The 121,896-nt window shown below is 48.5% G+C and overlaps 1 protein-coding gene across 2 annotated transcripts; it reads left to right on the top strand.

Annotated features, from left to right (window-relative positions):
- The first annotated feature begins 6,308 nt into the window (after positions 1-6,308).
- Positions 6,309-109,761, top strand: angpt1 (angiopoietin 1). Of its 2 annotated transcripts, none has more exons than XM_028790924.2 (9): positions 6,309-6,828; positions 68,663-68,818; positions 69,783-69,904; positions 70,897-71,129; positions 83,407-83,537; positions 87,807-87,908; positions 97,896-98,062; positions 108,245-108,375; positions 109,507-109,761. In XM_028790924.2, the coding sequence occupies exons 1-9, from the start codon at positions 6,526-6,528 to the stop codon at positions 109,665-109,667; spliced, it is 1,506 nt and encodes a 501-aa protein (XP_028646757.2). In that variant the 5' UTR covers positions 6,309-6,525; the 3' UTR covers positions 109,668-109,761. The 2 variants fall into 2 exon arrangements, with proteins under 2 accessions (XP_028646757.2, XP_028646758.2); XM_028790925.2 differs by having other exon boundaries at positions 83,410-83,537.
- The last annotated feature ends 12,135 nt before the right edge of the window (positions 109,762-121,896 follow it).

Here is a 121,896-nt window from a genome sequence, read left to right on the forward strand (position 1 = left end):
TTAATTTCGATCTTGTTCTCTTACAGCGTCCATGAAAGTAAATGACGTAATCCACGTGTCACGTCATCCCATCGTGTGCTGAGAACGTGCGAAACTCCAGCGGTTTTAATAAAATATCTTTAAAGAAATAAGTCCAGGAACTGAAGGAGGTCCACATACCTGAAAGCCTCGTCAAGCGGTTTTGGCAGATTTGAAATGGGGGTCAGGACTTCACTTCAGCCGCACAAACACGCGGGAGGGGGCTTCCCATCTGAGGACGACTGTCGTTTTCTGGAGTTCTCGGCACACGACTTTGGCGTCACACACCACTTGGGCACAAACTGGGCCTGAAGCTGCTGGGTGATGGGGCCTGATGGTCAAAGACCCCAAACACCCTGAGACCCCGATGTGTGCACGCTGCATGGTCACAAAACGCGACTCTGGCTTTGTTTCCTAATAAATTAAATTAAATTAAGAAAAAGTCCAACAAAAGAAAACAAAAAAAACAAACACAAGACTTTCAAAATCCAAATTAAAACAAAACACCCAACTAAACTAACTTTTATAACAACCAAACTTAATGAATGAATTAACTAATTAATCCTAAATTACCAAACCAGTCTGCTAAACCAAGAGGATAATCCAAGAAGAAAAACCCAAAAGGCCAAACCAAAGCAACAATCAAAAAATGGACAAAAGACCAAGAGACGTCACAGGCATTGGAGGGACACATGAGACAAGGGGACAGGCCAGCTACGGCCGTCCGCGTCCACATATAGCGCCCCTCAGGTTACACACCCTGGTGAGGAAAGGGCTTGGAACAAAACTGCAAATGACGTAAGTAGGGGACACGTGAGGGAGCAGCAGGACAAACTAGAAAATGGCCCAAAAGAAAGGCCAGCAGATGGCATGGGGCAAACAGTGCGCTTGGCATCCTAATTAGGGGAACCAACATCACAATCTAGGAGAGCCCAAGTCTAAACTAGAGTTCACCAGCAATGAGGCAGATGTGCGGACCCTCGGCTGTCACCTGTAGAGAGCAGACAGCAGAAACCCCCCATGCTGCTGACATCTGCCAGCTGTGCACAAAGACTCGCCTATGGGCAGTGGGCCAGGCGAAAACGGGCACTGCAGTAGCTTAAGGTGGGTTTGGCTGAATGCTTGTAAAAGCGGGATGATGTGGCTGTTGGTCTCCTGTATTTTAAATCTGTGCACAGACAGGAGAGCACAAAACACAAAACTCAAGAAACTGGACAACTGGCACTCCAAAATTAACTCAATGGGCGCTGCCAACGCTTTACACGCATTGTCACCAGAAACTCCAGCTATGGAAAGAGCTGCCTGAACACGGGTGACATGGCTGCCACTGAGGTAAAGCAAACCAACGAGAAGCCCAAGACGGTGCATTTCCTGCAGCTCCTGCTCATCCCAGGGACGCAGGTCCCTAACCCCCGGGCATCGGGACACACCATACTGCCACAGCAGGTCTGCTAATCATGAGCGCACCATTTCTCCAAAACAGAACTGAGTCGAGTTTCGAAGATCCCTAAAGCTCCATCTCTACTGTGACGAGGCAAACTCTCTGCGGCTCTGGGCATCCAGCATGCAAGTTCAGCTCACAACTCTAAAGTTCACTTCAGTCGCGTCCCTTTTAGGTCTCGGATGGTTTAAAATTAGAAAGCGTTCCTCTCCTTCAGTCTGGCCTCACACCTTCCAAGACCGTCCTGGAGACCCCCAGCAGATGCAGTTTCCCGATCAGACCTCATTGTCTTTGTATTTGATCGGACCGCCGGAGGAGCCGCTCTTGTTTTCTTCTCTCACTCTGCATTTTCAGCAGTGATTTACATGTGCAAGAAATTCAGAAATGCGACCTCTTCTGCCGTAGCTTAACTCCCTTTTCTTATTTTCCTGTGAATTATCTGTGGCGGTTTCTTCCTGAATCGTGACCTAATGTGACAACTGGCAACGGGGGCAGGCAGATGCAGAATGGCAAAGGGCTCGACCCCTCAGATTGCAACACTGCCTTTGCTAAATTGTGTGGAGACGTCAGAGTCATCGGTGGGCCTTACAGGGGGGTGTTTTAGGGCTGCTTCATAGCTCAGCTTTAAACACATTCATCATCTTCATCATCATCATCGTCGTCGTCATTTCTATTCTGCCCTTGCGTTGTTTTTCTGGTGACCCCCTCTGACCCTTATTATCAGGTCATCAGCATCTCATTGAAGTAAGTTTGGTTTCATGGAGTTGTTCCCGCTGCTCTTTGTTGCTCTTCTTCTTATGCTGTCATCAGAGCACATGCTCGGTCATTTCATGTCACTTTCAGAATTATTACGTTCAACATTTCATAGGCATTGCCACGTGGGTCTTTAGGAGATGATGTTGATGTGAGATGTCATGTCAGCGCACTGTCACTGTCCCGGGGGTGGCCCTCGTGAACAGCTGTCTGAACTTGGAAACTTAGCACTACAACAAGAAGAAAGAAAAGTGTGGCAAAGACATTGCAGAAGGGCACGCTGGCTTTGGCTCACTCAGTGAACACCTACCTGACCTTGGCCCCTGCAGGACAATGCCCCCAACAAAAAAGAAACACCCGACTTCTGTGCCGCTCGGACCACCGCAAAGGCCGGTGTCTCATCATGTGTCCTCAGTACAACGTAACCCTTACGGGCGAGGCCCCTCAGTCAGTCATCTTCTAGCCTCCTTTGTCGGGGGTCTACTGGAGCCTCTGCCAGCTAGTAGAGGGCACAAGGCAGCAAAAAGACCCTGGACTGAGTGCCAGTCCATCACAGGGCACACACTTTTAGAATTGCCAATTCACCTCAGCTGACACACATTTAAAACCAGCAAATGACTCTGAAGAGCACCCCGCTAACATGTCTACAGTTTACAAAACACGTACAAGCAGAGGGCCACCTTCACCCCGGGGCTTCTCTTTATTGTACCTTTTACTTGTGTGTTAATATCTCTCTGTCGCCATGCAGTGGGCTGGCGCCCTGCTCAGGGTTTGAATCCTGCCTTGCGCCCTGTGTTGGCTGGAATTGGCTCCAGCAGACCTCCGTGACCCTGTGGTTAGGATATAGTGGGTTGGATGATGGATGGATATCTCTCTGTTTATTTAATGTGAATTATTAATGTAACATATCTTTAAATGTGCCCGTTTGTCTCATCAAACCAGAGGTTACATGGTTCTTCTCCCTAGAGGGACATTTTGGTACATGTTGGAACATTTGTAACTTTATTTTTGGGTTTTAGACCTTGGCCCCTTTTTAAGGCCTGTGCAGGCTGGAGCCTGCTGGAAGTAGTTGAGGGCTGCCAATCTGGGATAAGGCGACATGTTTGTGGAATTTAGAGCAGGCCTCACAGGCTTTTGTCATGTTTGTGTTTGTGGTCCACTCCATGAAGAGTCCACTTTATAGAAATAATCCATTAAATCTTTTTCATCCTTGGACTAAAATATCACTGGTGACACCTCCCATGGGCAGGAGTGATGCAGCACTGGCACCACAAGTGACACAGAGAAGTGACTGGCACACTGGGTGGCCTCATTCATCTCCTGTAAATACAACTCTCTGACTGCTCCTCAAATTCAAATTCAAGACTTTTACAGTGTAGGCTGTTCCTCAAAATCCACAGACTCACATCTCCAAAAGACCAGCAACAAAATCAAAGTTCAAGCCGTAGATGTCCACTCACGATTGTCCTGGTGCCTCACCATGTTCTCACAGCACCAGTGGTGCTAATCTGAGATCTGCAGGGCTGCCATTCCTCCACTAGGTGGGGTGAGCTTCTCTCTACCCACCCGTCATTCGTAGGCTCATCTCGTGGTGAAGCTGCGCGGCGCTGGGAAAGTCGCCAGGATCGACGTCACTGAGTCACTTGGGATGGGAGACTTTGCTGAGCTTTTTTATTTTTGATGTTTTAGGAAATTAAAGGGAGTTCTTAGAATCTATCTATCTATCTATCTATCTATCTATCTATCTATCTATCTATCTATCTATCTATCTATCTATCTATCTATCTATCTATCTATCTATCTATCTATCTATCTATCTATCTATCTATCTATCTATCTATCTATCTATCTATCTATCCTGCCAACTACGCTATCTATCTATCTATCTATCTATCTATCTATCTATCTATCTATCTATCTATCTATCTATCTATCTATCTATCTATCTATCTATCTATCTATCTATCCTGCCAACTACGCTATCTATCTATCTATCTATCTATCTATCTATCTATCTATCTATCTATCTATCTATCTATCTATCTATCTATCTATCTATCTATCTATCTATCTATCTATCTATCTATCTGGTGTAAAGTTCCTTGTCTGTCTACCTACCTGTCAATTCATAGGTACCTATTATATAGCACCTTACCTACAGTGTCTATCAATGTCCTATGGAGCCTTTCCCATCTCCATTTTCTAAACGCACAGCAGGGTCGCGCTGAAGCTGAAGCCCATCCCAGATCGCATAGGTCTCAGGGCAGGAACAATCCCTGGACGGGGCGCCAGTTCCAGACTTTCTTTCTGCTCCTTATTTGCGTTCTTCGGCAGTTCCTCACTTTCTGGTGCCTCTAAAGGCCAGCTGGTGGCGCTCAACGGTTGTCTAAAAGTCCAAACAGCCCGGAAAGGCAAAGTGGCGCAGCGCCAGTCTGTGTCGGTGACGCTCGTCCGTTGCACGAGTGTCAGGGGGGCGTCCAGGTGCCGCTTTTTCGATTTCTTTACAGCCAGTCTGCTGGTGTTTTGTCTTCTGCTCATTTGCTTTCATTCGGTTTCTCAGTTCGCGACTCGTCCCCGTCATTCGTTGCTACCTCGCGCTCGTTTCCAGACCAGTCCAATTAAATGGGGTGTAACGGCGGCTGGTGGTCGCTAAAGAGGTTTTATTTGTTTACCTCACACTGTCCCCAATTTAACTTTGTTTATTTCTCGAAGTTGTAAGATGGGTGACGCAGTGGCAGCACGGCTGCCTCCCCTGAATGAGACCAGGGCTGGCATCCCGTGTCCTCGCTGCTTGAGAGTCTGCTTGTTCTCTCTGTGTCTGCGTAGGTCTCCCACCAGTAGTCGTGCAAGTCAAGTGAACTGGTGATGCTAATTTGAGCCATGTGTGTGTGTGTGTGTTTCATGCCGTGTGTGTTCGTCATGTGAAACCCTGGCACCTTGTTCCTGCCTTGTGCCCAACGCTTCCTGAAATAAACTCCAAAGCATCTCCGCGACCCTGTTCAGGACTAGGTGGGTTAAAAGATGAACTGACGTTTTACAAGCTGACCCCCCCCCCACCACCACCAACCCCAATAACCCCGAATACCAGTCAGCTGATTTGAAGGGCATGTCGATCTGCTGCTTTCTTTTCCTTTCTTGATGTGAACCCATGGATATCCTTAGAATCCTTTTGTTCCCACTTTAGTGATTTTTCCGAACGCTGCTGTCACCCTTAGGCTACTTTGCTAACCCAATGCCCCCCAGAGTGCCCTTTGCTATCGGCCGCCCATGCCGTATGGATCCTGGACAGTAAAGTAAGCAACCGACCAGCTTCTCACGGGCCTTTAGTGCCCACTTTCTGTGGTGATGTCCATGGACCAAAAAGGGTGGGGTGGGCCATGAGATAATAATTGCTCGTGGCCCACTTGGGGGGTCAGTGTGTAGCTCGAAGCCCACAGAGCCTGCTTACAGTATGTATGGGGCCCCTGGGTGGGTTGTAGTTGCCCCTCGGGTTGTTAAAGTGAATGGATGGGCCGACGGTTAGAGAGGTTTTCTTGATGGTTTGTCATTAAAGTAGGCAGGCAGTGTGGCGCAGTGGTTAAGCTGCGGGTTCAAATCCTAATGCTGACCCGGCGTGTCACTTCACCTGCCTGGGCTCCAACTGAAAGAAAGCAAGTGAAATGTAATCAGTTGTATCTGCCATGTCGCCATTGATGAATAATGAAACTCTGAATAGATCACAACGGAGTGAGGCGTGCGCTGAGCTCCAAACACCAAACGGAGGGTCTCGTCAGCCCCTCTGCGCAACTGCCACTCGTCACCGCCGTCCCCAATCGCCGCCTTATCTCCAAGCCGCGAGGCGATGGCTCCTCGCTCACTTCCATGGCACAGGGGCCGGACTCCCGTACTTGCCTGAGGTCATGCAGCCTCTGTGCGTGTAAGACGATCCCCCCTATCCGACACCCCCCCTCCAGCCCCCTTCGCGCAGGGGCGCACTCGTCCGCGCATTCCACTCAAGTCTTCGTGCGTCCAGCAGCGGGTCTCGAGCAACACGCAGGTCCGCACAGAGAGCGCGGCGATCGCGGCGCTGCTGGGGAGAAGAGACGGACGGACGGACGGACAGACAGACAGACAGAGAACAAAGTGCCCGACTGGGCTGCGCCGGCGACTCCTCCTGCCATTTAAACTGCCGAAAGGGCTGCCAAGCCGTCAGCCGCGACCAGGAGGACTCCGAACGAGCAGCAGGATGAGAAGAAGCCTTTGAAGCGGCGAGCAGGTCCGCTCAGGTCCTCCACAGTCACGTCACGTCCGAAGCCGTCCTTGTCAGAAGGAATATGCGCGGAGATCACGTGCTCTTCCTCGTCCTCCTGCCCGTCATGATGCCCGAGACAGGTGTCGGTGCCCAGCGGCGAGGAACGGACAGCAGCGGCAGGAGGTACAACCGCATCCAGCACGGCCAGTGCTCCTACACCTTCCTGCTTCCCGAGAACGACGGCAACTGCCGAGAAGGCGCCGCCGAGCCGCACAGCACGAACGCCCTGCAGAGGGACGCGCCACAGGTGGAGCAGGAGTTCTCCACGCAGAAGATCCAGCGCCTGGAGCATGTCATGGAGAACTACACTCAGTGGCTGCAGAAGGTAAGGCGGCTGGGCGGTGTGTGTGTGTGTGTGTGACCGGGGGCGTCTTAACGGGTGGCATTAGCTTACCTGGCGAATGCACCAGCGAGCCCGATCGGAAATGGCCGCCATTGCAAAAGGTGATCGTCTTTGACTTGTGGACTTGCGCAGGTGGAGGTCATCCCTAAAACCGGAGTCTCCATCTGTGCACATTTGGGCTCGGCCACTTGGTCTTATTGTCATGTAGCACGTTGGTCTGCTAGGTGGCACTTCAGATGGACTTGCTGCTCCAGGCTAATGTTGGTGTGGAGTCTGCATGTTCTCCCAGTGTCCCAGCGGCGTTTTCCATGACTTCTACAGTTTTTCCTCTCTGACAGTTTTCATAGATAGATTTTGACTCTAAACCTGCTTTGTATGTGAATGCCGTGTGTTTCCCCGTCTCCATATGGGATTTTCCTCTGGTTTTCTCTGCCCAAAGATGACCCCTTCCCATTAGGTTCTCCGCCAAACGTCCTAAAGATGTTTGCATTTCGTTAAATGACCCTGTGGAGGTGCCGGAACGGGCAATGGACCGGATCTCCACCACCCGAGCTTCATTCCTACCTTTTGTTTGATATCGGCAGCTTCGAGTCACCTGGAACAGGATTCAACTCCTGGGATAATGGATGGAAGGATGGGTGGGTTGAAGTTAAGAGTTACATGAAGGGGGCAGACATTTAATGGACCAATGGAAGCAGCGCTTAAAGTTGTGTGAGAAACCTGCAGCCCTGCTGGGCTCAGACTGTTCATAGAGCAGGCAGAGTGGGCATCATGTGCCCAAATTCTACCTGGCAGGCCGAGTCCTTGAAAGGGACCAACCTTCAAAAATCTCATTGCCTTCTTGAACTTTGTTGACATCTCAGCTTGGTAGGAATGGTCAGAGTTTAACATTCCTTTTGTGAAATGTGTGTGTGTGTGTGTTTGTGTGTGTACGGTGTATATACTGTACTTACTGTACGTGTAGAAATACAGAGAACATGCTGGGCATTCACACCTATCCGTGTCCCGTACGTGTCCTCAATGTTCACACACGAAAGTCCACAGATGAATCTGCGCCAATGCGCCTCCCTAAAGGCTCGACTTGAGTCATGAAGGTCATTTACAAAATATGAGTGCAGGGAGGAAGAAAGTAAAGGACCTTCCTTTTGTTACGAGTGGCGGAGTGGTGAAGACTTTGGGCCTCAAACCCCTGAGGCTGTGGGTTCAAATCTCATTACTAACAGTGGGCGACAACCGAGCGTGCAGGCAGGTCACTCCAGCTGCATGTGCTTCTCTTTGGATTTCTGATGCTGTAAAGCAGATGATGAGATATTTATGTGTACACAACACACACACAACACACACACCTCAGTCCTCTTCCGATTCGCTGTCGCTGGTCGCTTTCTGTCCCCATGTAGACGGCGACGAGCTGCCATTGTCAAGTTCATGTGCCCGACTGAAGCCTACGAAGACTAATTGCGCTCTCTTTAGATTTGCCTTCACGGACCTTCTCTTTCTTTTTTTCCCATATGGTTTAAATAATCTTATGTCATGGATTTATAAATCGCCCTCTTCGCTTTTCCTTTCGCCTCGTGCTTTTCCGAATTTGAAAATGACATTAGTCTCTTACAGAAAAGTATTTTCACAACACTCCAGTCTCGACAGTTAAGCCGGCCATATGTTCCCGCTGCTTACACTAATGGACCTTTTTTCAGAAGTTATTGTCTCGTTCAGACGCAGAAAGGACTCGGAGACATTCACATTAATAACGCGCAGCGCAACTCATTCGTCACCTCCGAGAACCGCGCTCGGCACATAACAGCCAAGAAATCTCCGACGTCATATAGCGCCTTTCACAATGAAATCACCGCATGTGGACGCGCCGGCCGCCTCCTGCACCGATCGCCCTGGGATGGCGTGACACGGTGTGAAGGCGCTATGAAATGTCGAGCTGTCCTTTAGCAGTCTCGGGGTCAGTGGATGACGACTGAGGGGCTGCAGACTCGGTAGAAAATAATAAGAGAAGTACGACTGTCATGTGCACGGTGACATTTATTATTATTATTATTATTATTATTATTATTATTATTATTATCAAGACCCACGGTGTTATTAATCATTCATTTGCCCCCCAGGTCCTCGGTCTGCACTTTCCGCCGCCATTTCTTTCAGCTGCCGTTTCTTTTTCATTTCTAATTCCGACCCGCAGATCTCTCAGCGGTCAGCCGGTGGTCAGTCAGCTCGAATCCTGAACTTCTGACGTTACGTGGATGTCTGAGGTCGTCGGTGATGTCAAGCAGCTCACGTTTCCACTCTCCAGTCGGTTGATCCGAGTGGTCCTGTCAGACAGAAGCCCGAAGTTTTAGCGCTCACTGCAAAAATAACAAACTGTCAACGTGCGTCGGTCAGGGGTGTCTGGTAAAAGTCGGAGGGTCCCTTCGTTCTACCAACCAGAAAACAGCAGCCTGGACAATCGGACATGGTGCCTCCTCACAGCCGGGGTCCACGGTTCAAACATTGTATGTTCTTCTCCCTTCTCGTCCTGTCCGCAGGTCTTCTTGTCACATTCCTAAATATACAGAAGGCCGCTGGCTCTGTGTGAGTCTGAGTGGACGGGCTCCTCTGATATAGCGCCTCTCACATCTGGCTCTGTTAGTATCCACGTATGCACACGCTTTCTTACATACAGCTCCTTCACAATTGTCTGTGTTGTACGACTTTCTTTCTTTCTTTCTTTCTTTCTTTCTTTCTTTCTTTCTTTCTTTCTTTCTTTCTTTCTTTCTTTCTTTGACACTCTGTGTGTCCCCTCTTGAATTTGAAACACGGCCATCTTTGCCTTTTCTTTGCACGTTTATGAAACCCAAGACGGCGCATCTTCTCTCCGTGACCCGCGATGTCTTCGTGAGCGACACCTCCGAATTCCAGCAGCTTCCCTGCCTTTGTCCTCCGAGCCCCCCATGGCCGTCACCTTCCTCTGCGCTCCAATGCCGCCAGTGAACGAGCAGCTGCTGCTTTTTACTTTCATTGGAATGGTCCAAATATTCGATTTTGAGTTTTTCTTTACTTTTATAATAATTGTTCAATATATTATTAGTTTGGTTTCATTTGTTGTTGATGATACTTTAATGTACTTAATATAAAAATACCATCCTTGTCTTGCGGCTTACTCCTCAAATATCCATCTTCATATCTGAGTATACGAGAAAGTCGAGGGGAGAGCACTGCCGATTTGTCTTGTTTTCTTCTCACCTGCACGTATTCCCCTCATACAGGAGACGTCCAGCCCCCCGCACGACTCGCACCGACGGCCTGCTTAACTTCGTGAAGTTTTTGAAGTGAACACGAAGAGCGACAGTCCGACTCTCGGTGACCCCCACCTGCATTATCGTTAACTGAGAAAACCTTCACTTTCAACTAAACAAGTCAATGAAGATGCGCCCCCTCATCAGCCACCACACACTTCGGAGTGGCCGGAAACCCTTCAGCTCATTATTTGGTGTGTTGGCACGTACAGTTTACCCCCTAAACCAAAAATGTGCCAGGTCGTTTGTCACCCTGACCCACCGGGTGATTCGAAAAGCGCCATGTGACCTGCAAGGACTCCCATTGTGGAAGTAATACAAGAAAATAACTGCTTGTAAAAAGATGAACATATCAATCTGGGCAAGTTGGAGCCCATTTATCTCATTAGCTGATACCCCCCGAGAACAGGCCTGGCACTGGGACAACAATCCCACACACACTGGTGGCACAACACTGGGCTGTGCAGTTCTTTGTAGCTCCACCACCTCACAAGGAACCGTTTCATTTTGGGTCTGCTTCTTGGACATAAAGTTAGTTCTTAGAGATATGAATACAGTATACCGCTAATACGTGGACAAAACTGAAGCTGACCAAGGGGGACACTGAGAGACCACCGGTGCTTCACAAGACTGCGATCATCTGCTCATAGCTGACTGGGCTACCTGGTGCTGGTCTGAAGAAGTCGAGGCTCAGTCTGAAACCTTCATGTAGCTGGGTCTGCAGGGGCACCAAGATGGACCTCCAAATAGCATCGCCATCAAGAGTGGAGCCTGCACATCTGTGGAGTATTGAGAGAAAAGACACTTGGGCATGGCATGGCATTGTGGGCTGTATACAGGGGCGTGAAAGGCACTATATACAAGATAAGATGGGTGTCAAAGGCACCATATTTTATTATACATATATATATATATATATATATATATGTCCTGCGGTGGGTTGGCACCCTGCCCGGGATTGGTTCCCTGCCTTGTGCCCTGTGTTGGCTGGGATTGGCTCCAGCAGACCCCTGTGACCCTGTGTTCAGATTCAGCGGGTTGGAAAATGGATGGATGGATGGATAATATATATATATATCCTCTTTAATAAAATCCCTGTGTGCGTCCAGGTGTCCGTGTGTGTGTCTCTTCTGGTGAAGTGCGCATGTGCGGGGGACGGTGCGATACGCGATATTACTGTCAGAGAAAATTAGAGGCGTTTTACGGAAATACAAACCAGTATTAATGTCAGAGGAGATTAAAGGTATATTATGGACGTACGAGCCAGCGGACATACAAGACAGTATTACTGTCACAGAAAATTAAAGACACACAATACACGGCGGCAGCCCACGAAGAACGGTCAGCTCAGCAAGTAAACATTAACAAAAGAAAGGCTGAAAGAAAGAAAAATACGACCAACAAAAAGAATGAGGTCAAAGTCCCTTGCCATTTAATATAGACTGAATTTATATATAGAATTTCCCCTTGGGATAAATAAAGCATCTATCTATCTATCTATCTATCTATCTATCTATCTATCTATCTATCTATCTATCTATCTATCTATCTATCTATCTATCTATCTATCTATCTATCTATCTATTATATAGTGCCTTCTATCTATCTATCTATCTATCTATCTATCTATCTATCTATCTATCTATCTATCTATCTATCTATCTATCTATCTATCTATCTATCTATCTATCTATTATATAGTGCCTTCTATCTATCTATCTATCTATCTATCTATCTATCTATCTATCTATCTATCTATCTATCTATCTATCTATCTATCTATCTATCTATCTATCTATCCTACTAATGTTTATGCACTACTGTTCTAGTGCCCGTTATTGTAACGGGCTTAATGATTAGTATATATATAAATAGGGAATATTAGGGTATATATATATATATATATGTACAGTATATATATATATATATATATATATATATATATATATATATATATATACATATATATATATATATGGGCGGCATGGTGGCACAGTGGGTAGCGCTGCTGCCTCGCACTTGGCAGACCTGGGGTCCTGGGTTCACTTCTCAGGTCCTCCCTGCGTGGAGTTTGCATGTTCTCCCCATGTCTGTGTGGGTTTCCTCCCACAGTCCAAAGACATGCAGGTTAGGTGACTTGGCGATTCTAAATTGGCCCTGGTGTGTGCTTGGTGTGTTTGTGTGTGTCCTGCGGTGGGTTGGCACCCTGCCCAGGATTGTTTCCTGCATTGTGCCCTGTGTTGGCTGGGATTGGCTCCAGCAGACCCCCATGGCCCTGTGTTTGGATTCAGCGGGTTGGAAAATGGATGGATAGATAGATAGATAGATAGATAGATAGATAGATAGATAGATAGATAGATAGATAGATAGATAGATAGATGAACAAAGAATGATGTGCTCCATGCAGTAGAAGCGGTGAAAGGCACTATACAGTATATACAGATGGATGTGAAAGTCACTGTTTCATAGATACAAAGACAGACACATACTGTAGATGAATATGAAATGGCTGTGAGAGGCAGTATACAGTAGAAGGCATTTCACACACACACACATACTGTACATTTATTAAAAGAACGTAATACTCCGCCGATCTGCCGAGGCCCAGCGCTAGTTGGACTCGTCGCCTTGAGCGCTGACTTCTAAGGTTGGACCCCCTCACACCTGACGAGCCCCCCGTGTGGTGTACTCTTGGTATTGTTTGGCGGAGACTCTATCAGATACGGTACTGTATATGTAATGCCTTTGACATTTGACTACCTTGTAGATGGGTGTGAAAGGCGCTATAATTATAGATACATGAACAGACAGACGGCTGTGAAGTTAAATACATACCAAACACATTATTTCATAGATACAAAGATAAACACACAGATAGCTATGTACGGCATTATATAATGGATGGATATGAGAGGCACCAGATGCATAGGTGTGAAATGTATTCTATATCTTTTGATAGATGAGAAGGACATACAATTATAGATCGATACGAAGGCATTACATAATAGCTAAATATATCCGAAAGACACAATATAATATACAAATAAGTGAAAGGCGCTATATGCTCTACAGAGATATAGAGGTGAAACAACAACAACATTTATTTCTGTCGCACATTTTCATACAGATGATGGAGCTCAAAGTGCTTTACAGGATGAAGAAAGATTAAAAAGATACAATTAGGCAATATTAATTAACACAGAATAAAAGTGAGTCCGATGGGCAGGGAGGACAGGAAAAAAAAAACTGCAGACGGCTGGAATTGAAAGGCGCCATAAACAGTACAAGTGGATGTTTAAAGATACGCAGAGCGACAGTTGGCTCGGTGGTAGAACTGAAGGACCCTGCGAGTCTGAGACTATGAGGACGCGAGCCGCCGTTTCAGCTCCAGATGTCTCCAGCGGCTCGTCCTGCTCTTCAGCTTGAACGTCATCTTGCATGAATGTGTCTGAAGATTTCGAGCCGATGGAGGAGTCCGGCCAAAGGGGGTATAAAGAAAGCAGAAGGCCGTTTTCCCCCTAAAGAAGATCTACGAGTGCGCCGCCCGCCCGTTAATGCGTTGCCCAGATGCGCTCCGCGGCCTCGCAGGTTCTTCTCGCAGGTCGGCTGCACTTTGACGGCTTGTCGTCATTTTTCTTTTTTTCGTCTGCTTTTCTCTCTTTTTCTTTTTCATTTTTTTCTGCCCACCGACGCTGCCCGCCTGTTTTCCTGCTCGTTAGCCAAGGAGGCAGCGCCCCGCCGCCATGAGCTTCACCTCGACCCCTTTTCCAAGCCGACCGGGCCCTTGAGCGTTGCCGTTCGGGACTCAGATGGTTTTAACAGAAGCTTCACGCCGACCCGACGACCCCGACTCAGGAGCGGTGGGCTCAGAAGATGAGGGGATGAATGGTTGTTGGTGTCGAGCAGAATTTCCTAAATTCCACTGCTACTGGCACGTAACGTCTCACAAAGTCCCGTAAAGAGGGGATAAAAGAAGATATGAAGTTTTAACAGAAAAGAGGAGAAACTCAATAAAAGAGGAATGCGACCTGGCCCTCTAAATATTTGTTCTGCGCTTTTGCTCTCATGCAATAAAAAGTCCAGTAGTCTCCTGGCGCTCAGCGGCACTTTTAGAGCATTTTGATCAGAGTGTCTGTCAGGGAGTCCAGTCCAGAGGTGGGTCCTGCCTTGTGATCAATGCTGCCGGGGCCGGCTGTGGCCCCCTGTGTCCCTGAATTAGGCTTAGAGGGTGGCATGCCGTGTGATGTTAGGTGACGGGGACTTGGATTTCTGTGCAGTCTGAGGACGCTCTGATTGCTGTTTGAGGTTTTCAGTTTGATTTTGAGTTTGTGGCACATTTCTAGGTGGCACAGCTGTTAGCAGGGATGTCTCTCCAATGCCAGGAACCGCGTTCAGTCCTCTGTCTTCTCTGTTGGGCTGAATGTGATGGCCCAGTGACGGCCCCACAGCGTCACCATTACTGCAGCTCACCATCCCGCAGAGGAGTAAAGCAAATGGATGGCATGGACATATCGGCTCCTGAGCCATCAACCTGCATGGTCTGAAGTGCTCACTTTGCTCTTAGCTCTCCCAGCACAGGGGGCATCACCAGCCTGTGAAGAGGAGGAGGAAGGCCCTTTTAGAGACAGGCGTCAGGTTCAGAACAGCTGGAACGTCCCATTAATGACTGTGCTTTCTGAGCCTTTGCAGTATACACTCCATCCAGTGATGGAGCACACTTGGGGTCTTGGGCCCCCCAGAACACCCAGTGCAAAACACACATGCTATTCTAAGTGCTAGGGCCAGTTCTGCAATCTGGGGGTAAAGGGTGAAGTGCTGAACTGAGGAGCACAACTGTCCCGGTGGGCTTCTCTGAAGTTCTGCCTGTGCCACACGCCAGTCCAGGTTAAGACTGAGGAGATCAGAAGGGTTAATGCGTGGCTCAGGCCCTGGTGTAGGATACAAGGGTATAGGATTAAGGGGCTCTGGGACTTCTTCTGGAACTGGTCGGACCTGCCCCACCATGATGGGTTATATTTGAACAGAAGGGGTTGTCATGTGTTGGGGAGATCAATGATTACAACTTCCATCCATCCATCCATCCATCCATCCATTATCCAACCCACTATAGCCTAACTACAGGGTCACGGGGGTCTGCTGGAGCCAATCCCAGCCAACACAGGGCACAAGGCAGGAACCAATCTCGGGCAGGGCACCAGCCCACCGCAGTAATATAATATAATATAATATAATATAATATAATATAATATAATATAATATAATATAATATAATATAATATAATATAATATAATGTGGGCAGCACGGTGGCGCAGTGGGTAGCACTGCTGCCTCACAGTTAGGAGACCCGGGTTCGGTTCCCGGGTCCTCCCTGCGTGGAGTTTGCATGTTCTCCCCGTGTCTGTCTGGGTTTCCTCCCACAGTCCAAAGACATGCAGGTTAGGTGGACTGGCAATTCTACATTGGCCCTAGTGTGTGCTTGGTGTGTGTGTGTGTGTCCTGCGGTGGGTTGGCACCCTGCCCGGGATTGGTTCCTGCCTTGTGCCCTGTGTTGGCTGGGATTGGCTCCAGTAGACCCCCGTGACCCTGTGTTCGGATTTAGCAGGTTAGAAAATGGATGGATGGATGGATGGTAATATAATATAATATAATATAATATAATATAATATAATATAATATAATATAATATAATATAATAATTCTCCTCCACACCTCCCAGCATGCTTTGTCCATCTCCACCCGACTCCGGCTCACTTGCTGGGTCTCCAGCAGTCTCTCAAATAGTTCTTGACCCAGAAGTGCTTCTGTCCTTGTGACCTGGCAGTACCATAAATAAGGCACACATCCTCCTGTCCCTTGACAGCTTCCCCTCGTGGCACCACGGCACCCCACAGGGCTGAGCAACTGAAGTCCAAGTCCCAGGATGCCCTGCCACCACTACATTCCAGGGAAGCTGCCGTCTAGAGTTTTGGGGGAGGCAGTGTCCATAAGTATCTGCCTGCCCCCATCCTTCCACCCTTTGGGCGTCCCGGCCGGGCTGAGCTGGTCACACTGGTCATGTAAACAGACGTAGTCTGGCAACAAGATCAGCAAATCTGAGATACCCTGCAAGCAGAACTCACGTCACGTGACCTCGACCTTAGTGAGGATATCTTAGGGGTTGAGACCTTATTTTAGGAGTTTGTCATAGACCCCCTCATGTAGACAGTACTTTGAATTGATGATAATATTAAAAAGGGTGTTCATGGGGGACTTTAATTACCCGAACGGTGACTGGGCTAACCTTGCAAAGAGCGGAGCGCCAGTGCAGGAGCTTTTAGACGTCATGAGGGGCTGCGTTTTAACTCACCAATGAGGGAGGAGGCCATGGTGTAATAACCAGGATGTAGAGGTGATAGGACCACTAGGGTCAAGTGACCAGGTTTGGCAGAAAAACATTTACAGTTACTGCGGTGGGTTGGCACCCTGCCCAGGATTGGTTCCTGCCTTGTGCCCTGTGTTGGCTGGGATTGGCTCCAGCAGACCCCCGTGACCCTGTGTTCGGATTCAGCGGGTTGGAAAATGGATGGATGGATGGACATTTACAGTTAATGTGAAATTCTTAAAAAAGGAGTCTTGTGTCACTTTGCTTCTCCCGAGTTTCGTTTGGTTTGAACTCTTGGTCTGTTTTATCGACTTTGCTTCTTGTCTCTCGTGAGGAGTTGCTGCAGTAGCTCGGTGTATTTTTATTTGTTCTCCTTTCACTTTTCACACACTTCTCCCAGTTTAGCTCAGTAACTAAATCACCTGTTGGGTTCTCAGCAGGACAGGAGGAGGTGAAGATTATCAGGAACGGTAAAGGAGAGGAGAGGAGAATACGCAGTCAGTGAAGTTTATACGTTTAGACCTCCAGCAGTAACAGGGACTACTAAGGAGGTGCTGAGTGAGTTGGAGATTCTCAAGGGAGAAGAGCTGCTTGGATTAAATAGGCTAACAAATCACATTCATCACAGAGAGCTTAAGGAAGTTAGCGAGAGCCGTTCTTGGCACACGTTAGTCGGAAATCTCGGCACAGCGAGTAGATTCATGAAGACTGGAGGCCAGTCAATGCTAACCTGCCATATTTAAAGGGCAATCGGACAGATCCAAGTGACTCCATGCCAGTAGGCTCAACGTACAATGCAGTGACATCAATGGAGGAACTTATTAAGAAATAGATGGAGCGGCATGTGGCACCAACAGGACTGGTAACAAATACTCAGCATGCGTTCAAACGAGGGACGTCAACTTTAACTAAGAGGCTAGAATTCTGTGACAAAGCAACAAGAGGGTCCGCTCAGAGTGACTCATCTGACATCATTTATCTGCATATTCAGAAGACTTTTGGCAAGATACCACGTGAGGGGTTAGTGGCAGTTCAGGGTGCGGTGGGCACAAACCCAGAAAGCAGAGGGTTAGCCTCAGAATTAGGTGTCCAGCAGGGGTCAATAATAATAAATTGATGATTGCAGACCACCAGCTCTGAATGTTGGACTGGCGCCTCATCCGGGGTCGGCCTCGCTCTGCGCTCATGGCTGCCAGGGGCTGCACCTCCCAGTGCCCCTGAAATGGAATGAGCGGGGTCTGGGTATTGGATGGCACTCTGAGGGTGCTTCAGAGTTATCAGTCAAGTGGTCTCTCGTCCACATAAGGACGCGTCGTAGGAATCATTTGGTTGGATTTTTTCTTGGCTGGTGGGAGGGAATGTTAAATGTGGGAAGTCACAGCTGACAGAAGTGTCTGGAATGTGGGATTCTGTGCCACTGCTTTGTCTCTCCGAAAGAGAAAACATGTGTTTTAGATGGGCTTCGGATTACTGGGGTCCTGATGGCCGAGCTCCCCCACAACCTGGCAGGTAGGGGGCTCACACAAGTTGTAGTTGTAAAAGTAAGAGGGTTCAAAGGGGTCCATGAAAGATGAGCCTTCAGGCTCTTTCTCCATCCATCACAGGGTCACAGGAGTCCACGATGGCCATGTGATGACCAAGGCAGGGGTGAAGGAACCTTTACTGGGTCATCTGCAGGACAAACATGCAGACATCCCTCCAAAAAACAGATCAGAATACGAAAAATAAGAAATCAGAAAAATGATGTCCTGCTACTTTTAAGGAGAAAATGATCAACGCCTCTTTAGCCAAGTAGAAAACCCCAAGCAGTGTCCCCAAATCTCCATGGAACACTTGAGGGGCCCTACAGGCGTCAACCGCTGACTTCTCCTTGATGACGATGGAGTGACGAGTGACACCGTCCAGGCTCACTTTGGATGATGATGCGTGCAGTGAAGACCCGCCCCTTCTCCTCACTCATTGGTCACGAGTCCTGCCTTTAACTCGAAGCTCACTTAGACATTTCCTCAACGTGCATTGCTCTGATTTTACTGGAGTTTTTATTTAATGATATTTTAGCTAGAAATGCGGGTGTTTTGCCCGTTGTGAGCGTACGACTTGACAAGTTGATTATGAGACACGAGTGACATGAGGTTTGTTTGTGGATGTTTTCATATCGTTTGCTGTTGTGCAGCACTGGTCACCACTGGCTCGCATTCTATCATACATTTTTGCATGAAAACATGAGATTTAAAATTTCCTCATCCATCCCGACGAGCAACTTGTACCATACTTAAAAATGTCATTATTAGGTTGTCACACACGTGAGATTGGGAGGCAGCTAAAGGGCCTGAATAATAAAAGCGGTGCCACGTCAGACCGGGGATGGCGAGCTGCACTGACTTTCTCTCTCAATCCTCTGCAGACCATCCATGGGAAATCCCGCACCACTAATGACATCACTTCCGCTTCCAGGCCCATTGATGACGTCACTTCCGGTCCTGACGACGTCACTCCCGGTTCCACAACCAGGGCACAATATACGGGTGGCTCTCCCAAACCTTTCTTGGTACCCTGGCTGCTAAATGGGATTGGTTGATGAGTTGTGTTCGGGTTCAAGTCCAAAACAGAACTGAGTTTAAGGCTGTAATTAAAGATGGCGGCTTTAAAGACCGAGACAAGAAGTGATGTCATCGGGATTGGAAGTGACGTCATCGATGGCACTAGAACCGGACGTGATGTCGTCAATGGGAACTGCACAGGATTTCCTCTGCAGAGGACTGATAGACAGTCAGTGCAGCTCGCCACCCCCTGGTCTGGCGGTGAACTGCTATTATTATTCAGGCCCTTTAGTTCCCCCCCAATCCGCAGCACACACCTGCTCACGTCATCATGGAGGAGCGCAGTGCGTGTTTCAGGACGTTTTCTACTTTGGCTGACTCCTTTATTCAAAGCACCATACAACATTTACGATACAGTTGGTTACGTTTCTTTCTGGTGTGCCAGTTTTAGCCCAGGCAGGTGAAGTGACATGTCGGCAGTGGCATTTGGACCCAAAGCCTTAACCACTGCCCCACACTACCGGTCTAAAATGTGACAGGATGGACTCTCCATCGTGAAGTTCACGGGAATGCGCCATTACCTTGGCATTGCCCAGCAATTCCCCTTTCCTCTGTCTTGGTGAGGCCAAGGCTGACTGCACTCCAGGTGCCATCGAGGAAGTGACCAGGGTTTGTTTCCACCTCTGCCTTTTCAGGACACGCCTGTCTTCTGCACTCAGGCATAATAAAACTAACATTAACAAAAGTGAAAATCAAAACCCAAAACTTCAAACTGAAACACGATGTTTACAAACGGGCAGCCGGCTGTTGGTGTTCTGAAACTGCGTCACTCAAGAGATGGCAGAGAAGGGATCGGGTAAGCGGCAGGCACCGGCCTCTGATGGTACCCGCTGTCTGATGCAGAACCCATGTGAGAATGAAGGAGCCCTCCAGGCCCCCCAGGATGCCAGGCAGCAGCGCGTGTCCAAATAAGGCTGCAGGGACACTGCTGGGTCTTAATATCTCCGAAAGGGAGGGAGGTTTGTTATTTCAAATATGCAACCCTATCTGCCAAACCCTAATGTACAGAATCAGTCAAGAGAGCAAAAATAATAATAATAATAATAAATATAATAATACTAATAATAAGCCTGTGTAGCTATAAATATACACAGCGGCAGCCCCCACGGGGTGGCAGCCCCCACAGGACGACTTGTCTCTCTGCTCTTATAATTCCCAGTCTGCACAGAGCTGCTCGAGAACTGAAAACGAGACCTTGAATCGTCCAGCAGTGCCAGTCATTTGGTCTGTGGGCAGTATGGCTGGCAAACGCGTGCATACTGGGCATGCAGGGGGATTCAGTAGCCCACCGAATCACAACAACAGGCAGCCATCACTGATTACACCAAGAACACATGCGGGTACAATAAGTATATTAGATATGCTCCAGCCTGGCAGAATGGTTGGCACTGCTGCTTTGAGGAGCCCGAGTTCAAAGCCTTCGTCACTCACACAAATCCCCATGAAACTGGGCAAAGTGGGGATACTGGGAGAAAAAAAGAAAAGAGCTAGGACATGATCAGAGCATCCTGATGGCACAGCGCCTTTCAGGTTTGGTGACATTGCTTCACCACTACAGACCAGTGACACGTCAGGCTTTACTGCAACCAGCTAAACTAAACACATTGACGTTTTGTCCTGGGTGCTTGCTTCATGGCACCGTGGACACTTTGAGATGTTTTTACACAAAGTCCCGTGGGCCATGTGATGACCGCGTTTCGGCCGCCATGTTGTTGTGATGGCAGTGGTGCTCCATTGTCACCATATGACACCTGCTAGTTATGGCGTGTGACATCATCGTCTTAGATGGCAGTGCACTGCTCTGAGTGTCAATAGCCAGACTTGGCCCGTCTCCTTCTTATTTTGGCTTGTCGTTCATCTTTTTGTATAAATATTCCATTTTTATTTTTAATTTTCAGTATTCTAAATAGTTTGTTTGTATTTCCTTATTTGTATTCATACCTGTGGCTGTGAGCTGTGGGTGACGAGATTGCGAGGACAAGTGGCAGGAATGAGGCGTCTTTGCAGGGCCCCTGGACTGGCACACCGTGATGAGGTGGGAGGCAAAGAGGAGAGTCGAGGGGTGCCAGCTGAGGCAGTTTGGGCGCTACGACTCTTCTCATGAGTTTCTGACCTTCCATTGTGACTTCAGATCTTCCTTCCTTCGTGTCGTTCTTCACATTAAATGGCAGCCCAAGCCCATATGCTGTCACGGTCCCTCAGCAGACACTTCCTATGACTTGCCCCCCAGATTAAGACTCAGATGACCCATTTTGTGATCGCCTGCTCTTCTCAGCTCCTCACAGAATTCCTGCGTCTTCGTGAAGCCCAAGCCAACTGGTCCCTAGAGGTCCTCTTCTCACCGCTTGATCTTTTGCTTCCATGAGTTCAGTTGTGAAGCCCATCATTAGGCCCTCCAGCCCCTGTGGATCTCTCCAGGGTGCAGAGATTCTTTAAGAAATCCCCATCCAGGTTTGTGTCTGCACTTGGTCAGCGCCATAGGCACGCTGTGACTAGAGTGTCACGTACACCCACTGGTGGGCAATGAATTGACGGTCACTCGAGCCAAACCAGTGGAGCAGCAGGTCCAGTCTCCACCACAGTCAACCTTAAGAGGTGCCAATAGGAAGTCAGACCCTCTCACTTTGATTCACGTGTGGGCCCGCCATCCTGCCACACTTCACCCTCTGAGCTGCCCATTCACCTCCCGCCCGTCATCATCATCATCATCATCATCATCATCATCATTATATTTTGAAGTGTTTCCAGTGCAACAACAGGTCATTTGAATTTAATTTTTAAAATGAGAAACAATCAAAAGTCAGAAGCTTCCCTTTCTCCTGCACTGTCCTCACGTTACGGCGCACAGAACTTGAAAGTTGGAGCGGAGCCTTTGCCTCGCCAGCCGAGCGAACGATGCGAGCCAAAAGTGCAACAAATGGACTATGCAGCGCAGCGCGGGCCGACGCTCAATAGACTAGAAAGCTTTTCCTTCCTGACTTCCTTTTCACGAAGAATGCGTGGCACAGATCCGGAGATATTTGAACAAAGGACTCATTTAAGATGTTCAGATCATTTAGGAGCTCCGCTCCTCATCGTTTTAAAGTGAAAGTGCCGGGCAATGATGACAGCAGCCAGCTTGTGAGTCCACTGCATGCTCCGATGAGCTCGCCCTGCTAATGGCAGACAATGGAGACACCCGGGAGAAAGCAGCCTTAAAAAAGTGTCATTGTCCTTGAATGTGTCGCCATGACAGCACTCAGGTAGCCGTGTCCACGTGACGCCTCCATCCTGCTGCAGGTCCTGTGTCCACTACGGTCAGCCTGCTTCCTTGAGAGCTGCCAGTGGGGCACTCAGGCACACCCCCATTCAGCTAGGAACCACCCGTGGGTATGCCGGGAGGACAATGAGACCCCTGAAGAAAACCCACATGAACACAATGGAAATGGGTAAATGGCCCACCACATCGGTACAATGGAATTTGAAGATGGTCTCTATGATCAGGCACTGGGCGGCCGTGCCCACGGAGCATTGACCAGGGCCGGTAGCTGGTGCTCTGAGTGTGCCCCTGAGTGTATTCTGTTGGGCTCGCACTGAGCATCCAGCAGCAATCTGACCGATGTGCTCCTCCAGCTGCTGGCATATCCTGCACGAGTAGCCCAGTGTGAGAATATTCGTCTGTCGAGAGTGTGTGCTATGAGCCTGACCTTGAGGGGACCCTCTGTCTGGCCCTTCAGCCCAGAGCCATCCACAGGTAGGGTCTTGTTGACACCGACGTGTGACGTCGATTTCAATGAGAAGTCGTGAGAAGTTTCCAACATTCAGCACAACGTTCATCCTGCACTCGATGACCTCAGGACTAGAAGTTACTGTCTGGGGACAAATTTCAGGTCTGAAGTATCAGCGCTTGGCCCTTTGACAAGAGGGCTCTTCCTCTTCTGTTTTCTGTGTCTCGTTACGAGTCTGGTACATTTGAAGTGTTCACTAAGGCTCAAGGAGTCCACGGCCACCACTTCTTCTCGAGCTGGACACTCCGTGTATGAGACCAAACTTAGTCAGTGGGTTGGTGGTTTTCCCATCCATCTGCTGGATTCCCTGCTCTCTCCAGTCGATGGTCCCGAAGTCGTAGTGTGGCACTGGCACAGCCAAGCTGCCGATAGCCTGCATGTCGTTCTTTGAGCTGAGCTCCACGTCATGAGAATTTTGGACTTTCTCCAGCTGGATGCCATTGTTCCGATGATGATGATGATGATGATGATTATTATTAATGGTTGCTTGCTAACTGATTTCCCCCTGACATGCTTTGACTCTCTGAGATGCTCTTTTGGAATAAATGAGTTCAGCATCGGCCCTGTCCAGGACCAGATGCTGGATGAGATCAGCTAAAGCCTCCCCGTGACCCTTCCAATGACAAGTGGGTGGTCAGTTTCGGGCTATGGATGGGTGGATTATCCATGCAGGGAGGTCCCAGGAAGTGAACCCGGGTCTCCTAACTGCGAGGCAGCAGCACTACCACTGCACCACTGCACCACCGCGGCACCCTGGATGGATTATAATTACCCTAAATGTACCCTCACCCTAACCTGACCATTTGCTAAAGTCCCACGCTCCATGGCCATTGTTCCGGCCCCTTTGCCAAGTAAGAGGGCGAGGGCCGCGGCCTACGGCAGGTCACTGGAATCCGGAGAGCCCGGCTGAGCACTTGGCCGTTTTTTCTTTGTTTTCATAATCGGCGAGTCAGCCGCACAGGGGGAGCAGCAAATGATGTTCAGAAAACAAAATCTGTTTTCAGTCGTGAAGAGCATAATAGTTAGTTGGCACCGAGCAGAAACTCTTGGCCATATTTGATCCACTTGAGGGATCTTAAACTGTGCCCTTGAATATAAAAAGAGCTTGGAACAATTTGGAGGCATCGTTAAAATAGTTTTCTTTTCTCCTGGTGGTGGTCTCTTCTGCCGACAGCAAAAACCCTGCAAGCCTCCAATGTTCTTAATGGAGCTGCCATGCGTCGCACGGCAAATCATCAGAATTGCTCTAAATTGCTTTGTCAAGTCCACAAATGTAAGGAGAAGCGGCCGTGTGTTGTGCTAAACCTGGCCAAGCTAAACGTCCATCACATTTCAACTCGCCGGACCCCTGAGGGGCCGTGTGGTGCAGTGCAGTGGGTAAGGCTTTGGCCTTCAGACCCTCAGCTTGTGGGTTCAGATCTCACTACTGACACCACTCTGTGACCCTCAGCAAGTCACCTGACCTCCAACTGGAACACCAAAAGAAATGGAACTGATCGTGTGATAAACGTCGCCCAGGATGAGGGCATCAGCCATTGGAGCAAATGGTGCCCCCGACACACAGCATGCTGGGCTGCGCACCTTTGGATTTCGCTTTGCTTTCTTGGATCGCCTACAGTTCCAGTTTTAGTTCTTCTCCCGCTCGGCTTTGTCATCGTGTGCGATCGTTCTGCTCCTTACCCTCCGGGGCTCTTTTGGTCGATACTGGAGTGTTGAGCTCTGCAGGTGCCCACCTCTCGGGGCACGAGAACCTAATCATTTAAACCTAAGCAGCCCTGAAACTCGCATCCCTTGAACAGTCCCGCTGTCAGCACTTACCCTTCACCCTGATTGTGACGCTCGCTTGCTCTCCAGAGGCTCAGCTGCTCCTAATGGCCCCCTTTTCTGACTGCCATCTCGATGTGCCGTATTACCTGCCCTGCCCTGCCGATGTCCAGCCTGCTCTCACGACTGCCTCTGTGTTTTCATTGCTCCTTTGTGCCACGACCTTCCCAAACGTTTCTCTACTTTGTGGTGATTCATCACATATTTCAGCTGTCCTGTAATCGGCTCCGTTATCTCGTAGCTTATTTTCCCAAATGCTTCGTCATGCGCCTGGTGACAGTGCGTACAGAGAAAGGCACTTGGTTTTTTTTTTTTTTTTTTAATAGTTTCCAAAAATCAGAAACAAAAATCACGTTGCTGAATTTCACTCAGCTTCGGTTATGCATTGCCAGGCTGGCTCACTGAGGCTTTACTTCCTACAACTAGGCCTCAAAGCCCCCCCAGAGGCCTAAAAACCCCAAATTAGCTTCACCCCCAAACTCAAGAGGCAGGCATGAGGCCTGCACAGACCTGGGTGGACAAACGTCTTCAAAAGAACGTCACCATGATTTCAAGGGGGAGAGAGGAATTGTGAAAAGCCCCTGAAACAAAGGGGTTAATTAATGAAGAATTTGGGCACACAATGGGGCCAGAAAGGTTTGCCTAAGAAAGGTAAGCTGAAGATTAACAAAGCAGCAGTCCATAAATCCTTAAACAGACCCATAAGCCAAAACTACAACAGAAGAAGCACATTAGGGAGCACAGGGGGTCCCCCAGAAACTGAATAGGGGGCCCCACCCCTTTAGGTACAACACATAAGAAGCAGGGTGCAAATATGGTAGAACTGAAAGAATGCAGGCTTGGGGAGGAGGGCAGCAGTGCCACCCCGAGACAAGAGGGGGGTGCCAACTCTAACGCTACCTGAAGCATCAACCAGTCATACCCACAAAGCCCTGAGAAGGCTCTGCCCCTTTTCAGTGCCAGTGGGGGGGGGGGGGTCACATTCTGGCCTGATGAGTGAGAAGGACAGAGCTCCGAGACCCTCACGCGGTGGTCCGTTTGGTACTCCGACCATTTCCCAGCATGTTTGTGTCCAATGGGAAGGTGCCAGCGTCTGACGTGGTGAGGTTGGCTGTCCAGAATGGCAGGGTGTTTGCAATGGAACAGTAGATTATGGAGACTGTCCCCATCTGGCTGTCAGGTGACAATCACTGAGCGCCTATGCATGTGTCACCCCTCGGTCATCGGGCCACCGTCCTCATTTGTTGAGTTACATGGCGTCCCACCTGAGCTGTGAAATGCGTCCCTGAGTTTTCTGTGAGGGTGCTAGAATGTCTTATGATCTGAAGGTGTTTCTGCTTGGAGTTTTATTTCTTTTTATACAAATTTCTCGTTACTTACTTTTGGGAAGTAAGCTGTTTCTGTTTTTCTGGTGCATTATGTGATTAATCAATGAAACTCACATTTCGTAATTCTCCCTCGAGTTCTGGATTTTTAGACGGGACTGAGGCGCCTGAGTTTGGTGAGCTGACCCCTTTCAGGGCCCAGGATGAACCCGGGGGGCTATGAACTTCCACCAAAAGTCCGAGCAGTTGAAGCAACTGGAGATTAAGAGACGACATGATGGGAGGGAATGAGGGGGTCAGCTGGGGCTGCTTCAGCACGACTTGGGGCCACACGCGGACATTTCAGACCAACATTAGAAAGAGGCTTGAAACGAGGGAGCGAGCAGCGGAGTTCAAGGGAAACTCACGGCACCCTGACACACGAGTGCGAGACAAATCTCCACAAACTCTCCGGCCTCATCTCTAAACGGGACACTGCAGGGCCAATGGGAAGCAGGCTGGCAGAACACGAGGAGTCAGATTTATTAACTAAGAGGCGACGCGGAGCTTACAGCAGAAAAGGAGGAAATGGGTGAGCTGAAGAAGACAAAGCTGAGGGGTGTTGTGAACGCTGGGACGTTTGTGGTTTCCTGGTGTTCTTATGGCATAATTAACATTAGGGACGCCGAGGTGGCACAGTGGCAGGGCTGCAGCCTCACAGAGAGGGCACTGGGGTTCACATCACAGGTCCTCCAGGCATGGAGCTTGCATGTTCTCCCCGTGTTCTTGTGGGTTTCCTCCCAAAGGTTCAGTGTGTGTGTCTGCGTGTTTGCCCTGTGATGGGTTGGCGTCCTTGTGCCCAGTGCTTGCTGGGTAAACTACAGATTCCTGTGACACTCCTCAGGGTGAAGAGGCTTTGGAAGTTGGATAGATGGACAGATAATTAACATAACGATAAGTCCAATGACGGGCCTCTGCTGAACTCTAAAGTCTGTCACATGTGTCACCGTGAGGTCAACTGCGCAGGCTGAGAGGACATTGGACGGACGGCCTGCTTGGTGCATTTTGAATTTTTGCTTGAGGACACTCCGACACCAGGGAGTGCCTCCCACCTGGGTAAGCGGGCTAGACGAGGGCTGGCGGCGGCTCTTCTGTGTTTCTTGTTTTTATTCCAAATGTTAAATCGAAAAGAAAGATGAAAGGCGGCCCCGGGACGGCAGCTTCACAGATTTCACTTCTGCTCTTCCCTTCCGTTGCCCTTTCTCTCGATGAGAGAGCCTGAGACGGGAATAAAGCGAAAGTGCAGCAGGGCTCCGTCTGCCATTCCCGGGCCCCCCGCCAGCATTCTCGCACCGTACGGAATGCTGACCACAGGACTGAGTGGCCTGACGACTGACGAGGCCATAAAACAGCTGAGCGGCCCGTTGCAAGCGGACGAGAGAGTGGCGCTTGAATGGAGGGGCGACTGGAAGGCGCGTCTAGTGGCACACGGCCTGAAGCAGGGGGCAGCGGCATCACTAAGTAGTCCTGCTGAGGCCACCGTGTGTGACCTCGAGAGGGCTACTGTGCGCTCTGCTAAGTCATTTTACACCAAATTAATACAAGGAGTCCGAAGATGATAAGGCTCCTTCGATAAGCGCCATTTGCTGTGAACGTGGATTCGCTCTCATTAGTCGCAGTTCTCACACTGAAATCCTTGGCAGATATTTATAGCAACACGGCCGCCCCTTTGCGCTGGCCAGGAACTGGAACAACTTAGTGTCTGACCACAGCGAGCAAACTCACCAGGCTTTATTGAAAACACACCGAGAGGGAGAACACACAGGCGCCTACCTCTGGGGGGCTTCCCTCACCTTCCGTACTTCTGCCTGCTTCTTCTGGGCCCCTTGAGGAGTGTGGGCTCAAAGGGGACATTTAAAGGACAAGACGCTCAGACCAAGCCGTGGCACTCAGCAGGGTTTGTATCTCTTATCGTGTCTTACTGCCCACCCAGAGAAGGTGTGGGACTCCCCCGTTCACCCATCTCTCTCATAGATGACCCCCAGAGCCCAAATCAGCATCTCCCTGCTCTTCATTAACACCTATGACCCTCATTGTAGAGCCCATGGTCAGGCGCTGGTGACCACAAACCAGGGGAGACAAAGCAAAAAGTGGCACTGAGTGCCAAAGGTGACTTGTGGAGGCCTTGGTGGGCTTCCTCTTTATGGTCTGCTTCGATGGATGAGATGCTGAATTGCTTGTTACGTTTGCTTATCAGGGCCAGCAGTAATGCAGACTGAGTGGGCTGGGAGGGGGATGTTTGAGTGACAGCCCACTGGGCGGGGCAATGTTTGAGTGACAGCCCACTGGGTGGGGGCAATGTTTGAGTGACAGCCCACCGGGCGGGGCAATGTTTGAGTGACAGCCCACTGGGCGGTGTGATGTTTGAGTGACAGCCCACTGGGCGGGGCGATGTTTAGGTGAACGGCCCACAGGGTGGGGTAATGTTTAAGTGACAGCCCACTGGGCGGAGTCATCATGCCCGTGTCATGAACCAGAAGACCCAAAACACTAAAGAGGCCCAACTGTACCAAAGACACGTCCAGTGACGCCCATCAAATCCCTAGCTACTGTCGATAAAAGGGCAAATGCAGCATCTCTTTAAATTAAACGCTTTGTTCTGACAAGATGCTCTGTTCCATTGTGATGCCACCAAAGAACACAAAAGGCACAAAGGAGCTTCAGGCGCCGAGGCAAGTTAAGGTGACAAAGTCCCAGTACAAGAATCCAAAGAGGGGTCAAAGGGCAGAGCAATCCAATCGGTCACAATAAGCAACTGAAGAACTCACCAAACAGTCCAAATTAGCAGTTAAGGGAGACCCTCTGGATTTATGAGGCGGTGGTCCACAAACAAAAGAGCAAAAACAAGGAACAATGCGAGTTGATTGTATGGAAGGTTACCTGCTTGTAATTAAAATCAATAAAAATGAAAAAAGAAAACAAGAAACAATGGCAATAATAAGCAGGAATAGAAGCGAAGGCCAAGGACTCGAGACAGAGGACGCGCACTCCAGCCAGTGGAGGGTCCTGAGTGGCACATCACAGTCAGAGCCCTCACACTCGTTTTGGGGACTTTCTGTAATGTATTTTGTGAATCTTCAATTCCTTTGCAAGTCATTTTTACTTATTTTTCCGTACCATTTTGGCCGCCATTTTCTGAGCTGCCGTTTGGACAGCACCGAGCACGCTCAGAGGACGAAGGGTATGGCTGGCAGCTTGAGGCCGTTGTGGGCCGGCCCCGTCTCGGATATTGGCACCAAAATATGCTGGTCATCAGGTTAAGGTGAGGGTCCCGTGTCCTAAAGTTTCACTTCAAGTGTCATCTCACTTTCCACGTGTCCCAGTTGTGACCACATCACCGCTGTCCTTATTGTGTCCCAGTAACAGCAAGACGGTGGGTCAAGCGAGGGTCTTCTGTGGTGTTCATCTCATTTTTCAATGCATGACATCCCAATAACTGACATTCAAATAAAAGAACGAGGAGAAATTATTGAAGTTTACGTAAAATAAAGGAGCCGCTAACACTTGGGTGGAAGACAGCGGGTGCTGCTTAGCGTAACCCAAGTGAGGAGCAGGAGGCGAGAGGTGAGGTCATCATCTTGAAGTCGAAAACCGAATACCAAAATGATAAAAACACCAAACCCCAAACTCGATGAAAGCAAAAAGCAAATCGAGGAAACACAGAAAGGTCCAAAGTTGGTGATCTGAGTGGACATCAAAGCTTTTAAGAGTGGACATCAAAGTTTGGCCGGAGTTCCCACCCTGGCTTTTTGCCATTTTCCGTCATTTACTTTGGGATCTTCAGTGATGTGGATGTTTAGGTTAACTTCCTCCTTTGATATTTCATTCTCTCTCTTTTCTGTTTTTCGATCGTTTTGCACTTTCCTTTCTTCTGTTCTTCTTAGTTCTGTTCCTTGTCCTTTGTGTGCTAAGCCTAGGGGGGGTCACCCACCGCTCCACAACAGCTAGCTGGTAGACGTCTCCGTGTTGCTGCTGAGGCGTCGACTTTCACTCATCGTGGTTCGCTTCCTCCGTCTTTGGATTGCCTCTCTGATTTTTGTGGGTTTTCTCGTTTTTTTGACCTCTCTGTTTTTATTTGGTTTTTGCTTTCGTTTCTGGGTTTTGATTTTTCAGTTGTGGACTTGCTTTTGTTAGCCTTTCGCTTTGCGTTCTTTTCTTCTGATGTTGTTGTTGTATTCTTTTTATTCAGACTTTTGAATCTTGGAGATGCCTTCCTTTGATTGTGGTGGGCCAGAGGTTTCCTGGTTCCTCTCCTCTCTTCCTTTCTGGGTTGTTGAATTTCAAAGCTCTCCTTGAAGCGTTTGAGGTCCACGGTGAGTGATTTAGAGCGGTGCTGTTCAGACCAGGATGGAGAGCTGATCTGAGCTTTTTAATGAATCCAGACGCACCACCATTAATCTTGTTGACATGCATGGTGACGTCTCTGTCAGCCACGTGACAAGCAACAAAACAGTCACATCCAAGAAGAACACCAAACGGTGCTGTGAAACAATAAAAAATAACACAGAAGACGCCTTTGTAACAAACGCTAATGAGCACAAATGGCTGCGATACACGAGACCCCCACAGACCTGCAGACCTCAGGAGCGACCCGATGGCCACAAGTCAAAGAGTGAGAAGCCTCCAATTAAACAGGCCACTGGCTGCCACCATCCCTCACGATTCTCGTCCCCATGGATCTGGGGTGCAAAGCCAGTGGCGGCTCCTGTGCTGTAGGTGTGCCCTGGTGCCACCGCTGCCATGTGTTACAGCCTCATCACGGGCACTTTGGGTCGGACTCTGTGGCGGCTCTCGCAGTTCAGGTGGGCTGAGCAGACGTCTGTCCGGGCCGACCGCAGGCTGCGTGATCCCTCAAACCAGACAAAGGATTTTCAGATCCAAGTCGGAATTCTGCAGAAGCAATAAACCCCGCGGGGCGCGAGCCAACAATAATACGTCCAGTTTTGTAATCCATGTCACCAGTTGTGGTAGGCAATCTCCAAAACTATCTGCCTGCAAAAAGATCAAATGTAATTAAAGTTTTCTCGATTTAGAGGGAAATAACAGAGTGTGCAGCTCCAAATATGTAAACAGGGGCAGCCAGCGGCCCAGGAGCCATTGTTCCACAAGTACCACTTTCGGCCCCCTAGGAGTGCGCGCCCAGCATTTAAGTGCCATTCCAGTCCCATTCTCTTACGTGCGTGTCACTGAGGGACGCGAAGGCTCCTGCGGTCGAGGCTCATTCGGCTAAGTACGCAGTGAGATGGCATTTTTTGAAATTTTATCCATAATCATAATCTGGTCTCCTATGGACAGTTAGGGGGGGCAGAGTGCGACCCGCTGATCTCGTTAGAGTGCACAGCAAAGAGATTTGTCACTAAATGATTACAACTGCTGCAGAACACCAACGTGAAAGGCGCTATACAGTAGCATGCCAAGGCCACGAGAAAGCGTCAAGTGTCACTTTCATCTGTGACTACACGGGGGAGCCCAGTGGTGCAGTGGTTAGGGGCATTCCGGGTGGCATCTGTGACAGCCTTGCAGCAGCTTTCCTCCAACTGACCTGCAGTGAACGCCAAGCTGTCCCAGTGTCATTATGTCTGTGTGTCCTGTGCCAGGTGCTGCTGGGATGGGCACACTGCCCCTCTAACCCTAGCAGGTGACAGCACAGACGGATGGATGGGCTGCACATAAAACTCACACACAGGTGACAACCCATTGAGAACTCTCAGTGTCTCTCAGGGTCTCCACTTGAGCTCTTCAGGCAGAGGTGGGCCGGTTGAGCCGCCCATCTGTCTGTCCCCGTCCCTGTGACCAGAACTGCTCTACGAGGCTTTGATAACTGCGACACTTCTGTCCCGTTCTGTCGTTCGTCTTCTTAGCTCAGTTCAGGGTAACACGCGTCTATTGTAGCAGCTTGAAGCAGAAGGTAGAAACCCACCCTGGGTGGGATAGTAAAGCAGGACTGCAGTTCTCTGCCCGTTTTATTGCCCTTCTTTTCTAGTTTAGGTTTGAGTGCAAGACTGGCAATAACTCCAGGTGGGGTACCACATAACATCTGACCCTCCAGGGGTCTGTGAGCTCATCAGATCATCCATTTTCTAACCACCTTATCCAAACTGGGACCAGAGGGGAGAGAGCCTGGAGTAGGAGGCCAGACAGAGTCTGGTCAGTATTAAAATCCCTCCTTCACTAACCCGCCTGCTTTTCCCAGTGGGATTACACCAGGGGTGACTCGCAGGAGTTCCGGGACGTTCTCTCCCTCAGTGCCCCCTGCCATGTAGCGTAGCCACCCTGAGCCGTGAGAAAGTGTATTTGTTGTCAGACCCCCAGAGGTGGCGGTGTCACTGTCTGCATGGCGCTCACATGACTCGGTATCTTTGACGACACTTTGTCACTTGACTGGGACGTGTTGACGGCAGTGAGGTGTCCGCTAACGCGTCCCACGTCTGTTGCTCCTAACTGAGGGGGTCTGGCAGTCATGAGAGCGGCCCGATGGCTTCTCCCAAGTCCTGCAGGTCTTGGAGTTCCTCTCCGTCTCGTCAGTTTTCTGCTTCTCGTTAAACGCTCCTACGGCCCGCATCTCCACAATCAGATGCTCACTCACGGCTGGAGAGAAAGCAGACCCCCTCTGAAGTCCCGTGGAGATAGCGGGGCGAAACATCGACGTCTGAAATGTCAGCACCCTCGGTGTTCTGTGCTGCACAACCTGATTAGAAGAGAGAAGGGCGGGCGATGGCCTCCATAATCACGTGACAATGCCAGGTGTGCCCTACACAGGGGGCAGGGCCTCTACAGGACCACCACCTTCCACCCTAATCTTCTGACTGGGTTTCCATTTCATTTTCTGTGAGCCCCTCTGCTCCTGAACAGAAGTACCTGACGTGATCGCCGCTGTGGTTCAGGACTGGACAGGCCCAGCATGGCACCCTAGGAGAGTGGGCACCTGCTGGCCTGGTGGTCTTGGCTCTGTTCTTCTCAGGTCCAGTCCTGGTGGCCACAGCTTAATTAAGATGCTATCTGTGGCTTCATTTAGGCCTTTATTTTGTTTCGCTTTGACCGAGTTTTTAGTTTTGGCGTTTTGTTTTTTTTGTGATCAGCCTTTTTATTAAATAAAGACAAACTGACGGGACCTTAAGAAAAGCAAGCATGCAGTGCCATACGTGAGGGCATTTTACTTAACTTTGAGGATTGCTATGACGTGACAACCCATCGCAATGTAGTGGGCTAATGGGACTCACGTGTGGCAATGGCAGCAATCAGCTGGCACCATGGGCAGCACCCTGACCAGAACTGTGGAGTCTCACCGGCGTCTCCGTGTGATCTTGTGCTTCATTCTCGTGTCTGGGGTTACAAATGTCTGGCAACGAATTAAGACCCTTCAGGTTGAGGTTAGCATTTTATAACTTTGAGGTAAGATCTGTGCCCACCGAAGCTCCTTGCAGCTCTGGGACCCATAAAGGGAGGGACGAATGTGGCTGTGGCGCAGCTGAGTGGAGTGTGGGCAGCAGCAGCCGCTGAAACTGAAGAAAGAACAGAGGGGAGCTCTTCTTGGGCGTCACAAGTGCTTTCTTATTTTAGTGCCATGCCACACTGTACGCCCTTCACGCTGCTATTTCTGCACCTTCTTGGCACGTTTGTGTGCCCACGCCGGGTTTATTTATAGAAGTGTTGTGACATTTCTGCAGTTCAGATACGTACCTCCTTAAGCTCCCGGTGCCATTTGAATCATTGAAATAATGAATGCTTGGCCCACTGCTAATGGCCTGACCTGGTGGGATTTTCTGTGCCCTCTAAATGGCGATGCGTGCTGAGGGTCTGTGTCTTTAAATTGCAGGAGGCTGTCAGATCTCCCCTCATAGATCACTCGGCTGTCACCCCGTCCACATACGGGACCCATTGAAAAGCCCACAGTTTGGTTATTAAAGTGCTGAAATCTTCACAAGTCCATTACAAGCTGTAGGGCAGTGACATGGCCAGAGGGGGGCACTCATACCCGGAGATTCTCACTTTGTAAGGTGGGACGCTTTTATTAAAAAAGCCAAAAAGAGAGCGAAGGGCCGAAGTTCATGGAGATGCTGATGGCTTGAAAGGCTCCAGGGTGACCCCACCAGCTCTGCTCGCCGCTTCACACTAAAGAGCGAAGGACTGGCCTTGTGAAAAAGTAAGTACCCCCCATGGAGGCTGTTGACTTATTCAACATATTTGAGCAGGAAAACATCAGCTCTTCATGCAAACAGAACCCTCCAGATAAAGATGGCAGACCGACATGGTGCATTCATTCCTGTAATCTAAATGAACAAAAATAGAGATTTAGTACCAGGAAAAAGAGAGAAGTCCGGACCACCATTCATCACCACTTGAGATCTATCAAAGTAGAATCAGGGGCCTCCTTTGGGAGCCTGCCGTCTTATCTAAAGCACAGATATCGAGGGTCTTGGGTTCTCTTTGCTATTGACTTGTGTGCGGTGTCATCATGCCAGGGTCAAAAGAGCTCTCTGAGGACTTCAGAAAGAAGGTGGTGGAGCCTGGCAATGGACTTCAGGAGAACGCTAAATGAATTCATCCTCAAGTGGCATAGACCTCAAACTTACTGGCCAGCCCAAGAGCCAAATCTCCAAGACCCCCAAAATGTCATCACAGGATCTGCAGGTAACTGTTGGAATAGCTGGTGTCAAGGTGCACACATCTACCACCAGAAGGAGAGCCCACAGATATGACCTGCACGTGCAGTGGGCTGTCAAAGCAGAGCAAGAACATCCAGGCCCAGAGCAGACCTTCGGGAGCAATGTGCTCTGGACACACCAACAGTAGACAGGCCTGGTGCCCACCAACGACAGCATCTCAAGAGGACCACCTCATAGCAGCTGTGACGTCTGGTGGTGGTGGAGACGCTCAGCCCCCTGGCATCAAATCAACTAGGAATTCTTCTCAAAGTGTGCTTGAGGAGAAGGGGAGACCACCCGTCTGGAAGGTGGACCTTCCAACACAAAGCACACTAACAAACCCACCAAGGAATGGCTCTGAAAGAACACATGGGGGCCTATGGACTGGTCTGGTCGAAGCCCAGGCCTGAATCCCAGTGAAATGTCAAAAGGGCAGGACGTGCAGGAAAACGTGAAGGAATGTTACCTGAGACTGGGGGGCAGTCTGTCAGTGGGTGGGCTTGTTTTCTTGTATTAAGGATCGAGGGGGCACATTGCCTGTGGGGTTTTGCTGAAGTGGCTCACCTCTATCTGCGAGGCTCCATTTGCTTGAAGGTCTGCTGCTGGTCAGCACTCAGCATGGGGTGCACTTACTTTTTCACGGGATGGTAGCGTGCCCCCTCCCTGACTCTTTTCTGTTTATTTGGATTTCTGCTTTCAGCCCATCATTTCTGTGGCCTTGTGAGCGATGTGGTTGTTACGACAGTGACTTCGATGGCTTCTCCTGGTGAGGTTTGTCACGTGACCACCGCCAACATGCGAGGACGTCGCTGTGACATTTGACGTCATCTCGTGTCCCTAACTTAACATTTGTTGGGCCTTTAGACAGAGCTACATCAAGAGCAGTGGCAGGGTGGCCAGCGTCCCCACCTTCCTGTCCCCGCCGGGTCTTCTCCACAGCAACTCCTTCGTTTCTTTCCATGCCGTCTCAATCAGCCTCTTCAGTTTGGCTCGTGTTCTGCTGCCCTCAAGCCACCTCTAATCTTGATTGTGTATCTAAAAGAAGAAGAAGAAGAAGAAGAAAAGAAAAGAAAAGGCCCACCTAATAAAAGCGCAGTGTTTTCTCTCCGCTAACCGCGAGTCCAATCGCCGCCCATTCGCTTCGCTTTCTCCAGTTTGGCTTCCAGGTTTGCTGCACCCCCACAATGGCTCCCCTTCACATCGCCAACGCCGTCTGGGCTTCTTCTCCGTCTTTCTCCCTTCCGCTTTTCCCCTAACAACAAATCCAAGACGGAGTTAAAAAAAATGTACGAGAGTGACGAAGAAACTCAAACTCCACACACGAACGACGAGAAGCCCCCCGATGGCTCCCTGTCCCCACTTCCCCGGCCGTCCGGACCGCCATTGGTCGACGTTCACCTTTGAGTCCCTTCGCCTTCTGCCATCTTTCCCGCTTTCAAGTCGGACCACCACACTCGATGCCGTCCTCGTCTCGCCACGCGGCCCAGCAGGCACATCTCGGGTACCTCAGGACTCTGCTCCGGGAGTCTGGACTGTCTCAGGGGTTTTCAGAAATGTTTTAGTTTTAATCTTTTATGGAATCTTTGAGTAACGGCGTTGATGATTTTACTTTTGTTTGGCTGAATTTTGATTTAATGATATTTGGCTGTTTACAGTTTCAGGTGCGTGCCGCCATTTTTAGTTGCCGTCTCCATGATGTTGGTGTGTCGTCCCCGAGAGTGACAGTCTTGAAAGTGGCGCAGTTGAGCTGTCACGTGTTTGAGTCTCGGTGACGGAGTTCAGCGAGTGCCACTGCATTTACGACAAAGACGTTTGTGTCACACACACACACGTCTCTCTGCAGTCGGTGCCAGGCGCTCAGCCACCGTGCCACCTCCATGACTACAAGCTGAATTCCTCTTCATAAGTAGGTACATCAGGCCCTTTCTGCTCCTTGATCATGGGAAACCCGGCCTGAATTCCCAGGAGGCCCAAAGTATTTTTCTGAGAGGCCGTCATTTTGCAGATTTCGTGTCCTTTGGTCCTCTCGTCAATTTAGCATGAATTTCCAGTTTGGCTCGGACTCTCACAACCCATCAGCGCTGCTGGCTCCTTGGCTTTCTATTTTCTGTTTTCCATCAGTTTTCAAAATGAGGGGAGCAGCGGAGTGTCTGAGGCACATTAGCAGTTGCTGATCAGTGGGGTCTTCCTGTGCCCCTCAGGGTGGCCGGTCCTCCACCTGTAAGAGACGTTTAACGAATGCTGATGAAAGACACAGACGATATGAGGATTGTCCTCTCCTGTCCTTGGTTTGTCACTTTTGGGACTTATTGATTTGCGCGTCTTTAGGACTCTCACTTTCTTGGCATGTCTTTTCACGCCATGTTTGCTACCCTGCACTGTCTAGGCCTCTTGCCTTGGTTGGCGATTTGAAGAGCTGACTTGACAACAGACTGGGAGCTTTAAGATTTAAAATCTCTGGCAGGGGCTCCGTGTGAGCAGTAAAGGGTAGCATCACAGTGAGGGGGCGCAGTGGGCCAGATGAAGTACATGCCCTCTGTATTTGGGCATCAACTGCCACCTTTGCTTTGCTTTGATTTGTTGAGTGAAAGCCCCTCACTGCCTTGATAGAACAGACAGATGCCCTGTAGATGTGACACAGGTTTGACACAGTGGGCCCCCCGGGTCACCCTGGACTTGACTGAAGGTGACAAACATGTGTGGCATGACGAGAACGACCACTGAGGGTAAAGGGATACTCCACTCCCCCAGTTTACAGAGCCACACATGTTCTCTGGCAGCCTTATCTGCTCGGTGTGAGGTGGAATTCAATCAGCGGCTTGGCAGCCGCGGACCACCGCTGTGCGCCTTAAGACGGTCCAAAGCCAAACCACTTGAGACGGCAGTTTATTTAGGCTACTGAAGCACCGGAGTGGAAGGAAGACAGAGCGAGGTCGTCATATAGCGCCTTTCATGGGCAGCCTCACCTTTTACCTTTGATTAACTGCTCTCTGACCCATTGTGTGCCCCAATGATGCCACTCACGTGACGGCTGGCCCCCTGAATCAGTTGAGGGGGCACATCAGTTTGCTCCTTTTAGTCAGTAATTGGCTGATTTGCTTTCTCTAACCACACCTGGTGGCACCCTACTCCTGCGGCACATGCCAAGTTGTTGGGCCCCCTGGCATATGCAGTGTATGCATATTAATAAATGAAGGTCTATTTGCAAAGTTAGGATGGAACTCAAGTTGGGCCTCTTGACACACAAATGCAGGATGAGAGAGGAGAGGAAACTCGGACTGATGACATCAAAGAATGGCTGGCATTTGAAGAACGGATGGCAACAAAGATGGAGAAGGAAGGAGAAGGCCACCACAACAAGCATCTCTGGATCAGGATGGAGACGATTAAAAACTCGCTCAGCGTAATCTCAAGTCACTGCAGTGTGCTCCGCAGTTCAAAGGCCATCTAGAGGGCGATGTCAGAGCACTTGCCGACAATGCAGACCATAATAATCAGCGCTTAAATTATGAATAAAAGTCGGGCCAAAGGATAAACAAAAGCTCCATTGAGTCAGCATATCTGCAAAAACACGCGGGCCCCCTTAAGTGGTCTGATAGATCTGAAAGAATCATTAGGGCCTGAAATACGTGCTGTCATTACTGCGAGACGTCACCGTGGACCCATCCTCAGGTCAACTCGGCAGAAAAACAATATGTGAGCAGGCTGTCCGCTCTTTATACAACAACTCGCGTTACAGCTCATCTCAAGGTGCTCCTCCCCGATTACACAGCCACCCCACTGGGCACGGGGACAAGTGGCACTTTAAAGTCCAACGAGGAGGCCTGCTGGGCGTCCCCACCGGGATAAGAAGATCAGAACCACGCGAGCGCAACCAGGCGAGGAGTTAAGTGCCACAAACGTGCAGCTTTGAAAAAGATGGTGGGCGACATGGTGGGAGACTGGGGTTCTCATCCTGGGACCTCCCTGTGTGTGGTTGGCACGTCCTCCTCATGTCTGCGTGGGTCTTCTTAGGCAGATTAGGCAGATGTGTGGTTGGGGTGAGTGAGAATGTGTGTGTGTTCACCCTGCAATGGACTGGCACCCTCTACAAGGGCTTATTCTTACCTCATGCCCAGTGCCAGCCGGGATTGGCTCCGGCGCCCTCTGTGACACCCTTCAGGACTGAGTGGGTAGAAAATGACTGACTGAAAATGTGTTGGAAACAAATAAATAAGCCAACATATCGGGGTTGGGGTCCTGGACGACTGATCTCTTTCATTGTCCTAGGAAGTCGGGCCATGAATGGACGTCGACTTCTAGTGATCTGATGATTGAGATATCGGTGAGAGGAGAAGGGGCCGAATCTGACATGAAGTGCACGGGACCTCAGCAGTCATTTACTGCTTTGTCATTCGTCCAAGGAAACAAAGAGTGGTGGCAGTGTCACACTTAAGTCCGACACAAACCTGTACAACACGTAGTTGGCAGGATTGGATAGATAGATAGATAGATAGATAGATAGATGGATAGATAGATAGATAGATAGATAGATAGATAGATAGATAGATAGATAGATAGATAGATAGATAGATAGATAGATAGATAGATAGATAGATAGATAGATAGATAGATAGATAGATAGATAGATAGATAGATAGATAGAGAGAGTGAAAGGCACTATATAACAGATCGACAGATGGCCGCACTTGACCTCCCACGTTGTCGTTGTAAACCCCGAGTTTGTCTCGACCTTCCCTGCCAGACTTATTCAGCTCATGCCACTCTCTGTGCTGTGCCGACTCTGACTGCCCAACAGTGCCAAGTGCCCGCTTATCGTTCGCAGCTCCGGCCTTTTGACTCTGAGGCCTTTTTTAAGCGACTGGTGGTCTGTAAGCAATTACAATCTGTGCTTGGAACGCTTCCATCGGTTTACAGACATTTCTACGTTTCTCCCCGCTGATTCCAGATTACTTTCGTGTACATCACATTTTTAACTCCATTCAAAGCGCGCTTTGTGCCTCTAATTGTGCTCCTTTAATGGAGTAAAAAATAATTAACGAGAGGTTTGGATGCGCGACAAGGCCGCCGTTAATGATCATAAAAATCAAATGTGATTTCACCCCAAGGCTACCGTGAAGTGAAGATCCTGTCAGTTTGAAAGTCCATAACTATGACTATGGAGTGATCTCGTCCTTGTTTGTGTTCCTGGTGCTTTGATTTCCTTACAGATAAGCCGAGCTGAATGAACTTTCCTGAAAATCGTCCCTCTTTGCTCCGAGTTGCCTTGCTGCGTTTCGCCTTCAGCCCGCCAATCATCGGCTCTAATTGGCCTCAAGCAGCCCATTTCCGCTGCACTCACTTTTGTTCCCGTTGGCCATTGTGCTTTGTAAAGAACTACAAAGGGAGACAGAAGGCAGGTTGGGGCTCCAGAGGACACCTCATTTCATGTCCAGGTTTTTGATGGAGAAATGAATCCGATTTTCAAAGAACTGCCCCACATGTGACGTTTTGTTGGCTCTTCCACTCCTCCAAACAGAGCAGTCCTGTGCTGGCGAGAAGGCGGGTCCACGGTGGGCGTTGTGTGGAGGGCGTAGAAGGGGCGGAGCTGGCACAGTCCAGACAGGAAGTGACATCAGTAGTCGTCCAGCGAGTTGTCCTCCACTTGAGGTAGTGCCGGGCAGCGTCACACCAAACACTGTTACTTCTGATGATGGGGTGTAACTTGATGGCCTTTGCTGGCCTCTGATGGCCTGTTTTGTGCTTCCCTTGGAGAGGACTCTTCAAATTCCCTGCACTGGTGAGAGTCACCCACCATGTCTTCATGTCCCCCTGCTAGTCCTGGTCACATTTATGATTTCTTTTTTCAGTGCTATACATACCTCAACTGGAAAATGGAGGTCTTTATAATGACAATGGGAGCATCAGGAGCCAAGGGAGAAGCCCACCCGTCACGCAGACCCTTCACGCGGCCAATTTAGAGTCACCAAGTAACCAGAAATGCTCATCTCATCTGGAAAGAAAGAAGGAAGAACTTAGAAAACCTGCAAAGTCCACGCTGTCAGACATGGCACCACCACGCAGTGCAAAACAAAGTGATAATCTGAAAACGTCAAAACCAAAGGTACTAAGGTTAGAAGGCATCAAGAATCAATAAATACAAGAAATAAACGCCAGACCACCTCTCGGATTATCCTGTTTGCCTTTCTGAGACCCCTGTGTTGTGTATGTCTACAGCAGATGGCAGCCGAGTGCCGGTCATATTGAGTGCCACCTTCACCCCACCACCCTGCAGTGCCCAGTGGCCCTGGGCTGAGCAGGTGCCATACCAGGATGTGGCACAGCCAGTGAGGATGAACTCCGCTGGGCACCTGTAGAAGAGCCACACCCAGACGTCTGACTGGCGAAAGGCTGAAATATCACTGATGGCTGCCCTAAGACATTTAACGCCGCACACCTTCTCCCCCTCCGGTGGTCCGCTCCTTGGCTTTGAGGGTCACTACTGGCTCATCTCTGTAAGCTCCCTCATCCGTGTCGGTCGCCAGGCCTGTCAGCACATTGAACAATGGAGTTGGCGTTGTGTTAGCCACATCATCCTAACAGGGGGCACGGCACACTAAAACTGCAAAGCGGACGTGGAGGACTTGATGCTTCTAATCCATACATGCTAAGGTCTGCCAGTTACAAAGTCCAAAATCCTGCTACAGGGGGTCCTAAATGGAGAAGCTTGGTAGTCTGCTTTCCTGGTCAAACAGTTTTAGATGTCATCCATAAACAGGACTGTGCCAGAAGTGCCAGGTTGGCATGGAGTGCAAGGGTATGGTGGTGATGATATGCAAACTGGAGGTGGTCCAGATTATCAGGAAGGCTTCATTTAAAGTGTCAACGCTGTGTCAAACAGGCACCTTACCGTTATGGAGGAGAAGGCTGTGATTTGGTCCTTTAACTAAATGAGTGTGCCCGTAGGGGGCTCTTCAATATGCCAGGACATCCACTCCTTTCACTTGGCCTCGACTCCTGAGTAGTGGGATGAGTTGGGCTTGAAGAAATGAGGTTTAAAATGAGATCACTTGCCACCTCTTACTTCTCAGAGTTGGCATCTGAAAGACTCCACCTAAACACAAGTGAGCCCATTTTGGGTTCAGGCGCCTCTTGTGCCTTAATGCCTCGGGTTCCTTTCAGAGCTCCACCTTGCCTTCATCCTTCATCTTGACCATCTCCAGGTGGACTCAGGGGCGTGGCCGTCTGCAGTTGGCATTCAGGGGCGTGGCTGATGTACGAGGGCGTGTCCTTCTTCCAGGACACATTTTGAGGTATCTGGGGTTCCTTGTGTTCCCTCAGGTGTGTCCTGTACTCCTGGAAGCTGAGACCACAGATAAGCCAGAAAGGTAGAAGAAGTGGAGATGGGCCGAGTGACCGTCTGAGTGCTCTGGCTCAACGGCTCTCGTGAAAGCTCGCATTTTTTTAGGAGTGTTATCTTTCAATCCCACATACACATATCCGTCCATCTCTCTGCTGCTTTCAAACTCGGATGTCTAGGGAGCGTCTAGGAGATGCATTTGTTCTACGATGTCTGATGATGTAACTGGAAACCATAATAAACAATTAAAAACAGAGCGAGCAGCATTTGTTACTGTGACAAACGAAATGTGATCCGCATAAACAGTGGAAGAACAGGAAAAAGCCGGAGCTTTGGATCATTCGTGACTAATCCGTGGTGGAAACTGAGCTCCTTTTAACCACTTGAGAGTGTCAGCTTGAAGAATACGCATCTGCTGCTCCGGCAACACTCATAAACGGGGCAGGGGACCTGCTGAGATGTGACAGGCATCTCCACCTCTGACATTCGTCATCTTCGTCAACATTTTCTTTCTGTTTTTCTGGGGAGGACCAGCAGTAGCAAGACCCTGAGCTGGGCGGTCCGGGCCTCCATCTCCCCTGCAACTTCCTGTGACAGTCCGTCCAGTGTGTCCTCGGTGGGTCTTCTCCCGGTGGGCCATCTGACATGAAAGGTGTCCGTGGGTATCCCCTCAGGAAGAAGTGCTTTAGCACTGAGGTCCTGCTGGTTCAAATGTCACTCCGTGCGGCTCCTGAGCACTTGATCCTTGTTCACATTCTTCTTAATGCTGTCATCCCCCATTTCACGTTTGCAGATAATGCAAAGCAGACCCAGCTTGGCTCTGTCCCGTTCAGATTGCTCTGAAAAGCATCATCAATTATTTCTGTCTGCTGTTGTCTACAAACAGAATCCACAGGGCATTGTGAACGCACTTTAGCACCGGCTGGCTTCACACACACACACACACACACACTGTGGCTTGATAGCGCCCCCTCTCTGGTGTGTGCGTATTCTGTGCATATTCTGTGCATTCAGCTCACCTGAGCTGTGCAGTACCACCCCAGGAGGACAGGAGGCGCTGTCGCTAATGGTCTCGCCTCCTTAATCCCTCACAGTGCTGAGGTGACACCCAATGGCAGCAAATGAGGCAGAGAAGGCCCGCAGCTTCAGGTCCAGCAGAGGGACCCCCAAAACCTGAGCCTATTCTGATGCTGCTTCAGGGCCTGTGATTGTTGGTGTTTGAGTGCCACCCTGTGCCCGCCTGCATTACATGGAGTTGGCCCGGTTAGCACCCCTAACTTATTTTGTCACTCGTGCCACATTTTATATATACAGTATATAAGTTCACTCTGGGTCATTATCGTCCCGTGTACGTGGAAGTGCCTGTAACGTCTCTGCGGTGCACGAGGCGAGGTCACTGGAGAGGACGTGGCTGTGTAAACAGAAAGATGGCCGCAGATGGGCCAACATGCTAATGACAGCGCGGACGCATGGTAACTAATGATGAGCCTGCTCACATGGACATTTCCTCCCGCCATATCAGCTGCATTCCTTATCATTCCTGCACTTTCATTTTTCATTTTGTTGCAGTGCTAGTCCTGGCACGCGTCCCGGACATCTCCGCCCCACTTATTACATCTTTAATTGTGCAGGACTCTGGTGCCGCTCACTCGTACATTTTCTTTTTTTACGCCCGCGCATTATTCAGAGCAATCAATCCTAGGAAGCATGGAGATGATTGTAGATGTGAAATAAATCCCGATTACTGATTGTTTTTCCAGGCTGAGCTTGTCACAAAAGGGCATCTTCATGGGGATGGAGTTTTCCTTGGAGGAAATGATCCGTGGGCTGAACATTAAGACACTCAAGAAAAGATAAGAACGCGATGACCGGCATTCACACGCTACACATCGAGAGGGGGCGATGAGAGGGGGCCCAGAACAACACAAAGCCTGGCGCCGTCATCAACACCGGGAGTACCTGAGGGAGCTCGGCTTTCCTTTTGGCATTCTTACTGTGGACATCACCGACTGGTGGCCTTTTCTTGGTGCTTTATGGAAATGACGCCTGCTGGTAGTCGTGTGGTGGGCCCATCACACATCCGGCATGGAAATCGTGGCATGGCAGGCTTGCGAGGGGCTTACTGTTCCAGGAAATTCTCACTTGCACGTGCTGCTCAACAAGTCGCCATTGCTGTGAGCGTTTCATATTTGTAGACGTTGACCTTTGTTATTCTGAGAGTTAGACGGTAAAGCCAAGTTGCCATGTTGGACGATCCACGTGAATGCCCCACAAACTCAAAGCTCCAGTGCAGAGAAGGCAAAGCTACCCGAATTCTGACATTGGCCTTTCACGTTAGTCAGTCGTATCGGTGAAATATCATCTGCTTAGCCAGAAATGCCATCCTATTGGTGGAACACGTTCAGTAAGTGCTTTTTATTTCTATTAAAAATGGAGTCAGACCAAGCAACAAATCAACAGCAACTGACGAGTGAAGGCGAAGACCCTGATGGCGCGTCACCACAGCTTTGTTGGTCCTGTCTTGTGGACTCACAATCTTTTATTCGCTTTGGTTACTTTACTATTAGCGCCATTGTCTTCAGTTACTCTCATCGCACTCATTCCTGACATTCCTGAAACATCTTGGCGGCCATTTTGTGTAACTGACATTGGCGCCACTTCCCACATTTCTAGGGGCGTGGCCTCCTAGGTCGTGACCTGCGGGTAATCGGCGGACGGAGGGTCTGAGGACAAAATGATGACTTTCCCAGAGAAACTCTCCTTACTAGTTTCGTTTCTTTTGACCTTTTGCTCGACTCTTGGAGTTGATGGCTTTGTTTTTCTGTTGGTTTCTTCTTTCCCGGTTTACTCAGGTAAATTTCACCTGCCCTCTCCTTGGCAGTCAACGTTTTGCTTACCTGTCGTTAGGGTAACAGGGGGGCATGCCCTCCGAGGCCGTGACCTTTGACCAATGACTCAATAAGTTTAAAGGTCCACTTGAGAGGTTCACTTCCTTATCTGATTTGGTGGATTCCACTTTTTTCTGAACATGTTCTCTCGTCTCCACTCATGCCAGCGTTTGTTCGTTTGATTTTTGTCTCTCGATTTGGTTTTGGTAACACCACAACGGTTTCCTGGGTTTCATCTTTTTTTGTCTTTTCTCCTGGTTGCCTATAAATCGCTCTTCTTAGTTTTACTAGCAGAACAGCCATCGTTACTTAGAAGAACTTCCTCACCTCAGATCTTCTGTCGTTCGGCAAACCTCAGCTCTCTTTCGATGGCAGAATACAGAGGAGACCAAGAAGGTGAATGCACACTTCAACAAAAGAGAGACCTCGATTAAAGTTAAAGTGACGTCTTTTCCATCGCTTTCCCCATCAAACAAACACCTCGTAGGCGTCAGATGCCTCAATGGATTACCCAGGGCCTCACACTCATTTATTTCTCGCTTCTGATTTTTGAGTTTTTCAAGATTAACTTCTTTCCACATATAAATGCTGTGCCAACGTAAAACGCGTTTGCTCCTCAGATTTGAACGACAGGCCGTGGTTTAGCTCCACCCACACGTGGCGCTCACACGCGTCTCTGTCTCTCCAGAGTTGTGGCACATTTGGGGGCGCAGGTTGAGATAACACGCCTGATTACGCTGATTTCTGTTTTGTTTTGGATAGCTGAGTACAGATGATCGTTTGTCTGCTCTGAATGTCATTGTCCATGTCGCTTCTGATCATTAATAAATGGTGTACCTCTCCTTCCACCAACCTTTCGTGTGCGGACCTTCGTCTTTGTATGTGACATTTCATTTATACCGCGATCAAGGGATGTCACTTCTACATTTACCACAGGTGCTCACACGAGCGTCCAGACCCTTCTGATTACGGTGAACTACTCGTTGGCCAAAGTGTCCGGTGAGATCGAGGAGTTTCTTCTGGGAGTGCGTCCAGTGTAGTAGGATTCATTCATGCGAGTAGCGACATCTTCTGAGATTACGTCATGCTGTGTGTCGTTGCAGTAGAGATAAGAACCGTTCAAGTGTCTATTCATCGTTTGGGCCCCCTCTGTCACTCTGATGTCTCTCTCAGAGTATCCTTATCAATCTGAATCGATTATCTTTATCATTACATCTCGACTTGTGCTCAAGACAGCTTCCTATTAGACTCCAGCGGGACGCTCATCCTGAGGAAATCCTCCCAGTCCATAAACACGGCCGGTCAGGGATGTACCGCACCGGAGGGCACATTCCAGGGAGGCGGTGTCACTCTGCGCTCGTTTTGACAAAGGCGCTGCTCAGTCACGACGTTTATTTTAACCACCGGTCTCATTCTGGGGTTTTTCAGTCACTTGTCTTATGTTAATATTTTAGAATCATTTTGACTTTACTCATCCCAGTCCCACTATTTTGGCTATTCTGGGTCACCTGACTTGTGATCCATTTGGACGGGCGCTGGTTTCGAGGCCCCAGCACTAAGGGGGTTTACGTCATGGGACGGATGACGCTGAGCTAATGGGGTCTCCAAGGTGAAGAGGGGTGTGAGACTGGGGAGCCTGTTGGAGGGGCTTGTATGTTTGCATTGGGGTGTCCTTTATTATCTTGTGCTCTTTTCTTGCCGTTGTTCTGGCAGCGCCCCGACACAAACATTAAACGTGTGAAACTGGGAGAAAAGCAAAACGGCAAGAAAAACAGAAAACGTGCAGCAAAAGTCAAAGCAACAAGGTGGCAATAAGGAGGAGAGTAGCAAAAACCTTCAAAGGTTTTAGAATCCGCAGATCGATAAAGGAAGTGCAACAAGAGCCGTCAGGTCATGACCTCTAAGGCCACGCCCCTGACAAGACGGAAACAATGGGGGTGATTGAGGGAGCTTACAATGGCGGCAGAAACGATACAAACGTCCAATGTGAGGTAGTGGCATTCGACTGTGGACTCTAAGATTGGAGAGACCTGAATGTTGGGGGCCGCCATCGTCCAGTGATTGCTCTGCATGGTCATGTGCTGACTGCCTTACAAGAGCAGGCATTCCCCCTGATGACCCAGTGCCCCATAGACACTAAAATGAATCCCACAAACTTCACGATGAACTCCTGTACCTTTCATGGCCTCTCCAAACCCCAGACCTAAACATCACTGAACCTTCATGGAGTGCAGAGTGTCAAGTTGGCTTCCAAATCCTTCATCCCTTAAAGACCAGGAGACTCCAGTATCTCAGTACTCATAGGCCAGGGCATTCTGTGAAGGACTGGAGCTGTCCTGAAGGTCTAGGGTGGTCCCAATCCCAGTTAGGTCCTCGATAGTCACACATTGTCATTTGTTTCTGTTATTTGGTCCACCTGCAGGCCAACCTTGAATTCCGTCTCCAAGTGATCGCCTCGTGTCGCTTCACACAACGTTCAGTTCATCAAATCCACTTGACCGCTCGGCCCGCCGTCTCGACTCACCTCCCTGCATATCTCTCAGATGGCCTTTCATCTTCCATTCGTGAGCCAGTAAACGCCCCTGCCACCAGGGTGACTCGCTCCGAGCCTGGGGAACAATAAAACACAAGCCGCGTCTCCGCCGTGCTGTTATTGTTAGAGCTTCTAAATAAAGCCGGGAGTGATGTCTGCACTTCCTCTTCACTTCAAAGGGCGCATGACCCCGGGATTGAAATAAATCAGATAAAAGGAAAGTGTAAATGGAGACATCTCAGAAGGCAATGATTCGCAGCTCCGTTTATCAAGGTTTTCTGGAATAAATAACGTTTGAGCTCAATGTGGCCATTGTTTGAGCAATCCGCACTCGTTCCATGTTTTCAAATCATTTTAACAAGAACGACTGAGGACCGCAAGAAAAGGAAAGTTTGGGTCTTGTTCTTGGCTGCATGAGCTTCCTTAGCACATCCTCCAAATCCCTGGAGGGTCTCGGCCCACTGAGACAGCGGCCATTCAAGCCAAGGGCGGTGATTCGTCTATTCGACGTCTTTTTCATCGCTGTCCCCAACAAACAAACACCTCGTGGCGTCAGAGGCCTCAGTGGATTACCCAGGGCCTCACACTCATTTATTTCTCGCTTCTGATTTTTGAGTTTTTCAAGATTAACTTCTTTCCACATATAAATGCGGTGCCAGCGTAAAACGAGTTTGCTCCTCAGATTTGAACGACAGGCCGTGGTTTAGCTCCGCCCACACGTGGCGCCCACACGCGTCTCTGTCTCTCCAGAGTTGTGGCACATTTGGGGGCGCAGGTTGAGATAACACGCCTGATTACGCTGATTTCTGTTTTGTTTGGATAGCTGATTACAGATGATCGTTTGTCTGCTCTGAATGTCATTGTCCGCATCAGTTCTGACGAGAGCCGTTCATTAATAAATGGTGTACCTCTCCTTCCGCCAACCTTTCGTGTGTGGACATTCGTCTTTGTATGTGATGGCAGCTCTTGAAACAAGCTGTTCTGATCTCCTGAGCGTAAGACAGAATGAAGGCCTGATGAACGCATCGAGACTCCCAGGTGTGCAGCCAGGAGTTCACGACGGGGGTGAGAAAGGGCCTGGATGATAAATCAGTCGGAGCTGTCCTACAAGATATTTACGGTGGGGTCTCATAAGGACATCCTCACAAATCTTTGCTTTACAGGCGAGCAGGAAACGCCTCACATTCGGCCTGGTGACTCCCGTCTCCATTAAGAGAGTCACTGTGATGGTCACGGTGTGCCATCCGTCTGAGCACATGACCAACGCCTCCTTTAATGGCTCTCCAGGGTCCCAGGTCACCCAGGACCCTGGCCTTTAATGTATGTCATGGCAGTTCCAGCTGTTTGATCATACACTGCATTGTGACTGATAGACTGGTTCATCTCCTCCCAGTTCATGACCATTGAGATGCTTGTTCTGCTGGTGCTGGGCCGGGTCCCCCATCACTGGTTGACCGTGTCCTATTTGTTCACCCACAGTGAGAACTTCTTCCCTCAGCCTGAGCTCTCCGGGTCCCTTGAGTTTTATCGCATTTTGGTTTTTGTGATCTTTCACTGGTCACCACAGCCAGGCTCTCCACTCTGCCCTTCACAGTTGGTTTTGGTGTTAACTCAACATAGACGGACACACTTTATGGTGGTATAATCTCCATACACATTCAACTTTTGGAATGCTAAATCACGCCTTTCCTGTCCTGTAGTTGAATTGAAAGACGGGTGGCAGTAGAAAGTGAGGCTCGAAATGGGGCGAGCGTTTGGGTCACCCGCTTTGGGTCCGTCCAAGTCTGCCTCATCATACCTCAGTATACTTAACCCTCTGGTGCTCTGAGAACTTTCAGGACATGAAGATGCTTTTCTAAGCCTGTCCCAGCAGCAATGGGCAATAAACAGGAGGCAACCCAGACAGGGTGCCAGTGCATCCCAGGGCACCCACGAGCACACACTCGGCCACTCTTACTCACGCCAGGCCAGTTTGACATTTCCAGTAAGCGTGACGCATGCGGCGTTGGGCTGTGGGTTGAGGACCACCGTATCCTGAAACAGCAGAACTAACCATTGTGCCACCAAAAGTATGACGCATGAGGCTCCCATCTTCTTCTTCTTCAGTCTGTCCTGTTCTCTTCCTCACTCTGTTTATCGCAAGTCCTACAGTTCTGCCGTCACTTTGTTCCTTTCCGGCCAAACCAGCTTTGTGTGTTTCTGCTAACTGAGAACAAGAAGGCGAGCGGAGGAGCTGGTGAGAACTTCAGAAGGCGGCAGAGAAGCTCGTTTAACCCAAGGTTGACTTTGTTTGAGACGGTCGCATCTAACAATCTGCGTTATTATGGGCTGTCAGCGGTCGAGAGTGAGAATAAAGAGCTTCAGTGTTCTGGCTTTAATGAAGCTACGCAGACATAATTATAACAGAACCAAAGACATTTTTAAAAATGAGCTTTACGTTTCCAAATCTCGGGCAGCGCTCTGAGGGTCTGATAATTTGTGCCGTCTCGTCCTCTCTACCAAACGTCTCCATCCCTTCTAATTTTAGAAATCTCGCTAGGTAATATTTTAGTCATCAGGACAGTTTTAGGTAAGGCGGCTCGGCGTAATGCGTTATAAATTGCTCCACCTTTGGGATTGATGAATATCTCCAGTATTCGTATGTGATTTGATATATGGAGGAACATGCGGCTTTACTGTTTGTTAATGCTGAAACAATTTGCTGTAAAAACATTTCCATGATAAAGCGCCTACATATATTTATTTAAACTGGCAAAGGTTTTCTAAGTTTCTTTGTGCTTAGCCTAGCAATTAGGCAGTGGTGAGGTCCAGCGCAAGGACACGGGGAGGTCAGGTCGGGCGTCCTTGAAAATTGATGTGCTCACCTTACAACTGGCCACTCCTCAAGTGAAGCGTGTGATACCAGCTAGTGCCCGGCATGGTGCCATGAAGGAGAAGCGGCGAGCCAAAAAGCAGGAGGGAAGACTCAAAACAAGCAGAAGGGCGGAGAATACGATGGCAGCAGGCCGAAAACGTTGAGGAAATGTGAAGAGCAGCGGCCTCGGCATCAGTAAGTGATGAGCGCGTTTGAGGCATCACAGGCGTGCCGACCAAAACTCGAATGTGGAAAAGTCCAATCGCTACGTGGAAACAACCAACAACCCTGGCAAATCACGCCACTGCTCTCTTCACTCGCCTGTTCCTGTCCCACGGTGGTCTTCACGCCGATGTTAGTGTGAATTTGGTTTATTTTTGTGGTCTGTGACGCTTCTTGTTGACGAATCGGGTCGCTACATGCTGACGTCATGACATACACGCCACACCACTGGCTGATTTTTAGGGTGACAGGGACATCCAGACTCTGTGAACGCCTCATTCTTCTGAAGACCTTTCATTATTGGTGCTTTTTGTATTATTTATATTTTGTGTTGAGAAACTTTAGTAAAAAAATGTAATGAAGTTCCACAAAAGCTCTTTATGTCAGCCATTTAAAAAAACGAAATAAAATACAAATATGCGGCGTGACAGTAATCAGGGGTTTGTTTGGACTTTCACTTGTTTTTATAATTAGTTATCATTTGGTCTTCTGATTATTGGAAGGTGGCTGCCATTTTATGGCTGTGGCCACATTGTAGAGAGTCACATGCCCTTTGCCGGTCATGTGACACAGAGGTCATGGGTCAGTTTGTGTCATCCTGGCCTGCCTATTAAAGATGGCGGCTCACATTTCCTTGTGTGATTATTATTGATTTGATTTGATGGTCTTTGCTAATGTAGCAAGTTTCAGGTTAAGGGCCTCGCTGAAGGGCCCAATGGATTGGAATGAATGTACAAGCTTCTGTTTTCATTAAGTGCCATCTTAGTAATAGGCGTGGTATTGTCACATGGGCAGCGTACGCCGAGCGTCTTACTGACGTGGCCCACTCAACAGTAACAGGCGCTCTTTAGGAGGCACTGAGGGATTTGGAAGTTGTTGAGAGAGAAGAGCTGTGTGGATTACAGAGGCTGAAATCTAACAGACCACCAGGACCAGCGAGCTTCAGGAGGTTTGTGAGGGCAGACAGAGACCCTTGATGTGTGTTTTTCAAAATGTCACTGCACTTGAGGGAAGTTCTTAAAGACGGGGAACTAAGAAATGTTCACCCATCGTATGAAACAAAAAGGCGATCAGCGCAATTCAAGTAGCTAGAGGCCAGCAAGGGGACCGGGCATCATGGCTACAATAAAGGAAGAACTTTTAAGGGAAAGATCAAGCAACAAACGTCAAGAATCGTCATGTTAAAGAGCAGGTGGCATGGGTTTCGATTGGGAGGTCACGTTTAACGAATACGCTGCAATTTTATGAGGAAGGAGTGAAAGCAGAAAGGTGCCCAGGAGATGTGGATTTTCAGAAAGCTTTTATAAGGCACCACATGAGAGGCTACTGAAGACATTGTGTGCTGGTGCGTGCAAAATGAACTCAAATACTGCGGTCAAAACGTGTCGTCTTAGTCATATCATACAAACCGTAAATTAGTAAAGTAACTGAGGTGATAATGACGAGCACAACTCCAAACTAAAGAGATGTGCGACTGCAGACTCCCTCTAAGGCGCATCACAGATACATCAACCAGTGGGTCACTTTAAAGGCCTCAAACCCCAAGGTGGTCCTGGAAAGTTGAGCAAAGGCATGGCAGGACACTACAGGGTCCAAGGACAGGGCAGCAGTGCCCAGCGCAAACAAACTTTCACGTATTCAATAAGACAAATTTCCTTGGTAAGGACATTGCATTGACAATTGGAGAATCAGGATTATTCCTAATTATCTGGCAGAGCCCTTTATCCAGGACGACTGGCACTTCCACTTGGAGCACAGGCAGGTGAAGCGCCACACAGATTACGACGTGTAAGGTGAGCTGGCACCCAGGGTTTGCTCCTGCCTTGTGCCCAGTGCCAGTAAATCGGGGGTCACGTTAGGAATTGACACGGCAAGGTGACGTATTCAGCGCCTTCATCTTTGCACAACAGCGCCATCTGCTGTGCCCGACTGCCCCGTCACGTTTGCACCGAGCGTTCAGAGCTGCAACGCTGTGACAACTCCTGCCGCTCCATCGCGTTACTTCACAAGTCCCGAGGCTCTGACTAACTTTATGTGAGCTGGTGAAGCTGATCTCACAGTTGGTGATTTAACCTTCTGAATGAAGATGGGATGCACCCACCAATCTGAAGACATGGGGTGGGGGGACATTTTACACTTTGGGGTGTCCAGTGCCTCAGCAGGTAGAGGGGGTCTCCCTGTTCACCAGCCTGGCACTCTGTTGTCCTCTTCATGTGCCCCTCGTCAAGGCTGAACCTGCTGAGCTGGACTTTTAACGAGTGAAATCTGAAAGGTCTTGGGGCGGACTGGGAAAGGCAGACACATCAATCTGAGAAACCCACCAACAAACGGCGATGGGAGGAGAAGGCGCTGCAGGGGTACAAGAACGAGTGATAAAGGCCTCGAGTTATGTGCCAAGACTTCTTGTTGACTTTTCTAAAAACAACGAGAAAACTGGCAAGAGAGGCCTGCGGCCATTCAATCACCGGAGTTTCAAACCTCTCAAATGTCGTGTCAAACACATCTGCCACCCGTTTGGCATTACACAATCCCGGTGACTGGGGCAGGGTGGCACAGCGGTTAGCGCTCCAGCCTCAGAGCCTCTCCAGTCGCCATCTGCCTGCCTCCATGGGCTTCTCCGGTCTTCGACTCCACATTGGCCCTGTGTGAATTGCGGGGGATCCTGCAATCAGCTGGCACCCCATCCAGCAGTGCTTCCTGCCTTGTGCTTGTTACTGCTGGGATAGGCTGCAGCCCCCCCGGCCCCCTGAAATGACTTAGTGAGGCACTGAAATGTGAAGAGCAAGTCAGCGGTGGCACGGACCCCTGCTGGACCTTTAATCAGCACCGTCCTTCGTACCATGAAGTGGTCTGATAAATGACTGGGCATAAATTGCCGACGACATGTCATTAAGGCGCCCACCAGCTTGTGCTCTGACATCACCCGTCCACATCTCACAAATGAGTTCAGCTGGGTGAATGACTCGTCTGGAGTTCCTGCCAAGAAGATGCCAATGAGGAAGGCAGACAAGAGAGGTGCTAAAGACACCAGGCTGATCAAACAGAATCACAAAGGCGGCACATAAAGACGCCACGATTGATTTCCATGGGAAGAACTCGGCGCCCCACTGCTCTCCAATCCAAGGCGCATCTCAAACACATTTTCTCACTCGCTTCGTTTTTAGTGACTCGGGAAAAGGTGCCAACCACAAATCACGCCAGCTGAAAGTGGCTTTGGCAGGCTTTGGCTTCATGAATCCAAGTCACTTCAAGGAGTTTCATTTGAATTTGACAGCAGCACAAACTCTCCTGGTGTGAGGGCTGTCCAGCTGCCAAGGGCACGGGCACCAGCAGGTTGGCACCGGCAACACTCAATGCAGCAGACAGTGAGAGGGAGGATGAACCACACTGGCCTGGGGAGGAGAGGTCCAGTGTGTGCCAGGGCAGAAACACAAGGGGCACAGGCAGGGGCATCATTAACATGGCGTATGTCAGGCAGCCTGAGGGAAGGTCAGCTGGCAGGGGCACAAGCACATGTGCGACGAAGAAGCCCCTAAATGGAAAACACAGCCCCAGGGAGACTGGCTGGCAGATGGAACGTCTTTTCTGATGGAGACCACGTTCAGGGGGTGACGTCTGGCTGAGCTGAACCTTCTCGTTAAAACGTCTTCCATAACTTTGTACTCTTATGATTTCCTACGTTTCTTTATTTTTGGGCCACATACTCTAAATGTTCCCTGAAGTCCTATTGTCGTTTTCTGGAGATCTGATCATCAGGGCATCTTAGTATTTAGTTTTTGTGTTTTATCACAAGGAAGTCGAGTCGTGCTATCATTATTTTGTGATACCTCACCAGTTGGCTAATCGACATTTAATGGCTGCGTTGGCCCCGGTTCTTCCAGAGGGCACCGTGTCACAAGGCCACACTTTATAACCCACACTACATTCAGTCCAGCATCCGAGATTGTGGATCTTTAGCTCCAGCTGCTCTGAGCGTCTTTTGGTCATCAGCTGTTCTCGGGTACCCAGAGTTGTCGACTTCTGGCCGATTCTCCTTTGGGTTTGTCAATGTGAAGATAAACTGCATTGAATGAGTAGAGCCAAGAGCCCAAATGTGCCACCATGGTTCAGATGTGGCGCTTGACACCACCTGCCACTCGAGGCCGATTGAAAATGTCAGCAGGCTGTCCTTCACTCCTTTGCTTTCCTGTTCCTTTCTTTTTTGTTCTCTTTGATGCCCACCAGGCCTCCATCTTGTAGGAGTCGTTTGACTGACGTGGCGTGATGGCTGCTCACGCACTCCCACTTTCATGCCTAAAGAGACCCCTGCTAGAGCCCAGCCCGGAGTGACGCCACTTGAGGATCCAATTGCACAAATTGTGACTGCAGACAGACAGACAGACAGACAGACAGGCAGGCGTCGGTTCTGAGATGTTTAGAACACCACAGGGTGGGATGGCAAGGAATAAGGGGGAGTTGGGTGCCTATCACCTCTGTAGGTGGACCACCTGAGGCCCCTTATGACAGGTAAAGCTTCGTTATCTGTGGTGTGCCATCTCGTGTTTAAGCTTTACCAACCAGACACATTGCCAGTGTCGTGGCAGTGCCAGGTGGTGGATCTCTCGGTTCTGGGGTCTCTTGTAAAATGCTGACCCCATCTGAGCTCCACTCCATACACTGGCAGCTCTCAACTTCCAGACGGTGAACGGGACTTTTAAAAATGTTTTTACTAAACCCACTTAATACAATTTGAAGGTTCTAGAGGGGCTTCCAGCATGGCAGGGTGGGGGTCTGTCACTGGACGATTCTAAGGCTGATATTCAGGGATTTGCAGAGAAAGGTGAACACTAATGTGAAGCTGAGCCAAGTCCCCTGAAAGTGTCAAACCCCCTGTGCCACCCTACATTGTGCCATAAAGCTCAAGTAGCAGCCGAGTAGGCGAGCAGCAAAACGCCACAAAAATGAATCCAGTCGTCCATCCACTTCCTAAAGCTCGGCTGTCCAAGTTAAGATCGCAGGGAGGGTCTGGGGGGGTCTGGGTGGAAGAAGCCAGCCTGGGACAAGAGACCATCCCATCATGGGGCGCACATGCAGGGAAACGTTCAGGGACTTGGGTGGGCATCAGACGAAGGTGTCATTAACGGGCCTCACGTGTGACCCCCAAGGGCTTGTGCGGCTTGTGCGTCCTGAGCGCGGCCTCTTCGCTGTGCCCAGGTCTCGTCTGATTGATGGTGTTGTTTCTCCTCCCGCCATTATCTTTTAATCTCATTATTCTTTATTACAATCAGCCGCTGACTCTCGGGCCTCGTACTCCTCGTGTTTGCGTTGTAAGCTGATCCCTTGTCGATCCGCTCTTCAGACCTTCGCTCGGAGGCCGGCGTGCGATGACTTCACGGACCTCAATTTATTCTGACATGTCAGATAAATCTGCCAGGGGGGACGTCATCGATTTGTATTCTCTCAGGCCTGCCAGTCTACTCTGATGGAGCCTCAGGTCCCTTGTCACGTCGTCAGATACCAGACGGGAAGACATCCACGGAGGGATGCCAGAGCATCACATGGCACCCATTTCAGATGGACTTTACAACAGCCCTCTCACTGGTTGTGTGGCATTTGCCCGTGTTTCCCACTGTTTGATCTTGCAGGCTCCCTGATTTATCTCCCACATCCTAAAGGCCCAGTGTGGCTCCACTCCTCTGGGCACAAGCTCAGACTGTTGGCAAGTGTGCCCTGTGAGGGACTGATGCCATGTGCCCTCCTCCTCAGGCCCCTCAAATTGGATTGGAGGTTGTGAAACGACGACATGAACTCACAGAGAGAAGATGAACAACTTCATCCAGAAACACGGAGGCCCGTTAATCAACCTCCACAGGTCTCAGAGCGCCAGGCCCACTCTGAGGTGACACCACCTCGGCAGCACAGTGACAACGGGCAGGCTAAAGGTCCCCATGTGCACGGTCTAACAGTCTGTGCCCTTGACGCTCCCGTCGGAGATCACTAAAGTATGCACAGGTCTTGCAGGGGCCCAGTTGCCCACCGCGAGCGTTTGGGCAGATTGTGGACGGCATGCGGCTTTTGTGTCTCATGGCTTGTCATTTGGCTCATTCTGCGTGGTGGCACGGGGGTCTTACACCTGTAGGGGCCTGAGATCTCCGTCATCTCATTTGACCCCCCCTCCGGCCCAGTGACGTGTCAACACTCGGGAGGTCGATGGCGACTCTTACTGCGACTAGTTGTGGTTTGTTGCTCCTGCTGCTTCTCATTTTCACAGTGATGGCTCCTTCTGCTTGAGGTTTCTGTTTGTAGCCCACCAGGAACTCTTTAAAGAGACCCCGTAAGACAGAAAACTTTTCCAATAAGCCGTGAAGCCAGTTTGTGTGTTGTGTAAATCTGCGCTGTGCGGTGCGCTGAGTTTATTTACTTTGAGAAGGTGCGACAGCCTAGCAGTGACCACTGTAAAGATTTACACCAGCAGTGGACTCGCTCCACGTGACCCCTGACCGGCATGATGGTGACAACGGGAACGACGTTTACGAGGAGGAATGCATTTGATGTTCTCAAGTTTTCACTCTTTAAATGTCATCATGGTGGTTAGAAAAACAGCCATCACTCTTAGGCCCTGCGTGTCTCCCGAGATGCAATTACCTCCTCAGCTTCAAGCCTGTCATTGTCACATAAATTATTACGGGGCAGTGGGATCGCGGGCCTGTCCTTTTGATTCTGAAGTGGAGTAACAGAGGGCCTCCATGAAGAGCTTCTCGCCCACCAAGTCTCTGTGGCCCACCTCTTTTCTTTTGTGGGCACACTTGGTGATGCTGACTATTGGGCACACTGGCAAGATTCAAGATGGAGCAATGAGAGCCAAGAGCCCAGGTAACCATGACACACTCCTGCTCAGTAGGTCGCTGATTAGCCCTTATACTCTCGATTGGATTAGTATTCCTATTAGTATTAGTATTATTATTACTATTATTATTAATTATTATTAGCGCCATACAACAATGAACTTCAGAATCCCTCCAACACCAGCTGTCCTTCACCTTCACTAGCCCCGCTAGTTCATACAAAATCAGAGAAGATCTTCGCAGTGTGTGACGATTCTCCTCCAATGGGACTGGCACAGGGGCCCTGGATGTCCCTTCAGCAGTGCGGTGGCATCAAAGATCTCTGAAGGGAGTTGGCGTTTGGTGTGGTGGTCTTTGACAGGCAGCATCTAAGTGTGTCTGTGGTTTGCTGTGGTGGTTTGAAGAACAGCCATCATTCTTTGGCCAATGGGAGGTCCTCTGTTACTCCACTTCATTTCAGTCCTAACTGGTAACCGTGCCATTCCATTTTCAAAGCCCACTTAGAGACGCACCAAGCATAGGAAACAAGACAGGAAAACTCCCTGGACTGTCCCGTGCCAAGTGAACACACACACCCACACACACACTGGTGCCAATTTAGTGTCACCAACCCACCTAAACTGCCAGTCGTTGGACATACATGAGGAGAACACGCCAACTCTGCACAAGGATGTGAGCCCAGCAGTGCCACCCCTACTGTAAACGATTGTCCAAATCTCACTTGTTGAATATTCCGCAATTCCAGAGTGAGATGTCAGTGCTCAGCCACCAGGACCCCTGGTCACCATGGGGCGTGTGGTCACCCGTTTTTCCATATCCGTTAACAGTTTTTGAAATCCGTCTTCCAACCCGATGAATGACCCCACAATCAAGCAGGGGTTCCACCTGGTGACTTCAGTTAGATGTGCCAGCTGATCACCTTCATAAGTTGGCAGGCTGAGGTGGCGCTCCTCACTGGCTATCGTTCCTTGGACCGCCAATGTCATTCGTTTTCTTCACACCTCGTTAGCACGGACGTAAGCGAAGCCGTTTGGGTGGACTCTCATTGGTGGGTCTTTCTTTGCCTTTGCTCGCGCCTTTGAACGTTCTGGGAGCAGCTGTGATAACATGGGGCCTTTCCAATAACTTCACAAACCGCCCGGCGTCAGTCAAAGAAAAAGAACCTGGAGACGTCTTTGTGTTTTTTCTTTTTCTTGTCAGACAATAAATCCAAATGATGGCCGGGCTGACGCTGGTCCAGGGCTGTCAAGCTTGTATTATTGTCCACCTTCACAAACAAACATTCAATGTAAATATTAGCCCGGCTGTTTTTATTACTGCTTGCAATCTCCAAAACTTGTATTTTTTTCCTAATTAAATCCAAGTTAAGTTGGAAATAAAACAAAGGGGCAAACGTCCAATAAATATTAGTCTTTATTGTGTGTGATTCCAAATCTGTGAGAAAATTAGCAAAAAGCTGGGAATGCATGCAGCGCAGATAACATCTAATCCAATCCGGGGTCACGGGGGTCCGAGCCTGTCCATGCCGGCCTTGAGAACCCACCAAGTCCACTTGCCAAAGGCGCGTTTCTTGATGTTCTCGTCTCGTGCTTCTTCATATTCATTTTTATGGTTGATGTTCGCCATTATGAGTTGAGGGGGAGACTTTGTTTCCACTTTTCACTTGCAGATAATCCGGTCCTGTTCCGGTAGGAGGTGGACTGGTGGTCACCTCATGGACCCCGCATTCTGGGTTTGAAGCCCGTGCCCGGATGTTGTCCACGTAGAGTTTGCATGTTCTGCTCATGTTCTGCTTTTCCCTCACAGACCCTCCAAGTCTTGTGTGTGTGTGTGTCTGCTCAAATGTAAGTCTCTTTTTGGGATTCAGTTAAATGGTTTTTAAGTCTAATATGAGCAGACTGGTGCAACCGCAAGCAACAAGCTGCCATTACAGACCAGGAAACGGAGACAAAATCAAAGGGAACGGATAGCAGGGGGTCCAAGGAAAGAAGTAAATGTCAGAAAACAATCAGCAAAAAACTGGAGAGGAAAGAGAGAAAGAAAGTCCCCGGCTACCCGCTAGTCTTGCCCTCTTTTAATGAACGCAAGAAAATTGTTGGTTGGTTTGTTAAGATTTGAATTCCAAAACTGGACGTCTGTGTCCTGCTGTTGCCATTTTAATGAGTGTGATTTGGACTCCTTAGAGGTACCACCATGTCTGGACCAGCACTTGGACTGCATTCCCTGTCAGGTATGGTCTGGTCTTGTAGAGGTGTATGGCGTGAGTCTTCAAGGCCGAGACACCTGAAGGACCACCACCCACCCCAAGGTTGTGTGCCGACTTGGCGGGCGTTAGTGATGGTGAGCTGAGCTGGACAGACATGGCATGCTGCATAGATGGATGAGTTGGGATGACGAGAAGGTCCATCTTTGCCAGGCTGAGCTGGAGATGGCACCTGGAGAATGACTACAACATTTGAGAGGTACGATTGGTCACCATTCATCTATAATTAAAAATGGTTCCATGTAACTACAACAAGAACACAAAGGCCCATCTAAATAAGCCATGGCCACCCCACCTTGTGCATCTGCTGAACATGTCCTTGTCCTTGAAGGTCCCTAATGTCCGCACTGCGCCCCACTTGGCCGACTCCCAAGTTCGAGTTCACTCTTCAGTCCTCTGCAGGCTGCTGCTCCATTCTTGGCTGGCATCGCGTTACACTGGCAGACGCCGTGTGCCATACCAGGGGTGTCAGCTTTCACTGGCGACAATCACATTTCTTTGACAGTTCAGCGAAGACTTCATCAAACCGCCTCGTCGTGATCAGCTTACCACGCCTGTCACGTCTCCAAAAATGAAAACATACAATCGTCAAGGAAAACGAGAAAGCCTGAGGAGGAGGCTGGCTGGCGGATGGGCCCCCTTATGATTAACTTGACGTGCGTTTCAGGACTGAAGCTGATCTTGATGTATTTCTATATTTCTATATGTCGATGTATGGATTTATTTTTCTTTTTCTGGGTGCTCTGGTTTTCCTCCCACATCTCAACGACGTTCATGTCAGGTTGACTAATGGCCTTGAACTGGCCTGGTGTGAGCGCACGACTGAGTCTGGATGGCCGTGTGTGCCACTTGTCAGAGCTTCGCTCTCCGTCCCAGCCTTGGTAGTGTTCTTCTCGTTTTGTTTCACTTACTTTTGATTTGCCATAGTTTATTCCTAATTGCTGCACTCAGTCCTGATGTTGAGGTGGTGTCTTTGTGTGGTCATCTTCAAGTCAATGTCCCCAGTCCCTTGTTTGTCCTCTGTTATTGTAACGTCTGACGTCCCGCCCGGTCTCTTTCTTCATAGTTGGCTCCGTTGTTCTGCGGAGGTGTTGGCGCTCGTGTTCTTCAGCTTCATCTGATTCTCTTTGGTCTTCTCACTCTTCTGATCTTTTCATTTCGCTCTCTTTGAATTTTTCATGCTGTCCTTTGGTCTTCACTTTTGGGTTTATAGATTTTTGCCTTTGCTCACTTGATCTTCTGTTTTGGAATTAAACAAACTTTATGGTAATGATTCTTGTTTTGTGTTGTCTCTGGGGCCAGGGGTGTATGGCTTCTCCTCTCCCATTTCTGGGATTTCTAGGCCTTGGCCCTTGTTGGGTGCCCTTGAGGTCCAGGAGGCGGCCCACTTTAAGACTCATTGGAGTTCTGAGGTCACGTTGAAGCCATTCTTGGGTTTGGAGGCCTGAAGATCGTAGCACCACGTGTCACCTCTCTTTGACAAAGGCTTAGGAGTCATCAGTAAATTGGATTTTATATTCTTTGACTTTTTGAATGACAATTTGGTTTTGAGGTTTTTGGGTTTTAGGTTTTGATTTTTTTTGGAAACTTATTCTTGTTTAATCGCTCAGCTCCTTTGTGGCTGTTCTGTCCCATTGTGTTTGCATTTCTCGCTCTTTGGCCTTCTTTGTTAATTCATTTGTTATTTTTAGTTAAACTTCATTCCTGTTCAACCCGTTGATTGGGCTTTATAAGAAGGTCACCGCAGCTCTTGTGTGTCTTGTAAGGTGACAGGGACGTTCTTAGGCATCCGCGTAGGGCCCCGACCGTGAGGGGGCCCCCGGCCCGGCCCCGACTTACAATTTTTGTTTTTGTTGTCGGGCTGTGGGCCTGGTGCCCCTGTTATGCCCCTGGCACTGCAGCCATCTGTGCCAGTCCCTCACGTCGTGTGTCACGATACCCTCCTCATCCTAAATTTTATCTTTCTGAGTCAAATTTGGAGGGGAAGGGTAGGAGCAGGGGGCAGCAGGCAGGGAATCGGGACCGTGGCCATGGGACTGGGATCGCTCAGTCTGGATAAGCCATTGCATGACGTGGATTGGTGGCGGCCGGTGCGTTTTGAGACTATCATATATTATTATGTGGATTATTAGTTAAACGTAAAGCTGATATATCACATAGGCCCTACATCCTGGTAGCTGGTTTTAGCTAATCCCTACCAAACTTGGTTTGGCCTTTGGTCGTCGGCTCCTGTAAATACTTGGCACTGGTGGGCTATTTTGATTTTCTGTTTACAGGAACAGTTTACCGATTACAGTTTAGTTATCCGTTCTGTACGCGTCTATTCTGGTCGACGTAGTCCACGTGGATAAACTGAGATACAGTGTACATTTACTTACTGGGGCGGCATGGTGGCGCAGTGGGTAGTGCTGCTGCCTCGCAGTTGGGAGACCTGGGGACCCGGGTTCGCTTCCCGGGTCCTCCCTGCGTGGAGTTTGCATGTTCTCCCCGTGTCTGCGTGGGTTTCCTCCCATAGTCCAAAGACATGCAGGTCAGCTGCATTGGCGATTCTAAATTGGCCCTAGTGTGTGCTTGGTGTGTTTGTGTGTGTCCTGCGGTGGGTTGGCACCCTGCCCAGGATTAGTTCCTGCCTTGTGCCCTGTGTTGGCTGGGATTGGCTCCGGCAGACCCCCATGACCCTGTGTTCGGATTCAGCGGGTTGGAAAATGGATGGATGGATGGATTTACTTACTGAGTTACTCGATCGGTACTGTGTGGGAATAATGTCAGCAACGAAATGAAGCTATGACTCCAGGCGTACTAAAAGGAAGAAAAGAGCAGCTCAAGAAGCTTTTATTACTTCACAAAAAGGAGACATGTGCCATCCCAAAACACATTCAGAGAGATGCCCATAAAATCATGAAATATCCCCATATTACCGACCTTGACCAGATCCAGAAGAAAATCAATGATTTACCACTCTGCATACACAGAAGCGTACAGGTAGGCCTACTGGTCATCTGAGGCCTTTTATTAGAACACCTCCCTGAGCTCCAAGGGGGGGGCTATAGCCCCCTGTCCCCCCCCGCCCCCCCCATTCGGGGCCTGCACATCTCTGAACCGCGTAGGGCCCCCAAACTGCTAAGAACGGCCGTGAAGGTGACATCATGAATGGTGGCTGACCACAACATGTCTGCCCCAACACCTGAGGGGAGCACCTGTGCCAACCCAGAAGATGGCTGCCCTCTTCATGTTGGGCTTTGCTCTTTGTCTGTCTGTTGGTTTGTCTCTTTCTTTCTTTCTTTCTTTCTTTCTTTCTTTCTTTCTTTCTTTCTTTCTTTCTTTCTTTCTTTCTTTCTTTCTTTCTTTCTTTCTTTCTTTCTTTCTTTCTTTCTTTCTTTTTGTTATAGTCCTGAACTCTTACTTTATTAAACTGAAGTAAAGTTGATCTCTCCGGTTAGGACGTCAGAAGTTTCCACTCAGGTAGTTCTACGCACTCTTCGTGGTGAGCACATGGAAGGACGGATCTCAGTGAGGACCCCATAAACCCGCACCTTCATTTTTTGTTGAGTGTGCAGGTTCTGTTCTGTTTGGGACAGATGACGGCACTGGGCCATGGGGTCCTGTGAAGGACGGGCGTTCCGTCGTTTCCTGCTCGTCCCTGGCGCTGCTCGGATTGGGGGCCCAGACACACGAGGATGGAGTCGCTCGCTTGAGTAGATGGACGGCCAGATGGGTTTTCGTTGTTTGGTGGTCACAGCTCCATGTGACCTCCTTCAGTGTTAGTTCAGCTGACCACACGTTATTCGTTTTTGTATTCAATAAGATTTTACTATGAAAACGTGACGAGTATCCTTTGAAAATGTGATTAAACTACAGGAGAAAATGCAAAAGCAGTGCCCAAGCAACGTCGGGGCTGCATGTGGGTTGTTCCGAAGTGCCGCGTGATTTATGGGATGGTGAATGTGATACCCTGTAGAAACACGACGCGTTTGCTTCAAGATGAATTGCTTTTCCTGTCACAATCTGGACTTCCAGCGCAGACAGAATGAGCCGAGCGTTTGTTCCCAGGGTCCTCCTGCACTGCCCATGCCGTATGTGGACTCGTGGGCGCTGCTTTGGAAGTCGCAGTTACGTCCGGTGATTCTTGGGTGGGTGAAGCGGGTTCAGGGGATGCAAGGGTGGATGTTGTCTCTTTTTGGCTTTGCTTGTTTGAATTGTCATTTAAAGCTCACTTTTATTTTATAAAGCTTGTAAAGTCTAATTCACAGAGTATGCACACCAACTCCGTTTTCAGCCCGTCATTTGTCAGCGGTCGGGTCTCAGTTTGTGTTTAGCACGCCCAGCGCGTTTATCTCGTATTAACATTTGCACAGACGTTGTACTGAGGGTCCATGAAACAGATCAGGGATTACGTTAAAGGACACCAAAATAAAAATAACAAAGTTGGCTTCAGTAAGCGGCTCGGTGGAATCCAACCATGAAGGGGCTCCTGATTAGCCGGAGTGGCATAAAGTTCAAGGCCATCATTAAAACAATTCTGCTGCTAATAAACAAATCAAATGCACTGAGTAGGAAATGCCACGCAGGGTCAACAAGTCACCCAAAAAGGTCACCCGACTGGAATTCTCGTATTCACGCCGCCTGTCACTCAACTTGCTCTCCATAAATGTCAAAGCACACCTTTCGATCGAAGTTAAACAACTGGGGGCTTCAAATCATGAGCCCAGTGGGTAACTCGACATGCCCGGCCACTGCTGCCGTTCTCACTGGCCAGGAGGAGCGCGGGGCGCGTAAATCACTTGCTTATTGCACTTCTCAAATCGGAAAATGGCCTAATTGCACCAAATACCAGGTGTGACAGCAATATGGACACCGGGGGAAGTGGCCCTGGTTTGGGGGGACGCGATCCCATAAAGCCTGCTGATATACGGGCCGTCGTCAGCGCCGCTTTTACAACCAAATTCTGGCAAACCTGGAAAAGGCAAGAAGTGCCAATGTGAAACAAGTGCCTTCTACACAGGGACCTGCTCAACGCTCAGCCGAGATACCCTCGGTGGTCCGGAGTTCTGCACCATATGGTGGGACGAGGAGGTGGACACGCAGTTCTCGGTTTATTTAACTGAAAGTATGAAAGTTGGCAAAGTAACACCAAGTTTACTTTACTTTTTTTAGGAAAGAAGGCAATTTTTGAAAAAGTTACTTTAACAGCTTCAGCTGGCTGCTGAAACAAGAAAGTTGATTTGTTTTCCGCCATTTTACGAGAAATGTCAAGAAGAAATGCGTCGTGCAGCATTCGGTACAGAGAACTGCAGTCACCCCTTCAAAGTGAGGACTGTCGAGACCCCCGTTAACTTAATTACCTTTAATGGAGTGGGCAGCCCACCTACGCGTCATACGAGGACGCTGTGTGCCAAACCTCATGAGGTCTCCGTGTTTACTACCGTATTTACCCATGTACCACGCGCACATTTTTTCCCGAAAATTAGCATTAGAAAATCAGGTGCGCGTCACACACGAGGACATTTTTTTCTGTAATGTTTACTTCTTCTGCTTGGGCTCTCTCTCTCTCTCTCTCTCTCTCTCACTCTCTCGCTCACGCACGCTCTCTCTCTCTCTCTCTCGCTCTCTCGCTCTCTCGCTCACGCTCTCTCTCTCTCTCTCTCTCGCTCTCGCTCTCTCGCTCACGCACGCTCTCTCTCTCTCTCTCACTCTCTCGCTCTCTCTCTCTCGCTCATTTGCTCACGTGCGCTCTCTCTCTCTCTCTCTCTCTCTCTCTCACTCTCTCTCTCTTGCTCATTCGCTCGCACTTTCTCTCTCTCTCTCATGCTCGCTCGCTCGTGTGCTCTCTCTCCCTCTCTCGCTTTTTCGTCATGCAACAATCACAACGTGCGTCGTACACGGGGAAAATGTTTTTCGTGATTTTCTTTGTAAAAATTAGGGTGTGCGTCTTACACGAGAATACGGTAATTTGAGGCGTTTGCCATCTTTTTGAAGGTTCTGATCCTCGTGTAAAGATCTGAAAGGAATCTGCAAAGGGGAGAAGCTTGAGGAGAGAAGTGAAGCTCAGAGAAGACGGAGGAGACCACCAAGATGAGCCCCTGTAGAAGTGATATGGCAGTGGTGCAGATGCAGACAGTGATGGAGTTATGTTCAGTGAGCAGGCTGGTGATGTGTGATGGCAGAACTTCTTTACGTTTACATGCGTTTGGTTTCATTCTCCACAAATCACCCATGTTGTGACGATTCTGCAGTGTCTGCTGCTCCTTCTAGTTTGACGTCACCAGCTTGCTCTTCACATTCTCGGCAGATCGTTCACAGACATTTCAAACGCCTGAGTGTTCCTCACAGTGTTATTTCCAATCCAGCGTCCGTTCTTTTTAGCATCTGTTGTGTTACCAGCGTGCTGTCCATCCATAAACTCGGACGGCGTATTGAAGACTCGTTTATTCATGAACGTCTTCATGTCAGTGGTTGAAGATCCTCAGTCCTCTCAATCAGAATGGAACGAGTCGAATGTGCAGACAAGTTCAGTTCTGCTGGCCATTAAAACTCTCAGCGTTGAATGCATCACTTGCTGTTTTGACATCCAACACTATCCCTTAATCCAGACCATCTGTGGGGCGCTTTCTGTTTTTTGATCGTCTAAGTGTGTAATTTAGATACAGAAAGAGCGATGAGTTCATTAGAGGAGCGAATCGCTGGGATTTGTCAAGTCTTATACACAAAGATGGGAAGCGACGCTTGAAATGTTTACACGGGCCGTTTGTGAATGTGCTGAAGAAACGTTTGTGTACTCCGGACGGCAGCGTCCATCCCTCAGAATCAGTCAGGCTGTCAAATATTTAAATTAGGAAAAATAAACCGACCCTGAATTTGCAGAAAAGTCCACCTTACGAGTCCAGGGGTCTCACTAGGGCTGAGCCACGTCTTGATGAGGAGCTTCTGGTGTGTTATAAGCGGACGTGTGTGTTAATGGAATGTCCTTAGTATGTCGTTAGAATGAGCTCAGACTGTTACATAGAAACACGGCGAGATGGAGGAGATGGACACAGGGTCTCAGACTGGACTGGACAAATGTAACAAAATCCAACTTCTTCTTCTTCTTCTTCTTTTGGCTGCTCCTGTTTGGGGTCACTACAGCTGATCATCTTCTTCCATCTCTTCCTGTCCTCATCATCTTGCTCTGTCACCTGCATGTCCTCTCTCAGCACATCCATAAACCTTCTCTTAGGCCTTCATCTTCTCCTCTTGCCTGTCAGCTCTATCCTTAGTACCCTTCTCTCATTATACCCCTCATCTCTCCTCTGCACATGTCCAAACCAATGCCATCTCACCTCTCTGACTTTGTCTCCCAACTTGAGCTGACCCTCTAATGTCTTCCTTTCTAATCCTGTCCTCCTCGTCACACCCAAGGCAGATCTTTAGCTCTGCCACCTCCAGCTCTGTCACCTGTGCCACCGTCTCCAGCCCATATCACATAGCTGGTCTCACTACCGTCCTGTAGACCTTCCCTGTCACTCTTGTTGATATCACAGGTCACTCCTGTCACTCTTCTCCACCCACTCCACCCTGGCTGCACTCTCTTCTTCATCTCTCTTCCACACTCGCCATTACTCTGTAGCCTACTGTTGATCCCAAGGATTTAAACTCCTCCACCTTTGGTAACCAAACCTAACTAATAGACTTGAATAGAAACTCCTCCGACAGCAAGTGTTGTCTCCTTTCTGTGTCGATTAGCAGCTTTAGTTTTTATTCTTTGTGTGAAGGTTTTGCTTCCAATTTCCCAAATATTTTTAAAACAAAGACACTTGAACTGCGGAGTCTTTCGTATTCGAGACAAACTTACAGTTAGCGCCATGTAGAGAACCGTTTAAAAGCCCCTTGACAGCCGCAGCTGCAGGTGGTGTGATGCCAGCTTTGCCATCTGTAATGACGAGCGTGGTGATCCTAATCCTCCACGGTGCTCGGGGGGCACACGTCCTCTGTAATTGGTGAAAGCACAGGAAGGTAACGGCAAAGACCAGAAGTTTCTCAGTAAGGTGTGCTTTGGTGCAGCAAATATTCAGCGTGTCACATTTGTACAAAATGCACTGCGGAGGGGTGAATGAGACCCCTGAACAGGACTGGTCTGACTGGCATGAGGCACACTACCCGCGTTACCCAGCTTCACGGGGCCAGCACTTCGAGTTCCCCAGTGAGCTTCATTATCAGGATATCAGTTGAAAAATGAATCCTGGCGCCATGCTGATTAGAACATGCAAGTTATAATGCGACAGTAAGGACTAACTTATCAACTACGATTTAACGTCTGTCTGGTGAAAATGGATACGAAATGAAACTCTGCATTTTCACTCATCGCTGTTTAGAGCCTTAGGGGCACAGCAGGAATCAGCCACTTCACCCCAGCGTGTTTAATCCACTGCCCAGAATGCGATCGGGATCAAGCAGGAATGGGCTGAACGTAGGAAAACGAAGGAGGTCTGCCAGGGTACCACGATTTACAGACCCTCAGTGATCATACAAACGAGTGACAGAGTTGCCATTTTAGAAAACCCTCCTTGCATTTCCAGTCCACAATGTCCTTTATTATCTGGGGGCTCTGAAGTGAGGGTGGGACGAGTGTGGCCTGTGATTGACCGTGACAGGTTCTGGCCTCCCCTTCAGTCCTAACAAGGATCAAGTGCTCTGAAAATGGACGAAACTCCGTCCTGAGAAGAGGAGGATAGTGAGGAAGAGATGGATGGAATATATCACCTGAAATCAAAGGTGACATGTGGGCCTTCATCTACTTAGAAACCGCAACACTTATGGGTCTTCACTGACCCCCAAATGGAGAATGATTGTGGGTGATAAAGCACCAAACCATACCATACCATTGTCTGTGCCTACTTATACTGAGCAGGGCCGAGGGGGGTGAAGGCTATGCCAGCAAGAATTGGGCACAGGGCTGGGACAAACCTGAACAGTGCCAGTGCCAGTCCATCAGAGGGTGAATGCACACCACACACACTCACTCACCAGGCCTACTAGTGCGCCACTTCTAATGAAATCTTTTTTGTTTTTTGCAGATTGAAAATTACATTCAAGATAACATGAAGAATGAGATGGTGCAGATTCAGCAAAATGCAGTCCAGAACCACACGGCCACCATGTTAGAGATTGGCACCAACTTGTTAAGCCAGACAGCGGAGCAGACACGAAAGCTGACGGACGTTGAAACCCAGGTAGGTCCTCGAGATGAGAAGACCAGGCGAGTTTTTACATTTTCTCAGTTTTAATTCAGGCAACGGTCCAAATGGTGACGACATGAGGGACATTGGCAGTGCTGGACTTCCGAATTGACTGACATCATTTAAAAGGGTCTCAATCAATGGAGGATACCCCAATTAGGATGACATTGGACCCCCATGAGGTGCCTTGGCATCACACCCCCCCCCCCCCCCCCCCCAAGTGCTGAGGTCACACGCAGTGCCATTCTTAGCTTTCCTGATTTTGTTTTATTTTTTTGGTATTGTGATTAGGAATGAGTGGATGTAAACCACGACAGAAAAAAATAATAATTACCTGCCACCTATGGAGAGCCACCAGAAGCCATCATTACTGGAAAGCAGCATTTGGCCTTTAATGGTTTCTGGACGTCTGCTTGTCGAGATCAACGTGCTACCTCAGCAGAGGCTCTGGAGACCACGTCTGATGGTCTTCACGTCACTTTATCCACAAATAGCACCCCAACCAAAGTGTCCCTGTCTGAAGTTCTCATGAGACTGGCCTTGATGACTTACGTGTTTGGATTCAAACTTACTTCTCCGGTCAAAAACGTGATTAGACTGGACATTCGTTTAAAGTCTTTCTTTTCAACTTGCACAGCCATTGTGTCTCATGAAATATCAGGAAGCCTTCGTCAATGAAGCTCCTACTTATACAAGTAAGGGCCAGCAGGTGGGCTTCTCTTCGGGCTGCTGACGTCTCTTCTTTGAGCCGTGGATGTCATCTAATGGCCCAGCATTTGTAGCTACCACCTCAAATGTGATCTCAATAACCTCACCAGTGGAGGAGCACCAACGTGTCCCTCCTCTCCTCGAGTGTTTCTGGTATCTTCATCCAAGCCACGATTTGAATGACTGAGGTGTCCTTCATAACGAGTCTTCACACTAACGTTGCCTAACATGCCATTCATTTGTTGAACAGGTGCTGAACCAGACGACCAGACTGGAAATCCAACTTCTCGAGAATTCGTTGTCCACCAATAAGTTGGAGAAGCAGCTGCTGGTCCAGATGAACGAGATCAGTAAACTCTTTGAGAAGAACAGGTGAGCTTCTTGGTGCAGAATTCATCCTTATGATGTGGCTTATCGGTCAGATGAAGAGCACATCTGTTGCACTTTTTCACTTCCAGATAACAGAGATTTGTATTGGATGGTGATGAGTTCATTTATGGAGAGTTTATTCTCGTCGAGGGCTCAGGTTCACAGGTTACACTGTAGTTGTAAACTTTACAAACGGCACAACACACACACATAAAGACACAGCGTAGTATGAAGACACATAAAGACAGACCAATGACCTGAGTAGGACCCTGACGATACACGTCCACTAACACGACCATCGAGTCACGGACAGGCAACAAGGGAGGAGAGCACAAAAACACTCCACACACCAGGGTCAAACCAGAATTAACCAAACCAAAAAGATCACCAACCCACACCACAAGGGGAGTCAAAGAACACAAGCTGGCAAAGACCACGGCAAAGAAGCTCTGGCTGCAGGTGTTAGGATTTGCGTTTTTTTGTTCATTTTTTGTGGGTTTCCCAGAACAAATATGGGACATGTCTTCATCTGTTTGAAGGTTTTGGAACTCAATAGTCATGATAATGATGTCTGTTTCCATCGCCATCTTGGTTACCAGTGCCCCCATACTTCAGATGTTTCCTAAGCAATGTGTGACACGTGTGATGTCATCACACTGGGACACTGATGTCCCATCGCCATCTGAGACTGATGGGTACCCCCTCCGTTTAGCATGCAGTTAAATCCTTGATTATTGTCTTGTGTGTGCGTGCGCGTGTGTGTGCGGATGTGCGGGTGGGTGTGCAAGTGTGTGTGTGTGTTTTGTGCCACCTCTTCTACAGTTTGTCCTAATGCAGTTACTTAGCATGAGTCTCTTGTGGCTCATCGCCTTCCGTGACCTTCTTGCCTCAATGCCCCTCCATAATCACAATTCTGCGGTGTGACCGTTGCACGCTCAATAGATCTTATAAGTTTTCTGATAAATACTCATCTGTCTGTCTGTCTGTCTTACCAGATTTCTCGAGAATAAAGTCCTAGAGATGGAGGATCGGCACCGACTGGAGCTGGAGACCCTGCGTACCGAGAAGGTGACTTTCCAGAATTTGGTGGGACGCCAGAGTAACATCATTCAGGAGCTCGAGAAACAACTCAGCAAAGCCACGAGCAACAACAGCATCCTGCAGAAGCAGCAACTGGACCTGGCAGAGATGGTCCACAACCTCATAAATCTGTACGCCAAAGACGGGGGTAAGTCTGACAGGGCAGGGCAAGCCAACTGCAGACTCCAGGGGACCACCCTCGGTGACTCTTCGTCTCTGTCTCTTGTGGGGTCTGAAAGTGAACAAAAAAGAAAATGGCAGCTTAGCAGAGGAGTGGTCAGCGAGAGGCCTTCACTCAGGCCACTTACTTTGTGAGGATGAGGAGTTATGATGAGGGTAGTGCTGATGTCATGCGGTGCCGTCGTCAAAACACAATGACCCGTCGTTAGGGGTGTGGCTTTCATGAATGCCCCGGTACAATAACTAACCAATAGACTTAAACCCTCAAAAGCTGTGAGAGAACAATGTGTGCGGCGTGATACATTACCGGAGACCCCAAATCATGATGCCTGGGGTGCTGTGTGTGCCGACCAGGAGGAGAACAATGAGGCTGATTACAGGGGTCTGAATGGCAGGGACAGTGAAGGAGTTGACCCTTTTAGTTTTAGCAAGCTGAGTGTAAACTGAAGTGTTTACAGTAATGGAGGGCATTAAGTCAGCGGACCCCACGAGACCTGTTAAGTGACCGAGCAGTGCAGTGGGGAGCAGGATTTCTGAGAGAGCTGGTACGAGTGCTGGATGCTGGCCTTGTAAGAGCCTGTCAGTGGTCTACAGTCTGCTGTCCCGTCCTTTATGAGGTTTGTGGTGTGCCAATGCCACTTAAGAGCAGTCTGAACGAGAACAGGCCGTCCAGCCCCCTGTAGATTGTTAAACGCTGGTCACCTGGCCAGGCTCACGTCTTCTAGACACCAGCAGATCCTCCAAGCCGACTCTGTTGTCTCGTTTGTTGTTTTCTCTTTGACATTTAAATGAACGTCAGATGAACAAGAGCCGCGGTGTGTCACCTAATCGCTTGGTCTCACTCCCTCGGGTGGTCATCATCTCAGCTCGTCGTTCCCACAACATCAGATGACTTGAAGTAAGTGCTGCTCGTTGTGGATGCAGCGTCCCGGGTTCAAGTCCCTCACCCATTTACTGCCCACCTCACCAAAGGGATACAGCTGAGATCAACTGGTGATTCTGAATTCTGCCTGAGTGGGCCCTCCATTGGGCTGACTCTCTGACCGGGCCTGGCGTTGCCCCCCGTGACTCAGATTGAGAAGGCTGAGTCTTTCTTATCTGTGGTGTATTTAAAAGTCTCCTTAGAAATTTCAGAATCCAAATAAAATAATCTTGAAAGTCAGAATGGCGTGCAAAACTGATGACTTGTTTTAGTTTATTGCCATCCAAACGGACCTTTCCGATTATTTTAAAAGTCTCCGGTGAGAGCACCGAGTTCTGGGCAGTCCCTGAAATGATTTGGGAACTCCACATATATCAGTTTAGCAAGATTTATGGCCGCTGGGTGTTTCACAATTGAAACATCTCAAGAGAGTCTGCGTTAATTCTAAATATACAGCAGCACACCGTAAAATGATTCATTCGACCGACGGCGCAGCACTTTAGACGAGCTGTAATTGCACAAATTCATCTTTACCTCCTGTCACAGTCACTTCAGGTTTATTTTCTGTTCTTTAGGGTGTGCAGTAAGATAAAAAATGAGGGATGGGGACAAAAATATACATCACTCCAAATTAAAATCAGTGTGAAAATGTAACATAACATGCAACGAGAAACAGGACTGAGCTCAACGCGCGGGCCGTCAGCCCCTCTTTCAAATGGCTACATGGCAATGCTAACAGGACAGAGAGTGGCCATTGGGCTCAGTAGGCCACCGTAGGCTTCAGGCCTGCAGTTTGTCTCAAGACGCAGAGCAGCAGGACGTATACGGGACCACCGAGTCATCTTTGAAGACAATGCCCGTCTTTCATTGCCTTGTCTAGAAGCGTGTCTTTTCCTGGATTTTTTGACAAAATCTTCCTCCCTTTGGTCTTAATTTTCATTTCAGGAACATAAAAAGTCACAGGAAACGAGTTCTGGTGAATGGAGAGGCTGTGAAGAAACAACTGCATTGTTTTGGATTGAAAACCCTTTGACTGCCAACGCAGTGTGTGCCATGGTGTTGTCATGGTGTAAAACGCAGTTTTGAGCGCGACGCCCATCTGGGTGAACTTTAACATCTCAGCACCTCAATGTAACGTCGCTGAATAACAGTCTATCTATCTAATCCTGCCAACTATGCTATCTATCTATCTATCTATCTATCTATCTATCTATCTATCTATCTATCTATCTATCTATCTATCTATCTATCTATCTATCTATCTATCTATCTATTATATAGTGCCTTTCACATATCTATCTATCTATCTATCTATCTATCTATCTATCTATCTATCTATCTATCTATCTATCTATCTATCTATCTATTATATAGTGCCTTTCACATATCTATCTATCTATCTATCTATCTATCTATCTATCTATCTATCTATCTATCTATCTATCTATCTATCTATCTATCTATTATATAGTGCCTTTCACATATCTATCTATCTATCTATCTATCTATCTATCTATCTATCTATCTATCTATCTATCTATCTATCTATCTATCTATCTATCTATCTATCTATTATATAGTGCCTTTCACATATCTATCTATCTATCTATCTATCTATCTATCTATCTATCTATCTATCTATCTATCTATCTATCTATCTATCTATCTATCTATCTATCTATTATATAGTGCCTTTCACATATCTATCTATCTATCTATCTATCTATCTATCTATCTATCTATCTATCTATCTATCTATCTATCTATCTATCTATCTATCTATCTATCTATCTATCTATCTATTTCCATGCTCTTAACCAAATTTCCGTTCCCCCCCGTATTAGTCAAGATGATGGGGGGGGCTTGTGAACTGAAGGGGGACTCGGCTAATTTGCTATGATGATGGTCCCAAAGCGCCCCCCTGCTAGCCATGTAACACTTTCCATCTGTGGGGTAACTTTAAGGGGGTGGCCGGTGACCTCGGCTCCTTGTGCTCAAACAAATCAAACTCCTGATTTAAGTCCACTTCCGCCGCCTGCTCTCCCTAAGCGGACACCGTTTCTTCAGTTACGGTCTTTTAATTTTTTCGACCTGTTTGCTCATCTTACGTTATGAGATGTTTTTTGACTTGGCTTCATAATTGAATCTACTTGGACGATACATCAATCCCTGAAAAAGTCCTCTTTTAAGACCGCAGGGAATGACGGAGTCTGAGTTTCAGCCAATCACACTCAGAAACCTGGACCTGCTTTAGTATCATTCTGGCCGTTCATTTCCTCCGATTTTATTGAGATGTCCAAATTTAGAAGGTGACATCAAGGAACATCTGCAAGGCTTCAAAGTGCAGCTGCCAATTCCCTACTGCAGCCAGGTCAGCCATTGCCAAACACTTATTGAAAATACAATCAATGCTGCAGAACGCATTAGGAGAAACAGATGAAGAAAGGGCGGCGCGACCGAGCATTGTGTGGGCACACCACAGGCCCCTTTGTAACACTCATTAGCGACAGTTTGGGGCTAAACGGAGAACAGCAGCAGAAGAGAGAAGAACAATAGTGTGAATTGGCAGAAGATTGAATGGCAATGGTGGAGTTTGGGGAGTGGCGTTGAAGACAGGAAGTGCTCAGGACAGAGAAGTCATTTATAGGACCCCCCATATTTGTCCGGAAAGTGAGCAGCCAGCACTGCCTATAAGACACAGAAATAATCAAATAGAATAGAAATATCAATTTATGAAAATCAGATGTAAATAAAGCACTTTGGAAAGGGAAGCAATGACTCTGGTATGACGCCAGGTTTGGTGGTCCACAGTCTTCATAGACATTCACCGTAGGCCGGCTGGCCATCAGGGTTATGCGTATTTTGCTATTTTTGTTCATTTTGAGTCGTCATTATTTTTGCAGATCTACAGTATACATTATTTCTGTTCATTTCATACTTAGCTTGAAATGCAGCTTGTTCTTTGTAGGTGGAGCCCCAGGAGGCGGGGCCACCCTGACATCACCCCTCTTGCGCCCGCCCTCAGGCTGTTTCATTTGGCTGAGAAGGCTCAGCAGTGGCGGATCATTCATTTGGAGGAGTTTCCATGACTGTTTTCTGTGTTGGATTTTCTTGAATCATTGGGTTCTGTTTAAAGGATTCTGATTGGTGGATTGTATTTTGGGCAGGATTTGGAGGTCTTAGCCCCTCCATTGATTTTTTCGTAGAGATACTCAGATATAAATTTGAAGAGCAATAGCAGGTCCACCTTGAAGGTTTGTGATCGTCTTATCAATATATAAAATCAAACACCCACGGGCACCCCTGAACTTTCACAACCACCTTACCAATACACCACATTAAAAAGTGTGAGGGGGCTCTGTTTAGGGGGTTTCAGGGTCTAGTGGTATATGATGGACAAAAAGATCTGGGGCTTACTGCTATTAATGTTCATGATAGAGAAAAGATCAGGGCTGGCTGCAGTAGATCAGGAGCTGAAGCCTCTGAAACCCCCCACTCCTGACGCCACTGGTGTTGAAACTCGTGTCCTTAGGCAACTCAGTTGTGCCCCCTTTTCATCTCTTGTAGTTTTCTTTGTATTTCTTTTGCAAAGCATATCCTTGACTTATCAATGGTTCTTCATTTGCCCTTTAATACAAGCCATGGGTTTATGGTCATCCATGCTCTTGTAGGGCCTTTGGATATTACCATTCTTGGGTCAGCGGGTAGCACCTCTGATGGGCACACCAGGTAAGATTCTGGCCTGCTCTCTGGCTCACCTCATTACGTCTTGGAGGAAACTCCAAATCAAAAGACTCGACCCCTTGAAGTGCAATTTAACGTGATGAATGGAGAAGCTGCCCTTCACATGGCGTCCCATGAAAGGTGCCAGCTAACCCTGTGTCTGTTAACTTGGACATGTTGCCAGGATGGCCTGGAAAAAGATCTTCCTCTAAATGGAGCGATGACTGTGCTGGACTATAAACACCTTGGTGGTCTTGGACCATGCAAATCGGGAGTGACCGCATCTGTTTGGGCAACACAGACGAATGTGAAGCACATGAATGAGTGTGAAGAAGGATGTTCAATAAGTCGGTGTGTTTCTGTGACCCTGTCCAGCAGGGCTTTTAAGATGACGCTGGCATCCCGCTGTCCAGCAAACACCTGGCCGCACAGTGGATATCCCCAGAGCCTCGTGGTCACGCCGTGTGCGTCGTCTGCGTGTTCTGCCCGTGTTACCCTCACTTCTCTGTTTTCACTCGTACACATTCACCTCAAAGCTTCTTCCTCTTTAGTCTTCTTTGTCTTTCATATCTGGCGTTCTGCCTGACGTGTCTTCCTCAGATATGGCACCATGATCAGAGGTGCCCCATCACACATCACAGACAGCGATCAGGCCCAAGGAATGACTTGAGCTGGTATACGGTATGTGTAACTACGAGAGGAACTGGGACCCTTCATCCACTCGTTTGTGGTTCTCAGCCAATGACGTGTCGGCTTGAGAGGTCTGTGCTGAATCTGGTGGCCTAATCTTAGCAGAATTCTGAAAGACTATGCTGTGGACCTCCAAAACGGGATGTCCATTTCTTAGGTGGGATTTCACCAGTGTTCTGAAAATGCCCTTCAATAAAACAAAATAATGGCAGGAAAATAATTAAAAGAGTCACAACACGTTCTGAGCACAACGTTCCCATTTTATGTCACTGAGATTGAATTTCTGCCCGGCGCTCCAAGCGCTTCTGAGTAATGACTGATCCTCGGGACTCACATTGGCACATGTGCAGCACTGGGTGGCCCTATCAGGTTTCTCTCCCATGGCACATTGCTGACACTAGCTGACGGCTCGTCCCCGCGTCCTCTCACAGTCCAATGCTCTGTGCCACCGGCTCTGTCGTGTGCTGCCATGCTCCTCAGTCCAAGCCATGTTTGGATGGTGGATGACTGTGCCAGCCCTCTGATTTTCCTTCTGCCAGATTTACATCGGACGTTGGCTCATCCATGTCAGCCCTCAGCTTGGCACACTCGGCCCTGCTGGGTTGCTTTCCTGCTCTTTCCTTTTTGCTCATTTTGAACTCCTGGTTTTCTTGCTCTTTCGCTCTTCCCCTTCATTTTCTTTTTTCTGCCTCTTTAAAGCGGCGCCCAAGGGGTCGGAGCCCCCCTCAAGTCACTCCGTCCCGCTTTATAGCAGTGGAGCCCTGAGTTTGCTGAATGCTTTGTTATTCTTTGCATTTTGTGGTTTATCTGATTGATTTGGCTTCTGTCTTTGGATTTCGGTATCACACTTGCTTGCCTTGGATGGCCTTTTCAGTCCCTAGTTTTGTCCTTTTGTTTTTCTTGCTCTTTTTTAATAAATACCCTCATTTATCACGGTTCTTTGTGGGACTTTCTCTACATGCCAGAGCTCCTTCTCCCTTGTGAGAGATTGTGATAGACTTTGGGACTATCTGCTGCTCTGAACTTTTCAAGCCAGTTCTCCATTTTTGGGGCCTACTTAGGCCGAAGCCTGCAGGTGGTCATTGAGGAATGGCTGACTCTCCTCAGTGTGTGAGCCGCGTTGTGGGTCTTCTGGAGGCCGTGTCTGTGACAGGCCCCAAATGAAGTTCAAATATTTTCATTACAGTTAGTGAAAGCAGGGACATAAAGTCCTGCTGGGACGTCAGAATCATAACTGAATTTGTTTTTTATGTCTTTTTTCAAGTTCCAGCTCTCAGATTAGGAGTTTTTTTATCTCTAGAATTCACATTTGCTGCCAGTTTTTCCATTTGAGGTTCATTTTTATTGGTGTCTTTGTCACCATCTTGGTTATTTGCAGTCCCTGCCATTTTGAACTTGTCAGGGGCGGAGCCATTCCCGATGTGGCTGTGAGCTGTGGGTTGAAAGGCCCTCCTTGGGGTCGCCTCCCTGTCCGAGCTGACGGATTCCAACGCTTTCTCTCTTTTCAAGCGTTTCTGTCCCCTGGTTTTTGGACTCGGAGTCTCGTCTCGTGTTTTGGTCCGGGTGGGCAGAGCAGTAAACCCCCTGGCTTTGGCATCGGCCTTGTCTCCTGGTCACCTCATTAAAATCCTTTTTGCTAGAACAACAGACTCTTTTTTTAAATATTTCTCATAGTCCTTACAAAAATATTCATTTAAGGTCAGATCATTTTTATTATGTCTTTAAAACCATCAGGAATTCATGTTGGGTGGCATGGTGGTGCAGTGGTAGCGCTGCTGCCTCGCAGTTAGGAGACCCATCTGGGTTTGCTTCCCAGGTCCTCCCAGTGTGGAGTTTGCATGTTCTCCCCGTGTCTCCCACAGTCCAAAGACATGCAGGTGAGGTGCATTGGCGATTCTAAATTGTCCCTATTGTGTGTGCTTGGTGTGTGGGCATGGGTGTGTGCGCCCTGCGGTAGGCTGGCGCCCTGCCCGGAGTTTGTTTCCTGCCTTGCACCCTGTGTTGGCTGGGATTGGCTCCAGCAGACCCCCGTGACCCTGTAATTAGGAAATAGCGGGTTGGATAATGGATGGATGGATGGATGGAATTCATGTTAACGTTTGTTTTTGAGGAATATTTTTGTTTAAAATGTCACTCGATTTATTGGAGTTTTGTTATTTCATCAAATGCCACCATTTTGTAGTGCTGTTGCTATGGTGGGGTAACTTGCTGCTATGGGGCGTGGCCCCCGAGGTCGTGACCTGTGACGTCACCAGTTTGAAGGTCAGTATGGCGGGGCCTCTCGTTCTCCAAGATTGTGGACACTTTAGAAGGTTTCTGAGAGTTTGGGGCTTTTTGGATTGGCGTCGTGGCTCAAGCACTCGATTGTTTGACGTCCTGCTTTTGACCTTTCATCTTGGTTATCACCGACTATTGTTGCCTTTTTGTCCTTCCTTCCTTCCTTCTTTCCTTCCTTTTGTGGTTTTATCCCAGTGGCTGGATGAGGAGGTTCATCTTTCTGCTCAGAGTTCCCCTCGTTTTGTGGGTCTTAAGCCCTGTTTGGATGGCATGAGGGGTGAGATGGTCGCTTTTACTGAATGAAGGACTTTTGTAATTTTAGTGCCATCTGAATCGTTCATGGCAGGAGCTGTTCACAGATGGCGCGGTCGCGTCTCAGTAAAAATCACGGAGACGTTTAACGTCAATGAAAAGTCCATGAATAATGGGGGAGAGTAGGTGGGGGATACTACATCCCCTCGGGGGTCCAGGGGTGCAATGATATACACAATTCATATAGAGAGCAGGTGGGTGTGGGGCTGCACCCCTTTATTGTTCTTATAAAGAAGGGTTGTTAAGGTGGTCCGAAGTGACCAAATGGTGGCATGTTGCAGCCCCAGTTCAAGCACCGATGGCCTAACGCTAATCCCGTCTCAATTGGGCTGCAGAGTAAGCATTGAAGCCCCTCTCACTGCAGCCCCTCACGAGGTGATGTCAAAAGTGTCATGGAGGAGCCTTTCAGGTGAGACGCCCACATGTTTCCTTCACTTGCCCACCCAGTCGGTGTGGTTGTTAGCACTTGGTGGGCCTTGTCTTGCAGGTTCTCCTCAGTTGTCTAATTAAAACAACTCAAGATAAAGTACTTGTACAGCCCACCCATTAAAAGCCACATATTGATCCCACATTAAGATGTTTGATTGGCCAACACGCTGACGTCTGGTAGGTTCTCCAACATAACATGGAGTCGAGATGTGAAGGACCCCCGAGTCCACCACATTTCTTTCATGTGTTGGTGGTCCTCAGTATGAAGGGTCCTGTCCAGCACAAATAAACATCGGCAGCAGCGTCTACCAGGCCACTTCACGCACGAGAAGTCAGCCTGTCACATACAATTACATGGAGTCCAGCACGAGATTTTATGAAAGCACAGTTAGTTATGCAGCCCACCACACTGTGTGGGCTGAATGTCGACAAGTTCCATCTAACTGGGGGTCCACATCTGGAAGGCGCTGGCTGAGAGGACATCACAGCACCAGAGGGTTAGGGTGTGGTGGACGGACTGCAATGTGTTCATCTTAAACTAAAGGAGCACAGATAGGGTGAACATCAATACCCCAGAGGTGAGCACCGCTAGGTCAAAACTCCAGGAGCCTGCATCCACCTCGTCTCTCGCTGCCCACCCAGGTTTGCACACATTAGGTTTTGAGTTCCGGTGATATCGTGTGCCACTTGAGGACCTTTTACTCTTTAAAAGAATATGATGGTTTGGAAAAGGGATGGTGAAAGAGTAATGCTATGGGTAGGGACGCCCAGGACACGTTGTGGACGTGGGCTCCTCAGAAACTGGTGGACGCTGGCCCGGATGACCACTTCTCATCACAACTCTTCTTGGCCTTCTATGTCCAAAGCGGCTTCTGCTGCTGTAAATGGTCCATAATCTTGGACAATTAGACCTTTAAACCAATGATGTCACAGGTCATGACCTCTGCAGCCACACCCCCTAGCAACAAGTTACCCCTTCATAGCAACAGCACCACCAAATGGTGGCATGTGATACAATAAAAGTCCACAATTCCAGCCACTGTGCAGTCCCAGGGGTCTTCCAGCAAATCTGGGCAGTCACCAGTCCAGCACTTTGATGGGCGAGGCTGGCATTCACTTTATTCTTATTCAGTGGGCGAGCGCAGTGATCGGTAGGTTGTTGGCTTACTGCACATTCGCCCGTTCATTTATTCTGAACTCAAGACAGGGCACCGCCGGGCACAGACCTCCACCCGGGCCTGGGACTTTGATAAATGACACTTGAACCTCCAGTCGCATCTGCTGATCTGCAGCCAGCAGTGTATATGGCCAGACGATCTTTAACAACCTGAAGGCTGCCAAGTGTGGGGCAGAAATAAGGGGGGGCACCCCAGACCAAAGCGCCACATTGGTTTGGTTTCTTTGACTGTTAACGGCAGACATGACTACTTTTCATGCTGCTTACTTATTGACTGATTAACTTAATTCTCAATATCTGCAAATACTTGTAGAAATCCAAGAAAGGGCAGACTGGGGGTCCGCTTGTGCTTAAAGCCGCTTGACCAAACAGAGAAGCTGCACTTTCAGTTTGACGAGATAACACGCGTGACCTCTGCTAGTGGAGTGTCTGGGAATGTCATGAATTAGGGCGTCCGTCATCCTGTAGATGGTCACGCCGAGACCACCAGTGGGCTGACTTGAAGACGGACATATCTGAGCTCGAGGAGAACGTGAAGGTGCCCCCCAATCGCTAGCGCCGAGCTCAACGTAAAGCGCCGTCGGCAGGGAAAGGCACCCACAAGTCTGCCATAAAAAACAAAAACTCCAAATCGGCATCAACAGCTTGTAAAATCACAAAAGGCTTCACCCAGAAGATCGGATCCTCTGAGGGTAAATATAAACCACTTGTTATAACAGGAACTTGAAATTTATAGCTTGTGGAATTCGGGGCTCGGTGTCTTGCCAAACGCTTCAGCTCTAATCATCAACAGATGGCAGTGAAAGCACCAGTGACGTCACACGAGGCGCTCGCAGTGACAGCGACGGCCAGCTCTGTGATGCCCGCACCGCTTACGGGGGTCCTGAGAGAAGATGGCGGGCTGTGAGGTACTGGGAACCCCAAACAGAATGACTTCATGGGTGGTGCCAGGGCACACGTGCCAACTCGAATACCAGTTTGGGTGGCTCTGCATTGTCTCTCACCTCCAAGAATAGCCATCAGGTGTCGCTCCCCTAATTCATTGTCCACCGGTTTTGTTGGTAAAATGGAACCAAACCACTGCCCGTCTATCTCTCTTTTATTTAGCATCCTTCATAGATGGCAAAGCACTTTAAAAAGGAAACAAAACTCAGAATCAGCCATGGCCTTCAGAGCCCTTGATGGTATCAGGCGACGGCCACAGAGCCAAACCAGGACCAGCGCAGACAGACACAGAAGGTGGGCTTTCTCTTCAAAGGTGGTCAGCATGGCAGCAAACGGAAGACAAACCCCGAGGGGCCACCAAGTAAAGCCAGCATCTCTCCGCTGTCTGGTCACACCACCGCCCCACCAGCCGGACCTCTCCCACCCCCCTTTCTAGGATTACCTATGGAGCAATCAGGAAGAGCCATGGAAACCTCTGAGCTCGTCCCCCCTAAACTCCCCCTCAAAGCATTTCTGACCCCTGCTGGCCCAACAGGCAGTGGGTGTGTCCGATGCCGCCTGGTCTCCAGGACAGATATCAGGTGGGAACCTTCTGTGCCAGCTGAGCTTTTAGGGCACTTCTCTCTCTCTTTGCTTCTGGGGGGCTCTTTACACCCCTGCGGCTCCCCACTGCCCAGTGGCTGTCCACACAGACACATCCCTCCAAGTGAGGGTCAGCTGTTTTTGGTTTGTTGTGTGTGTTGGAAGAACACCAAATTAAGGGGGGCTGCAAACACAGAAAGAGCCGTAATGGACATCAGTGTGTGAAGGGGTGACAGGAGTGACCTGTAATATCACGTTATTGATTTGACAATAAAAGTGAGGCTCATCTATTACAAGACCAGCCCAGTATATACGTTCTGTAAAAATAAATATATATGACGCTTATACCCTTCTAAGATGGACTGAAAGCTAATGACTCACCGTAGACCTTAGTGGTAACATCTGCAGTGCACCATCTATTGGAATGTGTTTGTAATGCATTGTAGTAATAAAATGCACAGCGTTTGTCATTCCAACAGATGGTGCATGTAGTACTACAATGCATTACTTCAAATGTTTGTGATGTGTCGTCTATTTAAATGACAAATGCAATCAATGCCTTTTGTGGTGCGCCCTCTGTTGGAATGGCTGAGGCACAGCAACCAGATGGACACACAGATACACAGAGACACAGGCAGTTTTACTTTTATTTAAGTGGATCAATATGTCTAACAATGAGTATACAGAATATCATAGTTAAGAGTTGGGGACCAACTGGCTACCCCGATTAATGAATGCCATGGAGATGACATGGAAAAAACCAACAGTGACGATGTCTCAGGTCCTTATGAGGTGTAGGAACAGCAGGTTTCTCTCTTAACGCTATGTGAGTGTGGTCCAAGTGGGTGCCCACCCCCAGTGCCTTTACAGTTTAAGTAGCTCTCAAGGCAGAAGAAGTGGGACCACCAGGGTCGTATCAGAAGAGACTTTACGGTCCGTCTGGCCCACTGATATGTGCAGAAGACAGACGAGGTGGTCAGGGATGGCTCTTGCCACTGTCCGGTGGCCCACTGTCATTCCCTGATAGAGCCACTAAGACGGTCCCCAAGGGCTTGCGAGGGACCACACTATACATTTGCATATATTTGCATATTTCTGTCTGACAAAGGTTGAGCTGTGACTGGACGTCTTCATCTTTACTTTTCTAATTCCATTTGTGTTTTGTCTTCTTTTTCATTGCATTGCCAGCAGTGCCAAACAGCGCAGATAAAGCGGACGAAGAGAAGAAGTTCCGAGACTGTGCTGACATTTACAACGCGGGCTTCAATAAAAGTGGCGTCTATAACATAAACATCAACAACATGTCAGAAACCAAAAAGGTAAACGCCATTTTATTATTTTACTTTGAAAAGCAAAGATACAGTGAGAGATTTTGTTTTTTTGTAAAACCTATTCATCTTTCATAATAAAAAGCTACACGAGTAGATTCACTGCGTGATCTCAAAGTAAATTTAACGTTAAGAATAAATTGTTGGGATGCTGGGTTTAAGCCACAATCATAAATGATCATTTCCAATTTACTCTTCCATATTTCATTCTCCGATATTCTGATTAATCCAATTCGAGGTCACGGGTGTCCCCAGTCTATCCTGGCAGCAAGCATCAGAAAAGGAGCCACCCTGGACGGGATGCCACTCGACTGCAGAGCCTGGCACCTTACTGTGTATAATGAAATCTGTGCGAGCTTAAGTGTAAAGGGTCGCTGAGGACCCCATGCTGTCTTATTTGGTTTTTCAATACACTTGGCATGTCTGCCAGATGAACAGGTGCTCTCGCGGAGGCGACAAACTGCCAAACCACAGAACTCTGGCAGCCGCTGTTAACATAACACAAAGCTCAGTCAGAACTCCAGTGCTCAACTGCCTGCACTGGCTACGCTTTATGTCCCCTCCATTAATTATTTACTGGGGGGCTGCAGAGTGGCACACCACGAAGTGCCAATGAACTCAAGGTTGACATCCATGATCTTCCATGTGCTCCTGCCTCCTCTGCCATCTCACATGCCAACTGTCCACTCATTTTACTGCCAGTCCAGGTTTGGTTCTTGCCTATGCCCATCAGGATGGACCCCAGTCTGTTAGCAGGCTACCTCACTCAGACTCATGAGGGGCAGTTAACTGATATGAATGTGCCAGGAGATGAACAGGGACTTGTTATTGAGGCCAAAGAATGAGGCGAATGCCGGAGCCCACATAGGCAGAGCGAGAATCGTAATCAGACGCCCGGGTAGGCGTCTTCAGCGGGGTCTCCTTTCCCATTTCTAACTGCACTAAGCTAATGATTGCCTTATGTTTCCTTTTTGTTATAAATGGGTTACCTGCCACATCATCTTCTTCAATGGCCCCAAATGATAATGTGGTGACATGATTGACATGGCAGTGCCCAGAATCTGAAATCTAAAATAGCAGCGTCTGCAACGCAAACAGAAACATCCAATATGACGCCATGACACAACAGTAAAAATGATCAGCACCCGTTTGTAAAGACCCTGAGGTCACAATCATGATATCAACCTCACAGGCACATTTCTGGAATTGGGGAGAAAACCTGAGCACCTGAACAACACACCTGCTCAGACAAGGTGAAGACGTCCACACTCAACACCAGGGGTGCCCCTCAGGCTGGCATGCTAATGAGTGCTGCTTTGTGCTGCCATTGCCACAGTAATGGAGGGGCCAACTTCTGTTCTGTGGGCCCATCTCTCTATTAAACTCTGATACTTAACTGCCAAGCATGTAGGACCACAACTCCGCCAGTTTAATTGGGGGCAGCAATCGATTGTTTGGTTTTTGTGGAAAAAACTAAAGAAGAATTTTTAAAAAGTGAAGACGAGAGATGAGTGGTTAGCATTAAAAGTGTTTAAGATCAAAGTCAGAAAACCAATTAATGGCGCTTAATGTCGGCCTTTTAAGAGGTTTTAGGTTAAAGATTCAGACACATGCTGCTCTGGGCAGCCGTCATTTATATCAAAGCCATCATGATGTTATGGGTCACATGGCACATGTTTCACATAGCAACCACGCAGCTTCATAGCAACCAGACACACAAAACTGTGATGGCCCTAGAAAAGCAGCTATAAAAGTAACAGTAAAGATATTTAAACAGTGACAAAATAAAGATTAACACTGTTTAAAATAGAATGCAAATGATGCACCTGAGAAATGTGACACAGTACGGCTTAGAACGGCACCCCTTAGAATCGTGACACTTACATCTTGTAAATATCAAGGGGAGTGAGAGACATTAAATACATTTGGGGTCTCAGTCCTTAATCCCCCTTAACTGAACAAAAACAAAGGACAAGGACACGGTGCTGATGAACATCCTTGTCGTCCTGATGATGAGGAGCTAACTGGGTGCGCTGGTTCACTGAGTGGTCCTCTTTAATACTAGAAGGGGTGGAATCAATGGCGGGGTCTTCAAGCTCCCGCTTCTCCAGTCTGGGGACAGAAGCTGAACGCCACACTTTCTAATCCCCAGTTCACCCAAAAAGGGCAACAAAACACATTTAATTACAAAAAATACGCAGAAGAAATCGTATTGTGAAACAACGCAGCTGTCATCATATAAATCGCCAGACAGGAGAAGATCGGTGACGTCCCCGTCTACTAGTGAGCTGCGGAAGAAACTCAAATCCCAGGGATCGACATTCAGTGGTGTGCACTTCGATGTCCCTAAACAAGGTGCTTGAGTTTGTCCTTTGTGCCATGCTAGACAGGAGACGCCTCTTAGCTGCTCTCTTCTGGCGGTTTACATGAAAATGGCTCCGGTGTTTCATAGTGCAGATATTTTATTAGCGTGATTAGAGGTAGATAGAAAGTCGTGGCCCAGTCACCGGACTTGTGTGTCTGACTATACGCACGCTGGGCTCCGAGCTGGGATCACGTCGATGAGCAGACGACAGCAGAATACCCAAAAACAAAGTGTCGAAGGGTGGGCTGGGCTGATGATCACCTCTGTCACCTTAATTACTCTAAAACGTGCTTTGGCTGATTTTGGGTCTCGATCAATGCGCCTGCTTCAAAACATCGAAAATCGTCTCTCGCACCTTTTGGACCTTCTGCTATTCTCATGGAATTCGACATTTTTCCCTTGATACTCCCTCACCATGTGCTACACGTCGAACAGTGCTGGCCTTGCACACACACCAACACACACACACACACACACACACTCAAGTCACCTGACATTTGCTTCATGAGAGCCACCAACAGCGTCACACACTCTGATCTGAGAATTTACGAGCAGCAGGCCATAAAGGTGTGCCAGCTCTCCGGCCTTTACAACTGCTAAGTCCAATTAAAGATGGTGGAGAACTGGAGCCCACCTTGGGAGCAACAAGAGTGAGGAGAGCGCTGACCCAGAACAGGGTGTGAAATGAAGTGTTTTATGGGGTCTCGTGAGAGCCGGCCGCTTGGGGGTCTGACTTTCAGGCACTCTCCGTTTTCATTTCCATTTGTTCAATTGATTTTGATTTGTGACCCCAAATTGGAATAAGCGGGCTTAACAAATGACAGCTTTATGTTTGTCGGAAATGACCAAATTGCTACCAAAGAACATAAATAATGAGATCTTTAAAATTCTGTCTCGATTATGGCCAGCACTTTTGTGTGTTAACAGTTGGGGTCCAGACAACTGAGTGTGTGTGTGTGTGTGTGTGTGTGTGTGTGTGTGTGTGTGTGTGTGTGTGTGTGTGTGAGGTGAATTGGCGTCCCGTCTGCTCCGGCTTGTCCCTGCTGCTGTCCTCACTGTCCAGCTGATTGTGACCCTGCCTCAGGTAAAGCAGTTTGGTAAAATTAAAAGACGGATTATGACGTGAAAATGAACATTTGTGAAAAGTGTCTGCCAGTCAAGTGTCCAAGGGCTTCAAACATGTGGGCGACAAACTACTCTGGAGACATTCTGCTTCATGGACAAGTTCACCTCCAAGGGTTTGTTGCCTATCACAATTGTTAGTATGGAAGTGTTTGTGTCTGGGGACACAAGGGGTGGTCTACATCTCCATGCCAGGGCAGACTTCACAAGAAAGCTCTAAAGAGCAGACCCCAGTCCACAAGCACTCAAGAGAGCACCTCAAAGACGGTGTCCATTTCACACTGTCTGCCCTCTTTTAGGCGAACTCCGTCATTCCTCTTTACAACATCTGACCTACAAACTCCACCAAAAAAACAGAATCCACCACAAACGTCATAGTCCCTTCTGCCACCCTAGGCATTGCAAAGGAGGGGAGACGGCTATCAATCACGTCTATGATGAAAGCAGTCCACCCCAATGGACCCCTGAGGTGTATTTTGGGGGACTTCCAGCTGATGGATCATAGTTGGACTTGCGATCATTCAGTAGCTACAGTAAATGTATATAAAATACACACATACTGTAAATGAATGTTCTCCCGGCATGTCCTACCCTTCCTGGCCCTTGCCAGTATGCGTGTGACGTGTTGTGGGTGTCAGAGAATCCCATCTGTGAGAGACGAGCTACGAGTGACATCCCAATGCTTTAGAGATGCGTTTGGAGGCAGGTGGTCACATTTCATGGCTCTTCATCGAAAGTAGCTGATGTTCTCACTGCTGAACTTCTTCTTCCAGGTTTACTGCAATATGGACGTCGCTGGCGGCGGGTGGACGATCATTCAGCACCGAGAAGATGGCAGTGTGGATTTTCACCGAATATGGAAAGAGTATAAAATGGTGAGAAATTGTACTGCATGGTTAATACGTCATATAGCGAGCACTGGGATGGATGGGGGGCCTGCTTCATAGACGATAATGAACCGCAGCAGCACGCTATGAGAGCCTCATGGTAAGGATCTTGTTAAGTTATGTTGAGTCCCGGCAGAGATGGCACACAAGTTACAGACCAGGACAAGAAGATTAGTTAAGAAAAACAAACAGCGGGACACGAGCAGAGGGTCAGGTTTCACCAGGAAGTCAGAGAAGCCCAAAAATTTGCCAATCAAAGCCAAAGTCAAAAACCACATCAGGAGTTCAGCAACCAAGAAAAGAAAGCAAAGTTCTTGTTTTGTGTTGAAATATTATTAAAGCAACGTGCTGCATACACCGTGACTCCATCTTAAATACGTAGGGACATCTGACCAGGGAAGCTGCTGCTGCTAATCACCAATATGGCAGTGCTGACAGCCATGGCATCACTCGATACGGCAATGCAGTAATAAGAATAGAAATAATAACCTGAAAGAAAGACAAAAGCAACTTGAGCAAGCCTACAAAAACATTCTGGGCCCTTAGGACATCTGCATTTTCATTTAATTGCTTAGCAGACACGTTAATCTAAAGCAACTTCCAAATGAGGTCAACGTAACCGAGTGGACATCAGTCTGGGGGACTGCTTAGGAACAAGTGTGACGGGACAAGGGGACAAAATGGAACCATCACATGGGAAAAGCGCAGAACAAAATGCCAGTGAGTTACAATTCAGGGCACAGAAAACCAAGAAGCTGACATCAGGTGGGCAGAAATCCACCAAACAGGGGGGTCTTCAAACTCACAGTGCGGGATTAAGAACTCCGACTGGAGCTGGGCAGCTCGTTCCACCCACCTGGAGCTACACAACAAAAGTATGGGCTGCCATTTAATTCGACATCACAAGGCGCCGCAGACCCGAGTGGTCGAGAAAGAGCAAAGGACCCCATAAGTGTCTCCATATGCAGCTGCAGACAAGCGTCAAGGATCTGACATTAATACGCGCCAAAACATTAATATGTGCCACTACATCTTAATATTCACCACTACATCATAATACGCGCCACTACATCTTAATACGCGCCACTACATCTTAATATTCACCACTACATCATAATACGCACCAATACATCTTAATACGCGCCACTACATCTTAATATTCACCACTACATCATAATACGCACCAATACATCTTAATACGCGCCACTACATCTTAATACGCGCCACTACATCATAATATGCGCCACTACATCATAATACGCGCCACTACATCATAATATGTGCTAATACATCTTAATACGCGCCAATACATCTTAATATTCACCACTACATCTTAATATTCACCACTACATCTTAATACGCACCACTACATCTTAATACGCGCCACTACATCTTAATATGTGCTAATACATCTTAATACGTGCCATTACATCTTAATATTCACCATTACATCTTAATATTCACCACTACATCTTAATACGCGCCACTACATCTTAATACGCGCCACTACATCATAATACGCGCCACTACATCTTAATACGTGCCATTACATCATAATACGCGCCACTACATCTTAATACGTGCCATTACATCATAATATGTGCTAATACATCTTAATACGCACCATTACATCTTAATATTCACCACTACATCTTAATATTCACCACTACATCTTAATACGCGCCACTACATCATAATACGCGCCACTACATCTTAATATGTGCTAATACATCTTAATACGCGCCATTACATCTTAATATTCACCATTACATCTTAATATTCACCACTACATCTTAATACGCGCCACTACATCTTAATACGCGCCAATACATCTTAATACGCACTCCTACATCGTAATACGCGCCACTACATCTTAATATTCACCACTACATCTTAATACGTGCCAATACATCTTAATACGTGCCACTACATCATAATACGCGCCACTACATCTTAATATGTGCTAATACATCTTAATACGCGCCATTCCATCTTAATATTCACCACTACATCTTAATATTCACCACTACATCTTAATACGCGCCAATACATCTTAATACGCGCCAATACATCTTAATACGCACTCCTACATCGTAATACGCGCCACTACATCTTAATATTCGCCACTACATCTTAATACGTGCCAATACATCTTAATACGCACCACTACATCATAATACGCGCCACTACATCTTAATATGTGCTAATACATCTTAATACGCGCCATTACATCTTAATATTCACCACTACATCTTAATATTCACCACTACATCTTAATACGCGCCAATACATCTTAATACGCGCTAATACATCTTAATACGCACTCCTACATCGTAATACGCGCCACTACATCTTAATATTCACCACTACATCTTAATACGTGCCAATACATCTTAATACGTGCCACTACATCATAATATGCGCTCCTACATCTTAATACGCGCCACTACATCGTAATACGCGCCACTACATCTTAATATGTGCTAATACATCTTAATACGCGCCATTACATCTTAATATGTGCTAATACATCTTAATACGTGCCATTACATCTTCATACGCACCATTACATCTTAATATTCACCACTACATCTGAATACACACCACTACATCTTAATACGCACCAATACATCATAATACGCACCACTACATCTTAATACGCGCCACTACATCTTAATATGTGCTAATACATCTTAATACGCGCCATTACATCTTAATATGTGCTAATACATCTTAATACGTGCCATCACATCTTAATACGCGCCATTACATCTTAATATTCACCACTACATCATAATACGCACCAATACATCTTAATACGCACCACTACATCTTAATACGCGCTCCTACATCTTAATATTCACCACTACATCTTAATACGCACCAATACATCTTAATACGCACCACTACATCTTAATGCGCGCCACTACAAGTCACAGTAAGGCTGTGGATTTCTCTTGAACGTTTGCCTAATAACACATGTAAGCAAAGGCAGAGAAGGTCTCTCTTTCTTGTGGAAATGTCTTTTCCGGCCCTTAATAAAATGGGGAACCTTCCAAAACATCCCCACGTGGGTCTCCAGATACACGCATTTAGGCTTCAGATGATCCAATTGTAAAAAAATAAAAAACAAAACAAGCAGGCTGTGAAAGTTGAATCCAACAGATACTCTGTCATGAAGCCTTTAATCGATGCCTGCCTGATTGTCAGCGTTGCATTCCAGCGTCGACAAGAGCGGCTCCCCAGCGAGACAGAAAGAGAATGCAGATAATCAGTGCCAGAGTTTGAACCCAGGGAGACAGAACGGAAGTGCAGTGCGAGCCATCGAGCTCTCGATGAGAATACGTCTGCTGCTCATCACTCTCAGAACGGCTCTCTCGGTGCTCCAGATGTGCCGCTGGAAAGATTGAGAAGGCCGGTGGTGAGCGCTGAACTCGAAAAGAACGATTAAAATCAACTGGCAGTCGGCCTCGTGGCACGTCCTTAACACCCAGCCACTGTCACTTACTACCCGGGCCTTGAGCTGCCACTCCTTCAGCCTGCCATTTGTTACTCTGCACACTGTAGGGAAGTGCGGAGAGTTTTCATTCTTCTTATTACCATTGATATAAATCTAATTTGGTAAATGTACGTCCGTCTTGTAAATTCCACTCATTTGTCCGTCATTGACTGGCACTCCAGAGATGCGCACACACCCTTCGGCTTCAGAAAGGCGCCGTGTTATGAAGTCAGCTATGGGGTCAGGTCACCCCTTCTGTTTCGGGCCCTAAATCACTTGCCATGTGTCACCGGTGTCAGACCGCTTCAGAGCAGACTTGCAGATCTGAGACAATGGCCCAAATCAGTGAGGAAGACGATGTTTTAAATGGCCCACGGCCAAGCTCCGACATGTGAAAACTCAGCTTGGACCTCCCTGACTTATTAAGGCCTACGCAGAAGCTGAGGAGGCGGCTTGAATGTTTTTTCAGTACACCGAGTGAGGCTCCGTTCAGCCTGACATGATGAGCTGGGGGGCCGGTGGGGGACATCAAGAGACACTCATCCTCATTGGACCTTTTTGTTCTTCTGCATGAAGTGAATTTCTTCTTAAAGGAGAGTCTGGTTCTTCACAACCCCTTAGTGTGGTGTGCCTGGCACCCCTGCTAGGATGACAGCACCCCGGGATAGGCCTGGATTAGCAGGTTATAAAGATGGATGGATGGATGGATGGAGAGAACATCAAGCTGTCAGCTGTTGGTGCTGCCGGGCGTCATGGTGCTCAGTGCCGCTGACTCAAAGCTCGTTTTTCTGAAGCTCGGTCCTCGTCTACATGCATCGGTGCTCCTATGACTTTCCTCTTACATCCCAAAGACAGGCTTTTTAGGTTGACTGGTGGCTCTAAGCTGGCCCTGCATGAGGACATGGGCTCAGTGATGGACTGGCACCCCCTCCATGGTAGGCTGCTGCCCCCTGACCATGAAGTGGAGTGACAGTTTTGGGACAAGGCCAAAGCCAATGGGAGATCACAAGGCCTTTCTGTTTACCAGGCCCATCACTGCCAACCACACCACGAGATCATCTCATCCACCATAAAAATAATCAGACAATGTCATGACACGAGTGTCAAAGTCGAAACAAGAGGCAAAGGTGCAGGGCAAAAACAAAAGTCAGAACCAGGAAAAATGGTGGAGATGTTCAGAAAGAGCAACAACACGATCCACAGCTCGGAGAAGGAAGTCGTTCTTTAGGGGTCCTCTAATCCCACCGCATCATTTCCTGAAGGTCGTGACCTCTTAGGACACGCCCCTAGCAAGAATACAAAAGACGACATGGCGGACAAAATGGTTCAAAAAATGAGATCATCATCACAATCCTATTTGGGAGCCAAAAACAAAGTGCTGATTTCAGAAAGTCGTGTGAAAAATATAAAGAAATAAAAACCAACCGACACCCTAATGAGTGGCAGGGAGGACAACGCGACACTTCAGGGGCACAAAGCTCAGCTCCTGATTGTGACCATTTTAGGGTCTTACAGAACAGAAGTTAAAGCAGAACATTTCAACAACGACGACAACAACGCCAATGACATCCCACCGAGCGCCACGCCACGTGGCGTCTGTTCATCTGTGCCAACTGGGCGAAGTGTGTCTGATCGTGAGCCCTCCCCTTGTCCTTTGTGCCCCCCTATTGTTCGCCTTTTAAAGGGCAGACCCCCACAGACATTGAGCAGTCCGTTTATTAGTTTGATTTGGAAATTTTCTGTGGAGAAAATGAGCTTTTGGGAACTCAAACAAACACATTTAATTAGAAAGTAAAAAGTCGAGCAAAGGAACAAATTCATGGGCATAATTCACCCACCGAATCGGCGGTCCGGTAAACGTACTCTTTAGGTTTACATCTGTCATACGAGGCGACGAGCAGAGAGACTTTAACCATAAGCAGGAGAAGAGACGAGGCGAGAAATCTGAAAAACGATCGAAAAGCCAGCAAGGCAACTGAACCAAAGCCAAACCGAGGACAGAACATACACAGAAGATGAAACAGACGACAAGAACACGGAGAAGGAACTCAAGACGACTGAGCAGGGGGGTTTGCTGAGGTGACCTCAGTGAGTGACCTCTGACCTCAATTGGCTGGAGGTCACAAACTCAGAAACCCATTCAAGATGGCAGCGATAACAGCAAAAGTAAGCCAGGCTTGCAAAAAGTTACACCAGAGTCATGAAGCCCCCCAAAGTTACACCAAGAGAACCGAAATCAGAAGTTCAGCGAGTGAAGTCGGGCCTTTCCATCACAGCCTCTCTCCGCTGTTTCATTTCTTCGAGCCGCCTGACAGATTTCTATTATTTCTAAAAATAAGACAAGTGCACGTTGGCTGGAGAGCAGCAGATGTCTGCCCGGCGGTTTCGTTTAAAATCCAGACAAGCCCCCCTAACCTCGCCACAAATCTTTACCTAGAGGCAATTCCAACGTCAAGGTGTTTATGCCATCAAAGCTGCAAACCAGCTGGAAAGTCGTTGAGGAGACTCCGCCGTTGCATATTCAGGAGTCTTTGACATGCAGGTCCTTGGGGTCTTCATGCGCCTAAAATTTATTTCTTGGGGAGTCTGTGGTGCATAAATTCATCTTTCGGAGGATGTCTGGTGAATTCGCCCCATCAGCTCCTTTTATTTGCTGCACTCGCCAGTTCTTTACATACTTTCATGGCGTTCAATGTAAATGAGTTCTAAAAGTGCGGCCATTTTGACATCATGACTTCCAGGACCTCGGCCTTTATGAGGAGGAGGAGGAGGAGCTGTGAAGAAGTCAGGCAGCATTTCAGATGTCAGATGAGCATTCACAGCCCTGGACGCCGTGTCTGGGATTTCCATTTACAGATTTATACAAACTCTGCAAGCTTTGCTCATGGTGCTTATGCTCTTTTATTCCTGAATTCCCAATGTTTGCCACTAAAATCCACCGTTGGAAATCCAAGGAAACGAGGAGACACAAACTGTAGGCCAGTCCTACAATGGCCATCGTCATCACATTACCACCTGATTGTGAACGCGCCAGAGGGATGGCCTTGAGGTGGCACCAGGAGGACACTTCTGTTCTGGGTGACTCCATTCAGCTGCATCACAGGGTGGACAGGAACACCAAGGGGCTCAGTTCAAGGCCTCAATTCTCAAGTCTGACACCAGGATCCGTGTGGGTGCCTGCCATGGTGACAACTCTAGGACACGATTCATAGACACATAGGACAGCAGACCTGCCGAGTTAAAATACGAGGCCATCCAGACAGGGTTAGCAGGGAGGTCTCCTCGTTTGACTAAGAGGTATAGGTAGGTAGGCAGGCCTGTGGACAAAGTGAAGGCCCCTGTGTAGTGAGGACTTGCTTGACTTCAGAGAGTAAGAGGACATCACTCAGGGTGTCCTTAGCTGGGATGAGGGACACTCAGCTCGATTTGGAATTTTGAAGAAGGAGTTTGAGTTTGAGCACCTGGAGAAGAACGTAGCTTCACAGTGGTGGATGTGATGGGATCCTCACAATGTCCGTCCATTAAGAGAACCAGTGGAGGAGAAGAAAATTAAACCTCCAGTCTGCAGCATCAATGGGTTGTACCAAGCGTTTGCTCATTTGCTCACTCGCTCATGATGGGCCTGCTGAGGTGGCGTGTAAAGACTGGGCACCCTCAGTCACATCTGTTCTTCATCTCAACACTTCGGCCAACGTCTCCGCTCACAGAGCTTCTTATTAATTCACTAATCCGTGGTGGACCTGCACGCCCAGTCGTTTCATTTCAGGAGCAAATTAGTTGTGACACAAAGGTACACAAGAGATGAAGCCACTTATGGCTGCTGACGCCCACTCGGAGTGAGATGTTTAAGAGCGGACCCTCTCGTCCCCCTGTCAATCTCAGGACAACTTATATAACTTTAAGCCCTTTGATTTTCGACCCGTTTGTTTTCACCCAAAATCACTTTTTCGAACTGATGAGGCCGGCATGGTAATAACTGCGGACTGGCGGCTTCTGAAATATGAATGATAATATGTGTTACGCTAATTGCTTAGGGTCATAACGACAATTACACGATTTTCATATAAACGGAAACGTCCAGACAGTTTCCTAAAAGTGCCCTTAATTAGCATTTTCAAGCTAACTCCAGATGTTCCATCTTAGGGTTCCTGCCGACAGCCAAATAAGCAGTGGGACAGGACGGCCCCCACCTGTAGCATACATTAGTGGTACAAAAGTCTCCCAGCATCTGCTCACCTCCTGTTCCTCCTGGTCCACAACAGCAGTGGCAGCGCAGCTCCCTATCAGAGGGGTCACCCCTGGTGTTGCTGCCGCTTGTCCTGAGGTGTTAGTCAGAGACAGGCTGTGATGTCCGACAGGAGTCTCGTCCAGGAGGAGTCGAAACAGCAACGCCACTCACAAGAGCACAAAACGATACTCAGTTGTTATGCGCAGAGATAATCTGCTGGACCTCCGCATGGACAGCACCCACCTGCTCTTTCAGCAGGGATTGTGACTGACTGGACCGGGAGATACACAAACGTCCAGGAAAACTGGAGCCAGGGTCAAAAAATACAAAATGCGAGACAGTGCTGCCAGAACCAAAGCGCCAAACCATCAACAATGTCAGAAGTAGAAGAGCCACAAGTCGATACCCATCAAAACCTGCACATGAAGCTGGAATGGTCACTAAAGAGAGGCCACACACTGAAACTCTTCGAGGGCACAATCCGTATCTCGGACACGGCGCTGGATGTGTGGCATGGAGTTCTCTTAAAGGACCCTCTCACGTACACCAGTGTGAAGCTGCGTTCTTCTTCAGGTGCTCAAACTCAAACTCCTTCTTCAAAATTCCAAATCGAGCTGAGTGTTCCCCATCCCAGTGATGTCCTCTTACTCTTTGAAGTCAAGCAAGTCCTCACTGGGGCGTGACAAAGTCAGCAAAGTAACAATCGTAAGATTCTTTTAGCTTGTAGTCATGTCGCTGGTACAAACAGCCATGTTTTAATATTCCACGAGGTCTACATCCTCCAGGAAACCACAACAGGGTGGAGGAGGAAAGCAAATGAGTCCTAATGTGCTGGGTGGCACACCCCATGTGGAAGTCACTTCTCCATTTAGGTCACTAAGGTTTGACTCTGCCTGTGGACGCGTAGCAGATTGTGAAATGATGGCACTAAGGCCAGCGTCCTTGGGCAACCTTGGGCTCTCCCCGGTCCCTTGAGTTGAGCTGGCGCTAGAAAGGACAGCGGGCACAATCCAGGTGGTTCGTGGTGGGTGCGTCAACGTGCTATCACCGTATGCTCCTCTCTCTTATTACTGCCATTTTGCAGGAGCCGAGGAGGTGACAGAATCGACGAGGGCGACTTAGTTGCTTTCATTTATTACAAATAAAATGAGGCGTTCGTTTGCGCTCTGCTCTTCGGAGCCATTCAGAGTTTTCCCTAAGGGCGGCCATGTAATTTTGCACTCAGAAGAAGTGTGAAGATGGTAGCTGAGTGCCACACTTGGGTGTAATGCAGACCCTCGGCTGGTGTTTGAGGTTTTAGGTTGCCAGCCTCTGCTCTCGCGCCGCTCGAGGGATCAAACGGGAGTCATGCGCGCCGAGGCTGAGGCTGATGAACCCGCTGGGCGCCCATGCCAGAGTTTGTTGCAGTTTGTATTTTGATTCAGTTACTGCAGACTCAGAACTTCATGCCAGACGGGTATTAAAACAGTAGACGTTTACACAGCTGTGAAAATGACACGAAAATTCAGAGCCTTCTTTTCTTTTCCTGTTTTTTCAACTTTAGGCCTGGAGGTGTTGGACAACACGAGCTGTCACAAGGCTGAGTGATGTCCCCTCGTCTTATTACACACTGGTAACATTCCAGTCTTGTTGTGTTCCATGAAGTTAAACTTCCCTAAGAATAAAAGACCTGTTGTGGGTCTCTCTTGGCACGTACCCCTCCTGGACAGAATGCCAGTCTTTCACAGGATACACTCACCCGTGGTGACTGATCAATGTGAAGGGAGACCCTGCGGCCCCTCATGACAAGCCGCTTGGACACTTTCTGTCTACATGCTGAATATCATCATTGGAGCCTCCTTACGCCTCCATGCTCCCCAGGGCTGACCTTCTGAAGGGCTGGTGGTCTCTGACCACTTCTCCCCAGAGACGCTGGACTCCACATGTAAATGGAGATTTCATGGCCTGCTGCTCTGAAGCTCCTCCATAGCTCCACCCTGCCATCATGGCTCCTGGCCTGTGACCTCCTCCCATGAGGCTTTGTTTTCTGCACCACATACACTCTGCTCTTTCGTTCTTCCTTTAGGTACAGGTGACCCACTCCGGCCCACTCGCTCTTTCAGAGGGTCTTATGACATGTCATCAGAGGCAGGCGGGTGCTGACTTCCATAGATTAGGGGGCACTCACTGTAGACACGGCCCCTCTTTGAAATGGAGAAGCAGTGTGATGGCCGGCTGGACTGATTGTGAATTTTCCTCTCTGCTGCAGGGATTCGGGAGTCTCTCCGGTGAGCACTGGCTTGGAAACGAATTTGTCTTTCTGCTGACCAACCAAAGAGAATACTCACTGAGAATCGAGCTGACCGACTGGGATGGCAATCAAGCGTTCTCTCAATACGACCGCTTCCACATCGGAAACGAGAAGCAGAATTACAGGTGGGCTCATCTTTCTGTCTGTGCTGTGGTGTTGCTTTCTGTAAAATTATAAATGTTTACTGAGAACTTGTCATTAGGTGAATATGGCTGTACCTGTAAAAAAAAAAATACAAAAGTAATAAACCAGACAAGCATCTAAAAGTAATGAATAAGCAGAACAGGCCAGAAATTACAGCCAGCACTCCATTCAATGTCATATCCGTCACAGACGTCACAGATGTGCTGGCGGTGGACGTCTACGAGCGTAGCTCCATCTTTACTGATTTACTTCAGGCTGAGTGGATACCACACACACAATATGGGCGCACAGCTTGGGTGACATACAGTTAAATGCAATGGAAGGCTGTCCTTTATCGCCCATACTTTTTACTGTGTTTGTTGAACCACTTGCCTTTGTACTGTCTTTATCAGTTGAGCGATTGTTGTGGGCTGACTTGAGCAAAAATAATCCCAATGACGATACAGTGGGCCTGGCTCAGCACGTCCACGTGTAACGAATGGAATGAAGGAGTCCAACACCAGAGGCACTCCGCGGACACTGGCAATAACAGCTGCTTTGCCCCCGATGATGGACTGCGTGCCATCCCACATCACTTCATTGCCTGTGTCTTCATCCACCTTGCAGAATCCATTCTGTTCATTTCAGTTTATCAGTTTATATGGCGCTCTTCAATTGAAACAGGTGCAAAGTGCTTACAAAGGTCTACAAGTAAAAACGGTCAAAGAAAATGAAAAGGACTATCTTAAAGCATTTCACATGGGCAACGCAGCTCGTTTAGATAGCACTCCTCCTCGCAGGGAAGCTGGAGCCTGTCCTGGCCAAGAGAGGCCACAAGGCAGGAACAACAACTGGTGAACTCATAAATCAGGGGCTAATTTAGCATTGCCAGTCCACCCACACAGCAAACCTTTGGAGTACGTCCATGGCATCGTAGGGGAGCATGCAATCAGCGCACAGGGAGCACCTCGGACACGGGCACATCATGTCTTACCTTCTGGTGACAATGGAGCCGGCACATGGCGGGGCCTGATGACACTTTGGATGAAGCCTTACTTCAAATTAAAGACGCATCGGCCCCCAGCACTCACTACCAGGACTGTGCATGAGTTGCCGTCCATCAGCCATCAATTCTACGACATGACGTGCAGGAGTGGAGCCACAGGAGCCATCCCTCCACAAAGCGTCATCTGTCATTGTCTTCATTACTGCCTCACCCTTGGAGTTGGACAGCGTGTCACTTCCAATGAATTGATAGCACAAGTCTACCGCACAGAAGCTCATGAATTGTGTTATCTCGGAAAGGAGCGATTGCCTGCTTGCCACCAGGATCCCCGTAGACGCGCCAGCTTTGGTCATCCCGTGACTGCTGTGAGACGTTGAGTACCCATGTGTGGCGTGCAGTCCAGTGACGAGAACTGAGCAGGTGGCAGAGGGACTTCATCGGGCAGAACATTGTGAGTTCATCACAGATGTTTAAACATTGGCAGAGCTGGCATTCTCAATTCACCGTGCCAGGAGTGTCCCTCTGCAGTGGTATGGGCAACATGGGCAGCTGGCCAGGGTGCCTCCTCAAAAATTGGAATTGGAGATTACAGGCAGAGCCAATCAGTCCACTAGGGGAGCCGTTTATGACAGTTAAGGGGCGCACACGCGCTCTCCGTACATTTCACATTATGTACACGTGGGGGGGGGGCTCTGGATAGAAAGGGAATAACACCACCCCTCCCGCCCGGATCTTTGTAGTCTGATACCGACTGCCTGTCCTGGACTCCAAGGGGCACCACACCCCAGCGCCCCCAGCCTAGTGCTCCAAATGGCAGCCAGCGTGGTGTAATAGTTAAGACTTTGGGCTTCAAACCCTGAGTTTGTGGGTTCAAATCCCACCTCAGCAGGTCACTTCACCTTCCTGGGCTCCAAATGGAAAACTGAAAAAAACAAAATGGATCCAATGATATCTCAGATATTGTAAGTCACTTTGGATAACAGCGTCAGTCAAGTAATAATAATAATTATAAAGGGGCTGTGACGGGCAGTGCCCAGTGATTGCCAGCCTGGTCAGGGTCTACATGGAGTCGGCACGATGGCACCGGTGTAACTGTTGAAGACACAACCACGGAAATGTGACAGAACATCTTCTCAATGGCAAGAACGCGTTCAGCGCTTTGGGGGCCAATAAGCAGATTAAACCCCCCAAACCCTCTCAAAGCCTCTTTATTATAACTTAGTAAGGTCACAGCTAAGACTTTGTTGTATACTTTCAATCTTTAATAACCGTTACGTGTCTTTATTAAATGGCCTCCGTCAGTAAACGCCTCATCACTGCATGCTGTGCACTGGGGTGTCCCTTAAGGTTTTACTCTTTCTGTCAGTCCGGGGTCTCAGCCTGCCTGTCCACTTCAGAGTCGCCCATCCTGGCGTCTGAACCTGCCAGCTTGTGTTTTATTGAACAGCAGCCTCTGGCAGAAAATGTATGGCATAAAGGGCAGTTACTGCAGGGAAACCGACTAGAGTGAGACTCTTATATAGCGCCTTTGACCTCTTTCTGCCAAATATTTACTGTCCTTGACTGTACCGTCGCTCTTTGTATTTTATATCGCGCCTTCCGACCGGTGCTCTAGACGCTCCGCAGGATAACATCCATACAACATTAACGACGATAAAGGTGTCACGACGAATGCTTTTACTCGGATTTTGTGAAACGATGTTTGAGTTTTTGGTACTGATGGTTCACTGCCTCTCAGACCCCCGCGTGGCGGTCACAGCGGCTGCCCTGGCACCAGAGTCACCTCACCCACTCCACACATGAACACGTCAAGGCCCCCGGAGTGCAAAGACGGCACAGTTTGGCACAGTTTGCCAAGATGTTTGGCACAGTATAAGAGGAGCCTGCACCCTGGTGGGGGCGTGTGAGGGGACTGACTGGGAGGAAGAAGAGTCTGTGAGCCAAAAGAAAAGAAAAGAAAAGGAATCCACAAATACATGCGTGTTATGAAAAAACAAAATCTGTGCTTATGTATAAAGTAATGAATATTTATATTCATCTATTAGACTGAGTACTAATGACAAAAATGGCGTGAATCAGTGTGATTAAATAATAACAGTTGAGAGAGCGACCCGCGAACAGCCGTAACGGGGGACACCGCAGCACCGCATTCGTCCGAACGGTACGGAGGGAGCCAGCAGCGTTAATAAAGGGCGCTCGTATTAAGAGTTTAATATTAGAGGACTTCAGAATAGGAACGATAACATTAGTCATCTATTTCACTAAATAGCAGAAATATCTACTAATAATAAAGATAATGAAAATCTTCTTGTAGGTTTAATCATAACTGTAATACTACTGATGTATTCACTGATTAGATAATAATAATAATAATAATAAATTATGTATTAAGCAATTAAATTCACTTATATTGTATTAATCTATTAGATTCAAATAATAATACTAATAATAATAGATAAAATCTTTCTTAGTCTCTTATATATAAATAATAATTGTAATAATACTGAAAATCTGCATTCACTCATTAGGTTTAAAATAATAATATTCTGTAATTGACAGTTAGATATAATTACAGTAATTACAACAACAACAACAATAAAAATAAAACTAATAATAGTAATGCACATCTTCAATAGATTAAATATTGATACTACTGAGGCTGCTAATGTATTGTTTCATTCAGTTAAAAGACTTCACAGTTACAGTCTTTTTTTTTTATTAATAATAATAATAATAATATCACTACTAACAATAACGAAACTCTTTATGGAGTCAAGTGCGCTTAATGTCTAATGCGCTATTTGTTCTTTTCTGCCCCCCGTGTTGCGCTGCCATGTCGTTTCCGTTTGTCTTTTAAAGTTTATTTTTTTGTATTTTTGTTTTTATTCTGCGCTGAATTGGCAGGTTGGGCCCAGTAAGGGGCGTGGCCTCCGAGGTCATGACCCTGTCAGTCACGACTCATCAGGCTAAGAGCCTCATTGTGGATTCTCTTCCTCGTCTTGCACTTGAATTTCATTATTTGCCGTTTGATTTCTTTCTGATTTTGAACTCCCAGTTCTTGTTCTCCTGGTTTGGGATTCCTCCACCACGCCAGCACAATGGTGCAGGAGATGCCCCCTAATTTTCCGCAGCAGCACGTTAAGCCCCATATTGCTGTTCAGACGTTACTTTGAATCAAAGGCTGGCCGAGAAGCAGGCAAAGAGGTTTAACTGCAGGACATTCCCACAACTTGCGGCCCAGCGAAGCGGGCACTCGATGACACCGGCGTGTGTTTTTGACAATTTTAGACAAGATCTCAGAGATGGACGAGCAGCTTTGGGTGGGCTGGTGGCACACTTGCCATCATTTTTTGAAATGCTGATGGAGAGATTCTTTGCCAGTTGTCCCCTCACCTCATCAAAAGTGGCACATTTTGGCGATGCCACCTGGTGGGCAGGTGGGATACCTCAAGAGAGTTTCTAAGTCGTGTGAAGAGTGTGTGGCAGTTTCATTTTCATGGCTGTCTTGTCTTCCTGATTGTATTCCCAGCAATCTCTCCATGGAATGTGAGGTTTTTATATTTGGTCAGAAATGGTGATCGGCCATAGCAGTGCTAACCGCAGCCCACGCCATCCCGCACCCCCTTTAATTTGACTCTCTGACATGGAAACACAAGACTCGGATGAGGTGTTCTGAGTGTCCCACGCCCGTGGGTGACATCGCCCTGCCACTCCCTGGTGTATTAGCTGGGGGTCTGCTGGTATCTTAGGATGGCGTATTTAAGAATATAAACGCGGCCGACTCAGAGTTTCATTCTTCTTTGAATTCCATGGCTGAGATGCCAAGGAGTCTCGGCGCGGCTTGAAGTTCGCTTTTCTAAGGCAGTAAATCCTCTGAAGATCAGCAGAATGTCCTGAAGAGAGGATGTGGCGTGAAGGTAATGAAGCGGGCGACGCGGCCCCCTGCAGTTGTTATGCGGATCGGCCGGCGGCCATGCTTTGTATTCTTGTGGTCACATCTGAATATTCAGCGTCACAGAGACTGACCGTCTGGCATTGGCATCTGTGGGCATGCAAATTGTGGGCAGACTTCCCTGACTTTAACGTGAGCCCACCTCACTACTCTTGTCTGCCTCTCTCTTGCTTATAATTAGGGGGGGTGTGCCAGTTCACGTTCAGCACGGGGGGCTGCTGGTGCGTAATTGGAGTTGACTCGCATCTGATCATTGTGATGCCCTCAGGTGTCGTCATCGCGTGACCAATTGCAGCCAGGGAGGTTTAAACGCTAAGCAGAGTGAGACCCCCACAGCCACCCAAAAAGCGATACCAGCTGACACTAAGCATACAATGGAAAGATGACCCTGAGAAGACGGTCTCAGCTTTTAAAATAGTAAGGTTCATGACGGGGGGGGCACTTATTAGTGTCTAGCATGACATCTGGAGGGTCTGTGCCCGCTGCAAGTCTCACAAAGGGATGTGGTAAGATCAAGATGGCAAAGAGGACGGCCACGAAGATGAGGGAGATGATAGCCGTAAAGAGGTGGGGTGTGGGGGGGTGTTGGCGTCCATGAGGATGAGGGAGAAGGCGGCTGTAAAGTGCAAGGACAGAAGAGTCGAGAAGATGAGAGACAAGGATAGCGGCCATGAAGTGCAAGAACAAGGCAGCAGTAGAGAGGACAGCCATAAAGAGGAAGGACAGGACGGGCGTGAAGATGAGGAAGATGATAGTCATAAAGAGGAAGGACAGGGCAGGCATGAAGACGAGGGAGATAATAGTCAGTCATAAAGAGGAAGGACAGCCCTAAAGAAAGGGGACAGGACAGACATGAAGATGAAGGTGAGAACTTCCAGGAAGAGGAGTGGGGATGTGAGGGGCTTCACAGTCGGGTAGAGAATCGAGAGCAGGAACAGGACGGGCATGAGAGTGATGGCCATAAAGAGGCGGTGAGGGGGCAGCCATGTGGGGTACGCTTAGAGGTGACACACATACACACACACACACACAGATCTTTGAATGTTAGAAGGTAAACCAGAGTGGCACCCCCCCCCCCCTTTGTAGCAGCGGGTAACACATGAGGTGGGCAGCTCAGTCTTTGAGCCCCCCACCACTCTGAAAGGCTCTCACAATGAAGGTTTGGACTTGTCAGGCATGATTGTCAGGATGACTGCGGTGGGTTTGAGGAGGAGGGCAGTGCCAGGCAGTGATCCGTGGCATGGTGGTAACGAGGACAGGCTGTTTGTATTTGTTCTTGACTTGCTTGGCGCAGTCAGCGGAGGCTTGGTTTTCTCCAGCTGCCCGCCCTTCACTCACCTCATGATGGCGACACATCTTCTGTGCCCAAGTAAAGACAAAGACACGTCAGGTTGAAGGGCATGACAGTCCAATCGAGTGAAACACGGAGGGGCTCAGCAGGACAAAGCAGCCCCCCATAGCCTACAGCTCGCTCCGATGGCTTCTGTGGGCCTGCACCGTCCAGCTGCCCCTTAACTGGCTGGGTGTCCGAGGCAGCTGCCTACCTGGTCAGAGGGATGGCATAGCCCCATAGAATCTTATTCTGAGACAGTGTGCCCTCTTGTGTCCAGGACAGGTCACTGCATTTCTTCTGTATGGGGCACCCTGCCCGCTTCTGCCCAGGCCTCAGTTGTCTCATTTAGTTTTCATGAAGGACATGTTCATGGTGTCATGCTGGACATACTGGTGACTCCCATCACATCCGAGTTTACATTCACATCTGTGAAGCTTCGTTTGCCTGGCACACCTGCCCAAATGTCAGTTCTGTCCGAGTTCCCCTCACCTGTCGAGCAGGTACATATGTAGATTGTCCACCACGTGTGCCACAGTGAAATAACTGGGCCCAAAACAGAAGAGTTGGGCTGCTTGCGTGCCCTCTTAATGGCTTGTGCCCATGTTCTGTAAGAGGGCAATCTGTGAAAGCTCAGGGGATGGAGGGTCTGTTTAGAAGGTGAACAGAGGGAGACCCCAGGCTCTAAAAAGCCCCCCTTTCCCACTCTGCCCTACGAATGAGCCTGGTAGAGCTGGCCCTTATCGTTGGCTCCTGCTGGCACCAGTCAGGTCTGCTGCCCTCAGGCTTGGCGGTGGTGCAGGTCCGCTCTCCAGCAGTCCACAGGCCTTTCACGCTTAGCGTCCCAGTGCACTTGAGATTTATAGCTGAAGTCCAGGCGGTCATTAATTGGTGGTCTTTAATTTATGACGTGACGCTGAACACGAGAGCGTGGGCTGTTCGTCCAAGCCTGATGGTGTTTTTCTAGCGTGACCGGTAGGGCAGCCCGCTCGGTGATTTGTTAGCACCCGCGCCTCCCCTGCCCGCTGCTCGCCTTTGAATTCTGTTTCCAGCACGTCGTTTGTCAGGCGGGCGGCGCTCGCCAAATGTTTTCTCTCTTCTCCTGCGGTATTCTTCTCCACTGGCATCTCAAAGGCGGAGGTCAAGGGGTATCTGCGTCTCTCCCTGCGCTGCCAGTCTGTGCGCAGTTAAGAATGTCGCCGGGGTCGGGTAGGCAGCACATGATGGGAATGTCGCAGGGACCCTTGTCCTTATGACCGCCTGCCCCAGGAGATGTTCAATAATAAGCTGGCATCTGAACAGCACTAATAAAGGGCTGTGCCCCCAGAAGCCCACCGATTGTGTCAGTCATCTCGCAGTGTCGGCTGAAATCTTCCGCTTACTGTACACCGGGGGGCTGAGGGACCAAGGACATCTGCACAGGCCTTCTTGTGGACCAAAGTGTGCAGCGGTCATCTGAAGAGGGTTGGGTGTAACGTTTCGCTTTTCAGGCAGTGGAAGTTTGAAGACGTTCGGGGACGTTGAGGCTTTTACGACGGTCAGCCGTCATGTTTCAAGTATGGATTCATTATGGGAATAAAAAGGAGCTGAAGCCCAACATCAGGAGGACTCTGGAACTGAAGAGGGTCCTGGGGGGTCGAACACCCGGGTTGGGCTCCCCGCCAACACTGGCACCCCAGCTGGTCACGTGGCCCTGTTCCAAGTGAAGTGGCTGCTGCTCTGCACGCCGTCCTTCTCTTTTCGCTTGCGTTGCTCTTTCACTCTTATGTTGGAGATTTGGGTGTCGTCTCTGGGATCTTCAAACTCGGGATTCTGAGGGCTAACGCGACCCTTCAAGGAGCTTATCATTCATGAGTGTCAACCTTACAGGTCGCGTTCATAGTCGATTGATTTGGAGTTTGTTTGTTTAATGTGAATAGAAGTCGGGTCTCCCTAAGATGATGGAGGATTCCGTTTAGTCCAGTAAGGCCCTTCATGCTCTGCTCTGGACAACTGGAGCACAAACGCTGGACGCAGAGTGGTCAAGTGGGGGTCCTGCCGCCTGTCAGAACCGATGTCTGAGTTTATTATCAACGGTCTCCTTTATTTTTTTGGGTGAACGTCTGTTTTGAATTTCACTAAAACTTTGAACATGAAGACGCTCGGACCAACTGCTGGAAGGCCTTTACGGGAGCCGCATTTGAAACTTTCAATTTGGAACGCCTCAAGAAGAAGCTGCTACAATTAGCCTTTTCCACTACGCCATTTTGTTTTTGCTTGTGTACCGCCATTTTGTGAATCCTACCGTCAAGACCCTGGAGGTGGCCTTAAGGGTCCTGAGACTTCGAGGGGGTTCATTGGGTATTCCAGCACCAGTGATGATAAATTTTCATCTGACTAAACCACACAAAATAAAGATCTGTCACGATAATTGTCATGAAGGGCAGCCATCAAAGGACCGGATTACAAAATATCTCAACATCAACGTCAATACAGAAAAACCAAAGAACATCCAAAAAACGTCTCACTTCTGTTCAATGGACGACATCCTCAATCGTACTGCACTGAAGGATTCAGGATCGCAGCGGTCACTACTCCAGATATCGAGCCACACAAGTTCACAAAACGTAGAAATTATAAAACACACAAAGGGTCACTTGGCCTTCAGACCCCCAGAGTGAACTGACGAGCTGAAGCTGCTCCTTCTGCTCACCTGAGCAAAGCCAATGGTGACAACCCTGAGGGTCCTAAGGCTGAAACAGGTGAGCCACACCAGGCCTAAAGAAACTCCAAAATCAAAGACTTGTTAGATCCGAAGTTAAGCACAGCGTGGAAAACTGGAGACAAGCGTCCCGATGACAGCTATGTCCAAGTCTGAGGTTAAGTTTACCATAACAGCGGCACCTCCTGGGAGATACGGGGGCAGCGTCCCACTTGGCCTTTATGCAGGAAGTCCACCTCAGTTCTGAGCACATGCTGGAGTGATGTCCCCAAGTGTCACCCTGGTCAAGCTGCCATCATCCTCCAAGGGCCACAATCAAAACTGAGCACAATTCCTATGGCGAGACGATATCTGAAAGAGTTTGATGTTTAACGGGTTTATTTAATTAATTAGCATTCACAAAGTCACTGAACAACCAATTATACGAGTGTGGATGCCAGGGGTCGCCGTTGCCCCTTTAAACCCAACAGACAGACACTCCGGACACAGTGTAAAAGCACCAAGAAGATATTTAATTGTCTTCTTCTCAGTGAAAGTGCCCTCGAAGCAGCACAGCACAGTAATCATCTCAGTTCTCTCCACCACACCTCCCAGCAAGTGTTGCCCACCTCCTCTTGACTTCGGCTCGCTTGCTGGGTCTTCAACAGTCCTCGACCCCCAAGTGCTTCTGTCCTTCTGTTCACGTGACTTGCTAGCACTTCCAGGTCGGAAGGAGAGCTCAAGTGTTCTTCAGCCCGGAAGTACGTCTGCGCTTTTGGCCCCGTGAGTTGGAAGTACTTCTGGGCTATGGGTTAGACGTGACTCCCCAGGCTATCTCTGGTGGTACCCAGCAGGGCTGTGGTATAAAACTACATGTCCCATGGTGCCCTGCGGGAAGCTGCCATCTAACGTCTTGGGGGGGGGGGGTAGCATCCCAAAGAGGTTGCCTTCCCTCAAACTTCCATTCTGTGGGGGTCTCAGCCATCTATCACAGAGCCAATATTGTGCTAATATATAAACGATATGTTTCAATATTTATATCGTGTGTGTGTGTCTTTTATCATTGTGTCATTGTCAGCTGTTCTGAGGTGACGTGCCACTAAGGATCTCATTGTACTGAGGACACTTGACGATGGCCTTGAATTCAAACTGCTGTTGATGCGTGTCCAGTTGTGTTTCAGTATTAAAGTGACAGCCATTTTTCATTGAATTGCAGATTGTTTCTCAAAAGCCACAGTGGCACCGCTGGCAAGCAGAGCAGCATGGTAATCCATGGGGCCAACTTCAGCACCAAGGACGCCGATAACGACAACTGCATCTGCAAGTGCGCCCTGATGCTGACCGGAGGTAAGGGGGCCGATTGTCTTCCGAGGAGTGTTGGCAGCAGGGGCTCCAGAGATGATCCCACCTACTACGCTGTTAGTCAAACCTGGAGCCACTGCTGGTCGCCACTCTGACCTTACTGGCGTGATGACTCCAAGGCCGGAGTGATGGGTCGTTCCGGTTTGTGAGCTCGCTGTGCATCTCCTGCTTGATTCTGGTTTGTCAGTCTAGCAGCGTCTCCTTCTTGACTTTGGTAACAATCGTCTGTTCTGTGGCTGACGACTTGGTTCTGAATTAGCCAACATCTCATCTCCTGGTCCTCTCCCAACCATCGGGCCAAACATGTTGTAAAAGGTAAACAAATTGTCAAAGACTGGGGGTCTCAACAGGAGAATCCTATTAGTTAGTTGGAAGGTTAAAAAGATTTGAAAATTTACCAATTTGTTAAGACGAAATTTAAGATAAAACCTTCAAGCGCCACAACACCCTGGGCGAGTTCTTCAGAAACCGCCAACACGTCCTCATTCAGAGCAGACGATTAGACAGACGGGAGACGAGGAGTGCAGTGGGGCTCCTTATCGGCCACCAAAGCCCCAACAGAAAAGTAAAGTCCAGAGTCCGGTCTTCTGGGGCCTCAACTCACTGCAATTAACGGCCAGTCGTCACGTCGTGGAAACCTGAGCAGAAGACAGCAGTGTAGCGCCTGTTGGAAAGCAACACGACGGCGTAGAAACTCCGAAGCGAGGCCAGATTTGTGCAGTCCCTGCTGGTCCGAGTCTGCGGATTCCCCCACTTGATTGCCTTGGAGATTAATAATCGATTTCCCTTTTAACTTTTTCTGTATGTGGACGAGGACTTTTGGACTCTTCACGATGTTCCTTACCAGCGTTTGCTGGCCCCCTTAACTAAGATCCCGAGTGTGGCTCTTTGATTCTTGATTTTCTGGTTTAGATTGCCAATGACAGCTCCAGCTCACCCATGGCCGTTAATTCCTCGTGAATTCACACGTGTCGATGATTTCGTTTTTCCATTAAAACCTGTTAGAGGACGAGCCTGGCGGTCTGGCGTCTGACCCCACCGTAGCTCAGCTCCTTTGCTTTTTTGTGCTCATTCCTACTTGTAAATCTGATATTCTGTTGTCCTTTGCTGTTGCAGGTTGGTGGTTCGATGCCTGTGGTCCTTCAAATCTTAACGGAATGTATTACAGCCTCGGACAGAACCTTGGCAGACTCAACGGTATCAAGTGGCACTACTTCAAAGGGCCCAGTTACTCCCTCCGCGCGACGACCATGATGATTAGACCTCTGGACTTCTAAATCAGCCCTGGCGTTACAAGAGCAACTACTGCCAGGCAGGCTTTTCAACCAACCAAGGGACAGGAAAACTGAGACTTCCTCGAGCCGCCAAGGAGTGAGCTGCACAACTCCATTCAGCTGGCGACGGTGTTTGAAGCAGTGAGTCGTGATTGGCGACGCTCACGCTTATTACCTGGCTGATTGATGGCACGATGTTTGCCAGACTTTGTGATTTCAGCCCCGTAACTAATTCTGCACGTCCTTCTTGATGCAGAAGTGAAAGCTCATCGTTTAAGGAGTCACTTTTAGGGGGATGGATGAACTCAGACATTATAAGCCCTTCGTGAGAAGGGAAACAACGCCACATGGAGCCGCCAAGTGAGCCGGCACATCTGAGCTCAGAGGGACAATGAAACGCGGTGCCTACTCAGAGTTATCGAGCTTTCTAAGGTGGCGTTGGCGCTCATATCTCCAGTGCATCCCTCGTTTTCCTTCTTTTAATTGCTGCATGAGTCATTTAATCGGTACTGTTGTCGTATTGATATTCTTCTGGAAATCTCCAGTTGACTTGGCGTCACGTGTATGTGTGAAAGCTCATCTCGAAAATGTCAGTGCTACTAAATGAGGAGCCCTTCACCCAGCGCTGCTGTTTTATCGAATCCCGTATTCAGACGGCAGATTTGCGGGAGGCCCGTCCTCTGGGATTTGTCTTCTTTTCCTGTACTGAGGTGAATATAAAATCCTTTCCAATTACTCTGTATGTCTTTGCATAGCCACATATATAACTTTAAAAGAAAGGCGTTCACTTTGTGTTATCCATTGTAAAGGTGACATCATAATCGAGTATCCACGTTGAAGCGGCGCTCTGCGGCCCGACATTTCTCATTTCTCTTTCAAGGTCCTCGAGTGGGCGCATCGCCGCCATTAAGGAGCCACCGGTGATCAAGATGAAGGACTCGCCGGCTTACGGCTACTTTTGTTAGAACCTCCTCATAACTCCTAGAACGTCTTTTATGTTAGCTCATTGTCGTAGTTTGAAACGCTTTTGTGAAAAGCAAACTCTTGTCTTCTCGGCCATTTTGTCCATCTTTCTACTAATATGAACTGACTGGCAGGTCCTTAACTTATTTACTGTTTTGTATTCTTTGTGAATATGCATGTGTCAGCTTTTGTATAGCGATACTCTGCTCTACAGTACGGCCTTCATCAGATTCTTCTAAAATAAAACACAAAAGGCAAAGCGTCTCAAACATCAAGTCTTTCTTTGTCTCCCGTCAGCGAGGTGGCACCACACCATCTCACTCCCTCTCCGGGTCCTTGTGTTGTGTCTGCTGTCCTGTAATGGAGCTTTAGGGGTCTTATGACCATCATTGTGAGGGGGTTGATGTCACGACCTCAGAGTGCCAAACACAAATGTCACGTAACCTGCAGCCAATCTGCCGCCCTTCGACTTGAAGCAAAAAGGGGCAAAAAAGGAATCTTTATAAATACAAATATTTATGGACAAAAGTGAAGCTCTGATGAGCATAAAATGCCCAGGAGGTGTTGGCTTAAACAAAAAAAGGCAATCCAAAGCGAATGAGCGCTAAAAGCACAAATCTGGAAGTCAACGTCAAAACACAGAGCATGAGGTCAAAAACTCCAGAGAAGCAACAATAAACTCGGCCGAGGACTCACCAGCAGGCAGCACCAAGAGCATTCAATGAACCGCAAGGGACTTGGTAGGCGGAAAGGCAGGCCTCTTGGGGAACCAGCCACCAAACAGAATAGAAGACACATAAAAATGAAATAATACACAAAACTCACACCCAATAATATAAATATGAACAAACCAAAATGAACAAAACGGCCATGAGAGTAAAACAGGCTGAAATATAAGGGGAGGCATCCAGACACGACAACCCAGTGTAGTCCTGTCAGTCCAAAAAACACGCCATTCTCCTTGCAAGAAGACCTGATGGGGCAGACGAGGCAACAGGACCACCCTCTGGTGGTCACAAGTGGGCACACAAAGCGAGAGGACCACCCCCTGGTGGTCACAAGTGGGCATACAAAGTGAGAGGACCCCCCCCTGGTGGTCACAAGTGGGCAGACAAAGCGAGAGGATCACCCCCTGGTGGTCAAAAGTGGGCATACAAAGTGAGAGGACCACCCCCTGGTGGTCACAAGTGGGCAGACAAAGTGAGAGGACCACCTCCCACTGCCAAGAACTGGGCAGCAGGCAGTCTGACATAAACCTGGTGAGGATGCGAGGACTGCAATAAGCAAGCTAAGAGATTCGTTTTGGATGCCAGTCCTCACCACCTGAATCGCAGATCTCCATTACTGGGTGACCTTCTCCTGGCACTCTGGCTGGGTGGGATGCAGCAGACTCGGGCGACTCAAGCAGCAGAGCAGGCACCAATGGAGGACACACAGGTAGCACAGCACTCCCTCCTGAGAACATGGCACAGGTTGAGCCCGATAACAAAGAGCACCACCAGAGTCGAGGTGCCCAAGGGGAGCAGTGACTTCGCTGTGCTGTTTCGATGGGGCACGAGGAACAGGAACACCACAAGCACGGCCTGCGGAGATCACGGGCTCCTGAGTATTACGGCCTGCTGAGCATCTCGTGCCGCTCCAAATCATTTCACTTCTGTGTATTTTGTATGAATGAAGGCTCAGGTCAGCGCACTTACAAACGTTACTGATCACTAATTCCATAATTTGCTCGTAAAACACAAACCTCACGACTGGCAGAAGCCACTCAAACACCAAGCAGTGCCCGGTGGTGACGGCCGTGTTCACATGAGGGGCTTCCTGCTCTTCTACAGCACTTTTGGGCCACCTCAGTGATGGGTGCTGTGTGATTTATAAACTTTATAAACAATTGTTTTCAAAATCCATTCCCAGGCCCTCCCAATTTGGCTATTTGGGTTTCAGTGGGGTCTGTGAGGTTATTGACGGGTTCCCGCAGCCCCCTGTACTGTGCCAACATCTCTGTCATTTCTTACACGAGGACCTCGTCTACTCAGCTCCATCTGTCGCAGGCCCCGAGTGCAGCCTGACCGAGTCCGTGTGGCCTCTTCACAGCAGCCCAGTTTAATGTCACAAACGGCACGGGCACACGTTCACACCAGCTGGGACGCACACCTTGTGTTGACACTAACGTCCACTGGCCTCACACTCTTCTCTGCTATGACGGAGTCGCCGCCGTCTCATCGTTCATCCTACAGGGGAACCCAACAAAAATGGCTGGCCTTATTAATGCCAGTCTGCTTTGAGGCCAGTAAGCATGAAGGACACCTTAACAGTGAAGAGACCATCGTTGCTGTGGCACGGAGGACCCCCGTTTGTGCGTCAGCCATGACAAGATGCTGGCTGAGTGTCGGTAACCCACAGAGCGCCAAGCTCAGCCTCCCACGGGCAGAGTGGTCCTCTCCGGCTGAGTCCTTCACCTGACACTCCGGCGGGCTGCCAAAAACAACAGGGAGCTTCACGCGCTTATCTGGCTGCCTTTGCGTCTAATCTCTCCGATGTCTAACAACCGCTGCCGTAACGGCAAGTACATGGAAGTCATCAGCGTCCACTTGGACTAAAAGCGGCTTATGGCGCAGATAGAAAGCGGTGTAATTCGACGCCTCCTGTCATCACATCCGAATCTTATATGCAATTGGTGTTTTATCATCGCCAAGGCTAGTGGTGCAGAAAACCGCCAGGTGACTTCTGAACCCGCGCCTGAGAGACGTTACACCTTCGGCCCTCGCAACAAATTGCTGCTCCAAGTGGAGCCCTGAAGCGGAGTGTTAGCAGAATTTCCCATTAAGATTTACTGAATCAGCACCACCTCACATGTCGAGACTCTGCGGCGATAAGAGAGAAAGTGACGGAAGATAAATGAGCTCTGACAGTCGAGAGCCGTCAGGCCCTTGAGCCACAAGCAGATACAAGCGACGTACAAGCAAAGCGCAGCGCAGCCTGCTTCTCTTCACTTCACAAATCGCCGGATAAAAACCCGTCAGCGGGACCGTCGGGAGAGCAAATTCCCTGGATGTCTGAGCTCTGCATCTTCCCAAACGCAGTTATCTAAATGAACAAAGCATCGGGCTGATAGCGACGCATACCTCTGTTTCGGTGACTTGCGTTGTCACTACGTCACCTTATAAGAGGCCATCGTGAAACATCAGCTCATGAACACAACCCCTGAATTTGTCCCTCTGATCTGATCGAGTCCCACCAACGAGCCAAAGTACGGGCCTTCTCCAGAGATCAAAAGGGCGGCGGTCCTTGAGTCTGTCATTGTCATGGGCTCATTGACATAAAACACAGCGCGAGGGATGTGAAGGACGAACCTCCAAAGCCAATCCGTCCATCTGCTATTTGCAATTCAAACGCCGTCAAAGGTTTGGGCGAATCCCACATACGGTCGACTGACGTCTCCACAGACTGAAATGAGGGTCGCACATATAATACAGGTGGGTCTGCAGGAAGTGATGTCACAAAGAGGCGTTGCAACCAGAAGTGATGTTATTGGGTGGTTTCTTCAGCTCTGCCAGGAGAGAGGAAAAGAGAGTTAGATGGCAGTGCCAGCCCCCCGGTTCGGCAGGTAACTGCATCATCTATCTATCTATCTATCTATCTATCTATCTATCTATCTATCTATCTATCTATCTATCTATCTATCTATCTATCTATCTATCTATCTATCTATCTATCTATCTATCTATCTATCTATCTATCTATTATATAGTGCCTTTCAAATCTATCTATCTATCTATCTATCTATCTATCTATCTATCTATCTATCTATCTATCTATCTATCTATCTATCTATCTATCTATCTATCTATCTATCTATCTATCTATCTATAAAGATTCCAAGAGTCTGTGCTGACTGCTGATGCATACTGTTTTGTGATAAGCCTATATGCCACTTTCCATTAGCATGCATTGACAGGTAAGTGGGGTGGCAAGTTTTTACCATTTACCCTATATAAGTCTATTATATAGTGCCTTTCACATATCTGTCTATCTATCTATCTTATAGTGCCTTGCAACTATCTATCTATCTATCTATCTATCTATCTATCTATCTATCTATCTATCTATCTATCTATCTATCTATCTATCTATCTATCTATCTGTTATATAGTGCCTTTCACATATCTATCTATCTATCTATCTATCTATCTATCTATCTATCTATCTATCTATCTATCTATCTATCTATCTATCTATCTATCTATCTATCTATCTATTATATAGTGCCTTTCATATGTATCTATCTATTACTGTCTCCCAAGCACACGTGTATTCATTTAGTGGACGCTTTCATCCAAGGACAGTCTGGGGACTTTTTGGGAACAAATGTGACAGGACAGCAGGACAAAGCTGGCCATCACAAGTGAAGAGCTCTAAACCAGGCAGGGTGACACAAGGCTGGCTACACTTGTAGCTACAGAGACCCTCAGGTCAAAGCCGTTATCAGTCAGTCAGGCAGACAAGAAAGTCTCAGGAGCTTCTTAAACACATTGAGGGGGCCAGCAGTCCGACTGGAGGTGGGCAGCTCGTTCAGCCAGGCAGGAGCTCCACTCACAGGTGGCATCAGCAGACCTCTGTGGTTGAGAAGGAGCAGAGGACCTCATGAGTGTCTCCACATACGTGCAGTAGGTGCCCGTAGGTGACCATCAAGGATTTGAACTTAATATGTGCCGCTAGAGGAATGGTGATCTGAAAATGGAGGGCATGTGCCAGGTGTGCCACCACTTTTTGGGCTGGCAGCACATGCAGGAGCTGGAGTTGATCCGGAATCCCCAATGAAGAAGATAAGAAAGGGGGGGCAACTCAAGACCTCAAGGCTCAGCCTGTGCAACCTGTAAATGGGGACTGTGATGGCCACTGCAGTGCCAGGAGGCCCCGCACCCCTAGGGTGCAGCATAAGGAGGAAAGGCAGAACAACAAACTGAATTGACAGAATTAAAATCCATTACTAGAGAAGGAGAAGCTCCATGAAAAACAGTGAAGCATTAAAGAAAAGAAATTGACGGATAGCCACCACAGCATGTGCGCCGATTACGAGTTTAGGGTGAGAATTGCGGTTTTCTTTTAGCTTTGATTTATCGCCATAATGTTCTGTTTTATCATTGCTCCGTTTCAGTTCTTGGTTTACTGGAGGTGTCTCAGATGCATTACGTGACCATGATTGTCACTGACTTCAGCCAGCAAGTCTTCTGCTCTGGGACTTCACGAATTTGTGGCCATTGAAAGAGCCCCACAATAAACAGGATGAAATTGCTGTCCCATCAGGCAGCTCTTCCCTTGGAGACTCCACCTTTGTCATGAGGTGGGCAGACAAAAACAATTGAAGAAGAGGCAGGAAAACTCGACTCTGTGGGAACGCAGGTGACCTCGAAGGGCGGTAGGCTCACACATTCCAGATGTGGACATTTGTCACTTCTCTGTCTTTCTAACGTATCAGTCAGGTAGCGCTGTGCAGTCACACCGAGGAGCGTCACTCTCTAACTTGGAGGGCCCACAGGGTGGTCTGAGAAAGGATTTCTTAAACTTTGGTGCCCACGTCGTGGAGATGACAGAAGAGGAGGACCACTGAATTGGAAATACAGGAGACTTCACCGCACACTCCAGGATGTACAAAAATGAACACCTCCAGGGACCCCTCAGTCTTTCAGCACGTCTGTAGGGGGTCAGCTGTAAGAATTTTGGGCACTTCTTCATGTCCAGGACTTGCTCTTGACAGCCCTCTTTGAGGTGAGACCTGCACATGGAGGTCTCCAAAGCTCAGGGTTTGACGGCTCGACTCCCAAAAAAAGAGCAAAAGTCTCCAAAAGTCAAATCTTTGAAGAGCAGATGATTGAAATGTGAGATATCAGAACCCGAGCTCTGTGGTCAGGCGTCTGGCTCTCTTTGAGAGTCCACGAGCTTCATTGAACTGGGCTGGAATTACGCAAGTGAGACGAGCAAAAACACGTTGAGCGCAAACCAGAGACCCAAAGTTTTAAGAAAAGTCCACCGTAAAAATCAAAGGTCAAAATTCAAGCGTGAGTTGAAAAACAGCAAAAAAGAGTTTTAAGGAGCAAAAGAAGAATCGACTGACCTCTTAAACCCGCTGTGCCGTTAACCAAAGGTTATGACCTCTGAGGACACGCCCCTAACAACAGGGAAGACAAAATGGCCACGACGTAAATAAACAAAATGGCACCTGAATGAATAAATGAACCAAAAGTACGACTCTAATAATCCAAAAATGGATGTCTGGGCCGAATAAACGGCAAATCAAACACTGGGGTCTACGTGGTGAAAAGCTGACTACCACTACCATCATCCTGTGACGTCATCAGAGTGACAGTCCTAGTCACATGACCAAATTCAGTGACACTTCGTAAAGATCAAAACGGCAGCCCAAATCAACTTTGGAATTCCACTTTAACGCACAAAATAAACCTTAGAAAGAAAACATTCAGGTGCAAAACAGAGAAAATGACGTACTGCTCGTAAAAATGGCTCAGTGCTGCAAACAGGAAGTGTCGTTGTAGTGACGCCGCTGTGTCTGCTATGTCTATGTTTAGGAATATTACCCAGAGTGCAGTGTGGCTCAGCCTGATTGGTGCATCACTGCTGGCTCCACCCACAGCCCTGCATTCAGTTGGCTGGTATGGAGGCGTAAAGCCGACGAGTCGAGACGCAGTGAGAACATCCAGGAGCCGAGAGGAAGACGCTCCAAGGCAGTGAATCTGTGAGAACCTGAAGAAGAAGGCGCACCTCTGCCCACAACCAATCTCCTTTATCTGACACTGAAGTTTCAATAAATATGTCCTCCCATGTGCCAATATGCTTAAGCCGCTAATCCAGGGCAGGGTCGAGGGGCAGCTGGAGGCCACCCTGGCAAACCACTGAGTTCAAGGCAGGACCAACACCGGGCGCCCTTCTGTCACTGCAGTTCTTGTCAGGATTTTCGATTCTGTGGTGACCCGCAGTTTTGGCCATACTGCCCCTTATTGTTTGAAGGAGCTGAGAGATGATGTGCCATCTCAAGGGTCCCACACGGGTTTCATGAAAGTGGCCGGAGCAAAAACGATGGCTGTCCAGGAGCCGAGTGTCTTGGTCCTCTGTTGCCACCCTTTGAATCACATCGGCGTTCGGCTTCGGTTTAAAGCAGCGGTTCTCAAACTGTGGGGGGCACAAATGTTGCCCTATGTGGTGTAATTTTGCTATTCGTAGGGAAATTTTAAACTTGTAGCGGCGTATCGGCAGCAAAAAACATAGGAATACATTTTATTAGGGTTTCAAAAAAACGTTAAGGTGGGCACGAATAAAACTGTTATGAAAACTCGGGTCGCAAATACTTAAAGGTTGAGAAACGCTGGAGTAAAGAATAAAGAAACAATGGCAGGGTTGGAATCTTAAAAGGCAAATCAATTGGGGTCAAGGTGGCCAAGTCCACCCCAGCAGCTGCAGTAACTGGTCACAGCCACTGTGGCCAGGCAGGGACAGAGCTGGAGACGCCCGCTCCAAACGGTGGCACCATGCAGCTGAACGTGGGCTCATCATTCCCGTTTACTCCAACATAAGGACGTGGGACCCCAAAGCCTACCGCAGTCGTCCATCACTGACCATCCTCATAATGGGACACCTCAGAATCACCAAAAGCCCCCACTGAACATGTCTGTGGGATGTGAAGGAGACAGCAGAAGACCCACATGGGCAGTGAGCTGGCAGCGCAATCACATCCAGGCCCAGGCAGCAGTGCCCCCCATGATGGCAATGCCCATTTTCCTTTGCACAGGAAGGAGGAAAATCCAAAGGCACATCCACTGGCACGTGCAGGGGGATTGTCCAGGTGGCGCGGAGCAGACGTTCAAATAGAATCAGCCAAAGACCAGATGGCCCCCCGGTGACCTCAGCTAAACTCTCAAGGTTACTCGCGTGACCCCACTTAGGATTTGGTTGAGTTGTTGACCCCCTGAGACCCCATGGGAACATTAAGGGCCCCCCATGGACTATTAGCCAAACTAAAGTGTGGCTGAGTGTGTTTCTGTTTTGCTTTCATGAGCCTCCGAGAAGTCAGTTGGGATTTTTAAGCCGAGATGTAGAAGCGCAGCGGAGGAGCAAAAAAGAAATGAAATGAACAGAGAAGGACGAATGACGCGGACGTCCACGGCGAGTGACTCAACAACGTGAACCTCGGCGGGCTGGCGATGGGTCCCCTTATACTGTCACTTCAATGTGTCTCCTTCTCTGGACCGCACCTCGCTGGCTTTGCTATTCATACTTAGATTTCATTTGTGTCACGTGCTGGGCCAGTGTGCTCATTTTGGTGGGTTTTGAAGACCCTGAACAGCGGAGGAGGTCTGCATTTGGTTGTTCTGATTTTACTTTTGTCACACGTGTGCATCACTCGATCCTCCATCGGGCTCTTCTGAAGAGCAATGAGGATTCCACCCTGGCGCTAACCTTACCCTCTGCTTCTCCCTCCACACTTGTGAGAAGGTGCCCAGTGAGGGGGACTGGCTCCGCCCCTCACGACATATCCCAGCATTCATTACAAGAACGCGCCACAGGCGGCGACTCACGAGGCTCGAGAGCCAAGAGAAATGTCGATTGTTTGTCTCTTTGGTGCCATCGACTGCGTGAGTTTTGTTGGACTCCTGCTTATTAAAGCGAGATGACGGATTGGCCCCCCAATACTTCCTCTTGTGTGACCCTGCAGTTCTTGTGACATCCACACTTTTATTGTTTTTATTACCGTTATTTTGTGACTGCTGACATTGCAGGGACACCCGCAGAAGGCACAATGCCAATGCCGTGTAATGTCCGAGGTTGTGGATTCTCAGCTCTTACAGGTGGCTGTGTGATGGCTTCAATGACCCGACTCGTCGGCTGCCACCACTGACTCATTTGTTCCTTTTTATTTGTTTTCAGTGACCTTTTCAGTTGATGTTTATAGTCATTTCTACAACTGAGAACTCATTTTGGTTCTCATTTTATTTTCATATCTTTCTGTTTGGAAGCTGATGAGGTTTTCACGTTTTGTTTGTTTGTCTGCTCCGTTGCTATGGTAACATCGGCGGTGAGCCGGCACTTCTGCGGTCGATTGGATTCAAACACCTTGCAGAAGTTTGCTTGCTTTTTGCTTTCCTTGACTCAGCCTTGCAGACTTGGATTGTTGAACAGATCAGTTTGGTCTTTTTGGTAACCACGTTGGCACTCACGTTTGTCCACTTTCCTTTGTCCGGGTCCGTTACACCGAGCCTTCTTTGTTCTGCTCCTGACTTTGGCTGTGGTTCAGCGTCTTGGCTTCGCCAATCGTGCGTCTCTTGGTTGTTCTCCTTTGGTCACCCCTTACAGTCGAGCACTTTGGGTTTGTCCAGAGTTTCTGACATTTACCCCCCTAGAGTTTCAAGAACTGTCCCTGTCACCAGCAGTAGACTTTCCTGGACAAAGTGGCTGGTGTGACGTTTGTGTTGTATTGTCTTTGTCATTTTGTAAATTGCTCTGTTCGTCAGAGGTTTGCACATTAAAATGTTACACTGTGTGTGACAGTAAGTGAGTAAATAAATATGGTGAACAATTCTCAACAGATAAATAGTCCATAAGTCACCAATCAGAACGACTCACACGACTCTTTGCTTTGGTGCGTCGACATCTTTGATTAGACCTGCAGAGTCACGTCTGTCCGGTGGACCCTCTGGCACCGAAGTCCGCTCAACGCCAACCACTCCCCACGTCAGGGCGGCGTGTCCTTCCACTTCATGACCCCTCAGCCGCCGATGCCCTCCTGCAGACTTTCTGCTCGCTGCCGTGATAACGTTTCACAGACTCCACGTGCATCGAATTTACGCGACACGCAGACAGGCCAGCGGAGCCTTTCAGCAGGTTTGTGAGTCAAAACATCCATCCAGGCTACCGCTCTGTTGATAAAGCTGGGGGCCGCGACCGCAAATCTGCCTACACGAGAAAGGCCACGTAAAGAAAAACATGAAACGTTCTGTCAGGAAACATCGACGAACAGCAGCGGCTCAGCTTACATCCTGCTGGAGGCAAGGTTAAGCCGACACTACGGCACTTGAGTCGCAGGAATCTGACATCCAATGCCAAATTATCTGTCCGGGCCGACTGCTTTGGTGTTAAGTGATGATGTCGCGCCCCCGACTGTGCAATAGCGGCATTCTTGAGCCTAATCTAAGGTTACAAGAAGAAAAAAAAAAGGGGGGCACGTCCCGCCTGAAACTCGGGCCTTGTGATGGCAGTGGCCTTGGCATGGATTCACACAAGTGTGCCGTGTGCTCAGCAGCCCAAATTCAAACTCCCAGTAAAACTCACGCCCTGGCACACACAGCTGGACGGGCAGCTCGGGTGACACCGTAAGTGCTGGCGTGTGACTCTAGACTGGCACACAGTCCAAGGTGTCCAAAGCAGCTGCCCACACTCCCGTGCAGAAATGAGTGGGCAGCAAATGAAAGGTGGAAATGGCTTTGTTCTCGCTGGCTTATTCACATTTTGAATGAGTGGAATGAGAATGTTGTGTTGAAATTGGCCGATCCACTCGCACGTCTCAAAGTCAAAACCGTACGCGTCCAGCATGTGCCTACGAAAGAGGAGAAGGCAGAACATCCACAGTGGAGCAGCGGGTAGAGCAGGGTTCAAGGCCAGCACCTGATCGGCGCCGTTTGGTTAGCACGAGAACCTGCTGAGATCCGGCGATGATGGGACAAGCAAAAGGAGAGTCAACGGTGCAGCTCTGGTCGCAATGAAAGGTGACAAAGTCAGTGGCCTTACATGCCCTTTGCTTTCATTTCTTTTCCTCTAAAAATCATAATAATAAATAATAATAAGAAGAAGACATTTGGCTCTTCTTGGCTTTTGGATTGACAGCTCCGTTGGTTTTTTGTTTCTTTCTAGTTGATGCCCGTTATTGGATTTTGGCTTTGTTGAAGGATCAGGAGATCCCAGATTTCTGCTTGTGTAACGTTTACCTTTTTTCAGTCCTTTCTGCTTGTGCTCTTCGTTGTTGTTCAAGAAGGTCTGCATATCAATCTTTGAAATTCTCCATTTGTCCACTCTGTATTTTCAGTTTGGTCCATTGTGGCCTGTGCAGGCGGTGAAGCCCGCTTCTTGAGTTTGGGTCCAGAGAGCCTGTGGCCTGCTGTGGAGTCTTGTGAGGCCTTCATTTCAAGACACAAAGGTGACCCTCGATCTTAGTTACTTGTGATGCAAACAGTTTTGAGTGATTTAGACCATTTAGATGGAATAT

Source organism: Erpetoichthys calabaricus, chromosome 13 (assembly GCF_900747795.2).
Source record: "Erpetoichthys calabaricus chromosome 13, fErpCal1.3, whole genome shotgun sequence".
NCBI classification, from domain to species: Eukaryota; Metazoa; Chordata; class Cladistia; order Polypteriformes; family Polypteridae; genus Erpetoichthys; species Erpetoichthys calabaricus.

Bases quoted from the DNA above. Each gene is read 5' to 3' on its own strand.
- angpt1 (XM_028790924.2), top strand. From the start codon at position 6,526: ATGCGCGGAGATCACGTGCTCTTCCTCGTCCTCCTGCCCGTCATGATG. The intron at 69,905-70,896 runs GTGAGCTTCTTG...CTGTCTTACCAG, and splicing joins AAACTCTTTGAGAAGAACAG to ATTTCTCGAGAATAAAGTCC. The intron at 87,909-97,895 runs GTGAGAAATTGT...TCTCTGCTGCAG, and splicing joins TATGGAAAGAGTATAAAATG to GGATTCGGGAGTCTCTCCGG.